Source organism: Colias eurytheme, chromosome 9, assembly GCF_061535395.1.
Source record: "Colias eurytheme isolate Ceu_HAF_F1 chromosome 9, ilColEury1 Martin Lab GWU primary, whole genome shotgun sequence".
Lineage (NCBI taxonomy): Eukaryota > Metazoa > Arthropoda > Insecta > Lepidoptera > Pieridae > Colias > Colias eurytheme.
The window spans coordinates 9,639,576-9,783,268 of NC_142988.1; the positions used below are offsets into that span (position 1 = coordinate 9,639,576).

At 34.2% G+C, this 143,693-nt stretch overlaps 17 protein-coding genes across 36 annotated transcripts in view; 10 read left to right on the plus strand and 7 right to left on the minus strand.

The window, feature by feature from the left end:
- The first annotated feature begins 13,708 nt into the window (after positions 1-13,708).
- SERCA (ATPase sarcoplasmic/endoplasmic reticulum Ca2+ transporting SERCA) lies at positions 13,709-43,184 on the plus strand. 5 transcript variants are annotated; one of them, XM_090105728.1, is made up of 13 exons: positions 21,909-22,095; positions 22,482-22,626; positions 30,545-30,562; positions 30,958-31,040; positions 31,117-31,221; positions 31,294-32,879; positions 32,960-33,149; positions 33,582-33,729; positions 36,776-37,034; positions 37,679-37,823; positions 38,334-38,543; positions 40,090-40,207; positions 42,343-43,184. In XM_090105728.1, exons 2-13 carry the CDS (start codon positions 22,509-22,511, stop codon positions 42,360-42,362), a joined length of 3,000 nt encoding a protein of 999 aa, XP_089961854.1. In that variant the 5' UTR covers positions 21,909-22,095; positions 22,482-22,508; the 3' UTR covers positions 42,363-43,184. The 5 variants fall into 5 exon arrangements, with proteins under 5 accessions (XP_089961852.1, XP_089961851.1, XP_089961854.1 ...); XM_090105727.1 differs by having other exon boundaries at positions 42,552-43,184; XM_090105726.1 differs by lacking the exon at positions 21,909-22,095 and adding an exon at positions 13,709-13,825 and having other exon boundaries at positions 40,090-43,184.
- Positions 43,185-43,712: 528 nt separating this feature from the next.
- On the plus strand, positions 43,713-44,573 carry tant (tantalus). The gene is made up of 2 exons (XM_090105853.1): positions 43,713-43,861; positions 43,936-44,573. Exons 1-2 carry the CDS (start codon positions 43,848-43,850, stop codon positions 44,471-44,473), a joined length of 552 nt encoding a protein of 183 aa, XP_089961979.1. The 5' UTR covers positions 43,713-43,847; the 3' UTR covers positions 44,474-44,573.
- A 59-nt stretch (positions 44,574-44,632) lies between these two features.
- LOC149906046 (neuferricin homolog) lies at positions 44,633-46,744 on the minus strand. 2 transcript variants are annotated; one of them, XM_090105852.1, is made up of 5 exons: positions 46,730-46,744; positions 46,423-46,617; positions 46,205-46,348; positions 45,750-45,936; positions 44,633-44,972 (listed from the first exon to the last, which is right to left on the minus strand). In XM_090105852.1, the coding sequence occupies exons 2-5, from the start codon at positions 46,601-46,603 to the stop codon at positions 44,810-44,812; spliced, it is 675 nt and encodes a 224-aa protein (XP_089961978.1). In that variant the 5' UTR covers positions 46,604-46,617; positions 46,730-46,744; the 3' UTR covers positions 44,633-44,809. The 2 variants fall into 2 exon arrangements, with proteins under 2 accessions (XP_089961978.1, XP_089961977.1); XM_090105851.1 differs by lacking the exon at positions 46,730-46,744 and having other exon boundaries at positions 46,423-46,714.
- Positions 46,745-47,176: 432 nt separating this feature from the next.
- Positions 47,177-48,706, plus strand: LOC149906047 (3-oxoacyl-[acyl-carrier-protein] synthase, mitochondrial). Its single transcript, XM_090105185.1, has one exon. It carries the CDS (start codon positions 47,276-47,278, stop codon positions 48,560-48,562), a length of 1,287 nt encoding a protein of 428 aa, XP_089961311.1. The 5' UTR covers positions 47,177-47,275; the 3' UTR covers positions 48,563-48,706.
- Positions 48,587-56,033, minus strand: LOC149906048 (gametogenetin-binding protein 2-like). The gene is made up of 8 exons (XM_090105184.1): positions 55,844-56,033; positions 55,392-55,582; positions 54,618-54,761; positions 53,162-53,453; positions 50,877-51,101; positions 50,390-50,671; positions 49,702-50,139; positions 48,587-49,470 (listed from the first exon to the last, which is right to left on the minus strand). Exons 1-8 carry the CDS (start codon positions 55,931-55,933, stop codon positions 49,273-49,275), a joined length of 1,860 nt encoding a protein of 619 aa, XP_089961310.1. The 5' UTR covers positions 55,934-56,033; the 3' UTR covers positions 48,587-49,272.
- Positions 56,034-56,301: 268 nt separating this feature from the next.
- Positions 56,302-57,289, plus strand: Sbds (SBDS ribosome maturation factor). The gene is made up of 2 exons (XM_090105540.1): positions 56,302-56,531; positions 56,616-57,289. Exons 1-2 carry the CDS (start codon positions 56,401-56,403, stop codon positions 57,238-57,240), a joined length of 756 nt encoding a protein of 251 aa, XP_089961666.1. The 5' UTR covers positions 56,302-56,400; the 3' UTR covers positions 57,241-57,289.
- A 1,824-nt stretch (positions 57,290-59,113) lies between these two features.
- On the plus strand, positions 59,114-77,218 carry LOC149906050 (uncharacterized). 5 transcript variants are annotated; one of them, XM_090105833.1, is made up of 8 exons: positions 59,114-59,730; positions 61,982-62,167; positions 62,255-62,756; positions 62,827-62,880; positions 67,312-67,436; positions 69,689-70,011; positions 72,429-72,545; positions 72,905-77,218. In XM_090105833.1, exons 1-8 carry the CDS (start codon positions 59,530-59,532, stop codon positions 73,053-73,055), a joined length of 1,659 nt encoding a protein of 552 aa, XP_089961959.1. In that variant the 5' UTR covers positions 59,114-59,529; the 3' UTR covers positions 73,056-77,218. The 5 variants fall into 5 exon arrangements, with proteins under 5 accessions (XP_089961959.1, XP_089961961.1, XP_089961960.1 ...); XM_090105835.1 differs by having other exon boundaries at positions 72,447-72,545; XM_090105834.1 differs by having other exon boundaries at positions 67,318-67,436.
- Positions 77,219-78,833: 1,615 nt separating this feature from the next.
- LOC149906051 (SOSS complex subunit C homolog B) lies at positions 78,834-79,726 on the plus strand. Its single transcript, XM_090105227.1, has 3 exons — positions 78,834-79,032; positions 79,125-79,288; positions 79,571-79,726. Exons 1-3 carry the CDS (start codon positions 79,002-79,004, stop codon positions 79,724-79,726), a joined length of 351 nt encoding a protein of 116 aa, XP_089961353.1. The 5' UTR covers positions 78,834-79,001.
- Positions 79,727-79,728: 2 nt separating this feature from the next.
- Positions 79,729-81,049, plus strand: Mettl5 (Methyltransferase like 5). The gene is made up of 4 exons (XM_090105225.1): positions 79,729-79,863; positions 79,977-80,191; positions 80,474-80,614; positions 80,804-81,049. Exons 1-4 carry the CDS (start codon positions 79,729-79,731, stop codon positions 80,949-80,951), a joined length of 639 nt encoding a protein of 212 aa, XP_089961351.1. The 3' UTR covers positions 80,952-81,049.
- Positions 81,050-81,674: 625 nt separating this feature from the next.
- On the minus strand, positions 81,675-87,842 carry Aldh7A1 (aldehyde dehydrogenase 7 family member A1). Its single transcript, XM_090105228.1, has 8 exons — positions 86,863-87,842; positions 85,741-85,957; positions 84,531-84,748; positions 84,065-84,280; positions 83,261-83,440; positions 82,751-82,933; positions 82,213-82,419; positions 81,675-81,894 (listed from the first exon to the last, which is right to left on the minus strand). The coding sequence occupies exons 1-8, from the start codon at positions 87,034-87,036 to the stop codon at positions 81,676-81,678; spliced, it is 1,614 nt and encodes a 537-aa protein (XP_089961354.1). The 5' UTR covers positions 87,037-87,842; the 3' UTR covers position 81,675.
- Positions 87,843-87,969: 127 nt separating this feature from the next.
- On the minus strand, positions 87,970-90,327 carry LOC149906054 (synaptic plasticity regulator PANTS). The gene is made up of 3 exons (XM_090105226.1): positions 89,884-90,327; positions 89,433-89,597; positions 87,970-88,866 (listed from the first exon to the last, which is right to left on the minus strand). Exons 1-3 carry the CDS (start codon positions 90,019-90,021, stop codon positions 88,636-88,638), a joined length of 534 nt encoding a protein of 177 aa, XP_089961352.1. The 5' UTR covers positions 90,022-90,327; the 3' UTR covers positions 87,970-88,635.
- A 242-nt stretch (positions 90,328-90,569) lies between these two features.
- LOC149906055 (peroxisomal targeting signal 1 receptor-like) lies at positions 90,570-92,819 on the plus strand. Its single transcript, XM_090105275.1, has one exon. The coding sequence runs from the start codon at positions 90,770-90,772 to the stop codon at positions 92,369-92,371; it is 1,602 nt and encodes a 533-aa protein (XP_089961401.1). The 5' UTR covers positions 90,570-90,769; the 3' UTR covers positions 92,372-92,819.
- LOC149906056 (putative tRNA (uracil-O(2)-)-methyltransferase) lies at positions 92,819-95,235 on the minus strand. Its single transcript, XM_090105273.1, has 4 exons — positions 94,682-95,235; positions 94,421-94,605; positions 93,809-94,042; positions 92,819-93,734 (listed from the first exon to the last, which is right to left on the minus strand). The coding sequence occupies exons 1-4, from the start codon at positions 95,148-95,150 to the stop codon at positions 92,889-92,891; spliced, it is 1,734 nt and encodes a 577-aa protein (XP_089961399.1). The 5' UTR covers positions 95,151-95,235; the 3' UTR covers positions 92,819-92,888.
- A 2,983-nt stretch (positions 95,236-98,218) lies between these two features.
- On the plus strand, positions 98,219-130,294 carry l(1)G0196 (inositol hexakisphosphate and diphosphoinositol-pentakisphosphate kinase). 11 transcript variants are annotated; one of them, XM_090105558.1, is made up of 29 exons: positions 98,901-99,083; positions 106,493-106,675; positions 106,955-107,095; positions 107,198-107,288; positions 107,620-107,774; positions 107,954-108,041; positions 108,205-108,451; positions 108,723-109,004; positions 109,292-109,480; positions 109,898-110,043; positions 111,060-111,194; positions 111,443-111,674; positions 111,906-112,114; positions 112,722-112,948; positions 116,600-116,736; positions 117,473-117,587; positions 118,265-118,392; positions 119,108-119,222; positions 121,176-121,256; positions 121,383-121,468; positions 121,989-122,100; positions 122,650-122,734; positions 124,318-124,488; positions 124,930-125,061; positions 126,257-126,386; positions 127,159-127,271; positions 128,500-128,603; positions 129,385-129,826; positions 130,133-130,294. In XM_090105558.1, exons 1-29 carry the CDS (start codon positions 98,973-98,975, stop codon positions 130,174-130,176), a joined length of 4,431 nt encoding a protein of 1,476 aa, XP_089961684.1. In that variant the 5' UTR covers positions 98,901-98,972; the 3' UTR covers positions 130,177-130,294. The 11 variants fall into 11 exon arrangements, 10 of the variants coding, with proteins under 10 accessions (XP_089961678.1, XP_089961675.1, XP_089961677.1 ...); XM_090105552.1 differs by lacking the exon at positions 98,901-99,083 and adding an exon at positions 98,219-98,434 and having other exon boundaries at positions 129,385-130,294; XM_090105549.1 differs by having other exon boundaries at positions 98,900-99,083; positions 129,385-130,294.
- LOC149906058 (coatomer subunit beta'-like) lies at positions 100,928-105,039 on the plus strand. Its single transcript, XM_090105560.1, has 2 exons — positions 100,928-102,244; positions 103,652-105,039. Exons 1-2 carry the CDS (start codon positions 100,984-100,986, stop codon positions 105,001-105,003), a joined length of 2,613 nt encoding a protein of 870 aa, XP_089961686.1. The 5' UTR covers positions 100,928-100,983; the 3' UTR covers positions 105,004-105,039.
- On the minus strand, positions 113,262-115,728 carry LOC149906059 (uncharacterized). Its single transcript, XM_090105819.1, has one exon. The coding sequence runs from the start codon at positions 115,705-115,707 to the stop codon at positions 113,338-113,340; it is 2,370 nt and encodes a 789-aa protein (XP_089961945.1). The 5' UTR covers positions 115,708-115,728; the 3' UTR covers positions 113,262-113,337.
- A 12,559-nt stretch (positions 130,295-142,853) lies between the features above and the next one.
- Arl6IP1 (ADP-ribosylation factor-like 6 interacting protein 1) overlaps positions 142,854-143,693 on the minus strand; it is a 1,693-nt gene continuing 853 nt past the window's right edge. Inside the window, exon 3 of the mRNA XM_090105497.1 lies at positions 142,854-143,393. Within this exon, the coding sequence (XP_089961623.1) occupies positions 143,205-143,393 (189 nt within the window). The 3' untranslated portion in view covers positions 142,854-143,204. The remainder of the gene's footprint in view (positions 143,394-143,693) is intronic.

Sequence of the window (143,693 nt, forward strand, 5' to 3'; positions counted from 1 at the left end):
TAGTACAGATAAATAAAAACATTATTTCTTCCATAGCTATGAAATTTTTATCGTCAAATCTGAACAAACTTGCTGTAAATTTAATGTACACATCGTAAACACATTTAATTGATCTAACCCGCTGTGGTTTATTTATTATACCGAGATAATTATATTATTAGCAATGCCGATGTATAAAGCTCGTTATTTAAGAGGAACTTTCAATAAAATTATTTCTCGTTTATAAAATAATAAAATCATACTTTTCAATCAGATTAAATGTTTATGTTTTTTTTTTCTTTTTTACATGTAATCTTTCAGTTTTATAAAATAGGTACAATATTTAAATTGAAAACAAGGGCAAAAGCGGAGGGCATTTATGAAACGCATGAATATAATCCGAACCGTGGGTACACTTCCTTGGGAAATAACTATCCAAAATACTGGATCAAACGTTTCTGAAATTTTTCTATATCTTTGGATAAATTGTTATATCAGCAGCTGTAGGTATCTAAGATTAATCTTTGGGGGAAATACCAACACAAAATATTTGCGAATATGATTATTCTAGAAGTAATGTTTCTGTAGGTTTGAATTTAATCTAAAAAAATATTCAAGTCTAAGATTCAAGTATTCTCGTGTTTTTCACACAATAGATATCATTTTAAATTTAGAAATATTTATTTATTGATGTGTAACTATATTCTATAGATTAGAACAAAATTTAAATGTAGACTTAGAAAAAAGTAAGTTTGAGTCACCATCGCACGTGCGGCGTAACTGATTGGTGTTTGTATAATGAAATAGGCCACATACTTGTATTGACGTTGGCAGCACGAATCGGGATCTCCTCTTCCCAGTAAATAAAATTTACCGGTAATATTAATTATTTTTAAATCTATCTGTATTGTAGGTATTTAACGTCTCTACCTAGAGCTTACTTTTTTAGGGGTTTGTACATTAGAAGATGAACCAGATTGATATACTATACCATTATTAAAAATACGTATTTCAAACTTCAGTTATTGGCGATATAAATAACGTATGTAAGCAGAAAATTTTAGAGTTTTTGATACGTTATACAAAGTTAATATTTCAAGTGGAGCTAGATTGTTGTAAAACTGCGAGTTCTCTATTGAGCTAGACTTTGTATCAAATTGTTCAGTTCTCCAAAAATACGACTCGGTGATTTATCGCATCTATCATCGCAGTTACGTGATCGTTGCTTTATATAACGAACATTCCTTCGCACCATACCTAATAACCCTGGAAAATTATGAATAATGTCTTTTTTACACGTGGATTTAGGAATCAATTTCCATAAGGTACTTCAGCCTGCTTAATCAATTCAACTCTCTAAAGTTCTTGCATTAATTAATCTAAAGAATTTTATTTTATTACAACCACAGATTACAACTAGGTAAATAATCCTTGGCATCAAAATAATAGGATATTAAATTAATTATTCTAATATTGTGTTAAATTATTTTAGATAATATTTTAAATAAGATGAATCATATTAAACCCCTACAGCCAATCCAGCAAAGTAATATACAATTGAATATTATTAAAGATTTCTGTATTTTGCAGGAAATATTCCTGAATACAGCTGTTAGATTATGATAAAATAATAATACCTCATAATACTATCAATACCTACCTTATATTGTATGTTTCATGCCGTGATTACCTATTCAAAATGACTGTTCGACTTCATTTTTGACTCTCATTGTTTTCCAGAAAATACAATACGAACATTTTCGAGCTTACAAAAAATAATGGTTGTCTGATCGTGTACCCACAAATAATCCCATCTGAATGACACCAATAAGTAACGCGTTAATAACGATCATGTACGACATGAGCCGGCGCAGACGCGCTCGCAGGCGCGCCATCCGTCATACCTGGCCTTCCCTTCCAATACTATTGTTCAACACGTGTCAAACTGAACAATTTATTCTATCTAATTTCTCTGGCAAGACAGTCGTCAAGTGTATTTTCATTTAGCCCCAGCGCAGCGTGGGATGCCAGGTTCTAATATAGCAGGTGACTGACGTCGATTTTTATTACGAGCTAAATTCAATAACTCTTCTATTGTTTTATCGCCTCCTACCGGCCTATTGACGTAAAATTTATTTCCAAGTTTATATTTTCTTTATTGCTTCAAAACATCTGATAAATTCCAAAGTGAATGAACAATGAAGGTAAACTCGTAATAAAACTGTAGTTTTCTGGTCTTAGTCCCACATGTGTTAGGCGTAAAATTGTGTAGAGGTAGTTTGCTTCAGTTGGACGAAAGAGGACATTAAATTTAATGAACAGCAATACACAAACATTTACAAAGTAGCACCATGACAAGCTTCAATATTTGTAAATACGTTCTAATACTATTAGTGAGGGATTTAACTTTTCAGGGCGTCAATTATACAATAACAAACAAATATTCCTTATCTCATGAACAATAGAATTCGATGTAAGTAAAGATCCCAGGCATTTTATAAGTACGGTTAACTAAAACTCTACAAAGCTGAAACAAACCATCTATTTAATGTATAATGGGCGTCTATAATTTGATGTCTTTCGAATCGCTTGCCAAACAATGAACAATAAAATTTGGCATGTAGTTAATGGACACCTTCATTTCTACTATAAATCTTCTTAGGAAAAAGGTATCTGCACGTGATGATGGTTGTTCTGTATGTGATTATCACTTTAATAGCTCCTCATTTCAATTTACAAAAAATAATATTTTCGTAGACCGGTGTGCCAACAGGCAACTGACATTAACGTAATCAAGGTGATGATGACCTATCGTGACTTTATCATTTAATGTTATCAACAGAAGCACATTAAAACTTCCAAACGAAATTCTATTCAAGGTGCACAAAAAGATCTGAAAGCGGTTGCCAGGAACTCTTGATAGCCGCTAATGACATAATATTTCGGCCGGTAACGCAGCTCCCGCCAAGGACGCGTCACAGCGCAGTCTATTTGCGATCACGGCTATTCCTGAAAGCTTACATTGTTTTATTTTCAGCCCACCACTGTCAACTGGGAAGTAAACGTCTATTAGTGGCTTAAGGGCTTTGGCACTGGAAGATCATATTTTAAAATTCTTTGACATCGCTAAAAATACGCTTGTTTTTACAGGTTTTAAGTTAGGCGTAAGAGCGCGTGGACACTATACATAACTCTATAGAGTGTGAAGTGTTAACACGCTCTGAAACGCTGAGATATTTGCTTTTGTATTTGATAATTGTGTGCACAAAATATTTATTACACTGATCTTAAACACCAGATTTTCCAACAAAAATGACACAAAAAATATGTTCGGCTATAGAGCAATCAGCAAGGTGAAAATTTCAGAGAGTACTCAAACCTAACCTTACGATCGTAGTGTATTGAGTTTTATTATTTATTAGAAAAAAATATGTTAAGGCAAAGAAACGTGAAATGCCAAGATATATATAGGGTTAACTCTTCAAGTCTAGCTCCTGCAATTCATACCAACTATACGTTGCATTTTTATTATCAAGCTTATTTGACAAGTATGAGAATACACGGCTGTTAAATAGTATATCACCAGCAGTTAAAAGTGACAATGAGTCATGCCTGCAGCTCGCAGAAGGTGCGCTACAATGGCATCAATCATCATCGACTGACAGGCTTCATGTAGGCCGTGTAGCTTTTTATATTACACTGCCACATGCTTTCGCACCAATTTCACACACTGTATTTTTGACATGTATTTTTAGGTACTGCAATGCAAATAGTCTATCTTATCTTTTACTCCAAATCGAAAAGTATGAATTTGCGGCTGTTTTAATGGTATGTATTTGTTACGTTACACAAGTTTACGTTACATAAGTCTTCATTAAAGTTTAATAGGTGACCTATTCCAAAACTATCAAATGCCATAATAAATCACGGGGGGGATTAAAGAGAAAGCATTGATGGCAAGTGTTGATAGCAGGTCTCAAGATCAAAATATTCATTTAGCTGTAGTAATGAAGCCAATAAATCGTCCATTGAGAGTGCATGAAGTATTTATAGTATTGTGGCGGTCACCTGGGACCTTGATGCGAGCTGCCAGATCTACATAACGATTACATGAACTATCACGTCTACAATATGAGCTAATGCAGATGTTGATGAAATTGGAGTAGATAATGTGAACGCAGCATGGCTACCGGGCTTACGTGTTAAAATTAAACATTTATGAAACTCTATTTGATTCTGCCGGTTTGGACTGACGTGACTAATCAACATACAAAATATAATCTTATATAACTCGATACACCTTATACAAAGCGCCGTTATTGAGCGAAAACAGTCGTGTTTATGGCAACTGGCAAGATATGCGTGAATTGTATACAAGTAAAGGTATAAAATATATCAATGAATAAAATTAACTATAATATATGATGAGAGTGCATTGAGGATCTTAGCTTTTTATGAGTTGTATCCGTTTGCAATAAAATACTAATCATAGAAGCGGCCAGCGAACTATGAAATTAACATAAAATATTAACCAACAGTCGTTAATCATAATTGCCTTTTAAATTGATATGAATTTTATTTAATACTAGATTTCCGCCCGCGGCTTCGCCCGCGTTTGCAAAACCCGCATAGTTCCCGTTCCGTTGAGATTTCCGGGATAAAAACTATCCTATGTGTTAATCCAAGTTACCCCATATATGTGTGCTAAATTTCATTGTAATCGGTTAAGTAGTTTTTACGTGAAAGAGTAACAAACATCCATACATCCTTACAAACTTTCGCCTTTATAATATGTATTAGATTTCAAAATTACTTTGTATTTGTTCACACATAATTTATTATGGATTTACAGAATTAAAAGATTAGGAAATTATATCGTAATTATAGCCATATTTAAACTAAATTAAATAATATTCAACATAAACACTATCTACATAAAAAAAATATACAAAAAATTAAACATGCCTTTGTTGTGGCTCTACGTTTTACTCTACGACCCACGATGCGACACAAACGGTATAGTTTTGTTGGATTTTGATGCATGCTGATAACTATATTAAATGGTCCTTATAAGATGATTCAAGGTCTATAATAATACACATAATGCAATGTTCTGTGAAGTGTAATTTCCACCTATGATTTTAACCAATACCTACTCATGAAAAGCAAGAATCGTTGAACAAGAAATAGCACTTATCCATTCGTAGTATTTTACTGTTTTCACACTACTATTATCTATACCATTATGCAAAATAAAAAAAATGCTTTCTCTAATAAACGATAAGAACTCTAAACCAACAAAAACTATTTTTTATATCCTTACTTAAAATGCCGTACGTATATGTAGGCTATCACGTGTAAATCTGTCTAATTTTGTAGCCAAGGTAAATGTAGATAATGCTACATGTATAATATTATGATATTTTGGTATCACATAGGGCTCATATCCGGGATTTGCTGCGATACTTTAAAACAACCCTGGGATATAAATCAATAGTGTATGAAACAAATTGTTATTGGTATATATTTCAGCCAATGTTTATATTTCAAGTACGTACCGATAAGAGAAGTTTTCTTATGTTGAATTGTCTCCTTTATTTTGTCAACTACTACGCTGTTAAAAAATGTAGGTTCTTCACGGAAAATTACGTGCATTAAACCCTTTAAAAATGCTACGGGAGGGTAAGTAACTGACGACTCATTTTCCACTAATTTTGAAATCGATATTAAATTGAGCTTTAATAAAATAGCCAATGGGCTATGCTGTCAAATGATTAACTAAAACATATGTCGTAAGAAAAACTCTTGCGTCTACGAATAAAACTCTACAAGTGTAATTCAGCCCTACAAACCGTCTCTTTTGTAGACAGATGAGCGGCCAAGAATTCGTAAACTTATCTCTCAACACGTGCTTCGTATCAACCCCTGCACTGCTCTGTACTAGTATTTGAGTATATTATTTATTTAGATATAAACATATTTTAAAGTAGTAGAATTTATAAAAAGAAAAGAAAGTTTTTGTAGAGATAAAAGTTACCTACACCGAAAATTAAATAATTCCTAAATTTCACTATTCGCTTAAAATATATGTATAGAATAGAAATATGTAACAAGCTTGGTGTTTAAGTAAGTGAGATATAAATACAGAAATCTATTAAACTAGATAATAAAACACGAATATTAATTTATGATCATTACCTATCTATGATTTACCGGCGCATTGATGTTTAAATAAATTAAAATAATGCCGTCATTCACACCAAGGTTTATTTTCGCTCTATTCCAAGATTGATAGTACCCATATCGACGGATCACCGCGCATTGCGCAAATAAAATCGCATTCCAAAATTTTATCGTTTGAATTTACTGCTAATTTATTAAAGATCATATTATTCGTTGAAAAATGCAACTAATGCAAGCATTATTTATTAAATTATTAATGACGTAATTAAAATTTATTCTCAATTTATTCTCCATGAATTTTGACCCATAACAATTTTAAACAAATTTTGAGATATTAATCGATTGTAAGAATGTTTTGGCTCTTATATCGACAGCCTACATTCTTCAACAGTGTTCAAATCCATAGTAATGAACTGGGTTACACCTGCTCCTATCGCTAATGATTCTAAAAACATGATGACAAAACATTTGACTTTGATCGTAAAAAAGATCTGTAATATGTTTTTATTCTTCTGTTTAATTTTTCAAAAGTTACAATATTGTTTCGTGTATTATTAAAATAATTGTTACAGGCTTGGTCTCTAAAAGAGCCATTATACGTTATATCAGAAAATTTCATCAAGATTCGATTGCAAGTGCCTGCATTTGCATTCGATCTTGTAGGATAATGGCATTCTAAAAAACGGATAGGCACAAACTTACCTCGTGAATTTAAATCAATTAGCCTAATTTAAAAATGAACCTGATGCAAATAAACTTACATGAAGTAAGCGCATTAGATATTACAAATTATGTGTACATTTACTCCTTGTTCTTTTTACCACACTTATCTATAACATTGCAGTGCTATGACTACTGCATTTCGTATGTCGCGTAGGAGTGCTTCATTTCATCACTCACTTTCTTACAACCCTGACGGTGCGTTACTTTAAAAAATGCATTCCGCACTCTGACATACGCGGCACTTTTGTATGGAATATTGCCAACACACTTCTTTTCAAATTAATTATTGTTTTACGCCGCTGTAAAGTATTCTATTATAACAACACTCATACGCTGCCGTGAATCTATTCTTGGTCCAGCTAAAATTTACGACCGTTTGATTTGCCCTCTTAATCTTAGACAAGGCGAAACAAAATTTATGGGGATTTAACCTTTCCTCATTCTCTTCTATTTACTCAAAGAGGAATATTAATTACAAAACTGTGGTAATCTTTATTATTTCAATTATTTAGCCCTTAATCCATATTATTCAAATAATAGTGATCTATATTAATAGTTCAACGTTTCCGCGTCATAAGTCTCAAGACCGCTTGTACACGGAAGCTTTATACAAATAACAAACGCATGATTTATAAATAAAAGTATTACTATCATTTTATTTCGGTTTGACGCAAGTTTATATGTCGACAAGCACTATGTTTTATTAACTACACTGAAACCGGAATGTATAATCAGGCCAAAGCGAAGGCCGACTGAAATACACGGCGAAACAATAGTGGAAATACCAGCCGTAGATCACATCTCATTTCAAAACATGTATCTTTCAAAAGCAATATTCACGAACACAAAATTATATACCTACAAGTACCTATTGCTCTACAACTATTGAGTTGAACAACGGTTATTATTAACCGTCTGTTTATGATTCAAAAAATGATTTATTTTTCACGGGGGAACTATTAATTTCGCGCTCAGCTGTAAATCTCTGCTTTGCTTACATTTTTAAAATGGTTCCGAAAAACAGAAGTATAAATATTTCCGGTATATCGACTAGAATCGTTCAAATATTAGTATCAATCAAGTCTTGTTACAACATCAAAGGCCCAACGCATTAAATTGGAATTTTCGTTGTTTCTAAAGGAAACACGTGAGTAACAGGAAAAAACTCATAAACAGAATTGATTGTTGATTAAAGAGATTCTTGATTAATGATTGTTTGTCATGAATATTATGTTATAGATTTTTATAGAGACTCAAACGAGATTATTTACCAAATACGACGACTGGTGCTTATAAAAATTTATTACTCATATCAGTTATATTCATAAAGCTTCGTTTTATATTACCGTGCTTTCTTTTTAGTACCACAAATTAAAAGAAAATTCCGACATAATAAATAGTTAGACTTGGCACATCAAACAGATACCACAAATAAAAGTTTCAAATTGAAACTCATGTCGCACGCTCCGTCACCCGCCGGCTCTAGACAACACGACACTACCAAGAAAGTATAGATCAAAATCAGCATCAATTTTTTTACACCCTTATGTAACGACTCCACATATAATATTACATACAATCTTATAATTTAAAACCTAGATACCTGACGAAACAAGATTGCGACATAGTAAAGCGTAAATGTAAAAATACACAGCTCAAGGCAGATGGGCCCAAAGATATGGACATCAATTTCTATCTTTTAGCTAATAAAAATTAAATGTGAACTTAGTGTCTATCGTAATAAGTCGTAGATTACAGAAGCAAAATATAGATTGTAGGCGGACGAAATGCGTGGGTCGGACTACTTGGCACGCTTCCAGGATTCACCTGCCGACCGTAGTACAAGTAACGATAAAAGCAGAATATTATTTACAACTGATTTCAGCATACCTTTTAAAAATTAAAGTTGCCGCCAAGCATAAATAAATTCAACACCACGATAGAGCACGCTACTTACTTCATTAGACTTTCCGCACGATTAATACTTTGTGGACAATAAGGCCATGTGTTAAACACATAAGCAATGGACACACTTAGTAACGGACAGTCAAAAGATATACACTTAATTCTATACAAGTAAAAAAGCCAAGGATCACAGGAAACAAAGACAAGGATCCTAGGCAACTCTTTCTCCGGTTATAACTGAAATACCTAGTGAGGATTAGTTGACATTGATCCATAAATTGTAATTCATGCATTTCTTTAAAATGTTGTTTATTGTTAAAATTGTGGCATCATCGAAGTTGTTGAACGTAACTGCTGAGCACTTTACTATTCATCTGGATCCACTTCTATAGTTACTGCTTTAACTGAAAATTTACAACAAAAATAATATGCCATAATCCTAAAACTAAAAATATGTGGAAAAAGCTTTTATTTTTATCATTTCACTTGCTGCCAATTACGTTAAACGAATCCATGTTTTTCTTGTATGTTATGTGTATCGTGTTTAATGACAATACTCTAAAAGCCATTATAATCAACATAACTGAAACAAAGGTTTGTTTTTACAAAACTGAGCAGAATTGAAAATATATGATAATAATTAACCGTCATAAAATGGCCGAATAATTAAAACGACCTTCAAACCCTCGTCAAACGGATATCGATTATAACGTGTTTATGATCTATAAAAATAAGCACTGTTTTCCCGTAAGTAATTATTATATAAATATCCCGTTGCTATTTGTTTTTAATAACGTTATTTATTATGAGGAAGTTAATAATTCTATAAAACAATCGGATGTATTAAAATTCGGTGGACTAACACAGTAGGAAATATTTCTAGACTTTTTTTTAACTTTGAAAAATTAGTTGCAAAGTAATTTTTACTTTCCTTAAAATTTCATTGGCATTTTCATGATTTAAGATAATGAAATGAAACACGAATTGACGCAGCAATAAATAATAATATGTGAAATGTTAAATTTAAATTATTCAGGTTTTTAGCATCAGCAAGAAGAAGAAATACGATGTAACACGGGTTCAAATCGAAAGTTTTATTATCCTTACATTTTGTTTATAAGCAATGTGTTATGTGATGCTATAAAACTAATAATTCTTTTACAGAGTTCCACTCCTCATTTGATCTACAGTAATAATTTGGGTATAAAATAAGACTAAATCTTTTAAGCCCATACCAATAAAAAATTTAGAAGCCACGTTCCTGTCTGTAAATTACAAGAACATGACGTTTGAAATACTTCATTAGAAATATGATTTTCGATACTTTTCCCTCGTTGCCGGTAAGATTAATAGATTCATGACAGACATGTCGTGTGCAATTCAGGAACGCAATTTTCAGACAGAACGCCCAAAACGATGCCAACAAGAGACTTGATCGGGCCTTGCCAGCTAACCTACGCTCTTGTCGTGGTAATGACTTCAAATACATTCTGAAGCTGGCATGTAACTGTGCATGCCCTTCTTTATATAGCTACAAAAGCTCAAAAACCCAACCCATTTTGTCTTACGTAGCTATTTGTAGCTATCCTTAAAGGATTTTGTTATCAATTTCTACGCGTATAATCTCCAAACGCTCCAAACCTACTGGAAAACTATGGCGACTGCTAGAATTCAGTATTAGGTGGCGGATGATATTTGAATTATTTCGCTTGTTTAAACATTAAATACAGAAATATTGTAAGATAGATTTCATCATATTATTAACCCTAACGATCCATGCAATAAATACTGGGTGTAATTTTAACAGATTCCAAGTAGCATTAGAAAATTACACCTTATAAGTACGTATATATAAGGTAGCTTTTGTAATATATAATTTAAAAAATACAGATATATTTATAATTATAACTACAACATTGAAGTGATTTTAAACCTTTACAGATAGCAATTATAAACACAAATCCAGTCACGCTGAAACCTATGAAGCTTTTAAAATTCTAATAAAATCAAGGTCATAGGTGTCAATGCACTAAAGCTACGTAATATGTAAAAAAGTGTTGCCAAATTACGTTGAATATTTTTATGACTTCAGCTGAGAATGCTTACGACACTTGTTATACACTCTAAAGTCGATATTTTTATTTTAAATATATTTTTATCAGAAACTATTGAACATAAAATTGTGTTACCCTAGGCAGAAAACACTAACGATTTAATTTCATCCGCTTCGTTAGGTTAGCGGTAAAATATATGAAAATAGAAACTATTAAGTCCAGATCTAATAATAGGTATGAATAGCAGAACCTACATAAATCGTATTGGAATTTTACGACGCCCTTTTATCTTTGACTAGAAAAGACTTTAGTAGTTTCAATATGAGGTTAACATGTATCATTTCATCAAATATTCTTCAAAAGATTCAAGCTGGCTTTTTGAAAAAACAACTTTTATGAGAAAAGCGAAAATATTTTGACAGCAAAGTACTCCTGAATATTTGTTTTCTTAATTTTAGTAAAATTTGCAATGATACAAAAAAACATTGAACTACGATTATATGTACAAATAATCTTTATTGTGTTTTCTAACATTGGACAGAAAGAAGTGATTTTAAATACGCTAAACAAAATGAAAATACATAATGAAAATAAATACAAAAGAAAATACATCCATACACACAGAAAATCTGTGAATGACTGCAACATGTAAGCAATATGTGATAGTCGTCATTTATATCACACTAGGTATCCGCCCGCAGCTTCGCCCGCGCAGTCAAAGAAAAACCCGCATAGTTCCCGTTCCCGTGGGATTTCCGGGATTGCGTCATTTTTCCGGGATAAAAAGTAGCCTATGTCCTTTCTCGGGTATCAAAATATCTCCATACCAAATTTCTTGAAAATTGGTTCAGTAGTTTACGCGTGATTGAGTAACAGACAGACAGACAGATTCGCATTTATAATATTAATAAGTAATAATATTATAAGTAGTAAGTTAACGTTTCAATATCTATAAAATTATATTATATGATTAATAGCGCTATGTAAATACATTTATTTTATGTAAATACATATATTATATTTATTGACATGCTCTACATTTAGTTTAAATAAAATCTTAATCCGATTGTCTGGCTGTAACTGTCCACAACATTTCTAAGGGCTGGATCAACGCCTGTTCAACACACATAAAAAGCTTACACGATACACGTGTTAATCCAATTTATATAAACTATTACCTTCTCACTTTGCGCTTTTGCGTGCTACGTTAAGACATAATCTAATATACATATAAAATGGTCTTGTCGCGGTGTTTGTTGCCAATCACCTCCGAAACGGCGAGACCGATTTTCATAATTTTTTTGTCAATTTCGGGTAAGTCTGAGAATTGGCCAATATTTTCGTATTATTTATCGTTTTATTTGATTACTGAAATTCAAGAAAACGAACGATATTCGCTTCATTAAAATTACCTCTACGTACATTTTTTTTTAATTTTTCTAAACCAAACAGGAAATCGAATTAATTTTCTTATTTCTTTATTCTTATTATTCGTCGTAAATAATATTATAATGTGACGCTGTGAGTTTCCATTACATTTAATTCAAGGGTCTGCAATTAAGTAATACCTGCTACGATTCGTAGCACTTCGTAGCACGCTTCTTGTATTAGGGTTTTTATTTACTAAGTTTACATATTTCAACATTTCTTCTATCACAATCGTTGTGGTTTATAAAATAAAACATTGTATATAAACAAATAATAAAAGTCTTTTATATCAAAAAGACAATAAACTATAGCTATCCAAAGACCGTACCTTAGTAAACGTAATTTATTTCATTCAGACACCCTACTTCGAATTAATTTAAACCTTATCACTCCAACATAAAATTTTACTTATCATCAATAGGTCTTCAATTTCATGTTTTGTGTAAATATAAAATTGAAGATATCACAATTGACGAATCACGTAATATCGATATGTCTCGATACTGTGTAAAAGTTCTCGATTGTTTGAATCATAGTCAAGCTAATCTATATTTGCCTATCTAACTTTTTTTTAATAAAAATACCTTTTTTGTAGTGTGTTATAGGCGTAGCAGCTGGACGAATAAAATTGTAAATATCAACTATGCTGCGTCTCTTAAACAAGACGAATTAAATTATTTTGGTGCTTTGATTTGCTCAATAGAGCGATTTTATGAAGTGATTTTTGTGTCTGGATCGTTAGCAGGATAGAGGTAGAGAGACATTTAATTTCATTTGACTACGTAGTCAAATGAAATTCAATGCAAAAATTCAAAGCTAGTACATTATTAAGATATTGTAAAACATCCATCGCCAAGCTGTACTGCGCTAACTCAAACACAAACAACAAATTAGATTCCTGTATATAAACCATCTCTTAAACGAACTTCATCCAGTAATGTAACAAACATCCCTCTACCATCCATCCATCCGTTAAAAATATTAATAAAATAAGTGTTATCATCAGTTCCAGCTGCAAAACGTTAGATTGTTGATGATTGTTTGGATGTTGGATGTGTAAGTCACCAACAAACATCCAGAAAATATCAATTGGAACGAAGAATTTTTATATTTTTTCATTCCTCATTTATTAACACAGTTAGAAACTTTAATTATAGTAATATAATAGTCGTTTTGTTTAAATAATTAGAAATTTAAACTAACGTCAAAAGATGTCAGGAACGATCGTCGACAAAGTTAAGTACGCTTCGGAAAGTGGTTTTCGTAGTGTTTTGTGCCATAACACTGTGGTTTAGAGGAGGCGCGCTGCGTGTGGTGTGCTTGCGATAATTTGGCTACATGGTTGTGATGTCGCCGCTGGCAAGCAGCCCGTAACCCCGAACGAAGATTATAAAAGAGAGCGTACTTTTGCTCCCACGCCCGGCACGCCGCTGTCCAGACGCTCTCCTCATGGGGCGCGCTAACCTCACCCGATAGTTCGACCAAAATTACTAATAAATTAATGTATATTAGTTCGTTAAACCAGTGATTGGGACCAAGTGATAAGTGATACGGTAAGTTTGTTTGAATAAGTGAACGTGTTTCCAGCCGCGGACTGTGAATTGTGCATATTGTGACTGTTCAGTGCTGCCCCCTATACATGGACATGGATATTATCAACGGATTCTGTTGTGCAATACTTAAGGATTATATCTTAAATTAATCAGCTTTCCTTCAAGTGTTGTGTAGATTTTGGTTTTAAGAAGTGACACTGGATTTGAGCTTGTGAACTTATTTCGATTGGCCAAGATAATAAGCTTCTCAAACCCATTTGCGATACTGTAGTTAATAATTATTAGTTTTTAAAGATACCATTATAACTTTAAGTAGTACCTTTTTGTAGCAGTATCCCCTAACTCCTATACGTTATACCACAATTATACGTCAAATAGGTAATAACTTACGCACATAAATTTCAGTCAAAGTTCTCACATACATGTATTTATTTAACTGATGCTAAGTTTTCTTTAATAAGAGATCAACGATATATCTTAATCTATAATAATTTTAACAAGCAATCCTTTAATATTTTATAATTAAAAAAGAATTATTTCTCAGTCCGATTGTCCTTCTCTCACTCAATGTCACGAATAGAAATAGAAATTTTTACATAGATAATATACCAGTGGAAGATTTGAATAGGTATTATGGGGATACAAATTGATATTTAAACAGAGTAAAAGTAAATACCTAGGTATTTTCCCATGTCATTTTTAATGACAATGATTTTTTTTTAATAAGGTTAACAACCTATTAGTTAAGACGATTATTAATCACCTATTCGTGTTAAGGCGGTCTTCTATGAGTACTCTAGAAATCAATTAACTAATCAAAAAATTATATATCTTTGTAAATAGAAGGAATGATCTTGAAAATATTCATGAACGGGAACATATAATATCGATACTATTGCTATCTTAACGCTACGCCACGGATTTTGTAATAAAAATCCATAAAGACCCAGGGTTTTTTTTTTTTTAAATCAACCCATAATATGTTGAAATAAAGGATAAAACACTCGGCTCATGGTTTAATCTGCGATTGAAACCGCGGTCAAGTATATGTATTTGATATTAGTCAGAGATTTGTTTGCAAGCTGTTCAGGTACTTATTATTTTTTAAACTGCTTTAAAGCAGGAATGATTGAAATAAAAGTCAAACGTATCGTACCTACCGGGATAAAAATTATGACACATGGAATCATATTTGAAATCAAAAGAAGAAATACCCAGACAGTTTATATCATATATTTCATTGAAATAATAACATGTAAATATTATGATGGTTGATTTATTTATTTTTATTGTGGACTATGGAGTGTTCAATCTTGTGTAGTATGTACCTATGTTCTTTAATTACAAAAAACTTGGATACTCATGTGAATATTTTCCAAAAAAATAATTTATACTTTAGTATCGTAAAATACAAGCAGTTTGAAACAGGTAAGATTCCAGAAAATATAATATAGCAATAAATAAAATGTTTCTCTAAAGTGATCGAACCCACGCCTCTTAACACAATAGATAATAGTAGCCAGTACCGCCTTTCATCAACAGCTATCTTTCAAGTTCCAACTGTCCTAAAAATATAATATAGGTAATCTTTCACAAACATAAGTTGAAAATGCCTATGTTTTAACGAATGTATGCAAGCAGCCTATTTTAATTAAATTAATTTTAACTTTCAAACAATTAAGGTGGCTACAGCTAATAATTCTTACATATTGAGAAGTAAGTTGTACTTTTTTTAATTAGTCCTCAAAATATTTTCGATTTTATTTAATCTCCCCATAGCTTATTAGGTAGGAAATAGCCAACATTATCATACCGTTTCTTTGTTAAGGCTCCGATGAGCAAATGCTATAAATCTACACGACATTGTCTGAAGGTTTTTAATTCTTCAAATTTTATGATTAAAGTTTGATAATTTAAAATTAATAGCCAGGGCATTCAATAAACTGAAAATAAACGGAAAACCTTGTCAAATGATATTTGCGTCACTCAACAGGGCCGACGTTTTCATGGTTCTTTTTTTTATTTGACGTAATCTAAAGCGTTGGCGTTTATGACAGACGTCAATAAACAAAATAAATATACTCTCAAAGCAATCGAAATTTAAATAAATAACACACTATTTACTTAACCACCGCGCTATAAAATACCAGGGATTATGAAGATTTATTCTGTGAATTTTTAAACTGTGACAATTATTATGAGGTTTGGCTGTTCAACGTCCGTATCCTCAAATTTAAAATTTATTTTATTGATAAAGTCCATTTATTTTGAGTATTCAAACCTACGTTTGGCAAAAATTGTAAAGATACGATATGTTCTGTCAATTTTGTACTTACCTCTATGAAAATGAATTACCGAACATGTTATAATAAAAACAGCTACTCTACAACTTACTGATTTCTTTGGTAGAACTAAATTATATAAAATTATAATAATGACACGTAACGGGCCACGTCATATCAAATATGCATGCAAAGCTCCTGTACTTTATATCGGCAACTGACAAGTTGGGGTTGGCAAGGCAAATGGTTACGACACACTCAAGTACTATAATTCTATTTCGATTATTACCTTCGCCTGTTTATTTCAAGATGACGAATAGTCTTACGTTTGCGCTCTTTGATAGTGGTTACATCGTGCGTACGCAATCGCGTATATTGGCTCGTTACATTATCTAGGAATTTTAAAAGCTTGTTTTATAAGTGTAGATTTCCTACATCTATTCACAGACTCTATTCATGATACACTGCTTTCAATGCACTGTCTTGTTCGAGAGAAGTTAAGATAAATGGTCTCAGGTCGGGTTATTTTGTGCTGCTCGTTGTACTAGATCAGTCAATCATAACAGACTGTACTACACTTATACTAATATAATAAGATGAAAGATTTGATTGTTTGTTAGTTTGTAAAATTAGTTAGGTATATATAATGTATCCTATTACCAGCAGAAAGGGAAGGGGCTATTACGGCTTTCTTTCATTAATTTTCAGCAATGGTGAAAGTTTAGGTACATCCTTATTAATTCTAAATACAACATTATGTAGTAATTATAATATAAGTGATCTGATACATAATGTATCAGAACCAAAACATCATTCCATTATGTATCAGAACCAAAACATTCCAATATTATTGTTCAAATTATGATGAAGCTTAATTAATTGACTACCAAAGATTTCGACAAATTACACAACAGATATTCACAAAATATTTTTGTAGAAATTGAACACAACAATTGAATGAAGTCCAGTTAAGAAGTATATATTTTGATATAAAAAGCATTAAGTAAGTATTACTTTTTAATTATATGTATATTCTCTAACATTTTACATTAATTAAATAACTACAAGCAATAAAAAGCAAACAGCTAGAGATGAATCGTAAAAATATTCACTAAAAGACAAAATTTATGTAGTATACAGTTGTTTCGATTTATTTGCTATTTGGAATTATAAGAAATGATAATTGCAAAGAAAATATATATTTGTTAGTTGAGCTTCGCCTTAGTATTTTATTTTATACGTTTTTATTCCAGCCACCGAAATAGATGTTAACATTGGCATTCAACTGCTCTGTCTGATTTTCTATTTTCACTCACTATATATATTCGCGGCTTTAAACACAAGGCTGACATTTTTTCTTCGTCGCCGATAAAACGTCTACAACATTTCCGACCGTAGAAAGGAATTCCTCAATAACACACCCCGGACACTCCATACAAAATTATCGTTTTACAAAATTACAGTCACACTGTAGAGACTGCAAATGTGTGTGTTAACGCTTTATGGTTAGCACATTTTTGACTAGCGTAAAAAAAAAATCGCGTTTTTCTGATGAAATACATCCGTAAACAGCACAATATCTAACCATTTTCTACGAAAAACGATAATCACAAATCCAAAATAATAAAATTACTTTAAGTCAATTTGATTAATGTTGTCAATCTTCGTTGCGTATCGTCCTTGCAGAAAAATGTGGCCCATTTTAATCATGATCGTGCGGGGTGAGGTAAGTGTTTAAATTTGGCGGGAGGCGGAGTGTCCGTTCTGTAGCGTTTAGCTACTATTATGTTTTCTGTGACAATACATTATTTCATTTGTTAATGTCGTTTTATTGAATAAAGCACAAAAACATGTCAAAAAATTATATAATGAGCGATACACGTCGTTCATAAATTATTGATATCAACCTCGCGTCGATACCATTGTTGACGAAAACGGTGAGACAAATTTTCATGTCATAAACCAATAGTTTCTTCTGTCATTGGATTTAAGGTATTTTTACGCGAAATTCAAAACATTTGTTGTTTGCCGTATTAAAAAACTATTAAAAAAATTACACGAAAAAAATTTGTAATGAACAACTCTATTGTTCTGTTCTGTTTGTTAGTTACATTAAAATAAAGAGAGGGCATTTTAATTAGTTTCAATAATTGTAGAAAAAGCAAGTTTTTTGTTAGTTACAATATTTGCAGATAGAGCATATTTTTGTTAGTTACAATATTTGTAGATAGAGCATATTAAAGTGAAACTTTTATTACATCGTCTCAAACTTTTTGGTCTGTGTAGCGCATGTCGCGTGTATCGCGACTGCCGAGTAGGTATACCTACTCGGCAGTCGACCGTCACGCGACATGCGCTACACAAAGCAGTGTTCGGAACCGTTCGAACAGTTTCACTTTTACCGTGGTTTCATAAAACCACACAACATTTTTTTTTGTCAGTTACAATATTTGTAGATAGAGCATATTTTTGTTAGTTACAATATTTGTAGATAGAGCATATTTTTGTTAGTTACAATATTTGTAGATAGAGCATATTTTTGTTATTTACAATATTTGTAGATAGAGCATATTTTTGCTAGTTACAATATTTGTAGGTTGTGCATATTTTTGTTAGTGACAATATTTGTAGATAGAGCATATTTTTGTTATTTACAATATTTGTAGATAGAGCATGTTTTTGCTAGTTACAATATTTGTAGGTTGTGCATATTTTTGTTAGTGACAATATTTGCAGATAGAGCATATTTTTGTTAGTTACAATATTTGTAGATAGAGCATATTTTTGTTAGTTACTATATTTGTGGATAGAGCATATTTTTGTTAGAACTACAATGTTTATAGGGGGAGCATATTTTTTGTTATAGGCTCATTGCTAATTAAACAAAAAGTAAGGATTTTTCCCCTGACCGTTCTCATCAATCTATTTCAACCATTCATCATTTTAAAACCTTCTTCTTGCGATTACATCAAGTAACGTTTTAGTTGCATTGATAAACGTTATACTTATATTTATACTTTGATTTGTTACCTCTTGATGGAACTGCATAATATTATAGTTTAGTTTTTTTAAACAAACGATCGTTTGTTTAAAAAAATATTCACTTGTCCCGTTTTTATTGACTTTATTCAAGCCAGGTTACCTGAGATTGGTGTTAGGAAACCGGTCGAAGTTCTTATAATAAAAATCTAAATATAAGAAAATAAAAGTGGAACAAGTGAAGTGTTTCTTAAAAAAATATCAGCATTGTTACTTGTTAATGGATAAAATTAATAATGAAACAGATAAGGACTGTTCGTCTATATTAATAGAATGAAAATCCGGGTTTTAATCTAAAATAAGGTCAAGAGTACATTCATAATCCCTGAGAAGTGAATGACCTACAGTGATAGGAATCAAAATGGCTTCACCTACTTAGGGTAATGAGAAATCAATGAAATGGCGTTGTTTATTTATCTATAATATGTATGACTTAAATCTATGTCTATGTCTATGTACATATATGGAAAGTCGGATCATAGATGATTCACTATCATCATCATCATCTTCATTGACAGCCTACACTTGTCCACTGCTGGCCTTGGATTCAATTTTGTTATTAGGGTCATTGATGAAAATTTTAATTTACTTTACATGCCTAGGTATATTAAGTGCAAAAGAATTGAGTTAATCTACCTCATTGGCTTTATTTTTAACAAATACTAAGATTAGTATTTGTTTTAAAAGATTAAGGGACGATTTTTCAATGCTTAGATAAAACTTATTCGTCGAATAATGTATAAAACTGCCATTTTAAAAACGTATTCTAATTACCCGTATTTGACAGTTTAAGTGACATTTTAATACTATCGTGTAATACTTCATTGGACGGATAAGTTTTATCCAAGCATTGAAAAATCGGCAATTAATGTTGTTAGAAGAATAATGTTTTTTATTCTATAGTTTACATAACTAGGTACTAAATAAGAAACATATATCAATCTGAAGAGTTTATTTGTTTGTTTGCTTGCTTGAACGCGCTAATCTCAGTAACTACTGGGCCGTTTTACAAAATTATTTCAGTGTGATAGCCGATTTATAGAAGAAAGCTAAAGGCATATTATATCATCATGGTAAGACATTGTTCTTACCGTGAGGAGTCAGGCAATGCGGCCTAAAACTTATATCAATAAATATATTCGTGATGTATATAATAAAAAAATAGTGATAAAACCAACTCTACAAGCTCTAACTATTCAATTATATAATAGTCCGGCTTCCGGGGTTTACCCCACTCAAAGAAAGACCATGACACTCGCATACATATACAATATGGCTATAAATTAGTAAAACAATTTTGTAAATCAGAGACTATACCCTCTGAAAACATAACAAACTTTCATTCTGTATAATATAAATATAGCTATAATCTATCTATCTATTTTAATTGTATTAAATCACATAAATATTACATGTTTTCGTTACGGTTGTCATGACGTAAATTATTCATTCCCATAGATCATTGTCACAAGACGTCCATCTTTGCCAGCACAGTATACCAATGTCGAACTGTCGGACGCGCTCCAATTGTATGACGACGGTGCTTCTACAAGCCAAATTATTTTTTTAAATATTATTCCTAAGACTCCTTGAAGAAAAGGCGTTAGTTGATAGCTCAATGACTAAATCCTCCATAGACTACACAGTTAAGAATAAAATACAAACTATACCTTAAAATCTGACCCACCTTGAGTTCCGTAATCCCACCAAAATCATTGTAAACTATTTATTCCTCATAATAAATTCACTGTTATAAATAAAAATAATATTCATTAATCTTACTAAAACTATAACCTTAAAACAAGGTGAGGGTCAGCGAAGACCCTGGCCCTGAGCCGGCGATACGATGGGTCGAGAAACTGTAGGTAGGTTACGAAGACATCAAAAAGGAAATTCCAATACAAAAATAACTTCATTGTAGTTGAAAGAGTATAACTTGTTTTGGTAAAAAATCATATTGAAATGTTTGAAGTGGGTATATTCCCTTAAAAAAAACGAACAAAAACCATAAGTCCGTAGAAAACCGCGAGCTCGTCCCGGGCTGCGACTGCTATAAAAAGATTATCATAGGATGGCTGACAGCGATGGCTGTGCGACATGCAACCCTGGAAAGCGAGTCGACTGTGCCATCGAGTGCTGTTGCCAAAATAATTAAAGAAATCTCCGTCGATGTCCCTCCGCCGCGCCCGCGCCGCTCTAAAATCGTCGCTCTTTGCCCGGGAGTCGCATCTCGGGGCGCGGCGGGAAAACATCTCCCGCGTCACTCTTATTTCTTCTTTCCTTCCCGAAGCTGTCGAAAAAAAATATTTTAGTAAGTTCTAACTAAATCAAAATTGAACCGTGAGTGTACTAACATCGTGTGTGAAGATAAGTGCTTTAACATAAGTAATCGGAAAGAAATTTGTGGAAAATATGTATTACAGTGATAGTGTTACATAACGCGAAGAAAATTATGAAGCCGTTTCTTAATTTTAAAAATACCGCACTTTCTAGGCGCCCAAAGCACAAAAATAGGATTTTATCACGTGGTTCTTTTCGACCTATAGTAAAGCTCCACATTTCTTAATGCTGTAAAATTATTAGAGATAAATATAAGTATTAAATTCATAAACTTAAACTAATTTGCAATAATTTTATTAATTTTGAAATAAACCGGATTATTTTAAAGGCTTTAAATATAATTTTTCATTAAAAGTCTCTGATTTGATACAATTATTTCTTGACCTGCTTAACAGGTGGCGTTGAGATCAATGACTTTTTCTACGTCAGTCTATGAAAAAATGACGGATCAGTTGGATACGTATGGAAGTGGCTTATGATATTTATGAGAAAAAGTATTAAAATTAGTACAAAGTTTAGATATTACTTGTTTAATTAAAATAAAGACAATTTATATTCATTGATTTATTCATAACAACTTTCCTTGCTCATGTAATAAAAAAGTTTGCGGTAAGTGAAGTGTTCTAAAGACGGTCCTTTCTGTAAAGGATATTGCTTGTTAAAATAAATTAATAATTTTGGAATCACTTATAATTGATTACAGTTAACGTTTCTGCCGACGGTATCCATTTTTATGCATCTTTTTATTTAAATTTCCAACTTGACACAATCATCATGATTGATAATGTTTTCATTCCATTGTACTTTTTAGTGTACGATCAAGAAAATTTTAATGTAGGGATTGTATTTATAAATCATTTGGAAACGAGTAACATTTTGTTATATTTCTTTTATATTTTATTTTCGCCAAAAATTAGTATAACCTATAAGTTTAATATTGACTATTGGTAATGATGACTTGTCATTTTCTAACCTATTCTTTTCTTGCCTTTTAGAACTGACGGCAAAGTAGAAATTCCACCATGGAGGACGCTCACTCGAAATCCGTGGACGAAGTCTTAGGATTTTTCGGCACAGACCCAGACAAAGGCCTTACCCCTGATCAGATCAAAAGGAACCAGGAAAAATATGGTCCAAATGGTAAGTTTTTTTCACTTTATACAACAACAATTGAACATATACCAGTCAGAGCAGATCGAAATTACATAAAAAATATTTGTTGTTCGAGAACAACATGAAAATATTCAAATTTTTTCAATTGAGTATTGAGAATTTGTTATAATTAAATTTGATGGCGGTGTCAGTCATAAAAATATGAGAGAAATGTCAGCAGGTGTAATTACCTATATTGTGTATAATGTAATGCAAATTGTTAGTCAGTTATTTATCCTTGTTAAGACCATGGTCAATATTATGAAGCTTAGAGAAAGAACTGACTCAAGGTTGCAAAATAAATACATTATGGTTCTCAGTATAGAAAGACAATGATCCACTTTCATTACAAAATTTGTCCATGCAAGTATTAACTTGATGTTATGTTCCGTTTATTCATAATTGTTTTGCTTAAAATTAAACCTTTGTCTATAAGTTCCCTTTGTTCATAGAGATAACAGTGATTCAAATTATTTATTCTTGTCTCAAGTTCTAGTAGGTAGGTATGCAAATTTATGATAAAGCAAAAGATTTAATTTTGATCATAAACAATCTCACTTTGTACAATGTATTTCTTGGAACAGTACAAAATATATCTTTATACAATTAAAATTAATTTATAACACAATTGGAGTTAGAAAACACTAATTTGAAATTGAAAATTGTAATAACAAGAGACAATCTTAATTGTTTCTTTTTCTAAGTGTAAATTGTGTTTGGCAACATTAATTTATATTGTATGCTGGGTGTGCCGTGTGGGTGTTTGTTTGTCACATTACATAATGTATAATGTTTCTATGATCTGTATTCATCTCAAAACGACTAGAATAAGGTCCTCTACAAAAACAAAAAATGCATTTGATAACCAAAGTATGCTAGATATGTCACCAAGAATTCACAATTGCAAACATAAAAAAATAACAATAAAGACAAATTTCTCTTTAGTGAAAGTTACCAATTTGGTAGTTTCTATAAACAGTACTTTTTGTAAAAAGCAACAATAACTTGATACTTAGTAAGAATTTGTTACCTTTCGCCGCAAGTTAAAAGGTTTTTCACAAAATTGCTAATCTCATATCGCTTTTATAGTACACACTTAGAATATATTAAGACAGATAGTGTAAATTATACTCAATTGCTAAAGGTAGTATGAGTGAGCAAATTATTTGATCTAGTCTCAAAACACAATAGAACCAAATGGACTTAACAAGCTGCCCTTTTACAACTTCCATAGTGCAGGAAGTTTTCATTTATTGAGACTCCACTTCCATCTACACTTCAATCACACAAGTCTCAACTATCTGTGTGTTTGTAAATACTTATTAACCAATAACAATAATAATATGTAGTAATTATTGCAATCAATAAGCTTTATTTATAAACAATGTGAATTGTTTATAAAAATTATTAAGAAAACCTTATAACATACTAGCTGTGCTCCGCTCCTGTTGTTCTTAACAAGATGATTTATAGCCTATCCTTCCTTGATCAATGGGCTATCTAACACCGAAAGAAATTTTCAAATCGGATTAGTTGTTCCCAAGATTAGCGCAAACCAACAAATCAAACAAACTCTTCAGCCTTATAATATGTACATATTAGTATAGAATTTTTTTTTAAATCAACTAGCTTTCAAATAGCGCACATTCTAGGTCATAGATATAACCCAGATAAACAAATTGTCACATTGTAAAGTAATGAAACAGATTGTTATCTAGTTGAAGGAGAACTAAATTTTCATTTAAATAAATAATTAAAAATTAACTTCAATATTGCAGTTAATCAAATTCAATTCATTCATTATTAGTAACTAAACATTTTTTTTTTTTGTTAAAATTAAATAATTTAATATATTCTTGATTTGTTTACATGTTTCAATTGCTTAAGTGTTGATGACCTTTCTTTATTTTACGCGGATAAAAATCAACAAATATAACAGATAATGCAAATCTCTCTTTACTATCTTATCTAATCTAATAATAAATATTTTAATGTGTATAAGGTATGTGATTCATAAACATAGCTAACAGTCTGTTTACTCGAAAGTATAACAGATTTATGATATTTCTTTGTCAATTTATTAAAATAAAATAATTACTCCCATCTTTACCTGCACGAAAATTCTGTGAATGTAGAAGATATTGGTCAAATGTAAAAAAAAAAAAAAAATTTACAAAGCAAATCTTGAAAATATTATCTAAACATTATTTAGCAATGATTAAAAAACAATGGGTATTTTTATGGTACAATTTCAAAACTACCCACATTTTTATTTTTCTAACAAATATCTACAATTCTACATTCAATTTAATGATTTGAATAAGTCAACCTAAATAAATGTGCTTAAACTATTTTTAAACAATTAAGAAACTAATTGGCACATCAGCATTTAATCAAAATTCAAACATTATGTAGGCCGTGCAGTGGGTACGCGTCACTTGGTGTTGTTTATATTTAGTAGCACAAGAGGTGGTCGGTCAGGTGTTACCCTCCAACGGTGCGTGTAAACCTGACCGCCCTATGAGCCGTAACATCGTCCTCACATCTCATCTATTTTTATATCTAAAACGACACAAAGAAAAACCACCTATAATCATTTTTATTTTTTATGCCAAAGTTTTCGAAAAATATCCATATTTTTTGTTCGTATAAAATATTTCAATGTGCTAAAAATTATAGACAAAGTTATTCATAAATAATCTAGTATTTCTAATATTTGTTTCCTACCTCCATGTTTAATTTGCGATAAGCTCGCCAGCAAGTGCTTAACATTGATAACAAAATTAGAAATAGGTTTTTGCGTATCTAAAGAGTTAATCAGCACCAAATAAAATGAGAATAGTTCTATTATCATTTACATGTTATTTACATAACGAGATCCTTTGTACTAGAAGGTCATACACATACTGATATCTTCCAAAATTACTCAACGATGAAGTATTGCCGATATACAAGCAAGCGGTAGACAAGATAATGTTTATTTTCACGGCTTCACACCACTCCTCGACTGGTTATTTTGCTTCAAAGCAAAATAATCGTAACCAAACTACACGTCACTCCACTTGAAGCTTGGTCACAATACGGAAAACTTCCAACGAGAATAGATTCTAAAACATAACGCTTGTTAGCGGGTTTATAGACGCTTTGATGGTGCCGTGAAAAACCGCGTCTTGCGTACTCGTTATAGCACCGAGCGTTGCCCTCCGCTCATAAAATTATTTTACCAACAATTAGTAATTATTCTCACCTACAAAATGGAATTTCTCTGAAATAATTTCGAAAAAATAATTAATTCATTAAAACAAAAATAGATGTATATATTATCCATAGTTTATTATAAATATACAATAACAAAGTATAGATGTCGGCCTACGATATACTAATATTGCGACTGATTTTAATTTACAATCACAGTATTTTTTTATCTTGACGCCAATAAAATGTAATCTGGAGCAGTCTACTGATACGTATGAGTCTACTACTTCTCGTTTAAAAAATACGTCATGTCTTTATCATTTCTCTTAACCGGGTACCAGGAATTAATCTTTGATCTCCGTATTATATTAGGCCATGTGTTCGTATATCGCTGTAAATGCTCTTATAATGCTTTTGTACTAAAATTTATTCGCTTCCGAAGGCACGTTCAAAACAACCTGTGGCTATAAATTAATTAAAATATTTATAAATATTATATCGAGTGATGTATGCATGAACCATGCTGATCTCAATACCTGAAACAACAATCATGTTTTGCTAACGTAGCAGTTCTATGTACGACATAATGTAACCTAATATTTTAATGTGTACATAAAAATAATCTTTAATGGTTTACTCGTCGGTTTATAGAACTTTCGAGTTATGAATATTTCATCATGTCTTATCAACATTGCAATACGCAGTGTTGCCAGCAACTTGCTGGCAACACACTGCGTATCAATGTATATATCTGCGTAATCAACATGTTGAGGATTCAACAGACAGCGAATCCTCAACATGTTGATTAAACTATGTTGCAAAAACAAAAGCTTTATCAATCCTTTGTTAAGATTTCATAGGTACTTCAATCACAATGAATCTTATTTAAATATTCTGCTATACGAAAGTCGAGTACATGCATACGAATACATGCAAAATAACACGGTAAAACAGAGTAATGCGTCGTAAAATAATCAATTTTATCGCGATTACTTCATTAAGCGAGCTTATGTGCTTTGGTACAATGCTAAAATGCTTATCGAGTGGGCAAATGACTCAATCGTATGTTGTAAAATGTGCGACTGAAAGCTATGTGTAAATCTTGCGGCAAACCACGCTCACATAAACAGTCTAAATATCTCAATTCGCCCGCGTTTCAGAAGGTGTTTCATATCAAGAAACAATAATAGAATAGTGCATTTGGTAGTTATTTAACGACGGGTGGTATACGATAGTGCGGCGCCTGTTTGCTGACGTGATGCGGTATACACAAAGTGCCTAGAGACTAATATCGTATAGACAGGCACAGCACACAGCAGTTGGTTTATTTTGGACAGTGTTACGTTGGCGGCTTGCGTCTATGAATGCGGCAGACGCGCTATCCATGCGTCCATTTCGCCTCACAATATTTTATTTATTCAATAAATATTCTTCATCCATAGATAGATCTATTTCTACTTAACGTTTTTTTGTTCATCGTGGCACTGTAGATATTTGTCTAAATTAGCAGAATAAAGAGGACGTTGTTAACATTTTTCCGTCGTTGTTTGTCAACTGCCGTGAATATTTGAGTAAAAGTTAACGGTTATTTCGCGAATGTTAGGTGTATTGCCCCATAGACTCGCTTTAGCAGTTCCGCTAACTGCAAGTTCAAGATTTTTTTTCATACAACGCAGAGAGTTTCATCGTGCTATAACCATAATATGATAACACCGGTTATTTTGCAGTTTTGAAAAAAAGCCTATAATAAATTAAAAATTATAATAAATGAAATATCTAAAACATGAGGCTTGTTTTATCTCTCTTGAAATTTTTATATTTAACATGTCGAGTTTATGTCCCGATAAAAAGATTTTCATGACAACGTTTTATTGTATTTAGGATATTAGTATACAGCTACAACATTGTAAGTTATAAAACTCTATATACATATAACACATATACGCGTGTCCCAAAAAGTAGTGATATACTGAAGCTGGGAGGTAGAGGACTTAGAGGGCTATCCGAATCACTCCCATGTGTGTTATGCGATTTTTCGTATTTTCGGAGTTATTACATTTTTTTCAATTTTTCATCTATCGCCGAGTACGATGAGATTTTTATTTATGGTGACGTGAATTATTGCGCTAGATGCTTGATTTTTTTTGTGTGCTAAGCTGAAAGATAGGCCAATTCAGTATGGTAACATTTACTATCGTTAGATCTTCGAATGGAATAAAAAAAAGAATTAAATGCCAAGAAAGATATGAAATGAAATGAAATGATAATTTATTTGTAAATTAATAATTGTAAGTAAATTGTAAATTGTAAAATAAAATTACCCAGTATGTTCATAACTTCAAGGGCCCATAAAAAAATAAAATCACATAAAAAAGGTTTTCCATTTGGCTTTTAAAAACTTGCTCTATCGATCAGGTAGCTACCCTAAAAATTTCATGTGATTATTCTGAAGGCTTCAATCGAAAAAATTAAATCTAAATGTGGTAAGTGCAAAATTTTTATTAACATGATGATCATTAAAACCAATAAATAGGTCTTTAATTACCAGAATTTTTTTAAAATAGCCCCGCTGTTGCTCAATGCAAGTGAGACATCACCGTAAAAAGTTATCTTTTTAATGTCTGAATGCTCTTTTATCATTTTTAATGGTTTCTTCTGCTACTATGAATTTCCGGGTTATTTAACACCTATTTATTGGTTTTAAAGATCATCATGTTAATAAAAATTTTGCACTTATCACATTTAGATTTCATTTTTTCGATTGAAGCCTTCAGAATAATAAAATGAAATTTTTAGGGTAGCTACCTGATTGATAGAGCAAGTTTTTAAAAGCCAAATGGAAAACCTTTTTTATGTGATTTTATTTTTTATGGGCCCTTGAAGTTATGAACATACTGGGTAATTTTATCTTTCTTGGCATTTAATTCTTTTTTTTATTCCATTCGAAGATCTAACAATAGTAAATGTTACCGTACTGAATTGGCCTATCTTTCAGCTTAGCACACAAAAAAAATCAAGCATCTAGCGCAATAATTCACGTCACCATAAATAAAAATCTCATCGTACTCGGCGATAGATGAAAAATTGAAAAAAATGTAATAACTCCGAAAATACGAAAAATCGCATAACACACATGGGGGTGATTCGGATAGCCCTCTAAGTCCTCTACCTCCCAGCTTCAGTATATCACTACTTTTTGGGACACCCTGTATGTTACACACAAACATATTATTTTTCTTTTATTTCAAAACACAATCAAATAATAATATTTTTCCAATAGTTTATAAACCAATATCCCGCACACGAATATATATTATTATAGGAAGTGACAAATGGCGAAATGATCTTTTAAGACCTAAACAAGATACAAATAACAAATCGTTCGTACCGTACACATCGATCAGTAATAATCCTGTTTAAGTTATCACGGCAATAACTCGTTAAACCGCCACATTGTGTATCGCATTAACAGCCCAAGCACGTGCAAAGCATTGACGTAATCAGTTATCTAGGAAGCACGATGTCCATTCATCTCTTTATGATTTTTATTTAATATATTTCAGTCTACAGTATCTGATCGCAAACAGATACTAACAAGGAGCTAACCGTGTTGACTAATTGCTTGTATTTATCTCTGCTTTCAAGCATTCTGTGCGTGTACGCAAATAGACGATTCAACATCGATTGATTTAGAGCACGTTACCGATTATATTGGATTAAGACCTAAATATCAGACGGTTACATTTGTGTTTCCTATTCGACAGTTACGCGTAGTTGTATATCATTCATTTGCATATTTAACTGATCTATTAAAACAATAGTGTACGGAAATTTCCTGTTGCCATACCTACATCCTTTCGCCCTACATCAATAACATAATTCCTTGTCAGTAAATGTTTCAATACGATTTAAGTTTTGACACTAGGTATATTAGATATTATGTTAATTGTTATTATCCTTACTACAGTTTAATTGCGTAATAATGTTATGCGTAAGAAGCTCGTCGATCAGGTTACACACGTCATAGCGAATCGTGGTCAAGTCCGATTCCATATAGAGTTGACCTCGAAGTTTACAACAGAAAAAATATAGAATAGGTACTTCAAAACAAGAATCATCTGCAATTTGCAGTTAAGAATAACAAATTCAATTTTGTTGTATGTAATTCATTTTTATTACGATATAAAATACGATACTCAATCTTATTTAATTATGAGTCGCAAAATTTCATCATAATCATATTTTGAGATTTCCGATAACAGAATATTCACCTTTGCATGTTGTTTACGTTAATCCAACCTGTTTGGTGTCGCATGTAAAAGTTAATCATTGTCCAATAAATACTGTGATATCTGAAATAATGTATACTGAGATCGAATTCCACCATTGTAAGCGCCAGATATTCTGCGTGCAAAAATCTTAAAATCTTCAAGTTGTTGATAGTACTGTTTAAAATAAATGAAATGGATGAAAGAGCAAAGTTCGGTGGGATTAGAATGATGATAGAAAGTGACGTCACAACTTGCACATTGCCTATCAAAAGATTCGCGTTGCGCACCTTGGTTGATTCAAGCAATGTACGTACGTGTATTTATACGCGACGTAACCGGCGAGATATATCGCATGCCTGCTCTGACTGGTTTATGGTCTGTTAAATGTACCCCTTTGATGTTATATTCAAAACTCTAATCACGGTTCTTTTCTGTTTCAGAACTGCCCGCGGAAGAAGGTAAGCAATGGAAACAACAGCTGATCTATTAAAATATATTCTTAATATTTCAGTCAAGTCAAATCTGCAATCGCGTTTATATACATTATACTCCAAGATGATGTTTCTCAAAATCTAATATTCAACATAAATTTTATGTAATAACACATTGAGCATACTGTATCAGTTTTATATGCTATATGCATACGTGGGAAGTACTCTTTGAAGCAATAAAATGCTCGTTTTTTATGTTAATGTAAACAAAGTTATATTCTTTTCCACATTCCGAAAATGCTGATACATTAATATTATATTTTCGTTTATCGTATTATTCAATACACTTGTTTTTGATCCTATGATATAAGTTGTCGTAAAAGTGTATAAAAATGTTATATTAATTCTCATTTTCTCCATAGGTAAAAGTATATGGCAGTTAGTTTTGGAACAATTCGATGATCTGTTAGTCAAGATTTTGCTGTTAGCCGCTATTATTTCTTTTGTAAGTATATTCACTTATAAAATTTATTTATGTTTCGGCCTTTTCCATAATTCTAATACTCATTATTTTTCTGCAGGTATTAGCTTTATTTGAAGAACACGAAGATGCCTTCTCAGCATTCGTAGAACCTTTTGTTATTTTACTAATTCTTATTGCTAACGCTGTAGTAGGAGTATGGCAGGTAACTTGGATGTTTTTTTTATTGTTAAATATTTTCGATTTTATAAATAATTAATTTCCCACTTATTTATAGGAAAGAAATGCAGAATCCGCCATCGAAGCTTTAAAAGAATACGAACCCGAAATGGGTAAGGTCGTAAGAGGAGACAAATCCGGCGTGCAAAAAATTCGGGCGAAAGAAATTGTACCTGGTGACATCGTAGAGGTGTCTGTAGGTGACAAAATTCCCGCCGATATCCGCCTTATTAAGATTTATTCCACCACCATCCGTATTGACCAGTCTATCTTGACTGGTGAATCCGTGTCGGTTATCAAGCATACCGATGCCATCCCCGACCCTCGCGCTGTGAACCAAGACAAAAAGAACATTCTCTTCTCCGGTACCAATGTTGCTGCTGGCAAGGCCCGTGGTATCGTCATCGGTACTGGTTTGAACACTGCCATTGGTAAAATCCGTACTGAAATGTCCGAAACTGAAGAAATTAAGACACCTCTTCAACAGAAATTGGACGAATTCGGTGAACAATTGTCGAAGGTTATCTCCGTCATCTGTGTCGCCGTATGGGCTATTAACATTGGTCACTTCAACGATCCCGCTCACGGTGGAAGCTGGATCAAGGGTGCCGTCTACTACTTCAAAATTGCTGTCGCTTTAGCCGTCGCTGCCATTCCAGAAGGTTTACCCGCTGTAATTACCACCTGCCTTGCCCTCGGTACGAGGAGAATGGCGAAGAAGAACGCTATTGTCAGGTCTTTGCCTTCCGTCGAAACTTTGGGTTGCACATCTGTCATCTGCTCAGACAAAACCGGTACATTGACCACCAATCAAATGTCCGTTTCGCGTATGTTCATCTTCGAAAAGATTGAAGCCGGAGACAGCAGCTTCCTTGAATTTGAAATCACTGGCTCAACTTACGAACCTATTGGTGACGTCTACCTGAAGGGACAAAAAGTCAAGGCTTCTGAATTCGACTCTCTCCATGAATTGGCTACTATTTGCGTTATGTGCAATGACTCAGCTATCGACTTCAACGAGTTCAAACAGGCTTTCGAGAAGGTCGGTGAAGCTACCGAAACCGCTCTTATCGTGCTCGCCGAGAAGATGAATCCCTTCAACGTCTCCAAGACTGGTCTCGACCGCCGCTCATCTGCTATCGTCGTTCGTCAAGAAATCGAAACCAAGTGGAAGAAAGAATTCACCCTTGAGTTCTCCCGTGACAGGAAATCTATGTCTACCTACTGCACACCTCTTAAGCCATCCCGCCTCGGAAATGGACCCAAATTGTTCGTCAAGGGTGCGCCTGAAGGTGTATTGGACCGTTGTACCCACGCCCGTGTCGGAACCAGCAAAGTCGCCCTCAACTCCACCCTCAAGAACCGCATCTTGGATCTCACCCGCCAATATGGTACCGGCCGTGACACTCTGCGTTGCTTAGCTTTGGCTACCGCTGACAACCCACTGAAGCCTGAAGAAATGGACCTCGGAGACTCCACCAAATTCTTCACTTATGAAGTCAACCTTACTTTCGTCGGTGTCGTGGGCATGTTGGACCCTCCCCGTAAAGAAGTGTTCGACTCGATCGTCCGTTGCCGCGCTGCTGGTATCCGCGTCATTGTAATCACTGGTGACAACAAATCCACCGCTGAAGCTATCTGCAGGTAAACCGATATTCTAAATAAACAAAAGAATTTGTTTCACAAAATCAATCGAAAGATATCTAATACAAAATATGATTTAGGCGTATTGGTGTATTCACTGAAGAAGAGGACACAACTGGCAAATCTTTCTCTGGTCGTGAATTCGACGACTTGTCCGTCACCGAGCAACGCGCCGCCTGCGCTAAGGCCCGTCTCTTCTCTCGCGTGGAGCCCGCTCACAAATCCAAGATCGTTGAATACTTGCAGAGCATGAATGAAATCTCCGCCATGGTAAGTAAAATAAACATTTCCATTGAACACTCGATAACTCCCAGCCCATCAATGTATAACTAATATTAAATGCAAAGAACATTTGTTACTCTCGTATTTATTGCTCCACAAATATCTTCATAAATTCTAAATGCATTATTAATGTTTACAATTGTACTGCTGGGAGTCTGAATGTTTATATTAGCTTTGTTCTCTGTTGATAAATATTGATTTTATGGGAGATATTAGTATATTATACACAGATCTGAGAAATATAACAATGATATATTAATACACGTTACCTATCTAAATAAAGCTTATTCGACAGTGAAGTAGTTTGATGAACCTGAGTTAAAAATGAATTCCGACTAAATATCTAATATACACTCTCACACCGTCAATCTATCATACCAACAAAGCTCAGCAGCTCCTACACTCTATACGTTATTGTAGACTGGTGACGGTGTGAACGACGCCCCCGCCCTGAAGAAGGCCGAGATCGGTATCGCCATGGGCTCCGGTACCGCCGTGGCCAAGTCCGCCGCCGAGATGGTGCTCGCTGACGACAACTTCTCATCCATTGTCGCCGCCGTTGAGGAAGGTGAGATATAACGATGTTAATTTATGTTTTACAATACAAAAAAACCTTTCAAATTACATTATTTTTGTAGTGGTGAAACATCTGAGATGTTTACATAAAGTATGTCTTATTTATAAGAGATCATGTTTTGGTCATAACCGGTTTTACTACTGACTACCTTACTAGCTATAAACAGATGTTTTGAAATAAAGTAATTACTATTTTAAAAAAATAGTCGATAAAATTATATTATTCGTATCCATATTATGCCCCAGTTTCCTATTCGAATGACCATTAATATCATTGCTCTAAAGTTGCGCAGTATACTCCCGTTATCTATGATTCACCTCTTAATTCCTACACAAACAGTTACTTCCCATTTTACGGAGACACCATAAAAAATAACTCCTACGTGCCTTTTATATCTTTTGAATAAAGATATATGGACACAAGATCAAGGACACTAACATAGAAACTGATTATCCACTATCAATCATGGTCGTGCTTGTTAGATATAATGAGGTTAATTCAATGATTTGTAGTCAGGTAGCATCTTAAAGTTAACTGTTAGAACTGATTGCACATGTAACATAGTTCTTTCTTATTTTGTATGCTTGATTGTGCAAAAAAACAAATGCGTTTAACAATTTTCTAGACTTGAATGTTTTTATACAAAACCGCTCATGGTTCAACATCTGTTTAGCATTAATTACGCATTCCTTGAACTCGTAAAAATATTTAATACTAAAAATAGTAAATATCAATAGATGCAAAGAATAAAAGAAATATTTAAAAATGTCGTATTATAGTCATAAAAAAATTCATGCTCAATAAAATAATAGATATAAATTCAAATACAAACTGGAAATATTTACGATCAATTTCAATTTCCACATAATAAGTGGAAATATTATTATCACATCATAATTATTACCGAAATTTGAAAATTATAATTAAAGCTTCGAAAATGCTAACTCGAAATATTAAAAACCCATTCTGAATTCACGTTATACACATACACAATACGACATAATAAAAGTGAATTCCAATCATCGAGATATACTACTAGAGGGGTTATTCCAAACAAAAACATTGCGCGCGGCCGATGTGGTGGGGTACGTGTGGAACAAGTGAGGCGTGGCTTCAAGTTCAAAGATTAAGCAATGCGTGCAGATGCGACACATTGTGCAATCTGTTTACTCGGTACTATCTGGTGGTACTGATACTAGGGAATTAATAAAACGAGGATTTTATATTAAACTATGTATTTTAATTTCCTTTAAATAATATCAATTTAGTAAGCTTTTGTCGTTTTGTGTAGTAATCAATAGTTTTATCAGTTTTTGCTTCATGATGTAATCGAATTTTGGAGTATTGGTTTATAATAGCCCTAATTAAATGGATACGATGATTCAATGTTGATGGCGTTTACGTATAAGAAACTCACATTTTGAAAAATCTCACGTGAGATTCGAGGATGGGGGAGGGGTTGAATAAATTCTCACGACATCTCACCAGGGGGGGAGGGAGGTGCAGAAAATTTTAAAAAACACCTCACGTAATTAATGGACGCCCCCTTACTCGATCACAATTTTTGTAACTTTACTATAAACGGAACTATATTTAAAAATATACTTTATTTATTGAGTTATAAGGTTGCTTCCATTCTGTTTATTTACATTCTCAAAAACATCAATCGCCGCAGAGGTGGCTTGCGACAAAGGCGGCTTGTGTCAAAGGCCTTGGCGATATCATTTAAGAACATAATATTATGTACTTTAGGCAAACTTGTAATAAGTTCTATTTTACTTTCTTATTAGTCCATTTGACAAGGATATTGGGTAAGATACCTATTGGAATAATTTTATTATTATGTATGTACTTATTAAATCCGCGAATAAAAAAAATTTTTAGTCGTGAATATAGAAATTGGGTCGCATTTTTTTAATCCGCGAATAGTGAAAACACGAATAAAGGAAGCGCGATTAAGGAACTTTTACTGTATTAGTTTCTGTGAATGTTGTGTTTATTTGTAATTGTTGTGCATAATAATTTATAAATCCTATTGGAACAACTGTTGATTAACCTTTTTTTAATAAATAAAAATAGGTAAATAAATAAATATTACTTAATATAACCTACCGTTTTACTTTGCGTAGTCGGGTAAAAGTATAAATATTTAGGTACTACACCACGGTAATCTTTCCTAGTAGATATTGTATATACATAGTTAAAAAAATCCAGTTACATTTTTTTAACAGACTCATCGATAGTGTCACGTCTGTGCTGTTAGTCTATGAAAAATGGCGCGAAACGCAGAACGCGTGGTGATTTTTCGCAAAATGATAACAATATTAGTAAAATGCATGACTTACTCATAATAAGGAAACTTACTAGTGAAAAGTCACTCCTCGGGCTTTGTTTGTATTATGGGAACTGTTAAAACAATATCTAAGCAAACACGAAGGCATTTTGAACAGAGCAATAACACGTGTTGACGCGGCAAGCGGGGGGCACAGTCCGACACAGACTAAAGAGACTTGTGATTCTTACCTCTAGCTCGTGTTAAAGAGAGTGTAGTAGCGATCGCCTCTCTAGTACGTAGTACATTCTATCTCGATGATTCCAATAAGATACTTTTAAGCATAGAATACGACCTATAAATACTATTTATTATTTATTTATTTGTAAAAGGCACACAGCATACAGCTAAACATAAATTAAATAGAACATTATACAATTATATACGCCAATTACAAGGTACACCAATAACAATCAGATACAGTGTGTGAGCAAAAAAATATAAAAGATATGGTGCTAATATATATATATATACATAATATATACATACTAGCTTCCGCCCACGACTTTGTACGTGCATCCCCGTTTTTCCCCGTTCCCGCAAGACTTTCGAGAAATCTTTTCTTAGCGGATGCCTACGTCCTAACATCTACCCTGCATGCCAAATTTCAGCCCGATACGTCCAGTGGTTTGGGCTGTGCGTTGATAGATCACTATATCAGTCACCTTTGAGTTTTATATATATAGATTTATATCATCCTTCCAGGTCGTGCCATCTACAACAACATGAAGCAGTTCATCCGTTACCTGATCTCTTCCAACATTGGTGAAGTCGTGTCCATTTTCTTGACCGCCGCTCTTGGTCTACCCGAAGCCCTGATCCCGGTACAACTGCTGTGGGTCAACCTGGTCACTGACGGTCTACCCGCCACCGCTCTCGGTTTCAACCCGCCCGACTTGGACATCATGGACAAACCACCCCGCAAGGCAGATGAGGGTCTCATCTCTGGATGGCTGTTCTTCAGGTAACTTTGGTTTATTTTTGACGTGATAACGTTTTTAAAATCGTTTTAGTCGGGTGACATGTTCAGAAACTTGTGTCACACCAAAACCTCACGAGCGCGATCGCAGGTATAACGAGAGAGAGACCGACCGATCTCCCGTCTCATCTCGAGCGCTGCCACCAATAAGACGTTATCACGTAAACATCTCGATCGTAAAACTACTTTACAAACAACCAATTTTTTTTGTGACAGTCAATCTTTAATCTTTCATCGCGTTTATGTGTTTTATCTTCCTTTCAATGAAATTAGGGGTATAAACATAGACAAACGTTATAGGAAGTATCTTTTAGTTGTATGTGTTTTCGAAAAAAAAAGTTAATGAGATTAACATTACCGACTTACATTACGTTTGAAAGTTGTCTCAATTATTGAAAGCTGCGCCAAATATTTGAACAATAATATGCCACATAATAATTTAATAAATACTAGTAAACCGGGCGGACTTTGTTTCGCCACCAGCCTTTTCTTTGCTATAAACCTCACGGAGCCCGAGTCCTTTTCAATGAATACAAAACCGTGGAAATCGGTTGGTGCGTTCTGGAGTTATAGCGTCAGGAAGGAAAACCCGACTTATTTTTATTAATAAATATAATCATATAATCCAGATACATGGCTATCGGTGGCTACGTCGGTATGGCCACAGTGGGCGCCGCCTCCTGGTGGTTCATGTACTCGCCCTACGGACCCCAGATGACCTACTGGCAGCTCACCCACCACTTGCAGTGCCTCGGCGGCGGTGATGACTTCAAGGTGTGTATTATTTTCTTAGTCAAATTTATGCTACAATTTTGTTTTTTGTTTTTTTTTTTTTATAAACTGTTCCCCGCGGTTTCACCCGCATTCCTCCGCTCCTGTTGATCTTAGTGGCTGATATAAGCCTATAGCCTTCCTCGATAAATGGGCTATCTAACACCGAAAGAATTTTTCAAATCGGACCAGTAGTTCCTGAGATTAGCGCGTTCAAATAAACGAACAAGCTCTTCAGCTTTATAATATTAGTATAGGTTTAAATGAATCATTGTTCGGCCGCTAAGGAAATTAAATGACTACTTACTAATTATAAAAATAACAAGACAATAGTATAAAAACGTGGGAAATTTGAACACATACTTTTTTGATTTGTTTTTGAATTTGAACTCATAGATTTTTTTTGGAATTGAATTAAGTTTTTATTTTTTTCATTATAATAAATACTGATGTTTTATTTTGTTTGTTTTTTTCTTTTTGTCAAAATTGACACCACCATCTCGCAAATTGCAGGGCATCGACTGCAAGATCTTCACGGACCCCCACCCGATGACCATGGCCCTCTCAGTACTCGTCACCATTGAGATGTTGAACGCGATGAACAGTCTCTCGGAGAACCAGTCGCTGGTGACGATGCCTCCGTGGTCCAACATGTGGCTCGTCGGCTCTATGGCCCTCTCCTTCACACTGCACTTTGTCATCCTGTACGTCGAGGTGCTCTCGGTGAGTGAACATACACCATAGACTATAGAGGAGAGTTTAATTGATAGGTTTCATGTTGGTAGGTAAGGTAATGGGACCATAGATTATTATTATAGATGGAATAATTTACATGTATAGATTGTAGATGAAAGAATTTAGTTGGTAGTGGTAGTTGAGTTTGTTTTGGTATGTAAGTTGTTGAGTAAGTAACTGGGACCATAGATTATAAAGGGGGTTATTTACGTATAAGTGGTGAGATTTTAGTTTGTATGTTGGTAGGTAAGTTAGTGGAGTAGATTCTCAGAACTCATGCGAGTTTGTAGTGAGTTTTCATTTGATTTATATTAGTTTGGGAAGATAGATAATAGATGGAAGTATTGCATGTAAAATATAATTTGATAGTTACGTTGATGGGTAAGTTTTTCTATTATGCAATTTAGACTTTTTTTCTAACAATTAACTAATAGAAACCTCAATTATTAATCTAGGTTAATTTAAAATTTTATTACACTAATAAATTGCTAAAAATATAATCACAGTCATTAGGTAATAAATTTGTAAATTAAAGCATGTGCCTTATAAATTAAATTATTTTATCCATCATCTGTAATACACAAAAAGCCGTAAAAATTTATATTCTCGAATATTATAATATCATATTATGTATATTGCATGATAACATAATTATAACAAAAATTGTGGGTCTGCATTATTCATGACCTTTAAAAGTTCTTATAAAATTGATGTTTTTGTATTATGGTCCTTCACACATCCTGTGTTGGAATGTGTTGCTCTGTTCTTTATAATTATTGATATTGAATCATGACCTAAACTTGTCCTATAATTGTCATATTTACTTAGCCATATTAACATCACCTTGACTTTTAAAATTAACCTAATTTATATTCATATTAGTTTTGAAAATCAAACAACTTTTTATAACCTATACATGTTTCTTTGTTTTTAATAATAATGTGGTATTTCTCATCCTGTCTAAATACCTAAGCACTATTTTAGAATTCCTAAATATTTAAACCAGTTCCAAAAGTATAATAAGACTATTATAAAACGTATAAATAGACTTGATACTAGGAATAACAATTAGATATTAATAAGTCTATTTATATAACATAATCGCCACAAAAAATATATAAATGCACAATAAATGTTGTAAGTATATTGCCTTATATCACGTTACCTTCATTAAAGTTTTGATGGAAATAGATTTCATTCCATATGGTCTGCAATCAGCTATCATTATTGTTCTTTTAATATTCATCACTCCAAATTTTGCATGTCCATTGTACCACTACAAAAAAAAATTGGTTGCCTGTAAAGTCGGTATAAGGGCGAAAGTTTTACGTGACAACGACTTTTTATGTCTGTCTCTTTCGCTCTTAGGCGGGCTAACCATGCCCGCGTGCCTCTCACTCGCTCTCCTTGTGAGCGCATAAAGTGAGCGGAGCGTAACGCAGTTTCTTGAAGTGTCACCCGGCAAACCAATTTATAAGACGTTGTCACGTCAATAAATACATGTAATTGAACCGCTTTCGCCGTGTGTCCGCAGGCCGTGTTCCAAGTGACGCCGCTGTCGGTGGACGAGTGGATGACGGTGATGAAGTTCTCCGTGCCCGTGGTGCTGCTGGACGAGGTGCTCAAGTTCGTCGCGCGCAAGATCTCCGACGGTGAGAGACGACACTCCCTGGCCCACTGGCTCGACGGCATGCAGTGGATCGTGCTCATGTGGGCCGTGTTCTTTGGCATCATCATCTACGGACCGATATAAGCGAGCCGATACCCCGTTTGATTCACAACCTAATACCCCCCCGCCGAATTCTGCGCCACCCACGCTACCGCGCTCACTCGCCTTGACAGACTATTTGAGGTTTTGTATGGGGTACGGGGATTCGTTTTATGAAATGTTGAACGATATATTTGTTTTAACATTTAGTAACGCGAAATGAGCATACTTTCTTTTATACTTCTTTAATACTTGGGTTAAAAAATTAATACTTAATTTAATATTAGATAGATCTGTCAAACAATGGTTCTTTAAGTATATATGTAATCATAGCACACAGCGGTGGGTGGCGCAACGAATTCCACTGTGGAAACCCATGGACTATGAGCTGTAGCTCACCACAGTACATCTAACCGTTTGGAATGCTAATCCACGAGGTGTGAAGTGACCCCTGTGTGTGCCGTGAGACTGTGAAGGAACAAAGTGTTTGGTCAGCTGACATGTTGGACTGCGTCCGGAATGTTCTACTTAACTCTAGTAGTGTCCTTAGCGGTAGGTGTGCGAGCGGACGCCGAGACCGCTCGTGTGATTGCATTTCTCATGTGCGAGACAATAAATAGATAACGGAGCCTCATTGAGTTGTTTACGATAATAATTTTATAAGTCGAGTGGCTGTGAACATCAACCTAAATTCAGAACACCAAAATTTTTAATAATTTTACACGTAAATTTATAACGATTGTAAGTTTATAATTTTATAGCGATTTAGTGAGGATTAGTTTCTAAAGAGCTCCGTTTTTACATATTTTATAGTTAACTCGCACACGGCTCAGTACCTTGTCCTTTTGGACTGCAGACATTTTACCTTACTGTTACTAGTAATGTGCATCTTTAGCATAGGATATTTATTGTAAGTTAGGCTCGTCGCTATCATTTGTGGACAACTTATTCTCAATATATAGAGAAACTGTTTCTTCAGTCCTCTCACCTGTTGCTTGCTAACAAATCTGATGCATCTGCCACCCTCATGTTTGTGATTAGCATCGTGCATCTTGTATGCAATGTGTTAACTAACATTTTAGCAGACATCTTTTGTACCGAATTTATAGTCAACGATTGAATAGTTTATTTTCTAGTTAAATACATTGTGGAGTAAAATATATCCAGATTCATACTTATATCCTGTGAAGCAATATTAATGTTACAAATAGTAATTTACTACTAGTTTACTGTATTGGGTTTGGTAATACCTCTGTAATTTTAAAATAAATAGTTTAAATAATTTAAGTTTTATTGTCACATTTGTTACGAGAATTGATGTTAAAGATGTAATTATTTTACTTTTTTTCTGTGGGACATAATAATATTTTGTTTTAAGATTTAAAAGGGATATGTCAAAATTTGTCCATAAAATCTTAGAAAATTGTAGATCTAAGTGATTTATTTAATAGTGTTATAATAAAAACTTGCACGAATGCATTGCATGATTTCTTTTTCGAGAGTATAGTTTGTTGTTATTTTTGCCTTTTGCTGCATTTTATATTTGTGAAACAGTTATTATATTATGTACAAAATAAATTAAATGAAAGCATATTATCAAGGTCACCAGTCGAACTATGTACACTATACACTGCACAAACAAGAGCATGCTCAACCTGAGTACTGTCGATATCCAAAAACCCTTGCTCTTCAATTTATAACTATTCTACTACCTTGTAAATTTGTTACACACTAATTGTATATTTATTAAAGGTAAGAAGTGTTCCCTTTAAACAGATCGATTACCCACGTTTTATTATTTCACTCCACCTTACTCCTTTGCACATTCGAGAACACGCACACGATCCTCGTTGTCGCCTCGCCGTACTAACTCCGTGTTGTGTGTTACCTGCTAACAAAAAGTTTTGCAAGCTTCAACAAAACATAGCTATTGGCTACGAATTTGCAAAATTCTATATTTAAATATTTTGTATCCGAGATGTCCACTTGGAAGTGGGTCTCGTTGCAAAACTTTCGCGCCGCGACACAGGAGCTGTGTCCGCGGAGCCGCATGACTAACGCGGTGTTGTCTGCCCCCAGCCACGGCGTGGAAGGTGTAAGCGCCCGGAGCCCCCGCAGCACTACTGCACGCACATATTCCATGAACACTCATTGTTTGTTGTGATCCCGCAGTGAAACTACACATTTAGTAACTACGACACGGTTGTGATCTCTGCATAAAGACCTAGTAAGTTCGGACGGCGGCACTCGCTCGGGCGCACCACACTAACGCTAACGTTATTTTGCAGTGAACGAGGTGGTCGTTGACAAGTGGTAAACGCCACCGATTCTTAGTTCCTCATCCGCTTCTCTCTGCTACTTCTACCGCTCTCGTCTCGGTATAGTAATCGAATGAATCATAGATGTTTTAACGAGTCGCCGAATAGACCGAGATAGTTAGGGGTCAGGTGCCTCAGGCACGACACGAAACGGCTCCGACGCGACGACCGACGACGAGGCGCGCGCCCCCCACCCACCTACGCTAGTTCACCAGAGAGGACATGTTCATAATGTGTATATAAATACAATATATGCTTAGGAGATTTAATCAATTTGTTTAATTACGTTATTATTATTAATGAAGACTACATGGTGCCCGTCGACAAAAGCAGTGCGATAGACTTATGTGTACTTAAGTTGACAGCATGCTATTAATTTATTGTTATATATTTTTTTTATTCTCTTCGTCTAGTTTGCTTATCTAGAGCCTTTATCTTTATTTCTATTAGTGCTGACACCTCGACGAGCAATATGGTGTCTGTAAGTGAAGGGTAAACATAATTATCCAGTTTGGGATTGGGACCGAAATGTGTCCATAAATTTAAACATACCTGTACATTTTAATGTATTATTGTTTTGTACAATAAATCGTTATAAAATAATACTTGTTTTATTTAACAATAACCTTAGCTACCATACAATAGCAGTTATTAATTAATTATTACACACATACTTTTGTAGAGTAAGGTATTTCTACTAATTTATTTATGAAGGAAACCAATATTAAACTAGGTACCGATTATTCGGTGCTATCTAGTGGTTTAGATAATTGTCTTATTTAAATACTTAATTTACTAATTTCTTACTATAGTATCAACTATCAAAGTAATATAAAACTGCCTACCTAATTTTGGCCCATATAGCTAACTATCTGGATTATCGTGAATGGCATTCATAATGCTGGGGCAATGATCATAGTTTTATTATACTTGCAGTTAAATATTTTACCTTCATTAAATAATAAAAAAACATGACTTTGTACTTATTTACAATAATTATATTTTATGAAACGAGAAAGTCGCATTGAATAATCCATAAATCGGGTTGTCGATGTTAAATCGCTGACAATCAATTGACATCGTCTATCTGTCATTTTTGCTAGGCAACGGTTTCCTTCAAGTTTCCTAAATTCCTAATACAAGTTCAAGTTTTTAGAAATATTTTAAAAGACCAGCATTACAATGATTTTAATAATTTAACTCATATGGTAATTGTAGGGCTTAGTAGTAAATAGTAATTAAGTACAAAATATTTTAATCCTAAAAATGGAGACATCGAAGTAAGTTCACTTTAGTAATTTAACATTTTGTGACTTAAAAGTAAAAGTTAATTAATATTGCTTTGTGTTTTTAGAATAGAATCTGATTTACCTAATAAAATGGCACATTTAGATATAATGGAGATTGGAGAATCTTCGAGCGCAAATGTATCTGAATCTAATTCTAGAGTGTTAAGAAAACGCAAACAGTTATCACCTGAAGTAAGCAAACCCTCAAATCGTCGAGTTAGTATGAAACCCCGAAAACATAGTATTATAACTGAAAATGCTAATTCTAAACAAATTGAAGCATTATATCTTAATAAGAAGGTGAAATCAGTATCACAAACATTAGAAACTATTTATGAAGAGCCTAAAAGTAATAATGTGGACTCTAATACCTTAATAGGTGGAAGGAAAGTGAAAAGACTGGTAACATTTCAAATAGGTAACCATTATACAAAGGAGAAAATAAAGAAACGGAGGGCCAAAATAAAAAAGCTATTAGGTAATAAGTCATTTCTGAATAGAAAGAAAATTCCAATGAATGTTTTCTTGAAAACTATTGAATGTTTGGAATTAGATGAAGTTGCACATACGGAAAGCAAAACTGTTGAAAATGTCACTGAATAATTCCCATGTACCAATGGTATTATATTTAATACCACATCCTGTATTATAAAATCAATTGAGAAATACGACTGATTGTAATTAAATAAAACATTTATAAAAATTCGAATGTTTTTATTAACCAACTTCAAAAAAAGGAGGAGGTTATTTTACTTATAAATTAACATATATAATTCAGATCTTAACATAAACCAATTGTATAAAAAATGTATAACAGAATATAAACTTGAGAAACTTAATTTAAGGCAAATACAAAGAAATGGAATGTAAACCGTAAAAAATTTAAAATCACAATAATTATTTGATCATAATACTGGACTTGTATGCAAATTATAATAATTATGTAACATGGACGAAACATTCAGTAGCACTACTTGAGCATCCTTCATACTGCTTGAGCATTTTAGTATCTTCTTGTTGAACACATACACATTTTGGTTTATCACTACCAGGCTCGTAGAGTTGGCGTGGCACTCCCACCCAATCCCTTTTTATTCCACCACTGTAACAAAGGTTTTATGATATATGCTATATTTATTTTACAAAATTTCATATAATATTAAATTGATGTAAGAAGTAGAACTACAAACTACATTTTGCTAGTAACACACTTTTAGTATATTACAACATCTCACTCAAAATATTAATAAACTAGCGGTCCGCCCCGGCTTCGCCTGTGGTACATATTTCGCAATAAAAGGTAAAGGCCTATGTTCTTTCTCAGGGTCTAAAGATTATCTGTGCCAAATTTCATCAAAATCGGTCCAGTAGTTTATGCGTGAAAACCATACATACATACATACAAACCTTTCCTCTTTATAATATTAGTATAGATTAGACATACATTAATTATAGATACCTATGCATAGAGATATCCATAGGTATGTATGGAAAATTTAAGAATACAATATTTAATTTATAAATTTTGATGGAAATCTATCCTATGTTTTACAACTGTTTATTTAATTATTTATTACAAAATAATAAGGTATCAACATAAAAAAAAAACCATAGAAACAACAAAGTTTCTAAAAGTCAAATCCAGGTCACAGCTTTCTCAGATTAAAAACCAACAAATTATAATGATACAAGTAGGTTACTAGGTTATATAAAGCAAATAATTTTGTTTGCATTTCTTTGCTAAGAAATATAACCAGTTATATGTTCATTGAACAATTCAAGGTTTGAAAATAGGTAATGCAAATTTCAATGTAATCGAGGAATATTGTCCCAATTTTTCTGAAACTTGTATACAGATAGATTAAATAAAAATATATACCTAGACTTTGAACACCACACTCTGGTACCCTCTGTTTCACTCCAGGCAACATTACACGGAGGATATAAATGGTCTTGATTCTTAGCATTTTCTTTTTCTTCTTTGCAGTTCTTCAACTTACTCTTAAATTCTGTCATATATTCGGTTTCTGTTCCATCAGAATTATAATATCTGCCCTGTAATACTCCTAAAATAAATCAACAACAATTAATGTTATTAAAAATTCTTTGAGATGTCAATGTAAAGGAGTATATTAAATACAATTTTTTGGTATAGTAATTTCCGTAAGGTAAATCCCTACCTAAAACCCATTTGGAGATGATAAAAATATAAATTGATTCACTATTATATTAGACATTTTTTTAATACCATGATGAGATGTTGACTTGGATGTTCAAGGAAAAAGGAACCTTACATCATAATTAAACTAAAATACTTTACCTATTGGCACTTACCTACATATTTATACTTTTCACGGAATGTTTTTCTCCAGTGCATTATGGCAAATATATCATCACATTTCAAATTCAAAATATGATCTTTATCTTCACTTTCATCATTAAAATTTCCACTTACAAGGGCTCTAGTACCATCCTTACCTATACAAAATAAATAATGAGTTTTATTTCAAGTACTTACATACATCTAAAGCAGTTAATTTTCTTTTATTTACCAATGAAATAGTGGTATGAACTTCCTTTTGCATAGTGCATTTTGCCACTGGACACATCGAAAATAGACCCCATAACAGCTAAATATAATTCTTCATGTTCATCACCATTATACTTTGCTAGTTCCTCTTGCGTTAGTGTAATTTTATTAGATTTTACTTTTTCTGATGTTGAATTTTTCATGAAACTCTTATTTACTAATATGGATATAAAACAAATTATTACTGTATAAAAAATAAGTTTCTTCTTTTCTTTCAGAAAATTCGCAAATGCCATTTTTTTAAATATCTTCTCTGTAAATATACTAACAATAATTTTAAATACCAAAAATAAATAACAAAGTTTGTTTTTTTATAAGTGGTTGTACTGTGACATATTTTGACAATTGACAGCGATCATATTTGGATTTTTACACAGAGTACCTATGATTTTTGGTGCAGGTACTGTCATTTAAAGATGGTACATTCACAGGCCGGCAATTTCTGAACTTTTGTCATAAGTCTTCTGATAGAGACCTAAAATTAAAAATCTTTGATTGCTATCACAATTATTATAATACTAAAACTAATATCAGATTAAAATTAAAATTATAGTAGAATTTTATGTGTATGTAAAATACTTGAAAATATACGTTAACTTTCTGAGCATTTCCTTCCTAGCAACCTTTGATTAGTTTTGAAATTAAAAATCTTAAATGTCAATTCATAATCATAATAAAAACAATGTCAATATTACTGTAGATCGAACAGCTCATAATTCAACAGATACATTTTTGGTTATATCCTTCTTAAGATATAAGTTTTATGTAAAGAAACTCATTCTTTATAATTAAATGGTTATATAAAAAATATAAACATGAGATCATGCCAGATAATAAGATTCTATTCGTCCCAATCATCAAGGAGAAGAGTAGTGGTCACAGGATTAGGAGTCGTCTCCCCTTTGGGTTCAAACAAGGAAGTAGCATGGCAAAATTTACTAAAAGGTCATTCAGGGATAGTTTCTTTGGGTGATGAATATAACAAATTGCCCTGTAGGGTTGCTGGTGTAGTACCCAAAGAGGGAGATATTTTAGAAAAAGCCTTGTCTAAAGCGAATTTAAAATCCATGGCTCCCGCGACTTGTTTAGCTCTTGTTGCTTGTGCGGAAGCATTATCAGATGCAAAGTGGTTGCCCCAATCTGAACAAGACAGAGAAAATACTGGTGTTGCACTTGGAATGGGAATGATCGATCTGAAAGACGTCTGTGATACTAATAATGCTCTACAGCTAGGTTATAATAAAGTTAGCCCATTTTTTGTTCCTAGAATATTACCAAATATGGCTGCAGGTCATGTCAGTATAAAGTATGGTTTAAGGGGACCAAACCATGCAGTATCAACTGCATGCGCAACTGGGGCGCACTCTATTGGCGATGCTTTTAGATTTATTAGAAACGGAGATGTAGATGTAATGGTTTGTGGAGGAGCAGAGTCATGCATAAGTCCTTTGGCTATAGCAGGGTTTTGTCGTTTAAGAGCATTAAGCACATCATTTAATGAAGAACCCAATAAAGCTTCAAGACCATTTGACAAGGATAGAGATGGCTTTGTGATGGGGGAAGGAGCAGCTGTTTTAATATTAGAAGAGTATGAACATGCATTAAGACGGAATGCTAAAATGTATGCTGAAGTTTTAGGTTATGGACTCTCAGGTGATGCCTCGCACATAACAACACCAAGAGAAGATGGCAGCGGTGCTATACTCTCCATGACTAGAGCTTTAAAAGATGCAAATATTGAAAAAGAACAAGTATCATACATAAATGCCCACGCCACCTCCACACCTGTAGGGGACAATATAGAATCGACTGCTATTAAAACTCTATTTAAAGATCATGCCTCAAATGTTTGCATATCATCAACGAAAGGAGCACATGGTCATTTGCTGGGTGCTGCTGGAAATTTAGAAGCTCTTTTCACAGTTTTGTCTTGCTATCATAGTGTTATGCCTCCCACTATAAATTTGGAAAATCCCATTGACGACTTAAATTATGTTGCTAATACTTCAAAAACATGGAATAGCGAAAAAAGAGTTGCCCTGAAAAATTCTTTTGGCTTTGGCGGAACAAATGCTACACTGTGTATATCTAATGTAAATTAGGATTGTAAGAATAAAACATTAAACATTATTTAATTATAGTATATTTAAAACTGAGTTACAAATGTTTTTTCCTGATTTCATAACAAAGGCAAAACAGCCAATGACTCAACATCATGCTATATAAGCTTCTCTTAAATACCTGAAATTAATCCATTCTTTACCATGTAAGTAAAGCAATGAAAATAATATAATTTGATCAAAAAAGGCTACTATATTTCATTACAAAGCTCTAATATTTTAAATAGTAAATATTTGATAAATGCTGGGTTCTATCCAGTCGAGTTGTGAATAATATCATAAAACAGTTGAACTCATTCAAACATGCACTTTCCTTATTCCTATACACTACCATCTCAGTGATATATGTATATAAGACCGCATTTAAGTCATTCTACAAGCACCTTTGACTTATGGACATTCAAATTCAACATTTTATAAAATTTCGAATCTTACATAAGGAACATGAACATTTGGGGTTTACGTTTTTATAAACCTATTAATGCAACATGGAGTTATGTATGATAGGAAAAATGTACTATTATTGCTGTTACTTAAATGTTATTCTCATGTTTAGCCATAGCTATTGTAATTACTACCATAAAGTTTTCAATTACAAGAATCTAGGTAGCTGCAAAATTAAACATTAATTCCAATGTGAAAGATAAAAGGTAATTTAATAGTGCAGTTTGAATGTCACTGTATTTATTGCATTAATCTGCTTGCTTGTCTTGTTTTTCAAACCCTTTCTGCATCTGAGGCGTGTTTACACATAGCTGAGCAAATTTCTGACGTAAATTTTGCCTCAATTCCTGCCTTTTTTCCGTTATGTTCCTCCGCGATTTGAATTCCAATACTTCTTCTAATGGAATATAGCTGGTGTCCTGTTCTTCGTCAGATGAACATGTGTCCTGAAAATAAAATTATGGTCAAATTATTTTCTTCAATTTTTTAAGTAACCTTACGAAACAATTATATGGAAGTTGGCAAAATGTAAATTTTTTGCTATAGAGAAAAAATTCAACATAATATATTTAATTTAAACTAAAAATTTACTAAAATATAAATTATTATCATAAAGACACTCGGTCACTATTAAAAAACCTAGTCAGAACTGAAACAAAACAGAATGTCCAACATACCAGCATTTCTTGTAAAGAAAGTGTGAAGCCAGTACAGGAAAACTTATCGCTCTTGGATATATCTAGACAGTCGCCTCTCTCGTGATTGCAGAATCCTTCAGAGCAGGCTACTTCTGAACCTTCGGGCGAACTCATAAGCGAAGACGATCCAGACATGGTTTCACAACATCCACCGTTATTACCAGACGAGTAGCCACAATCATGCGAGTTTTCATTCAGTGAAAGGTTCCCATTCTTAGCGTGTTTCTCGTTCGTTTTCTTTGGCGAACCGTCCGTGTAGTCATCTTGGCACGAGTGACAACCGTCTGCGTTAGTTTGCATTGCTTCGTAACATAAATTAAAAGTTTGCGGTGATAATAGATCGGTTGGCGTGTCTCTCGCTTCTTGTAAACATTCATCGCATTCGCATTTTTCTTCTGGTTCTTCTGAATCGACCTCCTGTTCAGAAATAATGATAGGATTATTAAAAATTTACAAAATTACAGTTAACAAAAACAACATTATAATTATTGGGACAGAAATAAATTTAGAAACAAACTTAATTTCAGTATAGCAACAGACTTGTGCATATACCGTGTAAATTTCTTTTACTGCAGCATTTGCATTGTATCACCATTGAATACCATGTTTAAAGCAAAATAAAGATTTTATTTATTTATTTATTTAGTAATCCAAACATTATACCCACTTTGCACTTATTTTCGATAGCTTGCCTCTCCTTCTTCTTGCGCCGTTTTAGTTTCTTCTGCTCTTTCCGCTGTTGTTTGGTCAATTCCTCTTGAGTTATCTCATCGTACAACAATTGTAGTTTCGAGACTCCACTTTTCATCTCCACGGCTGTTTCGAACTTGCGGTAAAGCGCCTCAACTCCCACCGCAGCTAAGGTCTGACATGTTCCTTCTTCCTCCCTTAATCTTAGTGAAATGCGTTGCAGCCGCTCGTATATGCATATGCCGAGACAAATCAGCACCTGTATAATGTATATTTTTGTTCATAAGTTATTAATATATTCAATCTATTTTGTCCTCATTGTCATCAGATATAATTATTATAGGCCTGTTTGAGGAAATGATAAATGCTATAACATCAACAACTACATCTTCATGAACATTTATTCACAACTAACACATTATAAATCTTTATTTACTAAAAAAATCGAAAAACACAATATTTACCTCCTCTTGCGCGATCTCCAAAGTCTTTGCGTGTCTCTCGCGATGGTTCCCCAGCAGTTCCGGTTCTGCTCTCGCTATGAGATGCGCGATATAATCCGTTTTCGCTTGAAGGTGTAAATGCTTGTCCAGGAGACATCTCTTGATCCCCCCGTACAGGGCTCCGACGTAACCTTTCTCTTTTTGAGGCTCCTTCTCTTCTACCAATAATTGATATGCCCTGAGAACCTGTAATAAAAAAATTGGTTGTTTGTAAAGTAGGTTTACGATCGAGATGTTTAGGGCCGACGCCCACTGCCGGCACGACATGGCACGGCAGAGCATCCCGCGGCGTGCAATGGCATCCCGCGGCGTGCAGTGGCATCCCGCGGCGTGCTGCGTGATCCCGCGGCATTCAGTGGCATGCCGTGGCATCCTGCTAAAAGCCCCACTAATGCTGCATAAGTTTCAACCTTATTTCAACTAGCTAGCAATCATAATTCCTCGACCCCAAAGTGACGCATACGCCTCGCGGGATGCAATGGCGCGCCGCGGCATTCCTTGGAATGAAACAGCAAGACACGTCATGCCGCCGCATCCTGCGGCGTGCCGCGTCATGCTGCAGCATCCTGCGATACGTCGCGGCATCGTGGCATCGAAATAAAGTAACTTGAATTCTAAACTGATTGAAATAAGATTCAAAATAACTTCATTAGTAATAAAATCCTCTGCCCTGCCATGCCACGCCGTGCCGGCACTGGGCGCCGGCCCTTACGTGATAACGTCTTATTGGTGGCAGCGCTCGAGATGAGACGGGAGATCGGACCGTCTCTCTCTCGTTATACCTGCGATCGCGCTCGTGAGGTTTTGGTGTGACACAAGTTTCTGAACATGTCACCCGACTAAAACGATTTTAAAAACGTTATCACGTCAAAATATAAATTTAATAGAATCGCTCCTACATTTACAACCGACTTAACTGCCGAAGCTTATCAGGAAATATTCTAACATGTATGATGTAAATGAAAATTACATATTCAAAAAGTGGCAATATCAAAATTGGACAACAATTTTTTATGATTTACTTGTTCCTACAGTATTCAAGTTCATTTTTTTATCTCCTCTAGCCTCTAGATGTATTCATCCTTCTTAATGGAAAACATAATCATTCACATTACTATTAATAAATCAATTATAGTAGAGCCATTTTAATAGGCAACATTTGACAGTTCAACAAAATTCAACAACGTAACCTAGTAACGACGACATAGAATAACATGATATTTCGTTTTGTTGTAACTGCACATTTGCTTAACTTTTTCCAATTACGATTACATATTTATAATAATAATGACCTATGCAACTAATTTTAGGATTTGATTTTACTGATAAACCATTCTAAACATAATAAACATTTTCTTATTTAAAGAACTGACGTCGCTACAATTTTGTGTCAATAAACCTTTTTTCTTTTTAAATACCAGAGATTTTACTCTAAAAATCGAAATCTGACACCTAGAATCGAATGCATTGATTACTTGGGAATAAAAATCATCATAAATTATTGACATGTGTTTCAAGTTCGATTGACAAATGTTTCAAGTCCGTATCGATTAATTCGCTTTAATCGATGTTTTTAAGCAGGTTACCACCCTATGAAGATAAAATTGATAGACGTCAAATGTTGCCTATTAAATTGGCTCAACTATATATAAAGTGTAATGTATCAATTTTTATTTTGGTAAGAGAAATAAATGTTTTGATATTGCTATTTTGCAAGTATTTATCTTGATTGAAGTGCAAGCACACTTATATATATCTTTCAATACTTGTTTTTTTTTCAATATACTTGATAAGAAATGCCTCTAAAGTCTAAATTGCAATTTAAAAGATAAAGCAATTGAACAACAAATCTAACTTTTGTAGACTTTGGTTGCTAAATAAAATTTCACACCTTATCACTTATCTCACATTATCAGTGATAAATTATGGTGATACATTTTAGTAGTATGAAGTTAGAAATCATTTTTTTATACATATTATTTGCAGAGTCAGTGGCATGTATGATGATTGATGATAAACATTCACCCCCATTAAAGAGTTCATAAAACTACATCTAAGTGTTGCCATTAAATTTAATATTTTTTTTTTTACAAAAACATAGCAACATAACAGTACCTTAAAAGATACGTACTTATATATCTTTATGTATTCCATGTGAATGCAAACTATGCAGGTCTACCTTTGACTATGCGGGCTTACCTGCTGTCGGAAAGCTAGTACTCAATAAACATATAAATAAAAATTACCTTAGTTTTACAATCCGCACAGAAACGATGTTTTCTCAGATAGTTGTGTAGCGTATCATGCAGGGTGTTAAAGTGGACGAGCGTGACGTGTTCCCTCGCGGACGTCCGCATCGCGTCCCAGGCGGCTCTCCACGCGGCCCGTCCGCCCCACCCCCACGCGCCCCAACCCCACGCGCACGTGGTCGACGTAGCGCCCCAACCCCTCGCACTGCCAGCTTCTAGAGAGTGTAGCGTGCACCTTTGTGACTTCTTCCACCTTGGCTGACTTAGAATTAGACATTCTATTCCCGTGCTGGAATAAATGTTTCTTGTAAACTTAAAGAATCACTACATAGTATAAAACAAAGTCTCTTTCTCTGTCCTTTTTTATGCTTAAATCTTTTAAACTACGCAACGGATTTTAATGCGGTTTTTTTTTATAGATAGAGTGATTCAAGAGGATGGTTTTAGTATGTAATTTATTAGGTTTTGAACAAACCGGGCGGTCAGCTAGTATAGTATAAAATTGCTTGCAAATAAATTAATTATGGTCTATTTTAAGCATGAAGTTATGTATAATGAATGGATGACCGGCCTGAAACTTTGGTCAAATGACAAGAAAGTTTAAAAAACATTTAAAAACAATTTTATCCCTGCGACTGAAGTCCACATTGATGTTGTCATGTTATGTTGATAGCATGCATTTACTTTATCTTTAGAAAAACAAGATAGAAAACAATGAATAAATACTGTTTTAAAATTAATAAATTATATTATGATGAGTAACCTTCCTATGTTGTTAAATTGAAGGGTAAACAACAAAAATAAGATTTAAGTTTTAAATTAAAATAATACATTCATTTATATTATTCAAACTGAATATATTCTAGCTTTCACATTAATACAATGTTTAAGACTGGCTTTACAGCTTACTTATAATATTCCTAAATATCTATTTGACACATTTTACTACAATATTTTTTACTTTAACTGACAAGCTAGAAAGAACATATCAGATGTGAGACTGGCCCTCAACATTGAAAAAAAAAGGTAATAAATAGATATCATTTTCATTTCACAATCTAGCATGTGAAATTGGAATGATTTGTTTACTTAATTAGCTGAGTATGTGTAAATAATGTTACCAGTGACCATGACAATTTCGTGAAGTTTCCAAAGATTGTAAAAATACAACAAAAAAAATGAGTGCGTGTACTAGTGTACACAAGTAAGAAGTGAAACTTTTTTATGACCTTATTTTAAAAAAATATTTTTCTATATGCAACTTTTCAGAAATACGTCGAATCACGCGTGGTAGGGATAAGAAAAAGATGGCGCGTAACGGAAAAATGTCACGTGTAACAAAAAAAATGTTACACTAAATATTTTCCAACCCCGATAAGGAAGTTTCACTTCAAAAACATGTATTTGTGTGAAAATAAATTTGATTAATATATTTATTAAGCTGCTATCTTACCTATGACCATTTAGTAGAGTTGCTAATGACTGGGGGTGTGTAATTTTGTCTTCCCTTATTGTCATAATTTCATCAGGCGTTAAGATTATTGGATCTAAACTTGGATGTCTGGACTTACATAACTGGTAAAACAGTCTTTCCACGCTGAAACAAAAAACAATATATAAATATGAGAAATTGTTATAATTCTCTAACATTCAATTAAAATACTTGTTAATCTTTACTACTTCAAGAAATTATAACTATTCTTAGGTATGGCAGCCATACATGTGCTACTTTAGTTCAAAGATCAAAAATAATATTAGAGCTACTATGAAACATAAATACAACTATGAAAAGATATCTTGGAATCTATTAACATCTAGCATTTATTATCATAAAACTATCGAAAATCTATACTAATATTATAAAGCTAAAGAGTTTCTTTGTTTGTTTGAACATGCTAATCTTAGGAACTACTGGTCCGATTTGTAAAATTCTTTCGGTGTTAGATAGCCCTTTCATAGGAGAAGGCTATATTATATCATCACGCTAAGACTAACAGGAGCGGAGTCACGCGGGTGAAACCTCGGAGTGCAGCTAGTGTCATATAAATATGTTTATACTTTTTTACTACATTATTTAATAATAAAATCTCATATAAATAGCATGTGACTGTGTTGTATTACTTTTTCTTTTATATAAAAAAAACAATAAAGACTTTATTGTAACTGTTGAAACTCCTCAGTTTTGAAATAATGTATGAAAAAATAGGGATGAGTTATTCTTGTTTACCTTCTTCTACAGCCAACACAGGGAATGCTTTGATTTAAAACATTGAAGATATCTGATGCATCGACTCGCAATGCTGCTTTAAGCTCGTCTGTAGTGAGAATTCTATATTTACGCATAAATTCTTCATATTCACGGCCTTTCACTTGCGGGTTGTCACAGATCAATCCCATTGTATTTAAATCCATAACCATCTGCAATATACAAAGATGATACATAAAACAAAGAATTAATAAAACAAAAATAAGGTCATCCTCAAGACGTAACTGGGCAGCTACAACAAGTAGAACAAAACTGTTTACGAGACATTATACGCGATAAACCTATATAATAATGCTTCATTTTGTTTAGTAAAAGTCTAATTAAAAACAAGCACATGACGATATAGTTAGTTAATCTTTTTGATATTAATAATCTTCGTTAGTGGTAATGTCAGACGCGACTAGGAAACTTACAGTTAGATTATCATAAATCGTTAGAGGTAGTTGACGCCTTTTAATCACATGATCTTTATCGCTGTTATAAATATCAACTAATTTCGCCATTTTTCTCGATTAATCACATAAAATCACCGACAAAATATACAAATATCACAAAATGACGGCTGATGACGGCCAACTTTTACGAAATACACGTCGTGAGAGGAATAGATAAAAAAATATTCACGGCTTGCATAGATAATGGTAAAAACAAAAACTGTTCCATTTGACGCACGATCATTACAACACAGTCTATGCATAAAGAACTAGACTTAATTGTACTGAAACTAATGGAATTTAATTTAATTAGAAAATGTAGATAATTTTTTTTCGCATTTTATTTTAAAATAAAATCAACCGTGGATAAAATCACCATTCACCACCACATTTAGTTTTATTGTAGGTGTATAGTTTATACTTTATGGTCTGTCCATAGCGATTCTAAAAACAGATGTTTAACAATGTCAAAATAACAAGGAAACTTTAAATAGGTATTGTTTTTCTATTTTCTACGAAAAGAAGCATTTTACAAAATGTCTAAAATATTTACTCCTACAAATCAAATACGATTAACAAATGTGGCTATTGTTAGGCTGAAAAAGGGTGGCAAACGATTTGAAATAGCTTGTTACAGGAATAAAGTTGTGTCATGGCGCAATAAAGTGTAAGTATCCTAAATTTTCATTTAGGAAACACCAATGTTATTGTTTTCAAGTAAGTATATAATATAATATATCATATTTTTCAGAGAAAAGGATATTGATGAAGTGCTACAAACACACACGGTATTTACAAATGTTTCTAAAGGCCAGGTAGCTAAAAAAGAAGATCTAGTCAAGATATTTGGTAAAGATGATCAAACAGAGATATGTAAGGAGATATTAGAAAAAGGAGAGTTACAAGTATCAGACAAAGAAAGACACTCTCAAATTGATGCTCTTTTTAAAGATATTGCAACAACAGTAGCAGATAAGTGTGTAAATCCTGAAACTAAGAGACCATATCCTGTTTCAATAATAGAAAAAGCTATGAAAGACATCCACTTTTCTGTTAATGTCAATAAAAGTGCAAAACAACAAGCACTTGATGTGATTCAACTTGTAAAAAAAGAAATACCCCTTGAGAGAGCGCAAATGAGAGTAAGAATTGTGTTAAGTGGTAAGGAAGCCCGTAAAGTAAGAGATAAAGTAGTTAAATTAACTTCTACAGTAGAAGAAGAAAACTGGGATGCTGGGACAGCTACTATCATTTGCCTTATTGATCCTGGTAGCTTCAGAAATCTCGATGAAATGATAAGAACTGAAACTAAAGGAAGTGGCCAGTTTGAATTACTTAACTTAAAAGAAACAGTTGAAGGAGAACAAGCGTTGTAATGATTTGTATTTTTATAGAAGCTAACAATAAAATATTTGTTATTTTTTATTTTTATATTAATTACTAGCGGTCCGCCCCGGCTTCGCCCGTGGTACATGTTTACATTTTCTCTACATAAAAACCATCCTCGTACTTCCAGGAATATAATAAAAAAAGAATTGTCGAAATTGGTTCAGCCGTTCTCGAGTTATGCGCTTACCAACACATTTTGCGATTCATTTTTATAAATAAGATTGCACCTTTCCAAGTGAAAATAAAACGTCATCAACAATATTACGGAGTAGATAGCCATGATATATTTTTGCATGTTTGTAATGCATAAACCTAAAAATATCAATTTTAATGTTTCCTTTTACTCCGGAGTTGATCAAAAGGCTGTGTCATATGCTATTTATATTTTGTATATATTTTTGTTATTTTTAAATGCTTTAAATTTCGATATAATATGTAACGAAAAAAGTTGGGTATTAGTAAAGAGTAAAGTAGTTCTAAACGATCTATTAACTATACAGGGCAACAAAAAAAAAGTTTTGATAAAATGTAATCTAGATTATACTCTTAACTATTGACAGTGCACCAAAAAATATTTGTTTTTATAAAATATGATCCATTGCTAGGGTTGCTTTTTCCTTAGCGGAAGCTTTTATTTTACCAAAAACGGTCAGAGCGAGAGGTTTCTCAATGGTCCTTGTCTAACGTTTTGACAACTCCACCAATCATTGATGTTTGTAGAAACGGCAGGGTGACCATGAATTTTGTTTGACACATAATTTTGCACTGCTATCTCATGAGTATGTATCGACCTTTTTTTTATTCAAGACTGAAACCCTTGCACGTAAGAAATAAGGCTACATTACGATAAAAACTGTATTATTCAGCTTAGTATGAAAATTAAAACTTACGGTGCTTACACTTTTACGGTAGTAAATACATACGCTATGTTGGAGTTTATTTTTGCATACATTAAATTAAATAGCGTATCATCAATATAATTTTTACCGGAAATTTATTCGCTCGCTTTTCAAGCAATTTGTCCCTTATTTTGTTCAGCCATTGTTACCTCATTAGAAAGAGACAAGCTCGAAACAACAAAAGCAGTTAATTGCTCCGAGACAAAAGCTCTCACTCGGATCTCTTTTCGACCAGCACCAAAGAGAATACAAATAATACGCAGTCTAGTTTGAGTCTAGTCAAGTCTTGATAATAAAACCAGACAGCATCATACAATCGGTTAATCTCAGTTTGACAAATCTTTTAGTTTTATAATCTGTATTTTGTGGAATTGTAGTTCATTCTCACTCTACGTTTAAAATTTATATTGTGCGTTTCACGAGAGAGTTCCCCTGCCGTTATGTTGGCATACCTGACTGTCAAAAACGTCAAAGAGCTAAGAAGCGTTACAGAGTTGTCGAGGTTTTCCGAAATTTATAAATGTTTTAGAGATTGGCATCATGCCGCATACGCTTAGAAGTGGTGAAAGAGAAATGGCTCTGTAACGCTTCTAAGCTCTTTGACGTTTTTGACAGTCAGGTATGCCAACATAACGGCAGGGGAACTTTATAATAATTAATAAATGTATGTTTTAATTTCAAAATCAGGGACTTTACTTGATTCATTTATTTATTACATACCTACCTAGTAATAAAATTAAAGTTAATATAATATTTAAAAACTATTAGTTGAGGTTATCAAGTAAATTAAAAAATAGAAGTTTCCCTGTAATATATCACTAATATAATATTTCGTAATTAATAATATTTTGGTAGTTAAAAAATAAATGGCATTGATTTTGTTTATTCGTAAAATATTAACATTCTTATTGACGATGACGTTTTACGTTGTTTTGTTTTCAAGTTGGTAATCAGTACATACATGACTGATAGGGTTGGTGGATGTACGTTCTTATATCTTTCTGTGTATTAGCTTAGTGTGTTTTCTGATCATCCTAATTATTAATAATAATTTATGAAATAATTTACCATAAAATTACTGTGATTTAATTTTTTAATTTGTCTAGATAGACCTAAAAAGAGTTGACACGATTCGAAAGTAAGTTATTACGTGGTTTGGAACGTCAAAGTGAATGTACCCATCAGCGAATGAATGACAAATTAAAAAAGTTTTATTTTTCTTATATTGGTACGAGATTTTATTGATTGTTTTCTTTCAAGATTTTCGGACAGACGGCGACTGAAATTGCAAGTTACTGTGATATATTTATTTTCAATAATTAACTTTTCTTATCAAGCAATTAAATGATCAGGGATATCGAGTTATGTCTATAAGTAATGGAAGGTACAGAACTGGGTGGCGACCAGCAATTCTGTTTGAGATGGAACAATTTTCAAGCGAATATAACATCTCAATTCGAGGCACTGCGCGATGATGAGGATTTCGTGGATGTCACCCTGGCATGCGAGGGACACAGGCTGGAGGCTCATAAAGTGGTTTTGTCGGCGTGTAGTCCTTATTTCAAGGAATTATTTAAAGTAAGTCTATCTTTCACTCCCCACACTTTGATGTGTCACCATTACAATGACTCTAGTGAAAGTTGTTATGTATAAAACACTTGATCTACTTACAAATGCCATGTCTCGCGTTCCGGTTAAGTATTCGTGATTTCATTTATTTGTACCTACTTTAGAATTCTGTTTCACAATTTCTAATTAATTCATTACCATTGAGTCTACCAAATCATTTTAATTGGAAATGGCTCACGAATTCTTTACAATCATGCTACAAATTAATGAAAAATTCTAATCCAGCATGTCTATAATTCAAAAATTTCGAAAATTGTAGTGTTTAATAATTTCTTAGATTTTTAAACATGTCATTAGGTAAATAATATATTCTATTCAAAATGGCTATTAGAACCTCATTTAATCAATTATTTTATCATTGTTAGGTTGTGTTCAATAAATGAATGTGTGATCATAAAATTTATTGCATTGGAAAGTAAGAGAAAATGGTGCTTGTAAAAACAAAAGCACATTTTAATGAGCTTATAAATTTTTAACACTCATTAATATTTTAATTAAGAATCAGATATTGAAAGCTTTTTTATTATTAGTTTTAATTGATCAAAGATATAAAATCAAATTGGATTGTAGTAAGGGTGAATACCAGCAACATTTTTAAACAATGAATATGAAGTTATGTACATAAATAAACATTAATTAGAATAGGTATATTTTCGTTTTTAATTACCAAATTAGACAATATGTAAAACAGTTTGGAAATTGTAAATGTCAAGTATTGCCAATTCTCCACATAAGTATAGTATTGTAATAATATTATAGATAAATTGAATCACTAATATAAATGGTCAAGTATAGTTCACAACAAAATGAAACATATAGTATAAGATAAAACTATACTTCAAAGATAATTCTATAAAAACTTTAATAAACATTACCTAAGTTTACACAAATGATAACGGCACATGTTTTTTTTATAAACTCAATGAAATAATTAATGGTATATTGAGTTATACTTTGTTATTGAAATTTATAATAATGTACACTGCCCACAAATATTGACTGTCAATGACCTGTTATTCAATTGTAAACCAAATCAAATTTTGTATATTTTTGTTTATACTGAGCAATATCACTTGCATTGATAAATGTTTCCCTTTATAAGTTTTTGGATTATAAACCATGAACTGGTAATCAAGAATCATGAAATGTTTATAGAAATATTTTTTGATTAAACTTAGAAACATAACAGGTAAGCATAAAGTTATCCAAGATATATTATATAGGGATTATCCAAGGTCATAATATAGGGATTAATTGATATTAATAAAATGTATCTTTTGTAAACATTACCAAATTTTAATGCTCATAGTAATACAATTTTTTTTTTAATCAACTTATTAATTCACAGACTTTATTAAAACAAAAATTGGCTATGTTCTAATTAGAATTATAATAGGGAAAATATTAACATGCAATAGCCATACTATGAATAACCCTCATTATTTTATTCACTCATCCACAAATTTTCCTCTAATTTACAACTATTTCATATTTTTCCTTACATTTAGGTATTTAAAAAACAATATTTTTTTTATTGAATATAATATAATAGTAATTAATTAAATTTTTAGGTTTAACTTTTAGCCATCTACAACGACTTAATTTATCATCATCTTATTCTAAATGTATAAATATAATAATTATGACTAACACATTTCAAAATATCTTAGCTAATAACTGATGGCTGTTTTTTATACAAAGTCTTTTTACAAAGACTTAAAAAAAAACCAAGTCGAAAATCTTAAAAATGGTTAGATTTTCGATATGGTGTTGGTAGGGTTAAATCCATCAGAAGTGATCTAAATTATGCCTTCAAACAGGAATTGGTAAACTTTCCCCGCAATCCTGTATTTATAGATCCAGACAAACATAGATTTTTCATAAAAAAACCTAGATTTCTTGAGACTGTTACTATTATTTATCAAAATTGTGAATATTTTATATTCATTCTTTTATTTTGTGGTAAAGATATATTAACAGCTATGTCCAAGATACAAGTTTTTTTTTATCCAAAGTAATTAAAAAATTACATATTGATCTAAAATTAAATAGAACTGATAATAACTCTGCCAAATGATAAGATATATGTATAGAAAAGGAGATACAGAAACGTAAATAAGTTTCAACTTTGGCTTATAAATTATTTTATTTCCACTTTGTTCAAGATATGCAGACGATAAAACATATATTTTCATTACAGAATAATCCATGTCCTCATCCGATAATATTTATGCGCGATTGCGAAGTATCCCATGTACGCGCGCTACTCCAGTTTATGTATGTGGGACAAGTAAATATTGCCCAGGCACAACTCAGCGCATTCTTGCGGACTGCCGACGCTTTACAAATTCGCGGCCTCACTGACTGCTCGCAACACAACGACAAAGTAAGATTTGCGGTACACCCTGAAGGCAATCCGAAAATCAAATAATTATTAGGTTGTTGTTTTAATAAAATATATTTTTCCTTCCAGAAAGCAAATCGAAAGTCTCCCCCTTCTCAATTACGTAATTTGCTCAGCGCCAAGCCGTCACATTCTACCTCCTCCTCCAAAGCCGCAAGCCAAAATGTGGAATCGACCTCTGCCGATGACCAAGAAAAGAGCGCCAATCGCCCTTCTGCAAGGAATTCTCCTGAAGTGCCCAGAAATAATCTCAGCGAAGATGCTCCCTTTCAAAGTTCTAGTCAAACGAGGCCTAATAATGATGACTATAGCCAAACTTGTAACTACCCTTCTTTGCGGGTAAAAACTGATCTCGAAGCGACAGATGTGAATAATGAAGAAAATGATATTCTTATGGACCCCGGCGATGCGGAGAAAGAAAGCAAGTGTCAAGACTTTAGCGCGACGGATTTATTGGAACCAAAAATGGAAGTCCTAGAACAGGAAGCTAGTGACGAAGAGCGATCGGGCTTTCAGCAATTATATTATAGCGAAAACAATACTCTCGCAAATCCCTTCGCCACTCTTCAAGGTGAGTGTGTACCGAGTAGGCGCGTATTCGGTATTGAAAGAAAACAATATGAACGATTTTCCTCTTGCAGGTAGTATGGATCTCATGACGGGGATGAACGCGGAGCTGAACGAGAACGCCGAAGGTGAATATATTTCGATTATAATGTTCACTCTTTTCACACGCACAAGTCGTCTCGGACAGCCGCGCCCCCGGCTAACCTCTTATCACTGATAAACGGCGTAGAAGAGAGCGCGCGATTTCGTTTAGAAACTATCTATAAAGGTGTCTAAGAAAGGTGCTAGGCGCGCGGGTGTCAGGGCGACCTCGCCCCCCGCCCCCTCGCCGCCCGCCCCGCGCCGCCCGCGCCCGCCGCGCTGCCGCCTCCACTGTGCCCTCCGACGCACTCCACACGTGCTGGCTCCGACGCCATCTACGCTAATAGGATTCTCATACTCGCTTTAATTTCTTCGTTTTGTTGGAAATTTATCGCCGACGAACGCACGCGCTATTCTTCTAGGGCGATCGCAATGAAGCCATTGAAAATAATACATTCGCATTCGTTATCATATATTTCATTACAATTATCATATTATCGTGGTGGCGACCACGATCTATGAAAGCGTCACGCGGATCGTCGCAGTTTAAATTTCTTGGTATTTCACCTTATCGATTATTGTCCATGTAGTCGTATATCTAAATTTTCATATTTAAATAATAGCGAGAGATTATCTGTTCGAGGCCGACGCCATCTGTCAGAAATTCTAGATCGAAAAATTCTGACTGCCGAGAGGCACCTAGTATCGGCATCGATGCCATCTTATATTATCGGTATTATGAAGCGCCAGCCGCGTAACGCGTCCATATCGGTTCGATCAGTATTCTGTACAGATAATAGGTACATATCTACGCGGGTTGAGGGGCGCCTTCGGGCGCCGTTCCGTATTTTCTGATCAGAATTTCTAAGAACATCCTAAGGAACAAAAGTGCAGGGCAAGGCAGTAGCGAGATCCTATTAGCGAGCGGTCGGGGAGCGCGGGCGGCGGGCGGGGCGGGGCGGGCGGCGCGGGCGGCGCAGTCCGGGGGGCGCAGTGCGAACGTGGTGTTGTTGGCAGCCGGCGCGGGCGCGGGCGTGCGGTGCGCGCAGTGCGGCCGCCGCTACTCCAACGCGTCCAACCTGCGGCAGCACGTGCGGCTCATTCACGAGGCGCAGCCGGTGGTGTGCGCCACCTGCGGCCGCTGCTTCAAGACGCCGCTGTACCTGCGCCGCCACACGCTGGCGCAGCACCCGGCGCGCCTCAAGCCGCCGCCGCTGCCTGCCCTGCGGCCCGCGCACCGCTGACCTTACACGCTCCGTTCACGCGCTCTCTCCCCGCTCGACAGCCCCGTACTCGCTTGTCGCCCGTGCGCTCGCCGCCCGCCCGTACTCGACCACGTTTTGCGTATGCGATTGCCCGATAACGATTCTTTTCATTCATTTTATTTTGTGGAAACTTACGCTTTCTATAATTTAATCTCTTAAGGTATTCTATGAGTAAAAAATTCATATAAATAATAATATTTATAATGCGCATCTATTTATTATATTTTCGCTTTATGCATTTCACTGCTTCTATTAAAAAAAATATCTCGTCATACTTTCTATGTAATAATCCTCATATTAAATATTTACTATTTACGAGTAGTTTAGAGAAATCTAGTAAGTACATTTAACAAAGGTAATTCAATTTACCTTACCTTATTATTTGTGCATTTGTTCTGAAATACAGAACATCTTTGCTACGAAAGATTTTTTTTCAAATGATTGTGAATAATAAATGAGAAATGGATATTTTTGTAGCATTATCAAATACCATCAAATTTAGAATTTAAATTAGAATGTATTCTCTTTGAACCTTGTCCTCTATAAATAAAATAACTTTAGCTAGAGTTAGACTTTTCACGTTGGTTACAATTTTCCTATACAAATCTCTTCCATTATTTTCTTATACGGTTTAAGAAAAATTTGTCAAAGGGCAGTTAAAAAAAGCAATAAGTATATAGTTCATAGTAGTTAAAGCGTTGCGGGGCTGTCAGCGTATCAGTTCGTTGGGTAATATTGTGAAGATGTGGCTTAATGTGGAATAACGAAGACTGTCTGTAGGTATATCTAGTCTGTGATCAGAGTGTCGCCGGGGGCCTATCTGCCGTCACACCTCCGCTTATTGGGTGCCTTTCAATAGTATACCAAGTGCCAGTTAATAACCCTTTAACGACGCCCCTCTGCTTATACTCTGGCAATGTTAGTGATAGCCGTATGTACCGTGATATACCATAAGTAGTGGACTCCCCACGTAACGTCGTTCGGCTTTAAGTATAGTGCTGAATCATGTTGTCTGTTATATTATGTAAGATTAATAGTTATGTTGCGAGGGGCCTCGTTAAAAGGAGTCGAGTACCTTCCTTTCTGACAATAGACTGATTGTTAATACATTTGTTGCAACCGGTGCTGATTTTTATCATAGATTATTTACAGGTTACATATTGTATATAAATACTTACATTATACACGTTATCCTCTCGCTCGACCCTCTCCATCGACGTTAAGCGAATATAATATGTATTTTTCTTAGTATAGATATAATTTTTTTCTACTGTGATTAATGCGTTGGGGAGGGTCGACCGTATCCGTTTTATGTGTCGAATATACAAGTTACATAAACCCGTGATGGACAACAATAACAAAAGTGATATTTTTATACACAATAGTTTTATCTTTACACAGATGTTATATTGTTGAGTGATTGGACGGCTCCCGGTTATAGTTTGTACAAATCTCGCACGTTACGGTTATTATTCAACTGACAATTGATCAGTGTTTACTTTTACATTTTAATCGTCACGTGTCATAAATCGATTTTTAAAGTTGCCATAAAACATCCAATCTCAGGGCACTTTGTGCTTCTTCAGTAGATCTAAGAAATTAAATTTTACTAATCATGTATTTGCTAATATTTTTATGAATTTAGTCTATTATTAAAAATATTTTGATTTTTAGACTTTGATATATTATGATTGCCATGGAAAAACGCATCTAGTCATTTAAAAAACATCTTTAAGCATCTTTAAAAAGGGAACGATGTCGATGATATGATTAGGGTTGTGAATTACAATATTAGTTTATCTTTGTAAAAAAGTATTCGTATAGTGAGTCTAATTGAGATCTCATTCTTTAGTTCCCATGATCTCTAAATTTTATTTTGCATTTATATTATACTTATTTTAGTGTGAATTGCCAAGTTTAAATGTTTTAAATTTGCGCTTAGGATATAAAATGCTTATCAATCGATTTAATCATAAAATAATTAGTAATTTATATATATTGTATTCCTAAGTTCAAGAGCGATTTCTCGTCAGTGAAAAATAAAATGAATATCTCGTGTTAAAATTAATAAATAAATAGACATTTCCTATAAACTCTATCATTACGATTACGATCTATATGGATGTAAATTTAAACAAAATTATTCTCATAAAGTAATTAAATATTAATGCTTAAATCGATGACATGCTACTTTCGTATAGATGTCGTTTAATTTCGTGTTAAGTATAAATTGTATTAATAAATAATAATTAATCAGTGGCACGCTTTTACACCACATACATACAATAATTATTATTATATTTCATATCTAAGGCAATAATACTTTATTATGATAATTCTATTCTATATTAATATAGACAGACTGTTGCTTATTAACGACGTGATGTTTTGTTGACTACCTATCTTATTACCTACTTATTAAGTTTTTCACTTGACCAAGACATATATTTTTATAATAGATCGCAGTGATTAATTGTTACTATATGCAGATATCAGATAAATTTATGATAAATTTCGTTTTCCTCGACGCTAAAATAGTTTCCATATCGCCACGAAGTGTCAATTCCGAGTTTTTCTATATTATATTATTATTATGGTCTTAAGGAAGATCACATTTAAATCATTTTTATTTTAATCATCATAAATCAATTGTTCTTATTATATTATATCGTAATATAATCGCAATCGTCTGTGCAATTGCTTTGTGCAAACATTTTTAAATATGTATATAAATCATTGTAATTTTTTACGAGATACAACAAATAAAATATTGCAGATATAAACTTGTCTTTGCTTCTAAAAATATTATTATTTAATTCTAATTTACAAATTGAGTATGACTATTTATATAATGATTCATGATTATTCAGATATTTATTACCAAATATACCTACTTATAGCAGAACTTTTGTTGATTTTCTTAGCAATGTCATAATAATGGAATGGTAAGTTGGTTTCGTTGACATGAATGCATTTCCTTGTAACAATTACAATTAATACTAAGTAATAGTATTATATCTAATAATTAATTACTAAATTAAATTCATCTATTTTGTGAGGGAGATAATAAAATTAGATCGTAATTTTATTACCAGTTTTGGATTAGATACTATAGACATATTTGACAAAAAGGGGGTATGTGCAAATTTCGAATAAATGGAAAGACTTGTTCGAAATTGAATTGAAAAAATGTAGGAATCGAATAATGTCCAGTTGCAGGCCGATGGGACGGACGGAGGAATCGGCCCGTGCCGGACGCGGTGTGGCTGGAACAGCATCGCCGCGCTCTGCCCTTCGTGCTCAAGAGGGAGAATGAACGTGCGCCCGCGCCGAGACTTGTAAGATATTCATTTATGTTGCATTGCATTTTTTTCTATCGTTTTATTACACCACTAATTAGAGTGCGAGAAATTTACTTTTAAATTTTCTTCCAGAATAGAGAAGTAATTTATAATTGAAGTGAAACTTCTTTATCGGGGTTGGACAAAAATTTAGTGTAACATTTTTGCGTTACGCCGTACGCGTGACATTTTTGCGTTACGCCGTACGCGTGACATTTTTGCGTTACGCCATACTCGTGACATTTTTAAGGTCATAAAGAAGTTTCACTTCTTACGTGTGTACTCTAGTACACGCATACATTTTTTTTGTTAATACATCCCTGGCAAGTCGATTTAGAAAATATTACTGGAAATAAATTTACATGTAAAGTTGATATTCTGAATTAGATTAAGAGATATCTTCAAGATTACACTTCCTATTTCTAATATAGATATAGGAAGAGCGTCAATCAACAGACAACACTTTTTTTATACCAACTGTAATCGGTGGTTCCCATTTAGCCCTAACATGCCTTCTCTAGTTTGCGGTGTAGAATTTTGGTGTATCCCTCTTGAAACATTTGTGAGACATCTATACCTTCGAAAGAGATAGCTTATTAACTATTTGATTCTATTTGTACAAATAGCTTTTGAAATTTCGATAAGCAAGTTAACAACCTAATAACATTAGTTATACGATGGCAAAGTATGGAGGACTATGATCGGAGTTATGTATTTGCTTTGTTCAATTAAACAGATTGTGTCCAAACGACCTTTTGACACAAAATGGAGCATTTTGATATGTTTTGTCATAAAGCAGATATTGTTTAGATTTCCAATACGTTTATACCTATTGATTAAGTCGTGATAATTATGTTTTTTTCGTTATAACAACTTATGATCCGTACAAAATCGATAAGCAATTAAGACTAAATCGAAATGGAAATTTTTCTTAAAGAATTTTCTAAATCTCCCTGTTATAATTGGTAATCTTAACTGTCAAAATATGTAATTGCAAATAGCTTTTCGACTCCAAAATAGTATAAAATAAACTTTTCAAAGTTATTGTTAGCTACTTAATTTTTCCTCTTCGCATAGGTACTTACTAATCGCAGTGTCATCAACACGTGTTAATATATTATGTTTTTTGCGTTATTATTAGAAGATTTTCAAAAGTTGTAACTAATTTAATTCAAATACGCTCAAGCATGAGCATTGAGAATATGTAATAAAAAACATATGCTCAATAATGCTCGCGATCTTAATGAAGGGAACATTGTTTTGTATTAAGTAATCTAATTATGATAGTAGAAATAAAGTACTTCTAAACATTTTAAAACAACATTTGGTTCTGTAAGATATATTTTTTTATTGATACTAAAAAGTAAAAATATACGATAGGCTTTGAACTGCCTGAAATTGATGATAAGAGACAGATTCTGACTAAGTTCCTAACCTTTGTACCCAGCCATCAATACATATACTGGATTAGACTGGATATTTTTAATGGCTATAATAACTAATTCACAATTTATTTTTAATGAAACCACAGCTTTACATGTACCAAAGATCATATTAGGATGAACTTGTTTGTATTATTATCCGGTTATTACAATTTGAGCCTTTTCGACAATAGTAACAGATAACGTTTAGTACAGCGTAATTCATACCCACCCGATGAACGGGCTACCTTATCGCATAATACTTCTAAAAATTATCAAGGGTTATCTCTGACGATGGAGCGCAAAAAGTGTCGAATGATGACTGGCGGTTTGAGGGTGCGTTTTTTATCTATGAGCGAGTAACCTAGCTGGTGATTCGCTTGATGGTCAATGGTCGCCCACGCTCACGATCATATTTTCTCTAAAAATGTGTTTATCGTTTGTAAGGATTAACGGACAGGATTGACAATGGGTAGAGAAATGGACTAGGAAGAGTGAGAAAAGGAAATGGGCATCCACCTCCTCCACTCGTCGCACTTAACAAAGCAGCGCAACATTCATATGCTTCTATTTCACGCTGCGAAATAGTAGCATAAGAACAATGCTGGCCGGAGCCTAATTCGCGACGAAGCGTGCTCGACTCCGCATTAAGGGTTCTTTTCCAGTTTCCACCAATAATGTGCGACGAATGTGTTGGTAAATAACCAATTGAAACGCGAAACGCTTCAACTAAATGAAGCGATATAATCGGTTACAAACACATTCCTCGCTACTCTTCACATTATTGGTGGAAAAGCACCTTAAGTTGTTCGTATTTCCGTTGCGCAGATAAAGCTCGGCGAGGGCGTGGAGATCCGCGAGGACCTGCTGCGCGGCGTGAAGTGGGGCGACTACCGCAAGGTGACGCGCGGGCTGGCGGCGGCGCTGTTCTCGCCGATCGAGCTGGCCACGTGCTCGGTGACGGGCCAGCGCTGGTCGCGCGCGGGGCAGGAGGCGCGCCCCACCAAGCCGCCGCTGGACCGCCGCCGCGTGCACGCGCTCATCTCGTACGTGAGCCGCCACTTCCCCGACGTCGAGGTGTCCCGCATCAAGCAAGTGCTCGCCTACAAGTGCAAGGAGAACTGCGCCGCGCTCAGGATGCGCACCGCCAGGTATACATCTCACCTATACGTGGGTGCTTGAATGGTTACGTATGACGGTAAATTTACATCAAACGAACACAGAGCTAGAGCGAGAGCATTCTTTCGTGATCTTTTAACTACTAAGAACAACGAAAGAATGCTCTACGCCTGTTTACACTGAAAGAATTTAACATAGTGTGGTTAGAATGAGCATTTGCTTGTTTGATGTAAATGCACGGTAAGAGTCGAGAGATTAGCTTGTATGATATTAAAGATTTCAACTGGTTTATTAATAATAATTGTCAATTGTAGGTACGATTCCCGGAAGCAAAGTATCAATTTTTATATCTGATTATTTTAATCCTATTATTTTTATCATGTGTTAAATTAGCTAAGTCATTGAAATTAGGTAGTCTCGTTTGCCCTCCTCTCACGCAACAAACGGTGCAATTGCCTCTTCATAGAAAACTGAGTCAATAAAATAAGGCAGTTAAGTATTTAAAATACCAAACTGGTATACCAGAAATAAACTAAACTTATGTGAACCAACCACAATATATCTTGAATGGAGATGTTTTTTATTTATCACCGTATTATCGTAAAGTTTGAAAAGTGCTTATCAATGAAATCATATGTTGTATGTACTATTTTCGATTTTCGGTGGCAGATTTATATCTATTATACCTTCGATCGAAATGATGCAATAGAAACGTGACACTTTAAATAACTTCTATAGATTTCAATATTCATATCAAATTAATATTCATAAATGCGATCTTTCGTAAATATATTGATGACTTAAATTAAAATTAAATGGAATGACACGAAACATGCATTGGTTCACCATTTTGTGAAAACTATAATATATAAAGAACGTCCGATGTCCTAGTTTTATGTTAAGTATACATATTATTATCTTCCTCAGAAGCAAATATAAAATAAAAAAGCTCATTGTTCACAAACAAGTGCGAGAGTATACAAATATTTATATAGTAAACAGTGTACAAAAAACAAAAAAACTGTAATTTAGAATAGATAACTGCGTAAATATGAGCTAATTGTAGTAATAATGGAATTGATAACACCATGACGAAATCGATTTTGGTGGTCCGCCTTATCGCGACCTTTGCTTACACTCGATTATCTCATGACTCACGACCAAAACTCTATAACACATGGTGTCTGAACGGAGCCGCGCCTATAACGTAAACATTCAGTGTTAACTCTTATCGAACACCCATTCATCATGGAAACTAGTTCACGGATATTATTCAAATTAATGGGGTCTGTCGTTACGACATACAAACAGTCTAAGTAGCTTGAACTGTGTTGATAATGGTTCAGAAGATTGCGATTTGGTGACATGGCAATATTATTTATTGAGTTCCAAATGTTTTTTTTTTAATCTGAAATAGATAATTATATAAACTGTATTTTGCACCCATTGTTAAATGATAAGCGAAAATTCTTACCTCAAGATAGCCTGTTCAATTCTTAGTTGTCATGTCATTGCTAGCTAGAAACATTTCAAACAGTTTATACAATCATTTTGGATTTAAATTATTTAAAGACAATATATTTGCTCTTTTCGTTTCCGGAAAATATCCGTAATAATTTAGAAACGTGCTTAATTTTTCAATTGGAATCTACCTTTATTTAATGACACAATAGGTACTTTGTTAATTATGTTTTGATAGTGCTTTAAATTTAATATCAACAAAATGAATAAGTGCTATATAAATATGACGTCAGGAATAGCGTTGATAAAATAGAAAAGAATGTAGTGAACATCAGTAAGGTACAGAGTGGTGTTATCGTGGCCATGTTGCAATGGGGTTTATTCGCGATCATTGCCGAGGTCGTGACGATATGGGACGGCTTACGACATTACTGATTACTGTTGCGAGGGCACGGATATCTTTAGTGGAGAAACTAGTTTTTGTTCGTGTCTTCTTATGCAGGGGCTTCGATACAAAATACTTTTAAGTTCTTCTTCTTAAATCAATTACCCTCTAGTATCTATATTAAAAAGACTAGTAGATGCAAAGCAATGCACATCTACCCTATGCATGGATTGATCCACCATAAAAGTAATGAACACGTAAACAACCTAAATCAAAATGGTCAAATCTTTCGGATTTCATTAAAAAGAAAATGCTCAGGGAAACTTGAATTCTGTCTATCTACACTGTATGTCTTATCTATCTTGAATATTACATAAGACTTCTGAAACAGCCAGTTTCAAATCGAACATTCTGAGGTAATATCATCCACTGGTTCTATTTTCTTCTGCACTCCTTCTTTATCAATCACTCGTTGCTCTTGCACCATGTCAGTATTAAGTCTTAACTCTCAGATACATGTCGCAAATAGGGATATACGAATACCAATAAACAAAGCCGCCGGTACAGTCGGCGCACTCGAGGCAGTAATACAATTTGAAGCAGGTTGTCGAACTGTTTCAGCGAGTCGAGCAACTACCTGCTGAGCGCGGCGGGGCGGGCTCCGTGCGACGACCCGCCCGCGCTCCCGCCGCCCGCCTCGCGCGCTGCTTACTCCACCTTGTGAGTCCACACTCCATTCTACATAACTCTCGTATTCAGGAATAACACCTACACAAACACAATGCTAGTAGCATGGACAAGTAAGAGGAGGGCACACGAGCACTTGTAATTCCTTATAAACATGTGATTGAGCATTATGAAGCGTGAAATCTATGACATATAGTGGGTCCGATGCATTTGTTTATTCGGTAATGATACATATTATGCGCTTCTCGTGCGCCCTTTTCTTAACATGATTTTATAATGTTATCCGTTAACTTTTATGCTTAAACTTACGTTTAAGTATACCCAAATTAATTGCCAACAGTTTTGATAGCAGAACATTAATATTTATTCAGTGGTGTTTGTTATATTTCCAGCGAGACGTCCAAAGGGGGCGGATCAGGTGCGGGCGGCAGCGGCACAGCGGGCGCTGGCGGGGGAGGGGGGACGGGTGGAGGCGGGGGCGGGGGGACGGGCGCGGGCGCGGCGGGGGGCGGGGGGGCCGCCGACGACGACATCACGCACTGATGCGCACACAGCACATCTCCCCGCCCCGGCCGCCCGCGCCTCCCGCCCGCAGTGCGGCCGCACCTTAACCAAAAATGTCGCGTCCCGGCGTACGGGCGCGTGTGTAACGTTTAGGTGATATTTTTCTATTGGCTACCGATAAGGTCTGTCCGGTCGCGCCTTCGGCCGGCGGGAGTCGCGCTCGAAGCTCTAGCAATAATTTATCAGGTTCCTAAGAAATTTTTTCGTAGTTAGGTTCTATTTGCACGAAATTTCGCGAAACACTGCCGCTTGTTTCTAAATTCCTTTCGTCTATATTAGTCGTTCGTTCGCTTCCCTTATTTTATGAAGTGTAGTCATTTTCGTTGTTTACGTAAAAGTTTGTATATGAGGCATTTGAGTGCTGTACGAGGGACCGTTGCAATCGCAAGTAAATATATCGAAATGGCATAATTTTTAGAACTAACATAGAGATATATTATAGTCATTTCTTTTTTTATTAGGTGTATAATGTAAAGATGAATTTATTTTGGAATGAGTCAGGTGTGGATATTGTAAAGTTTTCGGAGAGCTGTGATCGCGATGGTTTTATAATGGAGTCATATTTTTAAATAAATTTAAGAGTTATTACGTAATTTACTCGTAAATGCGTGCATTCCACGCTCACATATGTCTTTGCATAGGGCGAACTCGTTGCACTGACTCAGTGCCGTTCGTTTGTTTTCTTTTTCTTAGCATGCTTGTTATCTTATATTATTAGTCAATTTTATATTTTCGGTTTATCGGTCGTTTTCGTTATATGCAAAGATTATATTTGGAAGGTGGAATATAGAAAATTGGCATTCACCACACTATTCGAATAGGTTGGAAGTACATTTGGCGGTTTTAGTTGCAATTCCTAAGTCTTGTCTAAGCTATAAATCATGTTCTTTTGTAAACATTTTACTCTTAATATTTATTTCCTGTTCATGAGAACTTCGAGTTTTTTTATTGTATGCTATATATGCGACAAAAGCGGCCGAATGTATTGTATAAGAATTGTCAATTTGGTGGGGGACGGCATTCTGCACATCTGCACAGGAATGTATTTATCATATCAAATAAGCAATAACTATTAACTATAATTTAAAGAAGAGAATGAATTTTTTAATTTTTAAAATACTATTTTAACCAAGTTGTTATATAAAGAGTAGTTAGTAAATAACTGAATTCTCTTAAAGTCCATGATCATTTATATAGTTCTTTTGAACAATGATCTAATCCTCATAATAATTATGTAACACATAATCAAGCGTCATATCATTTTATTTTACAAAATTTTTACTCTAATTCATACATATCTCTCCATATCAGAAACAGACTTAATATGTGCAGGAGAAGTTCAATAATAACTACTATATATATTTAAAAGTTAAGGTAAAGGTCCTTGGCTAAATGACGTATGTTCGATTTGTTGTAAATCAGTGAACAAATAATAAAAAATTGTAAATAAAATACAACGCTAAACCAAATTAGTTGCCTATGAAAGCCACTACGATTATGATCTCTTATTTAGTACATTATAGCTTCTTATTAAACGTTACTTTCTATTTAGAATAAATAAAAATATTAAGCTTTATCTATTGCGATAAGAAAGTTATATTAGTCAATTTGTTATAAACCAATTGTAAAATTATATTTAGTCTATTACTACTAATGATAATGACGTTATTAATGCATATTCTAACACTAGTCGTTGAGCACATATTTGGTCTGTTTCCGTTATCACAGTGCACGGTTTGCACGCACTAGCGCCCGCACTCGGCGCCGCTCGGCGGAGCGCGGGCACGTATGTATAAGTTACAGTTACCACAATTAGAATATTCTAGATGTCACTCAACGCTACGTAGTGATTCTTATTGAAATGTAATACTTTACGATGCCAATTCAAAGTCTAAATGCTCAATTTTGCCAAATTTTTACTTGCCGAACGTCTTGTCTATTGTTATTTTTCGAGTATGTTATTATTTGTGTTCAGCCAAACCGGCCCGACCCTCTGTCGGCGACGAGGGAGTGGCTCGAAAGATTTGCTCAAAGATGCGAGTGTTCCGATGTTTTTATTTCCAATGTTCACATTTATCTACAATATCGACCCGATGAAGTTTATGTCGTTAAGAAATACACGTGAGCGTATGTTTATTGTAATTTGTAATTTATTAAATCGTCGTCGAATCGAACGTAAACCTAAATACTTGCGACGAATGCTCGAGATGCAATATGTTAATTTAGTGCCAAATGATAAGTTAACTCGTAGCAATATTGTATCCTAATGCTCTCGCGCAGGGCCATCGACCTATGAGGTTTCAATCGTTTCTTTTACAAGACTATATTAATATATTTATACAGGGAAAGTGTTAGGTATGTACTGTTCGGATATAAGAATGTTGTTGCGGTATAATACTCAATGCGGCGGGGTGTAAAAATAAACGCGACACGAATCCGCCGCTCAGACACACTCGAACCTCAACCACAGGGTAATTATTTACGTACCGCTCGTTTGCTGCACTTATTTTTACACTCCGCTATCGAAGCACTGAATGAGCAATGGAACAAGAGAATTTATTTACTCAAATAAGTTTTTAATTATTTATAATCATTTTTTTTACTCAAATTATTATTATATACTTTATTTTGCATTTTACGATAGTGACGGCAGCTGTCCGCGACGACAGTGAGGGATATGATCAATCACTGTGTAGGGTTTCATGAATAAATTAGCGACGATACATCGAACGTGACACATTGGGCACAAAATATTATTGAAAACGCTATTGCTTTCATACGCTTTGTAAATTGTAAAATACGACGGGATTTCTAAAACATTTTGATAGAGTATGTTTGTGAAACCCTTGTTATAAAGTCTATTATTATATAGAATAGATATATCTCATATATCTCACTGAGCAATAAATCTGTGAACTGTATATAAGATCAACGACGAAGCCACTGCGCCCGCGCGGGCGCTGTGTTGTGCCAAAATTATGTGCTAGTCTTAAAAAAATGTTGTTATCATTTTTCAGATTTTATTTAGTCCAGAATGCGTTTGTTCCTGTGCTGTGAAAATATTAATTATTCGAAACAAATCAACACTTTGTATGTGATATGGTTTCACACGATGTAATCGCTCCGCAATACTAGTTTAGATGATACGTTTTAATCGATAAGTCCTAGGAAATTTTTAAAAAATTATATAAATTTATCTTCCAAAAATTATTAGGAAATTAATTTCGATGTTATCGTAGGTGATTTAATTGTTAAAATTTTGTAAATATATTTGTAATGATTGTCTAAGACAATGTAAAACTTGGAGCGATTACATCGTGCGATGGTATGTGTATTGTGTAGGTCGGCACCATCACAGGGTTTGTAAAAGTAGCTAGGAAAGTCTTTGTAAGTGATTTTTATATGAGTGTGATAATAATGTATATCACATGGGATGCGAGAGGGTTTTCATAAGGTTAGGGTTGACGTCGACGCGCCAGTCGTCCAAAGACATGTTATGTGAGATTGGAGTCAGAGTCGGGGAGTAATGATGACTTGTGTTGGTTTGTTGGTATATTTATAGTATTTTTAAAGATGCACATACTGATTTAGCTTTGAGCTCGTGCAATATTATTCCAAATTGTTTATAAGAAAACTGTTATAATTATTTCTAAATTGTTACATAAATATTTTTGTAATTCTAAAAGACAAAGGCGACTTGAATTCTATTTTTGTTGTGCATTTATTCTCAAATTTTATCGATATGATAATCACAAACCCATTGTGGACTGTAATGTCTGCATGTGACGAAAATATTATTGAAATACGGTAGATGGATTTTTTTATATATTGCTAATATTGTGAGTCAATTCTAGTAATGTTTATTCTTTTTTTTAGAGTTATTTACAACTATGATTCAATGTTAAGATTGCTCAATAACGATGCAATGTTGATTACAATGTAGACAAATCAATTACAACGTTTTATATCGTTATTTATCTGATATTTTACTGTTCATAATTTGCGAGTTATGGCAGCGCATATTTATAGATTTATGTTTATTCTTAAGAGAGGCCAAATGTTGACTTGCTTATGTGAGACTGTTTTGCCAAGAATCAGAAAGTATATTACCTACATTGTTTTAAAATAAATGCTTTTATATACTACTGCTTTTTATTTCAACATCCTGGCTCCTGTTTGTTTGTATACTCTGCTATGATATATTATTTGGTACAATTGAATGAAGAAACTGCATTTTAATGGAAATGTTGCGACATGATTCATAATTACCTCGTTAGTTTCTAATTAATTAGCATAAATTGTATTGTTTTATTTTTTGTCGTTTCAATTTACAGAAAGGAGTCCAGTTTTTTTAGGTTGTTCCTAAAAAAATATGTTGACATAAGTATAAAGACGAGTTAGGTAATTCCGAATGTATGTAACTATTGGTTGATTAAACAATATTAAGTATTATTAAACCTGTATATTTGTATACAGCACCTTCACGATACTCATAAAAAAACGATGCTCTGAATCGTGGGCTAGCTAGCCATGGGCTCAGGGTGGGGCAACAAAAATAATGTGTATTGTGTAACAAGCAACTATACCCAGTCATATCCCGGTCTTCGCACCTCAGAAGGAAAAAAGGAAACCCTTAAAGGATCACTTTGTTGTGCGTCCGTCTGCCATAAAGAAACAAAGAGTTATCAGGTACGCGTGACGGTATCAAGCTGAAATTAATACTGAATACTAAAGTCTACCGTCTTAATTTTGGAGATGTGAAAAAATCAAACTAAACCAACACAATCAATCGTTTTTGCGAAATTCGCATGTCGCAAGGAATGAAAACCCAATTAAGCTAGTAGTTTAATTTTTTCACTGCTTCAAGGGACCGCAGTCGATATGAATTTATGCATGATACCAGCTTACAAGCTAACAGCATGTGTTCCTGAGATAAAGGGTCTTGACAGACGGACAACTAATTGATCCTATAAGGGTTCTTTCTGTTCTTCCTTTTGTGTTTTGAAACCCTAAAAATATGGTTGGGGCTACTACTATACACACATAAACAAAGTCTAGGGATACTTCATATTGCATCAAATATATGTCTCAAAATCTATGGAGAATTTTGTGGTATTGTAAATGAAAGAATTATAGCTCATTTTAAGCTTTAAGGTCTTTAATAAAAAATAAAAACACTTCCTGATTTCTTTTAATTTTCAAAATTTAATTTACTGGGATAAGTAACTACATATATCATTTTAAAACCAAGAAAAAGTACACAAATAAATTAAAAAGTCTGTTTATTTATTTATAAATCTTGTAATCTTAAGAGAAAAAACAACTACAACAAAACATACCTCTTTTTAACCGACTTCAAAAAAAGAAGGAAGTTATCGATTCGGCAGGTAGGCGGAAGAATTCTAACAAATACCCGCGGCCCCATCATTAAAGCGGCTCGACGGAACACAGTGGGGTTTTAGTCGGTAAGAATCCGACATAACCCACGGCTCCTTCCCCGGGGGCCGTGGGTATCTTTGGAAGATTTCCCCACTATAAAAAAAAAAAAGGTAGACCTATATTTTTTTTATGTAACTATGTACACCAATCACAAAAGAATATAATTAAAATAGTTATTTATAATATTCTTTATAATTCTATATTAACTTTGAATCTGTTATTATATTTAGCGTAAGTAGTACTTCACTCTACGACTCCGTGCGTTTAATGAAACGCCCGGGTCATTGGCATGGTCGCACTCTCGGTCGCACTCGTTACGTCAAGCCAAGACGCCAACTGTCAATGTCAAATTTCGATTTAGTAAACAATAACTACAAAATTCAATATTTTTACAATTTATGATTATTTTACATTAAATCAAGCAATTTTACTTCAAGAACATAATTAATTCTTGTAATTGACATATCTTACTAAGCCAATAATTAGATGGCGTTTCCTCAGCCAAATGCACAAAGAGGTTACAATTGAATTCGAGAATTAATATTTTAATAAATGGAATATTTTTAACTGAATTAAATTGTCATTAATTTATGTATCTATATGCTACAGAGTTGACAAATAGAAAAATTTTGGAGGAACTACAATTGAAAAAGCAGATGCTATTGAAGCAAGGTGCTGTAGCTCCACTCACTGCCACCACAATATCTCTAACACAACCGAATCCCGTAAGCCAGTTGCCTATGTGTTCAATACCACCACTATCGGCAACTGCTGTAAGTATGATCCCTATTTTGTGTAATACTATTAGTAGATAATTTATGCAAACACACATACACAAGATGATGATTATACATAGATGTGATTGATAATGCTTGGGGTCCTGGTGACCCGTAACAAAAGTATTTATACTTATTGCGGGCTCCAGTCTCTCACAAATGTTAATGATAAGATATATAGATTATCAATGTAGGTATGTAATGATTGTTCATTTGTGATGAGATAATAAATTAATATAATTTAATTTAACTAATATTCATGACTATTTTTCTTTATAGGGCTTTCCTCAATTACCAGAGGCTAACATAGTAAATACAAGCCACAGGGCAGCTTTACAACACGCAAACGCAACATCCTGTGGATATTTTGTGTCTCAGGATTCCTCTTTTGGCAATCAAATATTACCAGTGTTGCCCAGATTTGATAACAAGTAACCATGTCAGCCACTATGAAATTAAAGACGTTGGAGGGACATTTGATGTCGTTATCAGGGTTTTCTAAGCCTAAAGTTGAATTTGAACAATATGAAACTCCGGCACATATTGCTGCAGTGGCTCTGTATACAATTCAGGTAACTATTTAATAGATAAAGTGGAACTCAAATAATTTTACAATTTACAAAAATAGTTAGTTCATTTATCAATGAAAGTATTCACTTATAATTTATTGCATGCATGTTTTCAGACTCAATTTGAAGCTCTAGAAAATAAACTAATATTGGATGCTGGTTGTGGACCAGGGATGCTATCTATAGGAGCCTCAATGCTTGGTGCAGGGGCTGTCTTATCTGTGGACATTGATGATGATGCTTTAGATGTGCTTTCTGAAAATGTTGAAGATATGGAAGTAGACAATGTTGATATACTTCAGTGTGATTTTCTCAACCCTGATATGTACAGGTACATTTATAGAAGTCACTTGAATGATAACTTAAAATTAAATTTTTAAATAATTAGCCTATTGTTTTCAAGGAGAAATAGTATTTTGTCTTTTTGTAAAATCTAATCTCAGGAACTGGTCCGCTTTGAAAAACTCTTTCGGTGTTAGATTTTCGGTGCTCATTTATCGAGGAAGGCTATATATCATCAAGCTAAGACTAACAGGAGCGGAGTCACAAGGGTTACTTAAATTGTAAATTGAAAATAATTTATTTTATATAGATATGTATAAATTTGTTTCAGATGGAAAAACTACTTTGACACAGTATTAATGAATCCACCCTTTGGCACAAAGAACAATGCAGGAATAGATATGAAGTTCCTCAAAATGGGGTTGGATCTTAGTAGCGATAGTGTCTATTCCATGCATAAATCTACAACGAGGTATGGGAGAAAATTTTGATTTATTTATTATTTCAGAATTGTGCAGCATAGTTTAGGGCTTACAGCTTAAAACAGTTTATATTATAGCTAACTTAATCAGGCAATTTAATTAATATCCTAGCCTATTTATCAAACTGTGCCATTATGAAATGACTAATACATTTTTAAAATTTTCAAAAAAAATTTCAGGTTACACATTCATAAGAAAATCAAAGAATGGGGTGTTAAAGGCAGTGTAGTGGCGGAACTTAGATACAATTTGCAATCCATGTATAAATTCCATAAACATCAGTCAAAAGATATCGCTGTAGATCTTTGGAGGTTACATTATTCTTAATTCAGAAGCAATGGAATTGGAAGATCAATTAAATAAAACCATTTTTGTATTGTACATGAAATTTATTTGAAAAATAAAGTTCTTATATCAAATTTTTACATATTGTAGTTTTCTTTTAATTTAGAGTAGAATTGAGTAATAATTGTGAGTTGCTAAATATTCATATTACAATTTTTTTCTTGGACTATTATTTTTCCAATATTTATAAAGAATTATTTACATACACAACGAATTCACGGTTTGTTTATGATAACATAGTTACCTAATCATAGAAAATTAAATAAATTACATAATAATTAACAGGTATACTTACAAAAAAAAAAAATTGAATTTGGATTTTGGCAACCTAGTATTCATTTAAAAACATGGTTTTATTAAATATGTATTCTGTAAATATGTGGTAATACGATAAATTGTCTTTTTGCATCTGAAATTATTGCTTCTCATTTGAGAAGTATGGTATTCAGATGATGCTCAGGAAACTTTTCGAATGTATTCACGTAGTTAAATTATGTGAAATACATATTTATTTAAAGAATATATATTTTTTATATTATAAATACAGTTATTTCTTATATTGATCAATCACTCTTATCTTAACACCAACACTCATCCCCTTTCATCCTAAGCTTTCTCAAACGTCACTTATCCCCTACTCATCGCCAAACTTGATATTCTGCGCCAATTTAATAGCGCCAGAAGAATTAATGTTGACAGTGGAGCCCTACTCATCGCCAAACTTGATATTCTGCGCCAATTTAATAGCACCAGAATAATTAATAGTAACAGTGGATCGTCTCATATAGCTCTTCCACGAGTCGGCGCCGCACTCGCGGCCGCCGCCCGTGGCCTTGTTGCCGCCGAACGCGCCGCCCACTTCCGCGCCGTTGGTCGGAATGTTCACGTTTACTATACCGCAGTCGGAACCGAGCGGACCTATCCACTGTGGGATCGAAGAAAACATAGTATAGAAATGTTGATTTTTTTGTTGCCATCGTTAATTATTTGTCAGTTTTTATATAAATTGGTCTTTATTAATAGAAAAGCAACAAATTTTTATGGGATTTTAAAATTTTCACTGCGACTGTAAAATTACATTGCATGTGTTAAAACACTGCAATCAAAATAACATTTTTGTTAAATTTATATTACAATATAACTGATATATTTACGCTTTTTTTAAGTTTTATTAAAATTTTGAATGTTTTTATGGCCTGCGGATACAGTTTAAATAAAATAGTTACATGAGCATATAACATACCTTGAACACATCAGCCAAGTTTTCAGTGAATAAGCTAGACGACAATCCCTGTTCCACTTCATTGTTATACTTAATACCAGTATCTAAGTCAGGAATCTCAATACAATACACGATAGGAGCAAAACATTCAGATTTGACGAGCGGTGAGTCGTGGGGCAGACCCGTGATTATGGTCGGCTCTACGAAGAAACCTTCGCGTTTGATCACCTAGAAATCACAAAAATAAGGGTTTTAAATTTTATTATAAATTGATATGCTGGTAATTAATGTGATATTAATGTATTTTATAAGAAAAAATCTCGAAGCTCTTTTTTAACGAATGCTAAATTTTTCATGTCAGACATCCCAAGTCAGCAAAATCCCAATTTAGTTAACAGGCTTCGGTAACAATTCATTAAATAAAATGTGTGAAATGATTTATAGCTCTGTGCCTCATGTACCAACCAACTGGTATTTTCTACAAAATTAGAGCTAAAAGTTATACTTACGAAGATTTTTTTACAGGCAAGTATTTTGAAAAAAAAAGTAGTTTTCGTACCTTTCCTCCAAACTCCACAGTACCGCCCTGTTTCTTAGCTTCCTCCACAGTCTTCAAGTAGGCGTCAACAGCGGCGGACGTGTGCAGCGGACCGATCAATGTCTCGCTCTCTAGCGGGTCGCCGATTCTGCTCACTACGCTTGCAAATGCATTTTTCAGCTTGGATACCACTTCACCGTATACCTGTTGAAGCATAATTAATTTTTATAATAACCAAAACTAAAAAAAAGTATATGAGTACAGCTAGATAATGAATAAATAAAATAAAAATTATTTACTAAAACATTTAATTCTAATTAATTACTTAATTATTACCAATATCTTTCACACACAAAGATTTCTGTACAAATAAGCTAAGAACAACTGAAATTAAGGCCACCAACCAATTCATAACCTTGTCAAGCGTTGCTTAACCTGCTTTTTTTGAAGTCAGATGAAATGGACCAATAATTTAAGACAATCTTAAGACATTTTATGCATAAATGTCTCCAAAAAAATACCAATACGCACTTTTTTATGTATCAACAGTCGTCTCGTAGTAGTGCACCTCTGTCCCGCAGTTCCCGCGCACGCGAATAACGCCGCGTTCAACAACAACTGCAGATTTGCGTCCGAGTTGACAACGATCGCGTTGTTCCCGCCCAACTCGAGGAGGTGCCGACCGAAACGCTTCTGCACTTCTACGCCCACCTGAATTATAATAATATGGCTTGGATATTATCTTATGTTAGTTTTATTGATAGAGTAAAAGGAGTAATTTATTGGAAAAATCTTATACACTTGACACTTCTCACTTTTTCATAATCTCACATTATTTTTACACGCTTTATATTAGCTTCACCTGTATGTTTGTTTGTTTGTAACCGACTTCTTTGGGCGCGATTTTGACCCACTTTAAACGGCCAGATTTCGTTCAAACTTTGTAGATTTATTGAGGACCGATGACAATACACTAATTTGATAAAATTTTCTATTTTTTAATTCGGTTTTCTATAAAAAGCGTGTTTTTTAGTTTTTTTAAACTATTATTATTATGTAGGTATGGTAACACAATAAAGAACATTATGACATCAGAATCTTTCTTGAATTCTTAGAGGCAGGAGGCATCTGCAACGTGAAGTGCTTTCACGCGATAAAAGTACTACTTAAAATTTTTCGAATATTAACTGCTTGATAAGAATTTCATAAATTAGTTAGCTACATTAAATTCGAAAGCGACAAAGTTCATTTACTATTACTTTTTGGATCAAATTGATATATTTGACTCTACCGAAATATCTTTTCCCATGAACAAACATAAAATTATAAACCTACCTGTTGTCCAACAGCAGTACTGCCAGTGAAGGAAACCAGTTTCATCCTAGGGTCTTGCACCAGCTGTTGTCCAATGTCCTTCCCGCCCACACACAGAGAAGCCACGGCTCCAGGGATGTTGTTCTTGACCAGAACACTCTCTACGATTTTAGTGACGGCCACCGCAGTCAGGGGCGTGGTGTCTGATGGCTTCCATACGCTTACGTCTCCACAGACCTATAAGATTAGGGCATTTTAATACGTGTTCTTCTGGTTCTACTTTAATAGTTTTGAAATTGGATTCAATCCTAATTATATTGAAAGCAAAAGAACAATTAGTTAGGATTGTGATTTTTTTTTAAGAATATAAAAAAAATCAAATTCTTATAGCATTTGAATGCTCTAAAACTATACTATGTCAAGAAATTCAAATGCATATAAGCATTACTGAACACAGAAAAATTTAGTCAAAGCAAGCTAAAATTACCATGGCAATAGCGCTATTCCATCCAAACACAGCCACGGGGAAGTTAAACGCCGTGATGATACCGATAGCGCCCAGCGGGTTCCACTTCTCGATGAGCACGTGTCCGGGACGCTCGGACGGGAAGATCGTTCCCGGGAGTGTCCGGGACAGGCCTAGCGCGAGGTCACACACGTGAATGTATTCTACCACCTCGCCGATCGCTTCGGGGAGGATTTTACCTGGAAAATTGTGTGAAATTAGCTATATTTGTGTGAGAAGTTATTAATGAACATTGTGTAATTTTAAAATTAGAAGTTAAATAAAAATATAATTTGAATTTTTTTTTGTAGACGAAGAATGTGTAATTTTTAACGTTATTTTAAATGAATCTGAATGGATGAATTCAAAACGATCGAAAAAAATGTTTTTTCGTTAAAATTTAAATGTTTATTTATCAATATTAATTTAGAATATATGCTATGTAATTAGCATATTCTAAATTGATAACAAGGAGTAATATTATGTGTGCAAATAAACTGTATGCAATGTTAAATATAGTTTCTAAAGTGCAATGCCTTCTTACGTAGCTACATGCTCAGAGAGAATGATTTGCTCGTCGCTCCATTATTTATTTACTGATAAATACAGAGTTTAGTTATGAAGTTTATATGTACATTTCAATTTACAAACAGTTAACATCATAAACTAATGGTATATTTAGAATATACAAATACGACCGTAAACATAATGTAATGTTACAAATATAATGTTATGAATTATGATGTCTTATCAATAAACTTAGTTCTATAATAATTAATATCTATGTCATTTTGTTATAACGATGTGTACATGCATTCAGCAAAGTGTATGTTTACATTGGTCTTTTGACTGACTAGTGTTATCTGTTTTAATTCATATTGTCTGTACATTTGAGGACTAAAAATAAATCCATAAAAATCCAATTAAATTTTCACTAAGATGTTATTTTCTAGATAAATATAAATCCAATTAAATTTTCACTAAGATGTTCTTTTCTAAGCCCTTAAACATGGCAATACGAAAGCCAGGTAACTGCCCTACTCGTGTAGGCGTTGTAGTCGTAGTCGTATACGATAATATTATCTTAGATACGGCAGCTGATGTGGCCCTTCTTAATTAAATACATGTTGCAGGATTGGAAGCCCTAGGCACTACGTGCATCCTACCCCACCCTACTTAAACACAAACCCACCCATTTCCAGCGCCACCAGCTGTCCCAGCGGCTGCAGCTTCTCCCGCAGCGCGTCCCCGATCTGTCGCACGATCTCGCCGCGCGCGGGCGCCGGCAGCTCCGCCCACTCGCGCCATGCTGCCTCTGCAGATTGCGCACATGACTCGTAGTCTGATGATGTCGCGCTTTGTACTTCTGCTATTACCTTGCCGTTGGCTGGACTGAATGATTGGATCACCTGGGATTTATAAATATTTATATCGAGATTCGAAGATATCAGCCTGGGTCTCTGTATAAAGGGATTCGAAAGAAGCTTCTTGTATTCGTAGAATAAAGGAGGTCTAAAATTAAAGGAGTTTAAAAGCTTAATGATTTTTATTTAACTACGCACCACCTGGCACCTACTCGAAGCAGAAGTTCTCAGCAAATTCTAAAACGCCACTACTACTAATATGTAACACATATATACTTAAGACCAGCAAATTAAAAAAAAAAAATTAAACAATTTTTTTTTTGTAAATAACTATAGGTTTTCATAAGAATAAAATAATGTTGAATAAATACCGATAGTACTGTTACAGAATATAGAAATAGCTATCTATTATGTACTTTTTTTACTGTTCGGTATTTTTTTACTTTATTGTAAAGATATCTCCAGCTCTACAAATCTATTATTAATGCCTTACAGGGGAGATATTTAACCGATAAGATAGTGGGATTAAAAAAATAATAATTTCATCAACATAGCTCTTGTTAGTTTAGACTTTAGAATTCAAAATCTTAGCCATAGTTACTACTGATAATGGATTGATAATTATAATTTATTATCTGATAATATTAAGAATTATTTAATCAATTGTCCCAATTTATTTTCACGACCAAGGTCAGTATGTATAATAACGAAATTATACATGGTAAAAATCTCAGAATAACATGGTTTGGGAATATCTAAAACAAACAAGTTTTAATCATATGTTTATCACTTAAATTAATAAATTATCAAAAGAGATTATAAAATATACCAACTCATTAATTATAAGAAAACATGTGTATTTTTGGTTCATACCCAAAATATGCCTGAATGTGTAGGTATCGATAATTTTAGTGAAGAATGCATTTACACGAAAAAAAATTAATGTTTACCTGTCCATTAGCTTTCCACTTTCCATTATACACGCCGACATTTGTTTTCTCCAGTCCCAAGTCCTTTAAAAAGGAGTATTTGGGGTCCTCGATGAGGTAAGATGCGTTTCTGGCCATTGGCACTCGTAGATGCAATCGCACAGTAGGTAAAGTACGGGAGAGGATTCGATTCATCGGAGAAATTCACTCGACTGTAGCTTGTAGCTGTAATTACACGAGCAAAGCGGCCGAACAAACAGATAAAACTATCTTATTTGTAAGCAATTACACCCGTTGTGTGCGCCTTATCACGTCGATAGCGATAACTTCGTTGCTGGGTCAGAAAAAATATTTCCAATCAATGATTGAATTAATAATTCAATAATAATGCACATATTGAAATATGTACCATATTTTAGTTTTTACTCACATGAGGATATGTGAGATGATTATATTTGTATTAGGTACTTATATGTGTTTACTGTGTATGATATTTGTATGTGTTATCACTACATAGTATTTTAAAACAAAGTCGCTTTCTCTGTCCAGATGTATGCTTAAATCTTTAAAACTACGCAACGGATTTTGATGCGGTTTTTTTTAATAGATAGAGTGATTCAAGAAAAAAATTGTCGTTGTTTTCCTGAACGCAAAATTCTAGCTTCGTAAAATGTAAGCATGGAGTGTATGAAAAAAATAATTTCACAAAACAAAACTTAGTCTCTACTACAAATCATCATTTCACATTTAAAATATTTCTCCTCAATAATTAAATAAATATTCAGGACAATTTTCAAACTCCACCCAGGGTGATGTTTTGGTGCATTGTAATTTCGACTTTGATTCATCCATATAAGGTTGAATTTATTATGACAAGCAAGCTAAAATTTTAAATAAACTGTAAATTTTATTATTAGAACTTAAAATTTGTAATAGTAATAAGCTTGATTTCAGTTTCTGTGTTTTAGGAGCTGGGGTGGTTTCAGTTTTGACTGGTTTCCCCACCTCCTCTTCTCTTTCGAGCTAAATAGGCGCCTATTGTGTGCGGACATTTTTATTATTCTAGTTGTTATAAATGATATAATACTTTGCTATAAAAATAATATTTATAAATAAATAAAACTCAAAAGAACTAATAAATTATATTATAATTAGCTTATAATACATTGTACCTAGGCATTCACACATAACATGACTACAAAAATTACACAAACATTGTGTAACTTTTAAAACTATACATATTAAGATTTGTTATTACTCTATACCTTGATATCACATTACAGAGGTATAACAAGAGAACTGGCAGTTTGATTTCTTATAGCAGAACATTTATAAAAATTAGTATTTTAATTGGTTTTTAACGTGATAACGTTTTTAAAATCGTTTTAGTCGGGTGACATGTTCAGAAACTTGTGTCACACCAAAACCTCACGAGCGCGATCGCAGGTATAACGAGAGAGAGATGGACCGATCTCCCGTCTCATCTCGAGCGCTGCCACTGCATTATGTTATCACATAAACATCTCGATCGTAAACCTACTTTACAAACAACCAATTTTTTATAGATGTTTAGAACTTTACCTGCAAGTCCATAGACAAATATTTTCTATATTTACCAAATAGAAGAGAAACAATTTCAGCATTGCAGCACCCACCTCCAAAGATTACAATAAACAACAGTTTACTGAATAATAGTTAAAAACAAAGAGAAACAAATATAACTTACGAGAAGGAGGTTCCTACAAAAATGTTATAGTTCATAATTATTGTTTTAAATGATCTCTTCTATTTGGCTTACATAATTGTGCAGGAACTTTCTTTCTCTTCAGGTTGATTGTCTGTCCCTTCTCTTATTTCATGTGCTCTCTTTGCTAGGTATGTGTTTTCGTCTCTCTTAGCCATCCACTCAGGTAGAGGAGCTGACCAGTCTTCGGGCGGCGCATCTCGTTTTTTCCAAATATCATTTCTATAATGGGCTCGTAATCTTGACATTCTTCTGTCCTTTTCACTTTTTATTAACGCTGACTGGAATGGTTAAATCATTATCAACATTAATAAAACTAAGAAATACCTAGTAAGGGTAGAAATACTACACAGACATAAGAAATATTTTTGACCTTGAATAGGGATGACAAAAAAAAATTTTATGTCATTAAATTTAAAACATTGTATACAAATATACATACAAACTTAATAAAGAATTTTAAATATATTTTATTAATAATATTATTTATCCAAACACTGGTAATACTATATGGACTTACAGTGAATTTGGTGTCACAGGTAGGCAGGTGCTTGTGATTTAGTAAATTTTTAATTAACAAAAAATTTATTCTTATCTTTGTGAGTGAGTTGACATTTACAAATATCTCATATTTTGTGTTTGTATAATAGTACAGTACGATACAAACTTAATGGCAGCTCGGCATGGCATTGTATGATCCAATGCGTAGAAAACTAGAAAGTTTTAGGTATTAGCAGGACGTTAAGAGACCTGCACTCGCACCTGCACCTAACTTCCAAACCGCCATTAAGTTTGAAATGAACTGTAACATAAAACATATGATAAAAATACAATGAAATAAACTTACTGCTGCTTTCTTATCCTCATTCTCTACCCATTTACAACAATTATCGTAATCTCTTTTCCACTGGTTACAGTCTAGTGTTTCACCATATATAAAGTACTGGTGAAATCGTGCTCGGAAGCTTGTACATTCATCATACTCGTCACTGTATACTTCACAATCTCTAATCTGTAATTATAATCATATATTTATATCATCTATATGCATTCTTCAAGCTACATGGTCTTGTAAATCATTAAAATTATAGCAATATCAATATTAAATATTAAAATACTGTTGACAATATTTCAATTATAGTGTAGGTTTTCATTGAGAGTAAAGCGATAGATGATAGAAAATAGATAAGTATGAGCTGTATGAGCTAGTATAGTTAATCCTCAATGAATTTCCTCATTCCTCTTTAATTCGAAAATGTATTTATTTGTTCAGGACTTAATATTGTAATTGTACTTACAAGGTATTTCTCTTCTATATTTTCTTCGCTATCATTCTCAGCATCAGCTTCTGAAGGACTCGTTTCATCTTTCATGACTTTGTTTCCTTCCTCTGATACATTTTTAGTCTCTGAACCATCATTCACTTGAGCCATCATATTTAAAAATTTTCTTTCAGTAATTTTTCATTCAGAAATTTCAATTTAAAGGTGATAACTGATAAGTATATATTTTGTTACATAACCTCTATATGGTTACTTACAATATTTTGTTCTGTATTTGTTAATCCTCTCGCACGGCAAAATTTTATAAATAATTTTTTTATCCTTAACTTTGTTTTTTTTTTTTTATTTTTATCATTAATTTCTTGTGAATAAAAGTCTTTGTTCATCAAGCAAAACACAAAATTAATTTCAAATTTCCGCAAATTTCACACTTAAATTTGACATTGACAGCATGGTCACAGGGTATAAAATAGAAATAGGTAATAAAAAAAAATCTTGTTGAACATTTTAATGTAATACCTACAAACATCCTACAGGTGACTAACCCATTATAGCAGAATTCTAAATTTTTACATAATTTTTGTGACTAAATGTTAATTCTAAAATTTATAGTGTTTATATCAAATTGCAAATTTAATCTTCTGGATGATAGCGATATCGTTCTGAAACACAGACATCTAGTAGGAATTGACATTTGACGAGTGACAACATCATAAATGTCATTCTATCGAGATCAATAAAACGAAATGTTTATCAAAAACTACATTAATTATTATTTTCCCCATTTGATAGTGTTCGTTTTACTCATTGAACGTGACCTCATAAATTGTGCGTAGTGTTATTTGTGACAAAGCACATTGTATTGAAGTAATAATTATTGTGGAATCATAACAAATTAAAAATGTCTTTAAATAAGCTCGTTGGGGGTGACTGTGGTGGAAATAATTCGCTCGTCCAACTATCAAATATTGTAAGCCGAGATGCACCTCAATCACTATCACAAGCGGATAGATTTGTAAATGAATTCGTCGCTCAAAACTCACAGATGCCACAAACATTCAATATGAACGCCCTACTTAGAAATATCCCTGAAGTTGAACAAATTCACAAAGGTTCTCGAATGCAATCAGGAAATCAAATGTCGAATGTAAGGTCCAATGCACAATCTGCATGGTTACCAGGTTCATCCTCTATAATAACAGGTCCTACTATGATAAGACAATTTCATGTGGCGCAACTTCCCATGCACATGCCCCAGACATCTTCTAATGTACAAATACAGTATATAAATGAATCAGAAATTGAAGCTACTGCTGATCCTGATGTTCGTGCTAAGGCTCAAGAATATGTTGATAGTGTTAAGGAAGATGATGAGCAGGCATATAATCAATTTATGTCCTTTATGAAAAGAATAAGTGCAGGTGAGCTCAACTTAGGAGATACATCTGAAAGTGAACAGAGGAACATGAGTCGGGATGCCATTGTTGATGAAATGGCCCAAAAATACAAAGATGAGTGGTCAAAACTTAGTGATGTGAATGATTACTGGAACACTGAGAGTGCTAATGGTATTGCTGAAGAATATGCCTTTACTGAAGGGAATGTGATGTTAGAAAATAAAAGTGCTTTAGAATTAGGTAAGGAAAGATTAAAAATGGGTGATGTACCTGGAGCAGTGTTATGCTTTGAAGCTGCTGCTCAGCAACAGCCAGATTCTGCTGAAGCATGGTTTTTACTTGGAACAACTCAGGCTGAAAATGAACAAGACCCACTTGCTATAACTGCTTTGAAGAAATCTCTTGCAATTGATCCACGACAATTGGAAGCATACATTACATTAGCTGCAGCTTACACTAATGAAAATATGCCCAAATTCGCATATTTAGCATTAGCTAATTGGCTAAAAGGTAGTCCTAAATATAGTGACTTGTATCCTCAAGATATGAATCCTGAGGAAATGAATTTAAAGCAATTGGAGGCATATGTGATGTCATTATACTTAAAGGCAGCACAATTAAATCCTTCACAAATTGACCCTGATATTCAAAATGCTCTGGGAGTAATCTTTAATGCAAACCAGGAGTATGATAAAGCTGTTGATTGTTTCAAAACAGCCCTAATGGTTGCTCCTGAAAATGCAAAACTGTGGAATAGACTTGGAGCAACTTTAGCTAATAGTGAAAGATCAGAAGAAGCTGTGGATGCTTACCAGCAAGCCTTAAACTTAGAACCAGGATTCATCAGAGCAAGATACAATGTAGGAATCACATGCATGAACTTAAAAGCACACAAGGAAGCAGCTGAACATTTTTTGGTTGCACTTAATCAGCAATATAAGGCAAAAGACATGTATCCTGATACTTCCTCAGTGGACACTAGTTCCTCAACCATATGGACCACCCTGAGGATGGTTTGTTCATACATGGGTGAGCATGACGCTGCAAAATTAGTTGATGAGAGGAATTTGACTGAACTAAATAAGTTTTTCAATGTGGATGCATAAGGTAATTTGGTAATATGATATGAATACCTTGTTGTCTAAATTATGGCAGACTTATCACACTGATGTAATAATTTCATATCTTATATTATGTATAAATTAATGATTAAATTAAACTTGTTATTCATTAATATGAAATTCTGTGTAGGGAAGATAATATTATTTTAGATTTTATATGGTTATGTTTATCAGGTGACTATTAAAACTTAATCATTATATATTGACATTTGGTGATTGTCTTTATCAATGAGGGACTTGGTGTAATAACATTTGTTATCAAATAATTATGTAAGTTTCATTTAATAAGGATGCATTTGAAATCCAATAATGTAAAGGAAATGTGTGTATGATTTATACTTAAACTCAAAATTGTTTAAGTACATAACATTTATTAATTATTATAAATATAGTTTCTTATTGGTTATATATTTTGTATATAAATGGTGATAATGTATGAGAATTCTTTGTTAAAAGTCTGGGTTAATAAATCAATTATTTGAATATTTTATTTTATTTATTATTATGTTAAAACATGTAAAAAACTGCAAACTTTGGCATCTAACGGGCATCCTTGTGGGTGATTATCAAAAAACCAGCACCTCTTTACCTGCATCTTGATATTTTTATCCTTATTTTTCTTTTTCATAGATTTGTTTACTTCATCAATTGTTTTTGGATATCTAAACTGAACTTTACCATTTATAATTTGAAATATATGATGATTATTTCTTAACAGAGTCTGTAGACCACCACATTCTGATTTGAGCATTTTTAACATATCATCTGGTATAAGTTTTACAATATCAGATATTTCTATTTGTTTCCCTGTGCTCCAACTTGAATTGAATTCATAATCTTTCAACATATGGCTGGTTACATATTTTATTATAGAGTCAATTACAGTTTTATCAATCTGAGTACAATTTCTTACTCTTTCCACCTTTTCCCTTGGTTTAAACTCTTTTGCTTCTTCACTATTTCTTAATGCTACATCAAGATATTTCTGTATATAGTCACAGTGGGCTCTATATTCAGTTTCTGCATATATTCTTTGTTGACCAATAAGACTTATTCTTTTGGTACTAGGAATTTTAAGTCTATCAAATTGTGTTTGAAATCCAAAATCATCACAGAGGGATTTAATGTACTCTAAATATTCAGTATATTGACTTTTAGAAGAATCATGTCTTTTATATTTAGTTCCATCAAAGTTGAAAGCGCAGCAGGGGAGCAGGAAGAATCTACACTTATATGAACTGCAAGCTGCAATCACTGGTATCCATGGTGTAAGTTCATCTGAGTGATTGCCAATTATCCATGTGGCTTCTGGAAAACTATATATATCTGATGGTGTGATGGTTTTTTCCTGAAACAAAAAAAAATCCAATAAACTGATTCTAATGTGTAATGCAAAGAATTGTGATAGAGTATGGAACACACTTCTAGTTTTATATTTTTTGGGTACATATCCCAAATTTTTCTTTTACGGACATCAACACCAGTACCACTATGACCTTCCATTGTAAGTATGTAGACCAATAATCCATTTCCACAGCCAACATCAACAAAATATTGTTTTTCTTCAGTATCACACTCCCATAACAGTAAGAGGTATGTTGCTATTGCAATGTCTTCATATACAAATTTAGCAGGATCTGTACATTCGGGCCATATCTTAAAATAAATTTGATAATAATTTTCTTTACCTTGCTTTATAAAGACAAACAATTCAGACATACCTAACTTAATAAACTTGTTAAAAAGACTTTAAAAATAAATAAAATATAGAATCTAGGTATATCCGTGACTAAAAAAATTCCTTTTAAAAAATGTAGAAACATTTTTCACCTTTTTTATATTAGTAATTCCACTTGGTATTAGTTTAATACATTATTTGTTTAAATACTTGTGTTCAATTTAGTTCCAAGCCTATACAATAACAAAAATTTGATTGAAATCAGTTATGGGGAAGTTAAAAAAATAACATGGAAATACAAAAGTAGGAAAAATGAAAACTATTTATTTTTAAATTAAGAAATTGTGCTTTCTCACCTTTACTAATTCCTTCCCATATTTGATTTTCAAGTCATTATATTTAACATAATATTTTTCTGTATCTATTAAGCTCAATGATTCAGTCCATATGCTTTTTGATTTATCATTGTCAGTTTCTTCTGCCCATTTTACAATTTGTTGTAATACTACATCTTTCAACCATAATGTAGATTTTGAATTACCTAAAAACAGTATGATTTATTTTATATATTATGGTATTGTATTTAAACAAATATAAATAATAAATTTAAATCTCACCAGAATAAGTTTTCAATACTAATTTCTTATTCTTGAGCGTAAAACTATATGGAAAGTTAGGGCATATGTTTTGTTCAGCTTCTTTGCATGTAACATCGTAAAAATGTATATTAGCATTGTCTTCATCAAGGACAACTAACTGATATGCATGGTTATCTTCATAACATTTAGGGAACAGTTCTATTATAATTAATTCTAATTCAGAGTTAGGGCTTTGGTCTGACGAATTGTTGCATTCAATAGAATGTAGTTCGTTAAAAAAGTTCACAACATTACAACTATCATCAAGTTTCAAATTTTGCAAAGCCGTATGCAAAGAATCTTGTTTAAATATACAATTTTTTGTTTCTAATATCTTACTTCCCCATACTCTTTTATTTACTACATGGGGTTTCTTGAATAAAATTTGGACCGATGCCCAAAAAGATACTTTTGATAAATCTATGTCTAATTCAATTTCTTGAATCATACTAATATAGTCAATAAACTTATTAGAATAATTTATTAGGAAAAACTTAAACTTAAAAATTTAAAAACTTCTTGTTTATTTTATATCCACACAAAATCCACTCATACGTTCGTCACGAACACTGTCAATGTCACTGTCATAATGTCATTTGGCAATACGTCAAATTACAGCTGATATTTGATAAATCATAAATGCATAATGTGCGCTATCTCTGTAGATCTGTACATATGCGCTGAAGAAAAACCTGTGTCCTGTACAAAATACAAATTAGAAACTTGTGCTAACACAAGTTCTCTTTTATTACAACCACTTCCATTTTATTGATAAGATTATTTTAATTGGAATGATTCAGAAACATATTAAATATGTTTAAATATTAACCATTTACCACACGTTTGAAACAGGCTTTTCAACTCGTCTAAGGGCGTATTCAGAATGAAAGCTTGAATTTTATGAGCGCTTACCGGCGCTTAAAATTTGTATTGGCCTGCTTCAACCTGCTTCCTTTGTGTAGAACCACGTAGAACGAACGCTTATAAGTTTCCAGCCAATTTCCAGCTCACTTTCTGAATACGGCCTTACATAATACCAAGAAGCTTATATCTAAGAGCTAGCGCGCACGAGCAACTTTGTCTCCGCAACTATTTTGTCTTCGCAACTATTTTGTCTCTCCACCCATGGGCTAGTATGAAAGTGCGCGCACGTAGCGACGCAACTCCCCATACAAATTGATGGGAGAGCCAAAATAGTTGCGGAGACAAAGTTGCTCGTGCGCGCTAGCTCATACACTGGAGATTTCAGTATGAACATTAACTTGTATCAAGAAAATATGACCTTGAATGACGCCTGTATGTTTTTTTTATCTCTTTCACACTTAACTAACTACTTAGGTGTGAAAGGGATAAAAAAACATACAGGCGTCATTCAAGGTCATATTTTTTTGTTACAAGTTAGAGCTAGCGCGCACGAGCAACTTTGTCTCCGCAACTATTTTGTCTCTCCCATCTATGGGCTAGTATGAAAGTGCGCGCACGTAGCGACGCAACTCCCCATACAATAGGCATGACGACAGTATCCATAAATGATAGTATTAGAGCTAGCGCGCACGAGCAACTTTGTCTCCGCAACTATTTTGTCTTCGCAACTATTTTGTCTCTCCACCCATGGGCTAGTATGAAAGTGCGCGCACGTAGCGAAGCAACTCCCCATACAATTGATGGGAGAGACAAAATAGTTGCGGAGACAAAGTTGCTCGTGCGCGCTAGCTCTTAGTGTTTTTAAGGGAAAATGTATATTAGATAAATTACATATAGTGACTTAGAAATCTTAAAAAACATTAAGATTAATGAGATTATCAATAAAATAAAACATTGAACTCAACGAGTGTCAGCTAAACTCCCTTGAACGCCTACAAAACCTCTGCATCAGATTCATATACGGTTTACGTAAGTATGATCATGTATCCGAATTTCGAGCTAGGCTCAAGTGGCTACCAATTCGTCTTCGCCGGAATACTCATATCCTTCACTTCCTATACTCTATTCTGTTTGATCCCAAAACCCCTCCTTATCTTAAGCAAAATTTTTCATACCTTTCCTCTAACCACACTCTCTCCTTACGATCCTCAAACAATCTCGCGCTATCATTTCCACCCCATCATTCCAAATTCTTCCATTCCTCTTTCACCATTTCCGCCATTTCCCTCTGGAATGCCCTACCAGATTCGGTAAGAAGAGCTCCAAGCCTACCAATTTTTAAAGCCAGTCTCAAAAAACATTACAGTTCCATGCGACAGGAAAATTAAGAACTCTCACTAATCAAGCAAGCAAAGCAAAGTTTTTCTATCTTCTCAATTTAATTTGGTTTTGGTCAGTATATAACATTATATAATGTGTAAGTATATGTGTATATATTATATGTATTGTATATATATTGTATATTTATAATTTATATGTATATATATATATATATATATTGTATATTAATTATATGTATATATATTTATCTATTTACCATATATGTGTATTATATTTATGTTTAGTTTAGTATCCTAATATTTTTCCGTTTTTTAAGTATTTTTACAATTTTATTTTATCTTTGTGCAATATTTGTACATGTTACGTCTTACTGTAACTTTCACTATTGTACCGCGCCTACTCTCCTACTTCCCAGCTCTCCTTTGCTTTTTGGTTGTCTGGTAGAAATCGCTCATGAGCGATAAGACCGCCTACTGTACCTTAACCTCTTGTGCTGATTTTTATTCTCCTTCTGTCAACCTGTGTGTACAATAAAGTGTTTTTATTTATTTATTGAAATACTGCAGTTGGCCATTTTGACTAAAACACGCGTGACGTCACGCTTAAGTAAACAACTCACGTCAGATGTTTTTTGTTGTTATGAATATGTTGAGAATACGCAGTTTTATTTATTTTCTATTGTTTCACGTATGCTTTATCGACTCAGAACAGAAATATAATTGCGAATTCACGAATACATGGTTCGGGGTTCTCCGCGCCAACTTTATACAATCATTTCTTATTATTTTCTCGCTTAAAATAATTACTAACACATTTTTGAGCATTATTTTTATGTGGATTCACACTGCAATACTGCACACCACTTATAAAATTTGAAATTCGTTTCTATAACACATATTAAATAAATATTTTTTTAATTTTCTTCGCAATGCGTTCAAATAATTACGTATTTACCAAAGTGTGACGTCACGCCTACGCCATGACACCTGCGAGCTGTTTTGTATTTAATTTAAGTATATTACCGAAATATAGGGTTTTTCTTGTATAGTAAACGTATACACACATTATGGAAGAGGATTTCAAAATCTTTCGTCATGCCTATTGATGGGAGAGACAAAATAGTTGCGGAGACAAAATAGTTGGGGAGACAAAGTTGCTCGTGTGCGCTAGCTTTTAATGTTCATACTGAAATCTCCAGTGTATTAGAAGCTTCTTGGCCTTAGTTCTTGGCTAATACTTATTCTGTGGTCTGTCGAATCTTTACTTTTGACTTTGACTTTAACGTCAATGTCATTTAAAACTTCCAAAGTTCCATCACAGGAATTTGTTTGATTTTTACGAATTTAAATTTTCAATCCGAAAAAGCTGGCTTATGTTCAAACATTCCACTATTTAAGATATATTTAATAACATATGTAGGTAATGTCATATACTGAATTAGAACATGGCTATCAAGGGTTGCGACAAGCTACTCAACCACAGTTTTATGTTGGCGATGACGGAAATCTTGTGCCTATAAGATCACCTGTAAGTTGAGTATATCGAAACAATGCATGTTGTTTTTATTACCTTTGTTTTGTATGAATACTTTCATTTTATTATTCTTCAACATTTATGAGTTTTTTTAGAAAACAATAATAGAAACTCAATTTCTTTCAAAAATATTTGTTTTAATGTTATTAGAATAACATTAAGTTTTATCTACGACTATTATGTCACTGTTTACTATGTACATATTCTTGGTCACATATTTAATGTTTAATTCATACCATTTGTTCTTCACACATATTAAAATCTAAACTGATAAGGAAGCCACACAAGTAAGGCTATAAAATACATAGGAACAGTAAGGCTATAAAGTTTTATCATAAATTATAATATGTAGTGGGGAGAATTAATACAAACAAACAAATGGATCTTATGACAATGACAAGTGAGGTAATGTGTTAATTTGTCAGTCTTGTTGGTTATCATGTATAGTAGAGCAGTGGACAACCAATCACATTGGAGTAAACTTATCATTTTCTTTATAAATAATTTGATAACATTGATATGATTGTGTGTTATGGAGTGGCAGTGGCTTAAGGATTGGTGGCGTTTGAAACGCTGGAGGAGTAAGAAAATAAAAGAACTGAGTGATGATGAGTTTTGTTATTGTGATGAATGTTTAGCTGATGTGAGCAATACTTTTTGTTTGTAATTTTTGGAGTAATTAAGTGGATTCATTTATTAATCCTTCCATAAAACTTTAAAATATTTGTCCTTGTTTAATGTTATAATTTTTATGTATACTTCTAGAAATTAAGAATGTAATGATATTATTGCAACATGTATTACATAAGATAAGGAATTGAAAAAAGGGTTTCAATGTAATGGTCTAATAAAAGACTTTGTTTTCCACTGCTTTTAAGGTGTGGAGTATCTTATCTCATACAAATTACTCATTACTCTATCAGGACATTTTTTTTTTACACTAGATAGGGAAGCGCTTGACCACAATCTCGCCTGATGGAAAGCTAAGATGCGGTCTAAGATGGTACGCGCTTCCCTAGTAGATACCGGTTCACTCTTCGCTTGAAGACCCCCATATTTTTTTATTTTTTTGAAGCATAACATAATGAGGTGCTTGATACCTCGATCAAACATTTTGAGAGCTTGGTTTATTAAAATTTACTATAAAATGATGGATTTGATCCCACTTAAAATTGATTTCGGCTGATATTTTGAAAACAAAGGTTATTCCTATAATTGTTTTAAGAAATACAGAACTAATATATATGATTCTATCGGGACATGGTAGACACCATGATATGATTTTTATCAATAAAAATAATTCCATTAAACATGATAAATTTATTTCTATAGAAATTTATAAGCTATAAATTTCTATAGAAATAAATTTTATAAAAAAATAGTTGGTATATTTTGTAGTAGCAGATGGCAGACAAATATTTAATGTCCCTCATTTACTAAATAAATAAACATAATTGACCAAATATACGGTTGATTCGCCTTCAATGGGGCCATGGCTGTAGTTATTTGGATACAATGACTATTGTGTATGACCCTGATTATGTCATAATAAAGTTTTTTTGCTTTAGAGTAATCTTGAACTACATAAATTGAATCTTATTCGGATTTCGTTTTTACTAAATGTGTGTCACAAAATAATTCTGAAAATAAACATAAAAATTAATTAAACTAATGTTACAATTACATCTCTATCTCTTCTATATATGTACTTATATCGTCTCTATATGTATAAAATTCTCTCTTTTCACAATGTTAGTTACCTGAAAACTCTCGATTACGTTACGATTACTCTGAAACGGCTGGATAGATTCTCATGAAATTTTGTATGCCTATTGACTATTTATTTATTTTTGTATTGGGTAGATCTGAGAATCGGCCAACATCTATTTTTTATACCCGTTATTTGACAAGAGTACGGTAGAATAACGTTTGCTGGGCAACTAGTATTACCTATATAAAACTATGGAGATCGCGTCGTGTCGCCGCGGCCGGCCGTGGTTAGGAACGAACGTGAAAATTAGTTTAAATTTTGAAATATTGTTATTTTCTTTTCATATATTGAGATTTCCTTTACATGGAAAGATGTTAAAAGATTGAAACTAAGAAATTTATATAAAAAAAACCTACATATCTAACTGTTTTTTGTCTGATGTAACAAACGCCACATCTTACTTGCAACCATGGTTTCTATCGTCGAACCTTCAGACGCAAGAGTCTATATTTATTAAAATAAAACATACATTTTCTGAAATAAAATACTATTATGAAATATGGTAACGGTAATTGGGATAATATATGGTATATAATATGGACCCCACTCTTTATTGTATGAGTTAACATTGTGCAAGCTCTAACATAAATATCCTTTACATATTAAAGTTTGAATCATGCGTATTACGACCGTCGAATCGATCGATTGAGCACTAGGACCGCGTTAGTCTCGATCTAACTCTCTCGGTATCCTGCAGAAAAATAAGAAAAACAGTGATTACAAACTTTAGGCTTCTTCATTTGTCAACTTATATTCAAATTCGATCTCTACAATGCCACTACAACTTGATATCAAGAAAACCCTGTCGGCAAATTCGGATCGCGTTAAATGTGTGGATCAACACCCTACGGAGCCCTGGCTTCTTTGCTCACTATATAGCGGAGTAGTTAATATATGGAACTACGAGACGATAAAACAAATAAAAACATTCACAGTTTGTGATTTGCCAGTGAGAACAGCGAAGTTTGTTGCAAGAAAGAATTGGGTGATTACAGGCTCAGATGATATGAAATTATCAGTTTACAATTATAATGTTTTAGAAAAAGTATATCATGTTAAAGCGCACTCGGATTACATCAGATGTATTGCTATACATCCAGCAGAGTCCTACGTCTTAAGTTGTGGAGACGATAAGCTGATCAAGTTGTGGAACTGGGATTCTAAATGGACATGCCAACAAATTTTTAAAGGTCATTCTCATTATGTTATGCAGATAGTTTTTAATCCAAAAGATGCTAATACGTTCGCAAGTGCAAGTCTTGACATGTCGGTGAAAGTCTGGCAGCTTCAATATTCCACTGCAAACTTCACTCTAAAAGGTCACGAAAAAGGTGTCAATTGTGTTGATTATCACCAAAGTGGAGACAAACCCTACTTGGTTACTGGTTCAGATGATCGTCGTGTGAAAATATGGGATTATCAAAACAAAGTTTGTATTCAAACATTAGAAGGTCACGAACAAAACATATCAGCAGTAGTATTTCACACTGAACTTCCTATTCTCCTAACAGGCTCGGAGGATGGCACAGTTAAAATATGGCAAGTTGGTGTTTTTAAACTTGAACAAACTCTTAACTACAGTTTCGAGCGAGTTTGGAGCATATCATCAATTAACAAATCTAATAATATCGTTATTGGGTTTGATGAAGGTTTTATCATGGTTCAAGTAGGAAAAGAAAAACCAGCCATATCAATGGATGTCAATGGACATAAAGTTGTACGTGCTAAACATTATGAGATTCAGCAAGTAAATTTAAAGCCATTACCAAGAGGTACTGACCTGGAAGATGGCCAAATAGTACCCATCGTTTCCATGAAAGACATGGGTACATGTGAAGTCTATCCACACTCAATTGCTTATAGTCCAAACAATCGGTTCGTCGCTGTGTGTGGCGACGGGGAGTTCATCATATATACAGCTGCAGCATTAAGAACCAAAGCTTTTGGTATAGCACAGGAATTTGTATGGTCCTTTGATAGCTCCGGATATGCTGCTTTGGAAAACTCAACGACAATAAGAATTTTTAAGAGTTTTAACCTTTTGAACGCCAATGACATCTATAGATGTCATGCGCAATCGTGCCCTGTGCGCCAACGACACCTATACATGCCAAGAAACAGATCATAGATAAATACAAAATAAACATATTAAACCTTTACTTTTACGTGTTTTATTTATACAGTTTATGAACTGAATCCCCAGTTATTACATAATTGTACACAATAAACAAAATTGCCAAGTAGTTATTCAAATATTTGATGACAAAAAATAACTTAATTAATGGCTAAAAAAGCATGTTCTCTCGCGCCAATGACATGTATACGTGCCTACTAGTGATGTAGTGTAATATTCAAGTAACTTCATTAAAATTTCAGCGAAATTACTCTAATTCGCTTAATTTTTGTAATAACTACAAAAAAAATATATAAGCTTAGTCACTGAGAAAAAAGGTAAATACTACATTCTTTGGTATAATACCATATTGTCTATATTGTGGATATTGTTGATTTGAATATTTTCCTTTTCGCCAATCATGCGCATCCCTAGCACAGTATCGATATGCAATCCCTTCTGCGCCATTGACATGAATAGATGTCGGACTGGTGACGTCGTAAGCGCGTGCCGTGTTGTTAAGTGCGAAAGTTGTAAAAATATTTTATCGAGTAGGTATCTACCAATATTATAATCGCAAAAATGGCAAGTGAAGAGTTTTATAGTACAGAAGAACTATTGCGCATTTTAGAAGTTTTCAAAATTTATTACCTAATAAGTCTAATCAGTGCCTTTATTAGAATATTCTTATGATACAAATTGTCGCTATGTCATATCAAAATATGGTAATTGACCTAAATAGGTACCTACATATAATTAGTATTTGTAATAACTCAAGTATTAAACTAAATGATTGGAAAATAAATATGTAGTTTTAATGCAATTCCCTTTATTTAAAGGTAATAGTTGTTTTGATATTTACAAATAAACACTCCACGATAATACCTATAGTTCATATAAACTTAATAAATAAACTCGATAAGTTATAATAATATAGGTACAGCTACACATCCCTAATCAGAAGCGAGAGATTATAAAAAAAAGGATGGTTGCCCGCGCCATTGGCATGTATACATGCCAATGGGGCGTAACTGATAGAGAATAGTGCTGTAACTTGCTGCAATTTTATATGTATTTTTGTATCTCAAAAGGTTGATTTTTTTTGTTGATAGTTGCTATAAATGTGGTCTTAAGTTTTTACAGTAGGAGATGAGGTTAAATAAATATTATTTTTGTGTTATAAGCTGTTTATTCAAATATTCAGACGTGAATTATTATGTTTATCGATAACATCTTGGAATCCCTACTATTTTCAAGGTTATCTCATTGAATTTGTGGCTTGGCGTGGAGGGCACGGCGATGCGTTTTTGCTCTGGCGGTCAAAAGGTTAAGGAAGTCAAATGTTTCTTGCCAAAATATGGTGCTGAAAATATTTTCGGAGGCTTCATGCTTGGTGTTAAATCGATTAATGACGCAACATTTTCGTTTTATGACTGGGAAAATTTGGATCTTATCCGCAGAATTGATATTCAACCACGTTATGTTTTTTGGTCTGAAAATGCTGAATTCGTATGTTTGGCTAAAAATGAAACATTTTATATGTTGCGTTTTGATGCAAATGCTGTAGCTTGCGCTAGAGAAAATGATGCCGAAATATCTGTAGATGGTATCAATAATGCTTTTAAGGTTATCAATGTAATTCAAGAAAACGTAAATTCAGGTTCTTGGGTTGGAGATTGTTTCATTTATACCAATATATACAATAACATTAATTATTATGTAGGCGGAGAAATTGTTAACATCTCAAATGTTGATCATCCTATATATGTACTCGGATATGCACCCAATGAATTTAGATTATATATGAACGATAAAGACCTTAATATTGTGTCCTATTATCTTGCCAAACACGAACTCGCGTTTTACACAGCTGTTATGAGGCAAGATCTGGAGACTGCTGAACATCTCTATTACTATGTTCCTTTCAAGGATCGTTTAAGATTAGCTCAATTTTTGGAAAAACAAGGCCACAAAAAGCTGGCTATGAATATTTCTACCGACCCTGTGCACCGCTTTGAAATTGCTGTTTCTATTGGTGATCTTATTAGTGCAAAGTACCTCGCCGAAGAAGCTACCTTAGCAGAGGGTGCACCATCTAAAGTTTCTGAAGCAAGATGGTCTCGACTAGGTACACTTGCGTCAAAAGCTGGTGAAATAGAATTGACGAAACTCGCCTACATAAATGCGCGCGATTATAGCTCATTATTGATTTTCGCAGTCAGTTCAGGTGACAAAATTTTGTTAGAAGAAGTTGCAAAGAAATCGTCAGAAGATGGGCAAGATAATATTGCATTCATGGCTTATTTTACCCTTAATAAGTTAAACGAATGTCTTCAACTACTAATTGATCAAAATAAATTACCCGAAACTGCTTTCTTTGCTCGGTCGTACGTGCCATCAAAACTGGAAGAGGTATCCAAACTTTGGAAGAAAAATACTCCCAAACAAAAGTATACACGGTCTTTTGCAAGTTTTGAAAGATTTGAAAATTTGTTTTCCGATCAAAGAAAGCCAGAAAAGTTAGAAAAGTTACGAAACTTATTCGGTGGCCAACATAATACAGACTTTAAAACTTTATTAGAAAGTATGATAAAGAATAATTATGATGAAGTACAACTTTCCGATGGCAAAGGAGACCTAGAGAGAGCAGGGATATATGCACCTGATCACGAGGACTAATTTTAAAAAATGAAATCAAACCTTTTGTCATTTACAACCGATTTGATAAAGACATGTTTCTATAAGGAAAAAAATTTTTAGCAAAATAATAAAATGTATTTTTTTGAACTTAACTAAGTAAGTAACTATATTGATAACGTTTATGAAATCAATTTTTAATCTGAATGTGTTTTGTGTATGGAATAAAAAAAAATAAAACTTTATTGCACATATTTTAGTCTTGATTACCTATCTCTCCTTTATCATACAAAACCCATATTGATTTTGCATCAAGGACGTTTAATGCATATCTACACCAGATATGTGCATACTGCATCCACTTCTCGATGCTGCGCAATGCGATTGTGATGTATTGATTTCTGTTCTAACTTTCATCTCTTATAAAATTAGACAACCTTGCAATATGCTGCTTGCTTGCGAATTTTATTTTTATATAATTTTAAAAATCTTTTTATAGTCTGTTTATGCACTGAATTCTTTCAAATATTTTTATGATATATGGTCTAAGATCCGAACATAAGGCGAAATTCAACGGCGTGATAATAGAATGAGACCAATTTTATAATTAATTTAGTCTATTAAAAAATGTATTAAAAATGGGTTGACTGGGAAAATCCTGGACAGGACATTTTTAATGAATTAAATTTTTTTTATTTATTTTTATTTTTTATTAATTGCAGTTTCGAGATAATAAAACAATTTTGTAATAAAACAGTGCTGACATAATTTTTTTTTCATCATCCTATCAAGTGAAAGTAACTGGTACCGACATACCTGTTTATACCTGCCAACCTAGCCGTTTGTCCCGGTAAATATTAGAAAACTATGACTGCACATTCTGTAGGTTTCATACTTTAAGTCTATTATTTTTTTTATTATTATCTTGATACTGCAATTAATTAAAAAAAAATGTTTTTTTTAAATTCATTAAAAATGTCGTGTCCAGGATTTTCCCAGTCAACCCATTTTTAATACATTTTTTAATAGACTAAATTAATTATAAAATTGGTCTCATTCTATTATCACGCCGTTGAATTTTTTCGCCTTATGTTCGGATCTTAGACCAATAGGTACATTAAAATCATATAAAACAACAGCATTTATGAACATTAATTATTATAAAAGATATATTAGAATTTGAAGAATATAAAATTTTAAATTTTACTCAGATCATATTATAATGTAAATCGTATGCTTGAACTTGGCTTGACCCGCTGATGTGCTCGATTACATTACATACTCATTACTGTATTACCTGGTTAGTTTTTCTTTTTATAGGGACCTTCCTTTTTATAACGTTATTGTTAAAGCACAGCCTTGACAAAAACTTAAAAAAGCCAAATTTTCGAGTTTGATCTTTAGCACACATTTTTCATTTTTATTTATAGATTATACAATATATACTTACAGTTCAGAAATTTTGCCTAAATAAGAACCTCAGGTAGTCAAAGTAAGTGAAATATTTGTTATTTCTGTTGTATTGTTACAGGGCGAGTTGGATCTGTGCGAATCATTAGACCCCAACGGAGATGGCGGTGGTAAGAAAGTGGTGGTTGGCGTATGCGCCATGGCCAAGAAGTCGCAATCGAAACCAATGAAGGAGATCCTCACACGCCTCGATGAATTCGAGTATATTAAAATGCTCGTTTTTCCTGAGGAGGTTATACTCAAGGTTCTGTGAATATCTAACAATATGTGGAACAAAATATACTAAAATTGCTTCTTTAAGAGCAGCTCTAGTTTTTCTTAGATTATAGTTTAAATGACATAATAGTATTTTGTTTCACTGCTTTTTACTTATTTCGCACTAACAATAATCATCTTTCATTTTGAATTTCTGTGAATGTTATATGTACTACATATTAACTTATACAGGTTTTATATTAACCATTATAGAAATGTTTAATAAAAAGTAATCTCGTAAAGTCGGCTAAAACTTCTTACTTTACAGAAACCTGTCGAAGAGTGGCCTATATGTGACTGTCTGATCTCCTTTCATTCAAAAGGATTTCCGCTTGATAAAGCAATACAGTACGAAAAACTTCGTAAACCATACGTTATAAACAACCTTCATATGCAATATGATATACAAGTGAGTTTTGAAATCATTTCAATTCAAATAATTTTATTCATATTAATAAATAATAAATATATAAAAAACAAAACATAAATGTATATTACCTATTTCTCTCAGGATCGTAGAAGAGTATACGCCATTTTAGAAAATGAAGGAATAGAAATTCCTCGGTATGCTGTTCTTGATAGAGATTCACCAGATCCAAAACGTTAGTAAAATATATTTCATTACCAATACTTAAAAAGTTTCCAAAGCCCTACACATTATCCATTCAATTATCCCTCAATTTTTCCGATCCAAAATACCATTTCGGTTTAATTTTTACAGAGACTTGGATGGTATGTAAGGTAACACGTCTTTACATTTGCTTTAAAATAATATGTCGAGCTTTCTTCTATTCTAGAAGATAAAAGAAAAGAGTAATGTATGGTATTAATGCTCATGATGAATTGTAAACATTTTTTGATTGGATCTGATTTACGTAGTATTCAGTTAATTTTTCGTTAAAAAATAATTGTGGTATGTTTATCTTTCGGTAGACCACGAGTTAGTGGAATCGGAGGATCATGTGGAAGTAAACGGTGTTGTATTCAACAAGCCGTTCGTGGAAAAGCCGGTGTCGGCTGAGGACCACAATATTTACATTTACTACCCGACTTCCGCGGGCGGAGGTAGCCAGCGCTTGTTTAGAAAGGTATTTTGTTAAATCGCATAAATATGTACGCTTGAATATATTTTAGTAAAAGCGCAGTCTTCAATGGCAGATGAAGAACTATGAATGATATGTTTATGATGCTTTTTACTATTTGTTAAGAATATCGTGTGCTCTTCTTTTGAGTATCTTAAGGGGGTGATGCCAATGATGTTTTTCAGATCGGTAGTCGTAGCAGCATATATTCGCCAGAATCGCGAGTCCGTAAAACTGGATCATTTATTTATGAAGATTTTATGCCTACTGATGGTAAGTCATCTATGAAAGAAAAAGTGCAATGAAAATAAATTTACAGATTCTGCATGATCGACTCAATCAGAGTTTATTTCTTGGTTTCCCTAAAGCTTCGTTTATTTATTTGACTTGTGTAAACTGTTATTTATTACAATTGATTTTTCATGTTTATTTTCAGATTTTTTGATATTCGTTAGTAATTCAAAATTTGGTATTTTAGGAACAGACGTAAAAGTGTATACAGTAGGGCCAGACTACGCCCACGCAGAAGCGCGTAAGAGCCCAGCTCTCGACGGTAAAGTTGAAAGGGACTCAGAGGGCAAAGAGATTCGCTATCCAGTCATATTGTCCAACCAGGAAAAACTTATATCGAGGAAAGTCTGTCTGGCCTTCAAACAAACCGTTTGTGGTTTCGATTTACTAAGGTAAACAAGGGATTCTTATTTGTGCAATATAATTTTTTTTGCCAGCTTTAATTTTTTTTATAAATATTCCCGTGTCTCAAATGTAAAACAATTTTCATGTCAAAGAAAGATGTTTAATCCATTGTGTATTTTAGTCTGTTTATAAAATATCGTGCGTGCCAAGGTTACAGCGCAACATTGTAAAGCTAATGTACACGCAAAATGTTCATAAAGAGACAAGTAACCGACTGAAGGAAGAATAAAATGGGAATTGATATAATTTTCCTTTCAGAGCTAACGGAAAGTCCTTTGTGTGTGATGTGAACGGATTTTCTTTTGTGAAAAATTCAAATAAATATTACGATGACTGCGCTAAAATTCTTGGTAATATGATCTTACGGGAATTGGCGCCAACGTTGCACATACCCTGGTCAGTCCCGTTCCAATTAGATGATCCACCCATAGTGCCCACTACGTTTGGGAAAATGATGGAACTGCGATGTGTTGTCGCCGTGATCAGACATGGAGATAGAACACCTAAGCAGAAAATGAAAGTTGAAGTTCGGCATCCTAGGTGAGTTATTACTTATTTAAAATTCGTTTTAAATATTTAGAAAATAGAAATTAATCTGGGTTTTTGTATTTCCTGTATCACATCCTTAAAAAGGTATAACGTTGTAAAATGTCTGCCTAACACATGTTTTTTAGAATTTATTTCTGACCTTAACTAAGGCGCAAGTATGTAATACCATAAAGTGTTATGCAATCAGAATTTCAAATGTAATTTAAAGGAAAAAAATAGTACTTTGATAGTAGAAATATAAACTCAAAATAGTCTAAAAATATTGCAAATGGTTTTAGGTTTTTTGAGATATTTGAGAAATACGATGGTTTCAAGCGAGGACATGTAAAATTAAAAAAGCCCAAGCAACTGCAGGAAATTCTTGACATCGCTCGCGCGCTTTTAGCGGACATACATACAAGACACGCTGATCCACCAATCGAAGAAAAACAAGGAAAACTGGAACAACTGAAAAGCGTATTAGAGATGTGAGTGGTACTTCAATTTCGTTAATTATTTCGTCAAATCTATAAAATAGCGCAATATTTACAATTCTCTAGAAGTTTAATGAAAATTTATAAATTTTGTAATGATAATTAGTTATAATTCTCGTCACAACCAGAATTATTTTCATGACTTAGGTTTTTTGTTTTCTATAAAGATTTTTTTTTAAACAAAATAATAATTTCAAAAAAAGCTTGCAGATGTTGCGCGATGTGTCCCTTAGACACATAAAACTGAAAGAATAGAATAAATTCGATTGCTCTGGGTCATCACGGGTAGAGTTGGTCAGGCATCCGCCCCGGATTGGTGTGAAAGTGAAAGAAAAAAAATTAAATTAAAAAATTATTATGTGGCTAAAAGTTTCCAGCACTCCACAGATTAACAAAACGCATTGTACCCAGGTACGGGCACTTCTCGGGCATCAACCGCAAGGTGCAGATGAAGTACCAGCCGCGCGGGCGGCCGCGGGGCTCGTCGTCGGACGACGGTAACGCCCCCGCCACCCCCGCAGCCCCCGCCACACCCGCAACACCTGCATCCGCTGACGGTCCGCATGCACTGCTAGTGTTAAGAATGGACTGGGCGTAGACAATAGAGCATAGACCATGGAGTTTACATAGGACTTGGAGTTTTACACTTACTTTTTTGTTTAAAAGTAATTTAGCCAACTTTTTTGAGTTTCAGCCATCTGGAAAAAACAGTGGATCGCGATCATTTTTTAATTATATTTTTTGCTCAGTTTGCTCCACTTACGCTCAGTCCATTCTCTATGTTTTTAGCTACGATATTTACACGTCATACGAAACAATGAAAAAAAAAATGGATTTTAATTTAGAGAATTAAAGGCACTTTGTTGTGAATACTGTAACAGGATTGGTGTAAATATTCTAAATAGATATTTCATTCTGCATTAAGATAAACACTATTGTTGTCAAGCAAATATTGTAGTCAGGCAAAATCAGACTTAGAACGATCTGATATCGGGAGATATCAGATATCATACATAGGTCTTTACGTTTGGGCTAACTTGACTTCAATGAAGTTTTACCATTCCTCATAAACAAATTTGTTTATTGTAGGTTAATAGAGCTCATTGGCTGTTTACAATTGAAACTAATAAATGCATGTCTTTTCTTAGACCTTCTATGTACAGCATAGATAACGCAGGATTGCATGTTTGGCTGTTTAATTCCTAGGTGATTTTAGTTTTAGGTAATCATGTGTGATTTTCAAAAGAAAATAATAAGTTATATGGCTTGTTGCCTTTTTACCTATTAAGGATTAAGAAGCCTATTTAGAAGCCAATAATCACTTCATTCTATCGTAAAGCACATCAGGGCAATTTTTTGCATATCTAAACTATTATGTCTATGCCTACTAATTACGACAATTTTAAAATACAATTTTTTTGCACGAGCGAGCTTATCTACCAGGTTTTTAATGATGATTTTAATGACATGCACTAGGCTTCAAAATCGATTATCATACCAATCTTTTTCTTATAAAGGTGTTGTATATTATTTTATGGCTTGTTAGCGTATTTAATTGATATATATTGTATAGTAGGGTGTGCCGGTGAACCTTCATTGGTGCTGATATTGAAGTGGGGCGGAGAACTGACACCTGCGGGGAGAATACAGGCTGAAGAGCTGGGCAGGATGTTCCGGTGTATGTACCCTGGCGGCCAGGGTCGGCATGGTGAGTCGATGTGTCTTTGTATTGAAAAATTCTCAGTGGATCTTCTTTTAAGGAGGTTATTCAATGTGGCTATTTTTGCTTGTAAGCATTTCATAAAGGTAATTATTTTTTATTCTTGAAATTTAAATCTATTGTATGACAGAGATTGTTTTCACAATATTCGTTTAGAAATATTTTAAATATATTTTTCCTGTAAGTTTATAATTACTTTTTTATTATATTTATTTATATTGTATTGTAATATCCAGGCGAAGCGGGTACTCAAGGTTTGGGGCTACTCCGCCTACACTCAACATTCCGTCACGATCTCAAAATATACGCATCAGATGAAGGTCGAGTGCAGATGACAGCTGCTGCTTTTGCCAAGGGTCTGCTAGCGCTGGAGGGAGAACTTACCCCCATTTTGGTACAAATGGTCAAATCCGCCAACACGAATGGGTTATTGGATAATGACTGTGATTCTTCTAAAGTACAAAATATGTAAGGACATTTATGTTTAAATTAATGAATAATACTTATTATGATACCAATTTATTGTCTCTATTGGCTTTTCCCCTCGTTTTGCATGAAATTTTAATTATATCTATTTCTTTACTATGCTCAATGGATGCGTTTATAAGGAAACTATTTAAACCCTAACAAATAATGCACAAAATGATTGTGCCTGAATTGGTAAACCTTGCTAAAGTCCCATGAACAATGACTTTGCAGGGCCAAAGCGCGTTTACACGAAGCGATGCAAGCGGACCGCGAGTTCACGGCGGAGGACCGCGCGCGCATCAACCCGTGCGCGTCGCTCAGCATCAACGCGGCGATGGACTTCGTGAAGAACCCCGTGCGGTGCTGTGCGCACGTGCACGCGCTCATACAGCAGCTCGTGCGCATCGTGCTCACCAAGCGGGACGACCCCAAGACCAAGGGTATATTTATTTATGTATTTCAAAACAATAGGAATACAATAGGAAAATTAAAAAAAAAAAAACAAAGCAGAGATACATACTATTGCTACATCGTTCAAATACATAATACAGAGGTCTAGGACAGTATTTGTACTGCTAGCAAACATCAATTGTGGCAACAGAGGCCAGCAGACGATTTAGCAAACAAAGGGCCGAGTGTGTTGGGGCGCTGCCAGCCGCCCGCGTCCGCACACAGGCCTCGGCGAACGGCGACCGGCTGCGCAACACTACTAAGCTAAACGCTAATAAGCATAGCTATATCATGACTTAATTGATTTAACCCATTGACCACCGAGCGGCCCGATCGGGCCGCGACACAATAGATTTTCTATTGTGTCTGTGATTCCGGGACTGAGGGATTAATGATTATTTTACGAAGAAAAAAAAAAGTAAAAATAAAGAAGATATTCTATTACTCTTACTGCTGCGGCTACATTCTCCCGCATAAAACGGGTGGTGGTATCCGCGTAAAAGATCATTCAGATCATTCAAGAGAGACTTCGATCAGCTGTATAAGTATCAAACATTCATATTTTCCTACAAACGTTCACATCATATTATTTTACAGATACGGTACTCTACCACGGAGAAACGTGGGAGTTAATGGGACGGCGCTGGGGCAAAATAGAGAAGGATTTCTGTACTAAAAATAAATCTTTTGACATATCCAAGATACCCGATATATACGATTGCATCAAGTACGACCTGCAACACAATCAGCACACGTTACAATTCGACCTTGCTGAGGAGTTATATATGTACGCCAAGTACTTGGCTGATATCGTTATACCACAGGTTAGTTGATAGTACTTATCACTTTTTGCATATACTTATTTTTGCCATTGACGTACTATAAACAACTAGACACAATCACGCTAAAAAGTTGTCCGAAGCTAAACTCTGCTTCCGCGTCTTATAGGCAGAGTTTTGTAATACAATAGACTTTGAACATTTCTGCCACTAAATAAGGTGTTAATTTCGATGAGTGATTTATACAATAATATAATATAATATAATATAATAATCATTTATTTCAGATTCATCCTAAGATTACATCCATATAGTGTTAGTACAATTGCGAGCTTACATACTAGTGTTAGTAATAAAGAATGTTTTTTTTTTTTACCTAAAATAAACATAAAGTGGCAGGTCCGGGTGGACTTCCCGATGATGGCGGTAAATCACTAAACGACTGCGTGCAGCCGTATCCAGCGCGCCAGCATCGGAGAGTCCCACCGGTCCGCCAGCGCGCGCAGGATGGTGTTGGGACTGTCGCGCGTGCGGCGCATGATAGATGCGCACCGTTTACGCATGATGGCCGCAAAGCCGTCTGTGTCAGCCGCCGCGAACATCGCGGAGGCGCTGCAGTGGCGCGGCAGCCCCATCAGCACCCGGAACGCGTTATTGTATTGAACGCGCAGATCGCTGTATGTCCGCTGTGTATAGTTAACCCACAGGCTGCAGGTGTAAAAGGACTGACAGTACGCTTTAAAAAGTGCAACTTTGACAGTCCCCGTGCACCGTGAAAACCTGCGGGCCAACATGTTGCATCGGACAGACAGCGCTCTGCGCTCCCTTTCAATGTCCACACTATCCTTAAGGTCTTCGGTGACCCAGTGGCCCAAATACTTAAATTGCTCGACTTTGTTTAGAGCTGTACCACTCAGAGTGAAATTCGGAACAAATGTGTATCGCTTGTTGTCCGGCCTGAAAATCATTATTTCACTCTTTTTCGCGTTGTATTTGAGCCCATGAGCCACTGCGTAGGATTCACAAATTTTTAAGAGCTTTCGTAAGGCACCAATCGACGGGCTCAGCAGCACCATATCGTCTGCGTAGCTGATGTTATTCATGCAGACTCCATCTATATGACACCCTATGCCGGTGCTGCTGAGCTCATCGATCAGTCGGTTGACGTACAGGCTGAAAAGCATGGGGGAGGTCAACCCCCCCTGCCTCACCCCGCATTCCAGCCCATACTCCCCCGAAAGAGAGCCTGCCCATCTTACAAAATTCTTTTGATTGTTATACCAATGCATAAACAATTTCACAATTTCCCTAGGTAGACAAGTTTCATTCCTTAATTTACCCCATAGAATATCGTACGATACAAGATCGAATGCTTTGGATAAATCGAGGTAACATGCATAGACTGGAGTCTTTCTACTCGTGTAATACTGTACAGTCTGCTTGAGACACAGGATAGCACTCTCGGTGGAAAGCCCGGGCCTGAAACCAAACTGAGCGTCGTTTAACGAGACGTGTTTATCCAGGTGCTGACCAAGCAGACTGTCCAGTACTTTGGCGACCACTGTAGCTAGTGAGATCGGTCTATAGTTGTTTACATCCGATGTATCACCAGTTTTATTTTTGATGATTGGTACAACTATAGTACGCATTAGATTATCGGGCAGATGGGAGTGGCCTAAACACAGGGTAAAAAACATAGCAAGCACTCTGGGTAGGTGTACACCTGCGTGCTGCAGGTGCTCGATGCTAAGGCTGTCGTGACCCGGGGATTTACCCCTCACCATGCCTTTGATCACCGCACGCACTTCCTTCGTAGTAAAATAAACACTACGCTCACCACCTTCCTCAGCATCGGGCCCCTGCCGCGCTGGCCCCAGAGGCGAGTCCACCCTGAAATGGTGGGAGAACAAGGTGGCAATCTCACTTGGCTCGTGCACTCCCGCCACGCTGACGGGGAGGCCCGGCTTATGATTCATTTTATTGGTGTTTTTCCAGAACTGACCAAATTTCTTGTTTGAGTGAAGTTCAGCAATAATATCCATTTTTATTTGTTGTTGGTTATTCTGACACCACTTTAATTTTGATTTAAAAGTGCGCCTTGTTTCACACATATCATCATAAAGACGGCCGGCCCCGGGCTTACCCCCATACAACCAAGCCTGAAAACATAGCCGAGCCTTCTCGTGAGCGCCGCGGACGTGCCTATTCCACCCGGTAATGTATTTACATCTACGCTTTTCGGTAACATTATAACTACTAATAGCGGCCTCCGACAGAATAGAAATAATCTCGTCATACATGTTATCTAATAGGATTTTATGATTTTGGTTACGACACATATCATCTGAGCAGCTTCTTAATTCTGAAGGAAAATTAATCTCACGAAGTCTAGAGTGACATACAGTTTTAAATTTCGTTATCTGAGTTGAGTCACGTTCGCCCCAGACTACCCTATTTATACAAGTAGTAGGTATAGAAATCTTAGGTTTAAGCAAATTAAAGTTACATCGTATAGATACAGGGTAATGATCAGACCAATAAGTATTATACAACACACAGGCCGCGGACACGGATTGACGCGCGGCACTTGTCACAAGACAGTGGTCGAGCCAGCGCCGACAGCCGTGCGCATCACTTACAAATGTATGACTGTCCGCCGGCATAAGTTCCAGGTCTACACAGGACCACGATTGTTCCGCACAAAAAGTTAAAAGTTCGGTAGCAAAAGACTCACCGGGGTGCGCATTGTAGTCCCCTAACATAAACACTGACTGCACATTGTGACTGTCAATTATGGCTGTCATTTCACTGAGACACTCTGTGAATTCCACTAAGAAGGACAATGCCGGTCAGACATTTTTACGACCTTTTAATAGGTGATTGCTAGTACGCTGTATACGCTATTTATTTATTTATTTATTTATTTATTTAAGGTCAGCCAACAGTTATTACATCAGTACAAGCATACAAAAAAAAGATTACAAAATAACTTACATAAATGTAACAACTACTTAAAGGCTAACACCACATGCGAAATAAAACGGTTTACGGTTACATATTATAACAATAACTACAACGATTAATTTGAAAAAAATAAGTTAAAAAGAAAACAGTGATAGTTAGTATCTTACATTTAAATATTTTTTTTATGTTGAGAACTATGAGAAAACAAAAAAATGTAAATAATTAACTTATAAATCTAAATTGACTAAACATTTAAAATTTATATATGTAATAGTAAACACACAAAACCTGACCGGGACAATGATGTTAATCATGAGACAAATGAAGCAACAACATTATTTTTAAATTTTGGAAGACTGTCTGAGAATATGTCTATGTCTATTGCACGATCTTTTGACAATTTGTTATACTGTTTTAAGAGCCTATTTATTGTGGCATTCTGACCCAGGTTGGTTTTAGATATTTTGGTCGAAAAAGGGGCGTATTTATCTACACGGGGCAACCTCGAAGGTGCGTTAATATTTATTCTCTCAATAAGAAACGGGCAGTCCAACAAACCATTAACTAATTTGTACAAAAAGCTCATGTCCAATAACTGTCTCCTGTCCGATAAACGATGGAGATTAAAGTGTTTTAATTGATTTTCATACGTCGGTAACAATTTTGCTTTATTGCTATATATTACATCAAAGATTTTTTGATGGTTGTTCATCGTAATTTCATTTTATTCAGGAATATGGGTTGACAATGCAAGAAAAGCTGACAATAAGCCAGGGTATATGCACACCTTTGTTGAAGAAAATTAGAGCCGATCTGCAGAGGAATATTGAAGAGTCCGGAGAAGAGAATGTTAACAGACTGAATCCTAGGTATATTTTATTTTTTCTTCCCAATAATAACCTATTAAATGTAATATTATATCATACATAATAGTCACGTTTGTTTTGCTAAATGCTCGTGTCTTAATTTTCCATTTCAGTTATTAAATAAAACATTTTTACCTTTATTTAAACATATTTCAATCACAAATATAACATTGGTCCTTCGAGCTGCAAAACCACTTTTAATTCACTCAAATTATCGGACTAAAGAACTTATTATTATTGCGTTCAAATTATAACATCGGTCCTTCGAGCTGGAACCACTTTTCATTCATTCAAATCTGCGAAACTTTAAGTATTGAAGCGTTCAAATCAATGAATTACCAACATTTAGGGTGTTTTTACTATCGACATGATAGTAAAAACACCTTCATTTATTAGTTACTAGAGGTCCGCCCCGGCTTCGCCCGTGGTACATATTTCGCAATAAAAGGTAGCCTATGTCCTTTCTCGGGTATCAAAATATCTCCATACCAAATTTCATGCAAATTGGTTCAGTAGTTTAGGTGTGATTGAGTAACAGACAGACAGACAGAGTTACTTTCGCATTAAGTATGGATATAGCTATATAGCTAGTTATATATCTTCATTTATTTAGATTGAAGTTTGAAGCGTTTAAAGCGATACTATTGGTTATTTACACATCCTCGCAAATTATTGGTGGAAAGCACCCTAAGGCACTAAACCATTAAAACCAATGAACTAATAAACTCATGACATAAAGGTACAGCCACGGCGTGTCGAGCCCCGGGCGGCACGTGCGCACGCGGCTGTACTTCACCAGCGAGTCGCACGTGCATTCGCTGCTCACCGTGCTGCGGTTCGGCGGCCTGCTCGATGTGAGTACTGTCAACTGAATATTCATCATCATCAACTTATTATGTTCCCACACCTGGGACACGGGCCTTCCGTAAAGCCCGTAATCCACCAAAAAAGACGGGTTGCACTCCGGGAGTGCCGGCAGAAGTGAAAACTTGATAACTAACGTTGAGCATGTTTGATATCCATCCGTCTTACGCTTTTTCGATCAGGTCACGAGTCCTGACGCGAGTTTAAGATTTTATACCCATTACAGAAAAAGTGCTTAACGCCGCTAAAGAAGTTTTCACTTCAAAAATCAATTTATTTCCTCACGGCACGGCAGGCAGGCACGCTAGCCTTGTTACGTAGACCTTGGCGAATTTTGCGGAGCTCCTGTTGCACAACCACGCGCACCCGACCTTCCGTGTTGCATTGAGTGCAAGCGGCAATTATTATTTATTATTATTCAACTGAGAGTACACGAAGGGTGAAATAACTGGAGCAATTAGATATAGAGCAATTAGAAATTTGCAATTTTGTTTCATTGGATTACACGTGTAGACCACGTGACTACTGTAGGGTTAATTTGGAAATGAGGTGCGCCATTTTGATCTAACTACTGTAGTGAGGCGTCTACTGTCGGTCTTACTGATAATAATTAAATAATAATAAACATTAAAACAGACCTTATACTATTTATCTAAAAACTTCACAGGTAGTGAAAGATGAGCAATGGCGCCGCGCTATGGAATACGTGTCTATGGTGTCAGAGCTGAACTACATGTCACAAATCGTTGTGATGCTGTACGAGGATCCCACTAAGGACCCCTGTTCAGAGGAAAGGTAACCAAACCAAAGTTTTATTGAATAATAATAAACTAACTATATTAATACGGGTATAATGATATTTAAAATACTGGTTTTCATTTAATAGAATTAACTCGAAGGTGTAAGATAGCAAAAATAATTATCCCCGGTATAAATAAAACAACATTTAAACTATGCTGGATATAGAGTCTATATTATAGACAAAATATCCAAAGCCATAACTTACTATAAGCTCAAATATTTTACAATATTTGTGATGCAATATTGTAAGGTTGTATTGTAAAAAAATCGTTAAAATAGCTCTCTAGTGCGTTGCATTATTATTACAAGTAGCCATCTCCGATTTCACACAACAAGTCATGTCTTTGAGCGTATACGCATTATGCGGGTAGCCGCATTGCGGGTAGCCGTCCGGCTGACCGCAAGCACAATTATGTACGGAATATTCATTTCTATGCGCACTGTGCGGTCTGCGGTTGCATACATAATTGTGCTTGCGGTCAGCCGGACGGCTACCCGCAATGCGGCTACCCGCATAGTGCGTATACGCTCTTTGAATAATATTGTATATTACAATTTTAATGTTTGTCCAAATCAACCTTACACTATAGTTACAGACACACAGTTATATTTTCTACATTCCGTCTTTTTAGTTATTTTTCCTCGTACAGTTTTTACGGTTTCGGTTATTTTTACTCGTAGTCTTTATATTTATTTTTACTTGGTGCAGATTCCACGTAGAGCTTCACTTCAGTCCCGGTGTGAACTGCTGCGTGCAAAAGAACCTGCCGCCCGGACCCGGCTTCCGACCACATTCCAGGAACCATTCTACTGCCAATAATGAGGTATTTTATCTTGGATTATTACTTGTTGTACAAGTATTTTTCAGTAAATGTGAGGAAGTTGTATGCGAAAAAAATCTATGGTCTCTTTTTTTAGACTTTATAGTTTTCGTTATTTTTAATATTCACTTAAACAACTGTATTTATATGTATATACAGTGGTGGACGTTTAATTAGAAACTCGTAACACGATGAAGTAGTCATCAAATTCATTTAACATTTACGTATTAACGTATTAAAGATTAAGTATTATTTCGTATGTAATAGAACACTCGTTTATCTAGTTTTATAAGACAATGCTTAATTTTAATCAAACATTAGCTTAAATTAATAAAATTAAACAACTTTAAGTGAAACCTGATTTCCGAGTATTTTCAGTCTGGACAACAAATTAGAAACAGCATGCTTCGCGTGATCCAAAGTCAAAACCTGTTGAAATGCCGCCAATATTCTTTCTTCTACAAATATTTTCACCGTTTTTTAAACATTCTATCTAAAAGTTTCTGAAAATTAATTTGCTTTACAGTATAAATGGTTTAAAGTATGATTTGTGACCAATCAACAAGAAAAATAATTTTAAGTTTACATTTTGACAAAAACTAGAGTTACAGGAAAATTGCAAATCATTTAGAGTGTTCGATAAAAATATATTCAATGCTATAGTTTATTTAAAAGAGCATGGTACTTCCGAAAAAGTGCCTAGAAAAGCTCTATCATGAAAAACCACTGCACGCGAGGATAGGCAAATGATTCTTTTGGCAAAGATGGATCCATTTAAAAGTTCAAATTCTATTATAAAATTAGTTTTTTCCGAAGATGAACTTCGCAATGTGTTGATGAGATCGGTTCGCAGGCGGTAATTTAAGGCAAAATTTTTTGGAGAGACGCCAGGAAAGTACAGCTTCTTACAAGGAAGGGAACAACGTGTTTCATTTACTTAGAAATAATGCTAGTGGACACTACGCCAGTGAAAAAGTTTTATTTTGGGATGAAACTAAAATTAATTTAATCAATTTTGATGGCAAAGGATACACGCGTCGTTAAGTTAACCAGGCCTTAGATAATAAATAAACAGTTAAGCATGGCGGAGGAAACATTATAGTATGTATGGGATTGTTTTTAGACTGTTATAATCTTTATAGACAACAACGGCTTTACAACGTCGTGCCTTAGATTGTATGAGATTTTAACACGTTTGCAAAAACATATTTTCTAATAGAATTGGAACCTTTAAATGGATCCATCTTTGAGAAAATAATTATTTGCTTATGCTCGCGAGCAGTGGTTTTTCATGGTCGAGCTTTTTTAGGCACTTAATCAGAAGTACCATGCTCTTTTAAATAAACTGTAGCATTGAATATCTTTTCATCAAACACTCTAAATGATTTTATTCTTTCCTGTAACTCCAGTTTTTGTCAAAATGTAAACTTAAAATTATTTTTCTTGTTGATGGGTCACAATTGTTACTTTTGCCCATTTATACTGCAATGCAAATTAATTTTCAGAAACTTTTATACGGAATGTTTAAAAAACGGTGCAAATATTTGTAGAAGAAAAAAATATTGTCGGCATTTTAACAGGTTTTGACTTTGGAACACTCAAAGCATGCTGTTTCTAATTTGTTGTCCAGACTGAAAATGCTTGGAAATCAGGTTTCTCTTAAAGTTGTTTAATTTTATTAATTTAAGCTAACGTTTGATCAAAAATAAGCAATTTATTATAAAACTAGATTAACGGGTGTTTTATTACATATGAAATAATGCTTAATCACTAATACGTTAATACACAAAAGTAAATAAATTTGATGACTACTTCATCCTGTTACGTGTTTCTAATTAAACGTCCACCACTGTATATTTCAGATAATTTAATTATATCAAAACTAGGTGTTTTCAATACATAAGTTGTCCGTATTGCAATTTCCGAAACTAAATGATGTGTTTTTATTATATCCAGGCATCCTCTCCGGACGAGGTGAAATGTATCGAAGAAGAGACAGAAGACGATCAAATGGCGAGCCAGGAAACTTTACAACCTGTGAGTGTAAAATGTACCTTATGCATCTATTAATAAGACTCATATTTGATCCATCATGTAGTATGAATTTGTCAAGTTATCTTGTAAGAGCAAGAAAAAAAATTATTGTTTTATTTTGTGTTTCAGGACGTTATCGACGAATTGGATAGCACTTTTACGCCAACTAAATCATCAAAATCAAAACTTCGACCATCGGATCCGATACCGATTTGGTAATATTTTGAATTTAGTATTATTTATTCAAAAATACAGATATAGCCTTCTGAATGTTATCGTCCCACCATTGCTAAAACAACATTCATACACAAAAATTCCAGAATGAGTGCGTCGTTATTCAGATCATAAAATTTTTAAATACCACTTTTACTAAGTGGTGGTGACCACTCGCCACAGAAGTGTCCGCGTCAAAACATATAAAAAAGAGGCTGTGGTCGTCGTGGCCCGACCTTTAAAGTTGTGTGAAATATATTGAAAATTAAGCTTGCGTAACTTTTGCGTAAAAAAAAAGACGTGTGGCATTCGGGGACTGCCGCGGTAAAGCTATTGCATAGCATGCCTTCAAGCCACACCTCTGTGCCCGTCGGAGTGGGGAGCGTGAGGGTTTTTTACGGAATTTCTGGCTTCGGTCCAAGCTCCGGCTCAAGACTCGTGATAGAAGCTATGCAATAGTTTAAAAAAAATCATATTCTCATATATTGCTATGTATAATTATTGTGAAATAAATAAATACAGTAATCTCCACTACACGGTGAGCGGGCACGAGGCGTCGACGCTCGCGGCGCGCCTCAACGAGGAGCTGCGCGCGCGGAGCCACACGCACACCGACACGCGCCCCATCGCACAGGTACACACACACACATATACACGCACACACGCACAGGGTATTAGTTGTGGACATACAATTTTGATGTGAAACATCTATAGGCGCATATAAAATTAATTTCTGACGTGGTGGTGCATGCTGTGGCGACGTGTCCCCAGTGTCGTTTTGTTTGCAGTAGTGTTTTCACTAAATACGTCGTACAAAATAATCTCAACGTTTAATGAAATATCAGAATAAAAAGGAGCCAATGTACTCCTTATTACATCGGCTATCTGTCAATGATAGTCCCATCAAAATAGGTCTAACCGTTCAAGAGAATAGCCGGAACGAACAGACAGTATAAACTACAATTTACTATTTTAGTGTACATGTACCGTGTCTATGCATCTAGTAAAAAGCCGTTCTTAATATGACAAACAGAATAACAGATACTCAAATTATATTATTTGTATAGATAACGTTAATTTATTTTGCTATAATATGCCCACAAAACATTTTCTTAATTGTGTTATCTCAGTTTATATTTTGCTTATAAAAAAGAGCGAGAAAAAATTCTAAATAATTCTTCAGAGCGAAGAAAAAGTAACGAAAGACGGCGAGGAACCGCAACCGCGCGCCCGCAGCTACGACCAGCACAAGCAGGCGCACGACAATGGTAAGACTTGACCAAAGTGTTAAGGCCAGTACTAACGGGATTTATTAAAAAAAATAATGTTTAATAACATTGCTTCCCCTTTTTAGTGATTTATAGATTCCAATGATCATCCTGTAGTAAGAAATTCCTATTTAATAATAAAGTACAAATAAGTGATCTCTATTTTTATAATAATAGTTAATTTATAATACTTTTTCTTAAAGCGATAGAAATATTAAAGAAAATTGATTATGTTACTACTGGCCTTAACGCAATAAAGGGTGGTGTGACTAAAATAATTTTTGTATTTTAGCTAGAGAGACTAAACGACTCGGAACAGTCGGAAAGTTTGGTGGTATTATGTGCTAAAATCAATCAGGGTTCAAATGTACCTTATCTGTGATTTAAATACAGGACACATATAAATATTTTTGTGTTACTTCATAGTCATTTTGTGAATTTGTATCAGCCTATGTTGGAAACATTACTAAAGGCAACAAGACGAATTTCTTAATTTGGACCTCGAAAATCAGATCCTGAAACTCAAACTGGGATACAGATCATGTTAAATTTTCAGTATGTCTCCGTAAAGAAGGTATTTACTGTGACTTCAAATATTCTAATAAGAGGTGGCAACACTTAATATTTTCAATATTTGGGGAATCGGAAATAACTTATATCTTATAAGTAATTTACTCTAAGTGAATTATTTAAACTAATCCCATTAAATGATATGTATATTAAAAGCGATATTATATAAAACTGTCTACTATCTAGTATTTCGGTGAAGGCATGCATGTCCTTGTAGATTGTGATGTTTTGTACTCATTTCATCATTATACCTTTATTAATTTGTATAAATGGACTTTAAGTATGTTGAAAAAAATGTTGTGACGTAAGATTTATGGAGGAGTGGATTCTCGCTTGTGTTTTGTTCCGTCAAGTTCTTAAAGTCCATATATTACTGTAGACCTAAGTAATTACATAATCATGGTCATCGTTTATGATTTGATTTGTGTATTTGGAGTGTGTAGAGACTTGGCTGCGGCGACTATCCGCTATCTACTCTAGCTAGCTCACTCTGGCCGGCGATATTGTGTGTTGCGTTGCATTCTCGCTCCTCGTACTTAACGCGTGTGCTTGTTTGACGATCGTTGACTGACCGCATGACAATAACATTTATTTTAAAATAAAAAAAAATAAATTAAAATAAATATTAAATGCCGCAAACCTGGGACCCCTCGCGATATTAGTCCACCGTTCACGTCCCCGTGAACGCGGGGGTAGTGACGCGAAGCGAAGCTCTCGTTTGCCCGTCAATCTGTCGTCACATAACACACGTCGGGCTACAGATCTCTCACGTACCGCTACGACCACCGGCACGCTTCCGAGCACCTATATATTTATTTCTATACGATCCGTGTAGTTTATTTACGTTTATTTATTTTATGTATGTATCGTCACCCTCGTATGTACGTATACACTAACGTATCGTCCGCCACCCCTAACCCCCCGATACACGCTCGTGGCGATACGTGCGGGTCGCGGGGCGGGGCCGCCCCGGGCGCTCCGCCCCGCGGCCGGCTGTAGCGTGCGCGGCGCAGGGCGGCGCCAGCGGCACAGCATCGCCGGCCAGATGAGCTACCTCAAGATGCTGGGGCTGGCGCGCGGCAAGCTGGCGGGCGCGGCCGGCCTCTTCAGCACGGCCGTCATCTCGGGCTCCAGCTCGGCACCCAACCTGCGCGTCATGATCCCCTCCGCGGCCAACAACAACAGTGAGTCCCTGGCCACTACTACCAGATCTACCCGAGTGGGGAAAACGTGGCGTAATCGATAACATTGAGCGTCTTAAATTTGCCCTTTTTATAGTCGGGTTATTACTTTGATTTTAATTTGAATTTGTAGAGCTTTTAGCGGTAAAACTTCTGTTACTATTCAGGTTCTTATCGCCTCTTCTGCTTAATTTCACTAAGTATATGTGCCTCAGTCACAATTATGTTTTTATCGGTTTTCCACGTTAGTAATTTTAAAAAAAGTTCGAAACGCTATTAAATAGACATTAGAATTAGTTATTAAAATTTCCATACCATATTGCATTACGACTCCCCTACATACCGACTAAAGCGGTTTATTAAAAAACGTAATCTCTTTGCGTCCACAATAAAAAAGAAAAAAAAATTGGAAGTTATAAATTGAAATGGTAACATGTAACGCAGCGGCGCTGGAGGGGTTCGGCGGCGTGCCGGCCATCCGCCCGCTGGAGACGCTGCACAACGCGCTGTCGCTGCGCCAGCTCGACGCCTTCCTCGAGCGGCTCACGTGCGCGCCCGCGCCGCCGCCCGCTAACAGTGAGCTCTCATATATTAAAACTAGCTTTCAATATTAGCTCGCGGTCTCGCCCGCTTTGTCTAAAACCTAATTAATTAGTATATGCAAAAACCTTCCTCGTCATCACTCAATCACTCTTACTATTAAAAAACAGCATCAAAATGCGTTGCGTAGTTTTAAAGATTTAGTCACACTTTATTTTATTATGGAGTGATATATACATTTATTTTGACATCCCCAAAAAAAAGTAATATCTTCTTATATATGTCGAAATTGCAATCCACAACTTTTAAATAACACATGTCGACATACTTTTACAGACAATAGGCATGACGACAGTATCCACAAATGATCGTATTAGTGTTTTTAAGGGAAAATGTATAATAAATAAATTAAATATAGCGACGTAGAAATCTTAAAAACATTAAGATTAATGAGATTATCAATAAAATAAAACATTGAAATTCTGAAGTTCGCCATTTTGACTAAAACACGCGTGACGTCACGCATAAGTAAACAACTCACGTCAGATGTATTTTGTTGTTATGAATATGTTGAGAATACGCATTTTTATTTATTTTCTATTGTTCCACGTATGCTTTATCGACTCAGAACAGAAATATAATTGCGAATTCACGAATACATGGTTCGGGATTCTCCGCGCCAACTTTATACAATAATTTCTTATTATTTTTTCGCTTGAAATAATTACTAACACATTTTTGAGCATTATTTTTATGTGGATTCACACTGCAATACTGCACACCACTTATAAACTTTGTAATTCGTTTCTATAACACATATTAAATAAAGACTTTTTTAATTTTCTTCGCAATGCGTACAAATAATTACCTATTTACCAAAGTTTGACGTCACGCCTACGCCATGACACCTGCGAGCTGTTTTGGCACAGATATTAAATATTTTTTGAAAAATGGCTTTAATCTTCGTTAAATTTAAGTATATTACCGAAATATAGGGTTTTTCTTGTATAGTAAACGTATACACACATTATGGAAGAGAATTTCAAAATCTTTCGTCACGCCTATTCTTACAAAAGTATTTATAAACTAAGTTGATAAATTAAATTATAAAAGATCAATTGCGCTCATTTCAATTTGGATCTATGTGTTGTCTATCAAGTTTTTGTTTTGAAATCCCAAAGTTATACACCGCTATTTACACATCAATTTGACTTGATACAAATGTCGCCAGGTGTAGGCTGGAGCGGACCATCGTCCCTCATGTCGTCATCGGGTGAACTAACCTCGGGCCTCTCCTCCGCCGGGCCCTCCTCGCCTAACTCCAACTACGCGGGCTCCGAACAGAAGAACAACTCGGAGAGGTATTATATAATAGTATAATGTGCAATAGAAAAATGGAAATTAAATATGAATCGCTTTCTTTTGAAGTGTGATTGTTTTTTTAACCGACTTCAAAAAAAGACGAGGTTTCGTTAAGTTTGAGGCTAGTGCATCCTCTACTGCAGGTGTAAGAATGTGAACGAGAGTGAAGTAAAATATTTTTGATTGATAATTTTTAATTCCAAGATTAATAATTGAAATTCAAGTGAGATTAGAATATATTGCTAACATTACCTTCGCTCCGTTCACATTAAGTAGATGAATGTCAACTCTTTTCCACTTAAATATGTTTTTCGATGACTGAAAGAGATGAAAAATTGCGGAAAACTTATTTAAGGTATTTTGGATCACTTCACAGTTTTGATTGTGTCGTCGTTACATTCGCTAATTTCCAGCTTTTTAAACTCATATTATCATATATTTTTTTATAAATGTTGTATATATACATCTAGCTGTACACTAGAAACAACTAAGCAATTGTGGTCGACGACTGAATAATTTTATAATTAAGGTGCACTTTGCACATTGTGAACGTTCCATTATTCGTTATTGTGGTAAACCCGCTTTAGCCAACAAAAATCGTGCTGTGATCTTGCAATTAATATAATTTTGAACGTTTATTAACATTTGTTAACGAATCTTGAATTAAACATTGGTAATGGTTGGATTTTGCACTATAACTAAAAGATCACAGCGCGTCGTCGGTCGACTACAATGTCTCCAGTATGGGAGATTTGCATTTTAACATTCCAGTAGCAATTGGAGTAAAAATGTGGCTCGCAAGCTCCCCCAGTGGGACGGCGAGGCGGCGACCTTGTGCGCGTTCGAGGGCCTGCGCCCCGCGCCCCTCGCCGACAGGCTCACAGGTATCACACGCACCGACACGCCTACACACAACGTACGCACACACGCATACGCACGCACACACACGCATACGCACGCAGGCACGCACACACACGCATACGCACGCAGGCACGGACACACACGCATACGCACGCACACACGTACACACACACATACGCACGCACGCGCACACACACACACACATACGCATGCATACACACGCATGCACACATACGCACAAACACGCAACGTACGTGTACACACGGATAAACACGGCGGACGCACATATATGCACATACATATGAAAACGCACGCCATACGCATACCAAAGATGTTTAAAATAGACAAGATTCAAAAAGAGGCCATTAAAATATTTCTATCTATGATTACGCACTTTAAATGTTGCTCACATGCAAAATGACTTACATAAACAAGCAACACATAAAAAAGAGTCATTATAAATTATAATTATTAATCAAAAGTTGCATGTAAAAATGGCATTGCAATACTTTTACAAGGATAATTTCCTTTTGAGAACAAAAATATTATACGCAGCACAACATCGTCGCTTCCACTCGGCGTTGTCTGTTATCAGATAATATTTGCTCTTGCATGATATAAATAGTAGAAGGCACATGCATTGAAATAAATATTAAGATTAAAAGCATGCAAAATCCATATAATCATGATAATAATTGTTATAATTTATAAGATTACCATGTGCATGATAATGGCTGCAATAAACCAGTATTTTCTAGAAGTTTTCGCTGCATGTGATTAAACATAATTTAATTTTAACGAATGTTTTTACTATTATAGTTGTTTAGACTCGCATATTTTGCGTGTCTAAACCTAATTTCATACCGAATATAGTCATAATGAAGGCATTGAGTACATATTTATATTTTACCTTGTTTTAAATGTACATAATGATAAAAATCTACTGTACATTAAATTTCACTTCTATAAATACATTCCAATAACATAAGCTTAAAATCTGAAAACATTATTACAAAAGCAAGTCTCTTCCTCATAAATTCTTTTTTATTTTCTTGCACTTTTATCGTGTCATATTTTAAAAGCCACATTTCTTTAAATCTTAAATTTTCTCAAATGTCCCATTTTCCTGTATTTGCACATAAAGAATCGTATCTAAACCTACTTATAAAGTATCGTACCCCTTTTCCCTATAAGGACTAATTATTATTGACCCCTAAAAGTTCGAGAAAATAAGTAAAGTGCGTTTTAAAGGTTCTTCTATTAGCGGCGACGTGACGCCGGTGTCGGCGACCTCCGAGCTCGAGTTCAACAGCAACGAGGCCACCGCCGGCTCCATCACTGATCACGACATTATGGTACGTTTGAGTTAGGCGGGTTCTACACTTGCGACTTTTTTTAATAATATTGTGACAGGTACATTCGAATTAGGCAGGTTCTACACTTGCGACTTATTTCAAATGATTATGATTATAACTGGGAACTTAAGAATTTTAATCGTATGTTGATGTTAGGTGCTAGATTGCTATGTGCTCAGTGAATAATGTTAAATGAAAACATTATTTACAGGCGTTGTAACAGGTAATCACAAAAATTAATTAAAAAAATATTTGTATGGAATAGGTAGCAGATTCCAAAAAACACGCAAGCATGGTAAAGCTATATTTTGTGATCGTCAGTTACATTTGTATAATTTTTATGTGCTATTTCACATAATTATTCTGAATCCAAAAGTTGTGAGTAGCGTAGCGCAGTGTAGAGCACGCTTATTACGTAGTACTAGAAAATATGTTTTAATTAGTCGAGTGTTTTCAGACGTCTGAAATGTTAGGGTATTGGGTAAATAAATTTAATAAGTCTGTAAACTGTAAAATTATTTTTCTTTAATTTGTTCTGTATGAAAGTTGGTGGTTTCGTCATTCAGGAAAAAAACCATACGAATTTAAACATAAAACAAATACATTATCTGTTAAAGAACTTATTAATTATTTTAGTTTTATGTCTATCTATTATCATGACGTAATAACTCAGGCCCCAGAATCACAGTAACAATAGAAAATCTATTGTTTCGAGGACCGATCGGGGCGATTCGGGGTTTAATGGGTTAAGACTTCTCTGAACGAAACTTTATAATTTCAGAGCGCTGAAGGTGAGGATGACGAAGAGACGCTATCAGTGGACGCTTGCAGTTCGCCCGTCAAGATCATACGCAACGACCTCAGCCCGGCGCCAAGCAACCCCCCTCTGCGGCCCATAACCACCCTCACAAGCACCTCCCTGGAACTGTACGGTCTCACCCCGCAACAAACGAAAGAAGCCTTCTATAAAGACATCCCGTCCAGCAGCAAAAACTTCAAAAAGGACGACACCAAGAAATGCAACAAGGACCGCATCCAGTGCCTCTCCAACCTCGACTCGCTGAACTTGAGCACGCTCAAGTGCAAACTGAACAACGATCCATCCAACCCTAGAAGATACAGCGACAGCAGCGCGCAGAAGAGCACCGCGGGTCAAACGGTCGCAGGCAGTAGATTCACCACCACCCTCGTGTCCGAGGACTGCCTCAGGGCCAGCGCTTCCGGTGAGAGCAAATCCAATAATAACATTGCCGACACCGTGTTACACGAACCCTCCACACTCAAACCCCTAGTGACTAAAGCTAAGAACACTAACGTCAAACCGGGCTTTAATATAACAGATAGCGATTGACCCGTGCGATTTTCGCAGATGACAATTTTAGATGATTATGTAACTTCACGTATACCAATATTGAATTGTGTATGATTTATTTTCGCTTAATAATACTGACTATGTTGACACAATTATTTAATCATTTTTTTATATAGAGAAGAAACTGTAATTGTTAATAGAGCTGTGACATTTTCAGATTGTGAACATCTACCTGACTCAAAGGATCCATTAATAGATTAAGTGCAGGCTACGTAGTGTATTGTTATTAACTTATCACACCCATTTGTCACAAAGTGAATATTTGCAAAGATGTAGTTTTAATAAGTGATTTATAGAAATATACAATGCTTTTTAAAAATATGAGTTTTATTTTTATTACCCTTACTACTATACCAATATCAAATATTAAATATTTAAGTCCAAAACGATTGAATCGATTTAACCTTGGTGAGAGCCGCCGCTCCGTTGCAAAAGCTGTTGAAAAAATGTTAAATAAATATCTCAGCAAATGTTATTTGTTTGAACATTTACAATACATGTTAAAATCATAAGAACAACAGAAACCCAGAACATCGTCAGAAACCGTTTTTATGCCCTTCGACTTCGTCAATAAGTTAAGAAACTTTCGAGACAATCTCTCTTCCATGTTCATCTCTTATTTATATAGTAGATCAAGCAACAACCTCCCCCCGGTTGCAATGTTACAATGCGGATGCGTCGCAACAACGTCCCAAGGGGGGTGCAATGCTGATACTAAATATTAAATAGCTCTAAATCTGTTATATCTTTGAAAATATTCATTAAAATCTTATGCTGTAAAGGGCCTTATAGATCTATATTGAAGAAACAATGTATTATGGATTTTAGGATTAATGCTGTATTGGTTAAAATAGATTCGAAAATTGGCCATTATTTGTAGTAAAAAGTAAATGACAAAAAATGATATTGTGGGATATCCGAGATAGACATAATATACCATTGCGGAGTTTTCTGTAGACCTTTTCAATGTGTACAATACATAGAACATTATTTTGATAAATCTCGTAAGAATTAGGATTCAGCCTGCGTTTGCAATATAAGCGGAATTTTTATTATTATTTACAATTTACGACATCGCATTAGAAACCTCAAAAATAACAAATATTTCTCCACTACATATTTATTGCATGTTATTGATATTATACATATATAAATATTCCTCTTCAATCACTTAATCTATTAAAAAAACCGCATCAAAATTCATTGCGTAGTTTTAAAGATTTAAGCATATACCTATGTAGTTACAAAGATAATTATTGTACTATCATATTTTTAGGGTTCCGACTTCCGAACCTCAAAAGAAAAAAACGGACCCCTGTAGAATCACTTTGTAGTACTTACGTCTGTCAACACCCTTTATTTCTGGAACGAGGTATCAAGCTGAAATTTATATCGAATACTCCTGTCTATGGTCCCTTGATGCTGTGAAAAAATCAAACGTATAAGCCAACGGCCAACGCAATCCCAAAATACAGCCGTAAATGCTGAAATTTTTCGCAAATTTCTACATTCGCAAGGAAATCAAAACCTACAGGGTAGTTCCCGTGTACAGTAAGGTTGGGTCGCCTAAGATCGGACGCATATGCCGAAAATTTTATATGTACTGTATTTTTTATTTTATTTCTCATGATTCGATGTCGTTTTTCTGTTGCGGTCAACTGTAAATTGATGACAAGAAAATATTGTTTAACCCCTAATTTTTTGGTTTACGTAGATGCTATCTATCTAAGCAAATTTAGAGCCTAAAAAGCAGACTTTTTTCGACTTACCATAGTGAAGAAAATAACAGTTCGGCCGAAGATCGGACTATGTAGTATCTTCACTTCTATGCGTTTAATAATAATGTTAACATTAGGAAAACATCCGGACTTACGTCCATACATTGAGCATCAATGATTGAGTCAGGAAATTCCTCAAAAAATTTGACAAAGAAGTTTTTTTTTTATTGCGTTTTTTTAGTCCGGTCTTCCCTCCTCATCCTAATTAAGTTTCTCAAACTTTTATCCTGCGTGTTCTAGGACTAAATAATGAAAATGTACCTAAGGTCTGATAGTCATAGCGTCATTGGATAGTTAAATATATTAAAAGTTAATAATTATTGCGCATTATTGCATAAGGCGCAGTCAAGAGCTAAACTTCGGTCCGATCTTCGGCATTGGGAGGGAAGATCGGATCTTGGGTTGTGAACGTCCTAGGCGTAATCAAAGTATACAGATGGAAAGAGGATTCGCTAATTCTGCCCCAAAATAATTAATTACATTATTTCAATGAAAGTACTCTCCACAATGAGCCATCAAAATTTTGTAGGTAAGATCGGATCGACGATTTTCGCCACAAAATACACCTTTTCTGCTGAATCACCTGTGTACACGTCCCGTCTGGTCGCTGGCCGGCCGCAGAGTGAAGAGAGGGGCAGAACAAAATGGCGGATCTAGTAGTGTTGGTAGCAGTAGAGAATATTGCCTAGTTTGCGAGTTATTCCATGCATCCGATCTTATGTCACATCCGATCTTAGGCGACCCAACCTTACATAATCATGAAATTTGGTACAATGTAACGTCTTATCTTATAACACATGCTTTTTTTATAAGCTGATTTCAATGTTATGAATATATGTATAAAAACAACATCTGCCACCATAAAATGAAATCGCTTTTCTGTGCCTATATATCCCTGTGTAGGTAATTGATTTGTAACTAATATCTCATTAATATTACAAACGTGAAACTTTGTGAGGATGGATGGATGTTGATCCATTGATCGGATTTTGGTAATACGACATGTATTTATTTATTCGTGTAACTAACTATAATAAAACTGAATACAAATAATATCAGCCACAAATACTTGCATTTGTATAGCTTAGTTTACGTTTATCCCCCACAGACAAATATATCATAATACCTACAGTAGACCAGTGCCAATCCCTTCCAAAATTGTCTTTAATTTATTTTTCCTTTAATTTTTTATCACATTTCCCTCCTTTTCTAATGGGTTTCATCCTACTGTGATTTTTTTTGTTTCAAAAATTATCGGCACTGGTCTATAGCGGCGCCTCGCGGTTTCACCCGCACGCGTGAATGAGTTTTACCTTTTAATCCTATTGTTCCTGTGAGAATATCGGTATAAAAAATAGCCTAAGTTACTCCTTATAACAACAGTTATCTCTCAGTGAAAGTCCCGTCAAAATCGGCGTAGCCGTTCCTGAGATCAGTAGGAATAAACAGACAGACAGCCAAAAATTGTATAAATTACTATTTAGGTCATAGAAATCTAAATAACAAGACACTAGAAGTCGTAAGCGCGCGTGACATTGTCGCCGCTCAGGTGGTTACCATTCCACAAGTCTGTTCGTCGCTTGGTGGTCGCTTGTTCAGTTGTTTCTGACACGTGCGTGAGTAAACATGGTGTGTTGCAGCATTTCCCAGTGCGGAAATTCTTCCATAAATTGTAATTATACTAATAAAGGAATAACATTTCACCGGCAAGTATTTTTGTTTATAAATATTGCCGTTTTTCCTTAAAATTAAACAATATTTACAAACAATACGAATGACACAGTCAACCGTTCCTCTCATCACGTTTAGCTATACATTGCCTTTTACTATTGTCAACATCTAACAGGTCGGTTGTTATAACTGCCAGATGTTATCAAATGACAATTACAAGAAGCAATGTACTGCATTGTTAACGATAAAGAGTAAATAGTCGCAAGCTAGTGATGTGATGTGTTAAAATTTTTCGATATCGTAATACGATGTTTTTTTGCGTAATATGACGACTGATGGAATAATTGGATTATATTTTAATTTGAATTCTATTTTATTTTTATAACTGATATATAATTTTTTAAACTAAGTACATCGATACAATCATTTTCGGACAATTTTACTGTCGATACAGAATCACATTAATTAAATATACAATAATGCCATAATGTAAAGGACATTCTTCGCTTAGGTTGACAAAACTATTTTATGTTAAATATATTCTTTGTAGATTTCCACAACGCCGTCCTGACATTAAGGACGAATGGATATCCGCGACTGGGAAAAGAAATTGGTTCCCTACAGGCTATAGTAGGATATGTTCAAAACATTTCAAAGAAGATAATTTCAATGTCACAACAAAAAGACGTACATTAAGTAATTGTTATAACTCTTATAATTTTTGGTGGTCTGGCGCGGTTCTGCCAGGTGTTCGAGATTTTCAAATTTAAACTCTCAGTTTCTAAACCCCCTCCATTTTTTTAAATATATAATGTACAGACACTGTTTTATTATTTGTATATATAGATAAATAAATATTTAAGTACATAACATGTTTTTATTTCTTATACCTATATGTACAGTCTGCCGTGGGCCCACGAGATGAGCCTACCACTGTATTAAAATCAACAACTATATATTTCTTATTTGTTAACTATCACTTAACTATCGATAACAAGGCTGATGAAGTCTTACATCACTAAAGCGTTGAATGAACGTTAATGAAATTTCAACCTTATTTCTATGCGTTGAGGTTAAAAGTTATATCTATCAAAAATTAACGCCCTCTGTTGTCGAGTAGCCGAACTTTTTCGTATTTGAAGTTTCTAAGCAAAAGGAAACAAAACATCTTACGTACCTAGGGATGTTATACTAAAATAAACCGTAAAGTCGTGAGTTAGGGTACATATTAAAATGCGAAATTTATTATTTATGTTAGTTTTCATTAAAATGAAGCTGTCCAATAAAAGGCATAGTTTACTTGTGTGAACTGTCTAGATATCGTTTTAAATGTGTGGATTTTGGCGACAGTGGTTTTCATACTAATTATGACATTATAGCACTTCTATGTGTCTTGTTATTTAGATTTCTATGATTTAGGTAAATGTATGCTTACATAATATTCCATCCACAGATTCCATCAGTAAGTACAATAATAATACTAAATATAAATCTATACTAATATTATAAAGAGGAAAGGTTTGTATGTATGTATGTATGCTTTTCACGCATAAACTACTGAACCGATTTTGATGAAATTTGGCACAGATAATCTTTAGACCCTGAGAAAGAACATAGGCTACCTTTTATTGCGAAATATGTACCACGGGCGAAGCCGTGGCGGACCGCTAGTACTAAATATTGAAATAGAGTTTCATATTGGATAACATGTTTTCATGTGTGTTTTCACTAACATCTTAATAGATGGCGTGGTCTATCCTTGAGTTTGTTCCTGTGATGGCGAAATACCTACGCGTGTTCGAAACCCGCCAGATCTATATTTTCCATTCATAGAGTTTTTCAAATATTTTTCATACAGGTGTGGCGTAGGTAATGAAAGCATAACTAAAGATATAACATATTGTAGCGGTGCAAAATAAATTTTGTATAGGTAACTAGTTCCTTGGTTTTCGAGATACGTGTGAGAGAATTAGAACAGAGAAGTTGTTATGTGGCTATACCTTCCTATTAGAATGTACTCTATAGTGTACAACATAATGTCGATATTGAATTGATATGGAATGCATGGGGTTACGGGCCTTGCTATTGTTTATATTTCTTGAGTCAGTAGCTCGATGAGTCTCGGTACTACCCACGTACAGGTAAATTAGCTTGGAGAAATTTTTGCATATGTAGTGGTGTGTATATTATAGCATCTACAGACGCTCCGATTTGGTTGGTGCCAACCATCCGACCACGACCAAATCGGAAAGTGTAGAGAGCGGTCGGTCCGACATAATTATTATTAATATTGGTTTGACGTGGTCGGATGCGCCGGCGATACCGACCAAACCAACTTCCTATCCGATCCAACCAAATTGGAACGTTTGGAAGCTTTGTTCCGACCAAATCGGCTCATTCCATAGAGTAATATAGATAATTGCGGCTCATTCACATTCGCAACGCCGCCGGTGTAGGACGTTAACATGAACGCCGAGGGAGTTAAGGTCACCGAACGTGACATAATAATAAAATTACTGGAACTATATAAAGACTTTCCCTGTTTGTGGGACTTAAGTAACAAAGATTACGCAAATAGAGATGCCAGAAATCAAGCGTATTTTATTATGTTAGAAGTATTAAAAAAAATTGACAGTGCGGCTACATTAAAAACTTAATATTTAATATTTCATCGAATGATTCTGGAGTCATTCGAAGATATGTTCGGAAATCTTCATCATCCAATTCCTAAAGGAGCCGCATATGACTGTAATTTTCTCTATTTCTATAGTAGAATTTAGCCCATTCTCTTCGTTTTTTCCTTTGTTCCTTTTGTAGCGGTACTGTAGCAACAATGGTTGCTGCAACCAACGCTATTTTAGCATTTTTCGATAATACCGGTGTCATGAGGCAAGACGTCCGTTCACTACTTCATATCAAAGTCAACTGCATATATTATATTGCCATATATTATATTATATTATATTTGCCTTATAGATCAATATTAAATGAACAATGTATTCAAAGTATTTAATTGGTTAAGGATTAATGCTGTATTGGTTAAAATCGCTTCGAAAATTAACCATTATTTGTCGTAAAACGTAAATGACAAAAAAAAGTTATTGTGGGTTATCCATAAGAGATAGATATATACCATCGCGGACTTTTCTATAGACCTTTTCAATGTTTACAATACTTAGTACATTATTTTGATAAAACTCGTAGGGTTCAGCCTGCGTTTGCAATGTAAGCGGAAAAAATGTAATTATTTACGACATCACATTAGAAACCTCAAAAATAACAGTACTTCTCCACTATTTAATGGATTTTATTATACATGTGAACTTTCCTCTTGAATCACTCTATCTATTAAAAAAAACCGCATCAAAATCCGTTGCGTAGTTTCAAAGATTTAATCGTACAAAGGGACATAGGGACATAGGGACAGAGAAAGCGACTTTGTTTTATACTATGTAGTGATGGTCAACTGACAGCTGGAAGGCCAACCGTCGGACAATCTGTAGCAATGTTGGAATGGTTGCCATGTCGGTTCCAATATGGTTGGCACCAACCAAATCGGAGCGTCTGTAGATGCTTTTACTCAGATCTTAGAGCGCGTTTCCACTATATCGCTGGCCTATACAAAAATGTTTCGATATCCTAACATTACTATTTAATTTTATACTTATTCCTAGCAACACTTTCAATAAAAACAAGTTTTTATTTGAAAGAAAATGGTTTTGACTTTATAAAAAAAAATATATCATTCAATTTTACGTCCTTGAGCAAACGACAAGGCGACTACCGTGAAACAATAAAATATCGTGTCCATAATAATTTGTTTCATAATTAATATTTGACCATAATAATTACGAAACAAAACAAATAAATAAATCGTCACTTGATAGTGGAAAGTGGAAACACGCACAAAACCAGAATAAACCAGTTTACGCTGTCCGCAGGTGCCACGTGCAGTCGTTTGGTACCGTTAGAACATAAAGCACATTTCATTATTTATTTATTATTTATTATTATTTATTATTATTTATTTATTTAAAAAGGATAGCCAACAATTGTTAACACTAATTATAGACATACAACGAAAATACAATTAAACATATCAAATGCAACAATTAATTACAGGCTAACACCACATGCTTTTAAAAAACGGTTATGATTTAAGAACAAAAAAATTACTATCACAAAATAACATTTAAGAAATTATCAATAAAACATTAAAAAAAAAAAATAATAATAATGTCAGTCATATTAAAATAAAATCGGCACACAAAATTACAATTTAAAAATATCAAATTAATATAGGTACATAAAAATTCATTTTTGTTATATCAATAATATCTTACCTATATAGAAATAAAGTTCGAAACACATAATATATAATTATTTATCAGCAATGTAAACATTCATATTAAAATAACAACGGCATTCAAATTATATTATAAAAACCGACACAAAAATTCAATTTTAATAATATCTACCTATACTACACAAAAATATAGTTTGACAAACATAAGAAAAAATATCTATTTATAGACATCGTAAACAATTCATATTCATATTAAAAATTAAATCGTCATTCAATTAATTACAATATTAAAATTAAAAAAAAAATATATATCAATAATAACAATATAATAAAAATTACAATAAAATACTTAAATAAAACAATTATTTTAGTACAATTCTTTTTCCTTGAAATATTTGAGAGAAGCATTATAGAACTTAACCACACTGTCTGCATTTATATCTATTAGATCACAGTATTCGTTTAGGGATTTAGATAATCTGCCGATGGGTGAATTTGCCCCTAGGACCGTTCTACGCAGCGGCGGACACAGCGGAGTAATACATTTACGTGGATACTTAGATGGAACACGAAAATTTATCAGATTCAATATGCCCGGACAGTTAATTTTATTCCTAAGAATTTTAAAGAGAAATAACATATCGCTGATATTATAGCGGGTCGATAGAGAGTGCATTCCGAAGAAGCCGAGACGTTCCTTATAAGAGGGCAGCTTTTTAGTTTTACCTTTAGAAAAAGCTAAGTGCCATAAAAAACGTTTCTGGACCCTTTCCAGCCTCAACATGTGAGTGGCAAAGTGCGGCCTCCACACGATACTACAGTATTCCATAATACTTCGCACTAAGCTATTGTATAGCATAATTTTTGTACGCTCACGGCTAAAGTCCTTAGTATTTCGGATGAGGAAGCCTAACATTCGGGATGACTTCTTAATGACATGATCAATATGAGGCACAAAGGTTACTTTCCTATCAAAAATTACTCCCAAATCTCGGATTGTGTCAACATTTTGAATTTGTTCATTACCAATTAGATACTGCGATCGAAAGGTTAAATTTTTACGGGAAAAACTTATATGGTAGCATTTTTTTGGATTTAGTTGCATTTGGTTTTGATAACACCATTGAGTAAGCCTATTTAAGTCGTCTTGAAGTAGCGCAATGTCATTCGGTTCATCAATAGCTCTAGCAAATTTTAAATCATCGGCATACATAAAACATTCAGAAAATTGAAAACATCGGGGCAGGTCGTTGATATAGATGTTGAAAAGGACGGGTGCTAAGTGCGAACCCTGTGGAGCACCCGATGAAATGTGGTGACTATTGGATCTGTACCCATTCACGACGACAAAGAACTCGCGGTTGGTAACATAAGACTGGATCCAATTTAATAGTGACCCTGTGATGCCATATGCAGAAAGTTTATAGACTAGTATAGGTTGAGAGATTCTATCAAAAGCTTTGCTAAAATCTGTATAGATGACGTCGAATTGTTTATTTGCGTCAATATTTCGGATAAGAGACTCTGTAAACGTCACCAAGTTTGTGGTTGTTGATCTTGACGGAATGAAACCATGCTGGTGATCACTTACATAGAGCTTGAAATGTTGTTGGATGTAAGGACAAATTAATGACTCGAAGACTTTCGCAAATGTTGAGATAATTGAAATAGGCCTATAATTTGAGACTACATCCTTCTTCTCGGACTTATGTACGGGGACGACTTTAGCTTTCTTCCATTCAATTGGGAACGTTCCAGAGTTCAGTGACTTATTAAAAATTATTACTAGGGGGTCAACGAGGGCTGTCGCACAAGTAGATATAAAAATAGGCGGAATCCCATCAGGACCAGCACCTTTTCCGACATTCAGAGAAAGTAACTTTTTAAGAATGCAGTCCCTATCAAGTGATGGTATTATTAAGCATTGGCTATTAGTTTTAATATCATCTAGATGATAAGGAACATGAGAGACACTGTCATGACTAGTTGTGTATGATGATAAAAAATACGAAGCGAAAAGATTACATATTGTTGTAGCATCTGATGAAAAAGTCTCGCCATCGCTCATAGTCAGGGGATAGGAACTGGTTCCACCGCGTTTTAACTTGATATAAGACCATAAGAGTTTTGGATTCTTCGATAGATTAGATTCTAATGAGTCCATATATTTTCTGTATAAGTCCTTTGCTAATAATTGACATCTCTTTGTTATTAATTTTAGTTCAATTTCATCCATTGGATTTTTGTACATCTTATAGCGCAATCTTAACTTATTCTTTTCTTTTAATGAACGTATCATTACTTTATTAAACCATGGTGGATAACGAGTTGATGAGGGTTTACAAGTTGGAACATGCTTAGCTATGATCTCATTTAGTATATCATAAAGAATTTGGACCATGCTATCAACATCATTAGACCCACCAAGAATTTCACTCCAATTAAGACTATTCAGGTACTCTATAATTTTCTTATAATTTGCTTTGTAGAAATTACGTTTCAAGTTATGTTTGTTGTAAGGTAGATTTAGTTCCTTTAAGAATATAAGTGTAATATCAAGCGGAGGGTGAAGTACGTCAATGGATGTCAAAGGGAATAAAGGTTCACTTACTGAGCATGACGATAACGAAGAAAGGACAAGATCCAAAGTTCGACCAGAAATATTTTTTACACAGTTGAATTGGGACAGTTTACTAACATCTAGAAATTCCAGGAATGTTTTGCACACATTAGGAAGTGATATATTAAGGGATCTAGAGGCCCAGTTTATTTTACCTAGATTGAAGTCTCCTATTATGCATATTGGTATTTTTGTCGACTCAATGACTATATTGCAGTGTTCAATAAAATGTTCGATGGAGGACGGAGAAACAGGTGGAGGATGGTACACTGCACAAAAGATAATTTGATTTGAGACGTGATTAGAAGGCACATCAACAGTCACCCAGAGATCTTCACATCTACTTTCCCATCTATCGATACGGTAGGAGTTGAATTTCCTTAGAACAGCAATTAAAACTCCACCGCCATCTTTATTTGGGTGAAAACCTGACGTCTCCCTATCCCGCCTATAGATCACGTACCTATCATCAACCAGTTCAGAACTAAGTATATTGCTATTTAGCCAGGTTTCGGTTAGGATTATTATATCATAATCGGTACAGGAAATATTGTTGTAAAAAGTGTTGGTTTTAGTTCTAAGGCCCCTGCAATTTTGGTAATAGATTTTTAAATTATTGAATTTTGTAGAGGTTAAGTCTCAAACATGGTTATAATAAAATAAAAAAAAAACTTACGATCTAGGTTCAGCTAAATTAATTTGCTAAGACTAACACTGTTCTTGATCAATATATATTCAGCACCATCAGTTTTACGTACAAATATTTTACCATTTCTAACCCAGACGTGTTATACGTACGTTCATTCAAAAATTATAATTATTATGTACGTAGTTTAATTGATAAATTTTGTATTTGTTGATTGTTGTTATTATTGTTATAATATTTGTTGAAGTGAATTACATGTCCCGCAGCCGGAGGCCCCAAATGAAAACTCAGATGTACTTAAAAACTACATTTAATAGCTAAAATGAGACTTTTACACCCATGTCTGCACGATGCAGACCGGAGTTAAAGAATGAATTTATACTTTTTAATAATTATAAAGACGTAAGCTTGGATGCTAACTAAGGGAAATCGCATCCACATTCTATTCCCGTGCGAACGGCGTATTCAGCAGTTTTGTATGAAGGCAGGGCCATAACTAGTGTTTAATTTGTGTGTAAGTGTTGTAACTTTATATTGTTAATTCAATATGGCTCCAGTGTTAAAACATGGTCGAGGCAAGCCTTTGACTTCTCAAACTAAAGAATTAAACTTTAAATGTCGTTTCTTTTTCAGGTTAGTAAATTTTTCATTTTAGTAACATTGTTAATGTAAAAGTTATATGTATGTTAAATGTGCAAATATTAAAATAAAGTCTCATCTTTTTCAGAGGAGAAACACATATAGTTTAATTTAAAATCCCTTATATATATATATATATATAAAATAAAAACTAAAAATAAAATGTTGTTTTATTTTATTTGCTGACCATACACTACTACAAACGCAAAAATTTCTCCAAGCTAATTTACCTGTAAATGCTTTTAAACAAACAAAGTGTCAAAGTGTCGTTCTTAGACAGCTTCGAAATTTCGCCACTAGAGGCGTGCGGATAATCTTTGCATCGCCAATAAAGTCAAAACCATTTTCTTTCAAATAAAAACTTGTTTTTATTGAAAACAAAAGTGTTGCTAGGAATAAGTATAAAATTAAATAGTAATATTAGGATATCGAAACATTTTTGTATAGGCCAGAACGATATAGTGGAAACGCGCTCTAAGATCTGAGTAATATACACACCACTACATATGCAAAAATTTCTCCAAGCTAATTTACCTGTACTACCATCGACTGCGCAAGGTGTGCTCACGGAGTTATTACATATTTAATACTAGTGTTGTGCTCCGCGGTTTCACCCGCATTGCTCCGCTCCTGTTGGTCTTAGTGTGATGATAATATATCCATACAGCATACTAATCCATACTAATATTATAAATGCGAAAGTAACTCTGTCTGTCTGTCTGTTACTCAATCACACCTGAACTACTGAACCAATTTGCATGAAATTTGGTATAGAGATATTTTGATACCCGAGAAAGGACATAGGATAGGTTTTATCCCGGAAATCCTACGGGAACGGGTTTTTATCTGAAAACGCGGGCGAAGCCGCGGGTGGAAAGCTAGTAGGATATATAGGCTATATATCCTTCCTCGATAAATGGGCTATCTAACACCGAAATAATTTTTCAAATCGAACCAGTAGTTCCTGAGAATAGCGCGTTTAAACAAACTCTTCAGCTTTATAATATTACTTACCTAATTACAATTAATTATGGCGACTCATTTAAATTCTCCGACATTTATTAGACTATTTCGAAAATTCTTAAAATGAATACACCATTTGCCACTTTCTGGTGGTATGAAGAAATTTTTTCAATCTCTTTTGGCATCTAAGTATTGCTGCAACTGCATTATCACTTCTGTCCTAGTCAAGGTTTAAGAACAAATAAAGAAAAATAATTTTAATTCATATCCTTTTATTTAACAAAAGTTAATAATTTAAAGCTCACAACATAAGCTATATTAAACTTAAAATGGTAATGACCAGACTTACATCACATAAAAAGCTAGCAACTGATAATAGCCAATGATATTATAAGTAAACAGGTGTAGATAGGTTATTAGCGCTTCAGAAGTGGCATTTAAATATGGCGAATTAGCCACAATTTACGAGAGTAGTCTCTTTATCCCATACAATAGTTGAATCGTGCCATCTTACTTTGATGTTTGGTTGTTTGTGCGGTAGTGTGCTCTATTTGAAGACTTAATGTCACCTTTTTACTTATAATATCATAGATGATAGCAAATCAATTATTCTGATTTCAATGCTATCTTTGGTGCCATGTGGATCATGGACAGGACAGTGTTGAAGATGCCTCTGTGCTGAATGCCAGGCCACAGGAGCACCACAATCGAGAATATGTAAAGCAGGAACACATTGTTGATAGTTGACGACAACCAAGCCAGGACGCACAGCATACTGATGGAAATTATGTAGTACTGGAAAAGAAAAAATATAGTTTATAGGCAGTAAATAAATTTATTTTTAGTTTAATTCAAACTTAATTGCGGTTTAGGAAGTTAGATTCAGGTGCAAGTACGAATGTGCACATGTCCCTTATCGTCCCGCTAATACCTAAAATTGTTTTTTTGCTCATAGGATCATACAATGTTCCAAGCCGCCATTAAGTTTGAATTGTACTGTACTTACAATTAAATTTAAACAATAATGTCCTTTGACTAATTTTATAAATATAGCACCTATTTGGATTTACTCAAATCTGAGTACAGGCAAGGCTT

What these genes read in the sequence shown, in the direction of transcription:
- SERCA (XM_090105726.1), top strand. Translation starts at nt 22,509, where the DNA reads ATGGAGGACGCTCACTCGAAATCCGTGGACGAAGTCTTAGGATTTTTC. An exon ending in TAGCCGCTATTATTTCTTTT is followed by an intron (nt 31,041 to 31,116) that starts GTAAGTATATTC and finishes ATTTTTCTGCAG; the next exon opens with GTATTAGCTTTATTTGAAGA. An exon ending in ACCGCTGAAGCTATCTGCAG is followed by an intron (nt 32,880 to 32,959) that starts GTAAACCGATAT and finishes AATATGATTTAG; the next exon opens with GCGTATTGGTGTATTCACTG.
- LOC149906046 (XM_090105851.1), bottom strand. Translation starts at nt 46,696, where the DNA reads ATGGCATTTGCGAATTTTCTGAAAGAAAAGAAGAAACTTATTTTTTAT. An exon ending in TGAAAAGTATAAATATGTAG is followed by an intron (nt 45,937 to 46,204) that starts GTAAGTGCCAAT and finishes GATTTATTTTAG; the next exon opens with GAGTATTACAGGGCAGATAT. An exon ending in GTGTGGTGTTCAAAGTCTAG is followed by an intron (nt 44,973 to 45,749) that starts GTATATATTTTT and finishes CCTTTGTTACAG; the next exon opens with TGGTGGAATAAAAAGGGATT.
- LOC149906047 (XM_090105185.1), top strand. Translation starts at nt 47,276, where the DNA reads ATGAGATCATGCCAGATAATAAGATTCTATTCGTCCCAATCATCAAGG.
- LOC149906048 (XM_090105184.1), bottom strand. Translation starts at nt 55,933, where the DNA reads ATGGCGAAATTAGTTGATATTTATAACAGCGATAAAGATCATGTGATT. An exon ending in CTATCGAAAATAAGTGCAAA is followed by an intron (nt 50,140 to 50,389) that starts GTGGGTATAATG and finishes ATTTCTGAACAG; the next exon opens with GAGGTCGATTCAGAAGAACC. An exon ending in TTTCTTTACAAGAAATGCTG is followed by an intron (nt 49,471 to 49,701) that starts GTATGTTGGACA and finishes TTTTATTTTCAG; the next exon opens with GACACATGTTCATCTGACGA.
- Sbds (XM_090105540.1), top strand. Translation starts at nt 56,401, where the DNA reads ATGTCTAAAATATTTACTCCTACAAATCAAATACGATTAACAAATGTG. An exon ending in GTGTCATGGCGCAATAAAGT is followed by an intron (nt 56,532 to 56,615) that starts GTAAGTATCCTA and finishes CATATTTTTCAG; the next exon opens with AGAAAAGGATATTGATGAAG.
- LOC149906050 (XM_090105833.1), top strand. Translation starts at nt 59,530, where the DNA reads ATGGAAGGTACAGAACTGGGTGGCGACCAGCAATTCTGTTTGAGATGG. An exon ending in GCTCGCAACACAACGACAAA is followed by an intron (nt 62,168 to 62,254) that starts GTAAGATTTGCG and finishes TTTTCCTTCCAG; the next exon opens with AAAGCAAATCGAAAGTCTCC. An exon ending in CGCGCTGCTTACTCCACCTT is followed by an intron (nt 72,546 to 72,904) that starts GTGAGTCCACAC and finishes TTATATTTCCAG; the next exon opens with CGAGACGTCCAAAGGGGGCG.
- LOC149906051 (XM_090105227.1), top strand. Translation starts at nt 79,002, where the DNA reads ATGGCGTTTCCTCAGCCAAATGCACAAAGAG. An exon ending in TCAGCCAAATGCACAAAGAG is followed by an intron (nt 79,033 to 79,124) that starts GTTACAATTGAA and finishes TATATGCTACAG; the next exon opens with AGTTGACAAATAGAAAAATT. An exon ending in CACCACTATCGGCAACTGCT is followed by an intron (nt 79,289 to 79,570) that starts GTAAGTATGATC and finishes TTTTCTTTATAG; the next exon opens with GGCTTTCCTCAATTACCAGA.
- Mettl5 (XM_090105225.1), top strand. Translation starts at nt 79,729, where the DNA reads ATGTCAGCCACTATGAAATTAAAGACGTTGGAGGGACATTTGATGTCG. An exon ending in TGGCTCTGTATACAATTCAG is followed by an intron (nt 79,864 to 79,976) that starts GTAACTATTTAA and finishes GCATGTTTTCAG; the next exon opens with ACTCAATTTGAAGCTCTAGA. An exon ending in CTCAACCCTGATATGTACAG is followed by an intron (nt 80,192 to 80,473) that starts GTACATTTATAG and finishes AATTTGTTTCAG; the next exon opens with ATGGAAAAACTACTTTGACA.
- Aldh7A1 (XM_090105228.1), bottom strand. Translation starts at nt 87,036, where the DNA reads ATGAATCGAATCCTCTCCCGTACTTTACCTACTGTGCGATTGCATCTA. An exon ending in GGAATAGCGCTATTGCCATG is followed by an intron (nt 84,281 to 84,530) that starts GTAATTTTAGCT and finishes CTAATCTTATAG; the next exon opens with GTCTGTGGAGACGTAAGCGT. An exon ending in CTGTGGAGTTTGGAGGAAAG is followed by an intron (nt 82,420 to 82,750) that starts GTACGAAAACTA and finishes TGTGATTTCTAG; the next exon opens with GTGATCAAACGCGAAGGTTT.
- LOC149906054 (XM_090105226.1), bottom strand. Translation starts at nt 90,021, where the DNA reads ATGATGGCTCAAGTGAATGATGGTTCAGAGACTAAAAATGTATCAGAG. An exon ending in ATATAGAAGAGAAATACCTT is followed by an intron (nt 89,598 to 89,883) that starts GTAAGTACAATT and finishes TTATAATTACAG; the next exon opens with ATTAGAGATTGTGAAGTATA. An exon ending in ATGAGGATAAGAAAGCAGCA is followed by an intron (nt 88,867 to 89,432) that starts GTAAGTTTATTT and finishes TAACCATTCCAG; the next exon opens with TCAGCGTTAATAAAAAGTGA.
- LOC149906055 (XM_090105275.1), top strand. Translation starts at nt 90,770, where the DNA reads ATGTCTTTAAATAAGCTCGTTGGGGGTGACTGTGGTGGAAATAATTCG.
- LOC149906056 (XM_090105273.1), bottom strand. Translation starts at nt 95,150, where the DNA reads ATGATTCAAGAAATTGAATTAGACATAGATTTATCAAAAGTATCTTTT. An exon ending in AGTATTGAAAACTTATTCTG is followed by an intron (nt 94,606 to 94,681) that starts GTGAGATTTAAA and finishes TACTGTTTTTAG; the next exon opens with GTAATTCAAAATCTACATTA. An exon ending in ATGGGAAGGAATTAGTAAAG is followed by an intron (nt 94,043 to 94,420) that starts GTGAGAAAGCAC and finishes ATTTATTTTAAG; the next exon opens with ATATGGCCCGAATGTACAGA.
- LOC149906058 (XM_090105560.1), top strand. Translation starts at nt 100,984, where the DNA reads ATGCCACTACAACTTGATATCAAGAAAACCCTGTCGGCAAATTCGGAT. An exon ending in AATAAGAATTTTTAAGAGTT is followed by an intron (nt 102,245 to 103,651) that starts TTAACCTTTTGA and finishes GCGGTCAAAAGG; the next exon opens with TTAAGGAAGTCAAATGTTTC.
- LOC149906059 (XM_090105819.1), bottom strand. Translation starts at nt 115,707, where the DNA reads ATGACAGCCATAATTGACAGTCACAATGTGCAGTCAGTGTTTATGTTA.